The sequence below is a fragment of the Daldinia loculata genome (assembly GCF_022478755.1).
Source record: "Daldinia loculata strain CBS 113971 unplaced genomic scaffold F4817scaffold_16, whole genome shotgun sequence".
NCBI lineage: Eukaryota > Fungi > Ascomycota > Sordariomycetes > Xylariales > Hypoxylaceae > Daldinia > Daldinia loculata.
The window spans coordinates 1-137,318 of NW_026054870.1; the positions used below are offsets into that span (position 1 = coordinate 1).

A 137,318-nucleotide genomic window follows, 5' to 3' on the forward strand; every position below is an offset into this window, starting at 1 on the left:
TTAATATTATAAATAAATTAATAGTTTATTTTTATATATATTATATTTAATATTTAATATAATATATAATATAATATATAATATTATATATAAACATGTTAAAATATTATTAATAAATAATATTTAATTAACTATTTAACTGTAAAATTACTTTATAACAATTTATCAATTTATAAATAAAATTACAAGGTTTATTAACTTTAATTAATTACTTATACTTTTACAAAACAATTAGTTATATAAATATAATTTTTATTAAAACAATAATATAATAAATAATATAATACTTTTTAAAAATATCTTTATTTTTAAATATTATTTTTTATATATAAACCTTATTTTTTTAACATTAATTAATAATTAATTAAATAATTATAAATAGTAAGAAATTTTAATAAAAAATAAATACGTTTATTTCAAAATATTTAAAATAAAAAAGATTAAAATATATTTATTTCGAAATAAACCAAATTATTTTAAAATTATTTAATAATAATAAATAATAAATAACTTTTAAATTTAATATACGTTAAATATTATAAAATAATAATTTGCGTTTATTATATATAAAAAAACTTTTTTTTTAACAGTTTTATTACCGTTTTTTTACATTTTTTAATTCCTTATTTTTACATATTTTATACCATTTATATAATTATTTAAAATAATTAAAACTTTTTCCAAATATGTTAAGGTTAAATATAAAAGCTATTACGTAAATTTTTTAATATTTTTAATAAATATTTTAAATATTAAAAATATTTTTTTATTTATATTTACTAAAATTTTTTAATATTACGAAAATATTTTATATAATAAACGTTTATAAAAAACTTATAAAAATAACTTTTAAAGTTAAATATTTAACTATTTTAAACCTATTAATTATTATTTATTAATAAAAAATTATAAATTTTTTAAAATTTATAACGTTATTATTTCCTGCAGATTTAATATATATATTATTATTATATATAAAATCTTTATAATATTAATTTAACTTTAACTTTTTAATAAAAATATTTAAGATTTAATAAAAATATTAATAACTTTTTATAATATAAATAATCTGACGTTTATTAAGAAATTTAAATAATAATAAACTTTTTTATTACCAAAATTAATAATAATTTATTAACATTATAAATTATTATTATTATAGGTTTTATTTTTTACTTTTTTATAATAGTTATAAAATAAAATAAAAAAAGTAAATTTAAAAATTAATATTAAATTTAAAATATTTTTATAAATAATTAAATTTATTTAAATATTTATATTTATAAAATTATAAGCTTATTTTAAATAATTATAATATATAATTTTTAAAAAATTTCTTATAAATTATACCGTTATTTTATATTATTTAATAATTTTATCCAATAATATATAAAATAAAACCAAATATTAATAAAATAATAATTTTAATTATATTTTACTTTATTAACATTTTTTAATAAATTTATTAACGTTTAAAATTTTAATTATATTTTTAAAATTATATCATAATAATAAATAAAAATATAACGGTAAAAAGTACAATAATTTTAATAAAAAATTATAAATATTTAATAATTTATATAACGTTATTAAGCTATTTTTTAAAAATTAAAATGCTATTTATTTTACTATATTAAAAAAAAAACGTTAAAATATTATTATATAAAATTAATTATAAACAATTAATAATAATATTTATTTAATAAAATAATTTATTATATAAAAACATTTTTTTAAATTGCCAAAAAAAAAAAAATATATATATTAAAATAATTTAATATAAATATTTTTATTATATAAATTATAAACCTTAATAAATTTTTATTAAAATATTTAAAAATATTTATTTTAAAACGTTAAAATGTTTATAATAGTTTATTTTATAATTATTATAATAAAATATACCTAACATATAATTTATTAACTATTATATAAAATTATTTTATTTTTAAAATAATTATTGTTAAATTTAATTATATTTTTAACATTTTATATTTAAACTTATAAAATATAATAAACGTTTATATATACCGCCAATTATTTAATAATATACTTTTATTATAAAATAATAATAGTTAATATTTAATAAATAAAAAATATAAAAATAATAAATCTTTATATTAATTACACCAATTTATATAATAAAATATTATAATAAAAAAGTATTTTATATGTAATAAATAAAAATATTAATTTATTCGTTACTTTTAAAAAAAACGTTAAAAAAAATGCAATAAATAATTACATTATTTAACCAATAATTAAACCAATAATATTAATAAAAACTATAGTTAATTTTTGGTTAATTATAAAAAAATTAATTTTAAAAACTTTAATATTAAAAATAATATTAATTAATTTAATAATAACGTTAAAAATATAAATAAAAAATATATATTATAATTTATAATTTTATATAATATTATAAACAGTAAAAAAATAATTAATATTTTAATTAATTAAATTACTTTTTATATTATAATAAAATTTAATATTTTTAATAAATTAATTATAAATAATATAATAGTTATAACATTAATAAAAAATACTATATTTTTATTAAAAAATTAATATACTTTTATTTTTTAAAATATAATATTTAATATAAACGTTATAAGTATTTTTTCCAGAAAAAAACTATAGTTAAAAATGCTATAAATAATATATTTATACGTTAAATTAAATATTATAATAATAAATTAATATATTATATTTTTTAATAATAATCTTTAATTATTTAATTTGGAAATAATGTATATATTAACTTTTTTTAATATTATAAAGTTTTATATAATATTTTTAAATATACTTTTTTTAATATATATCAAAAATATAAACTATTTTAACGTTTATTTAAATAATATTAATAATGTTTTAATATATTAAAACAAATAATACCTTATAATATATAAATGGAGATATTTTTAATTTTTATTTAACAATTATAATATAATAATAACTTATAATTATTTAATAAAAAGTAAATTATATTAAATATATAAATAATTTAACTATTTAATAATAATATAGTTATATAATATTTTTAAATGTGTTAAATATAATAATTTTAATAAAAATTTAATTAAAAAAATAATAAAATATTATTATTAATATTAATTATATAATAAAATATTTAATAAATTTAAATTTATTGTTAAAAATAATATCAATTTTAATTATTTAATAATAATTAATATAATATATATAAACGTTAAATTTATATTATATATAATTAATAAAACTATTTTTTTTTAAATAGTAAAATTTTTAAAAAATATAATTACTAAAAATATTTAGTATATATTAAAAAAAATATAAATAAATATTTATTTAAAATTTTTTAATAAACTGGTTTATAACGCTAGTAAAAATTTTACGTTTAATAAATTTAAAATAAATTTAACGTTATTAAATATTATTTTAAAAAAAGTCTTTATAAAAATTTATAATTTAATTAATAAATTAAAATAATATTATATATTATTATAATAAACTTATAAAATTATAATAATAAATTATCTTAATATTAAATTTAAATACACTTTATAAATAACTATAAAAGTTATTAATAATATAATAAGCTTTAATAATTTAATACTTACTTTATTAATATTTAACATTTATTTATAAATAACGGATAATTTTTTAAATATATTTTTATTAAAAATGCATAAAGTAATTATTATAAAAATAATAATAAAAATACATAAACTAAAAATTATATAATAAATTAATAATGTTTTAACTATATACAATAGTTTAAATATATTACCAACGTTTAAATTACCATTTTAATTAAAAATTAAAATATAACAAAAAAAAAATAGTTAAAATAAATCTTATAAGTTACTTATTTAAAATAACAATATATATATTATTAAAATTAATAATAAATTTATAAACTTTTAAATTATAACCATATAATTTTATTATTATAATAAAATAATAATTATATTAAATAAAAAATCTATTATATAATTAAATTTTAATAATAATAATAAAATAAATAATAAAATTTACAAACTTTTATAATTAATAATATTCGTTAAAAAACGCAGCAATTTTCTAATAATAAAAATAAGCTTAAAATTATTAATTTTGGTATTATCCACATAACGCCACGTAAAAAAAAACATAAAATATTTATTATTAAATTGCATTAAAAAAGTAAAATTATTATGTTAAAATAACTATTTAAAACTTTTAATAAAATTAAAATAAAAGTTTTAATAAATAAAAAAGTTTTTTTATTTAAAAAATATAATATGGTTAAATATAATAGTTATTATATTTATAATTTACATATTATATAAAAAATTAAAAAATTAATTATAAATAATTTTTATAAAAAATTACGCTTAATTATTTAAAACTATAATAATTTAAAAAAAAAATACATATTAACCTAATTACCAATAATTTAACATATTAACTAATAAATTTTTATTATTATAACGTTTATATTATTAAAAAATAAAATAATTATATAAATACAAAATATTTTATAAACTTATACGTAATTTAAAATAAAATTAACATATATAATATTAATAAAATTATCTTAAATAATAATATATTAATATTTTATAAATATAATAATAATAATAATTAAACTTTTTTACAAAATATTAAAAATTAAAACTTATTAATAAACTATTTATATACATTATTATATAAATAAACTAAAAATAATAATATTTATATATAATTTATATTTATTAATAATAGCAAATAAAAACTAATTTAATTTTATAACAATATAAATAAATAATATATTAAACTTATTTAATAAAACTTTTAATAATTTTAAAAAAGTTAAACTAATAAAAATTAACTTTATTATTAAATTAAAAAATTATTTAATTACAAATAATCCATTAATTTTTAACAATTATACCTTAATATTAAATAATAATAATAGCTTTTATTTACATCGTAAAAACAAAACTAAAAAAATTACATTAATTAATTGCAATTACGCAAATATAACGTAATAATATATAAAATAACGCGTTAAAAACACTTATATAACCATTATTTACCAATTTAAAATAACTTTTAACTTATTAAAAATAATTTAATACTAAAAACTTAACAACAAATAAATTAATAAACTAAATTATTACTTTTAATAATAGCTAAATAACGCGGAACAAAACTTACAATATTTATTTTTAAACTTAAAAACTATTAAATTATACGTTTTTATTAACACATCGTTTACAAATAATTAAAACTTTATATTATAATTAAAATATATAATTATTTTAATAAATAAAATTTTTAATAATAAATTTTTTATAATTATAAATAATATAATTTATTAAAATTTAATAAAATATAAACGCATTATATATAATATATTAACAAATAAAATATATATTATAATTAATAAAATAAATATAACTATTATTATAAATACTACATTTATAACTATTTTTAAAAAACTAAACCTATTTAAAATTTTTATTATAATTTATATAAATTTATTTTTACTATATAAATATTTTATTAAATTAAATATAATAAAAAAAAAACGTTTAATAATAAATATTATAATATTATAACAATCGTATAAACGTTAAAAAATTTACAAAATTTATTAAATATACGGCAAAAATAACCCCGTTAACGTAATAACAAAAGTTTTTCTAAATAAAAGCTTATAAACCTTTATTAATATAAATATCTTAACAATACAATTATAAAAATAAATTAAAAAATAAAAAAAGAAAATATATATATAAATATAAAATATAATTAAATTAAAAAAATTAACAATAATTTTACTTACTAAAAAAAAAATTTACCAATATTAAAATATTATTAATAAATAATATTTAATTAACTATTTAACCGCAAAACTATTTTATAACAACCTACCAATTTATAAATAAAATTACAAGGTTTATTAATCCTAATTAACCACCTACACTTTTACAAAATAATCAACCACATAAACATAATTCTTATTAAAACAATAATATAATAAACAATATAATACCTTTTAAAAATACCCTCATTTTTAAATACCGTTCTTTACATACAAACCTTATCTTTCCAAAAAAACGTAATTAATACCAATTATTATTATATATATTTATATATATATATAATTATATTTTTTTTTATAATATTTTTAATTTTTTTTGTTTTAATTACGTTAATTAAATCCTTTTAAACTTTATTATAACTTTTATTAACGTTATAAACAAAATTATTATTTTAAATTACAATAAATAATTTATAAAGTTTAAGTTTATTATTTTATTATTTAAAGTTAAAATGAACATATTTAACGATTTTTTTAATTAAATTAAATTAAAAACATTTTTTCGTAACTTAAAGTTAATAATTATAATTTATGTATTTGATTAAAATTTATATTAAACGGTTAAAAAAGTTGTATTTATATTTAATAACTTAAACGTATGGTATATTTATATAATAAATAATAAAGATTTTAATTTTATATTAATATAAAAAATTATTATAATAAGTTTTATTAATATAATAAAATAATAAATAACGTTAATTTATTATTTTTATAAATAAATATTAATAATTTTTAATTTTTTAATAATTTATTTAAATTTTATTTAAATAAAAGTTATATTATATAATTTTATTAAATAAATATATAATGTTTTAAAAACTCCGAAATTAACTTTTTAAAATATTAAACCGTTATTTAAATATAAGGTTTTTATAAAAGTATAATTTTATTTCCGGCAAAAAAAAATAATACATATAAATCTTTTATATAAAAATATTTATTTTTTTTATATATTTTTATTTTTTAATAAATTTATAAAATAAAGATATTTATAAACAATAAATGGCATAAAAATAAATTTTATAATTAATTAAATAATTTATTACGTAAGTTTAATTATAAATTAATTTAAAAAAGAATTTATATTTAAAATAAGTTATAAATTATAAACTTTTATTAAATATTTACTTATTTTGTTTATTTTTTTAATAAGGTTTTTATAATTAATTAATTAAATTACTTTTATAATAGTTTTAAATATTATTATTATAACGTTTTTTTTAAACTAAACGTATTAATTAAAATTAAAACGTTTTAAAATTAAAAAATAAAGTATATAAAGTTAATTAAAAAGCGGTTTTAATAAAATAATTATATTAAACTTTTAAAAATGGTATAATTTAATTGTTTATAATAAGTTAAATATTAATAATAATGTAATTACTTTTTAAATTTTTATTAATAATAAAAATTTAATATTATATTTTAATTAAAGCAAGTTTTTTGCAATAAATTTAATAAATTTAATTGTTAATAAAAATAAAATAATTATTAATTTTATAAAATTTATAATTAATAATTTAGTTTTTGTATTTTTAATTAATTTTAACAATAACGGTTTTAACAATAAAGCGTTTAAAAAGTGTAAAGTTATTAAATAATATTTTTTAAAATAAAATTTAAAGTGTATAAAGTTTATTTAATAAATCTGAAAAATTAATTATATAAAAAGTGGCATTATAATAAATTTGTTATTTATTAAAGTTATGGTAAAAAGAATTTTAATTATTAATAAAAAAGGTTTTAACTTAAAAATTATTAATAAATAAAATTAAAATGTTATTTTTATAAAGTTATAAAATTTATTAATAATTAAAGTAATATTTAATGTTTATTTTTTAAAAAATATATTTATGTATATATAATAATTTATAAAGGTATTTAAATTTATTGGTTTAATAAATTAAAAGTTTTTATTAATTAAATGTATATAATTTAACTTATGAAATAAGTATAATTTTATTATAAAAATATATTTTAAAATAAATATTTGGTGTTAATTTAGTTAATTTGGTTTATTTAATTCTGGTTAATTTTATTTATTTAATTTAAAATTTATAAATGTTAAATTTTAATTTTTAATATTAAAAAAATAACGTTAAATTTATGTTAAAAAAAAAATAATTATTACCTTTATTATTATAATAATAGTTAATATATACGCTTTTAAAATTATATTTTATATTTATTAATATAATTATATAATTATTTTAAAACTTTTTTCTTTTAATATAATTATTATATTTATTATTATAAGGTTTATATATTTTATATATTTATAATATAATAATGTTAATGTTAAATAATTATTAAATATTAAATTGTTTTTGTAATTTGGTAAATATAAAATAATATTATAAATAATTATGTATTGGTTTATTAAAAAAAATTTAAATTATATAATTTTTTAATATAAATATAAATTTTAATAAAAGTAAAAAAATAATATCTTTATATTTTACTTTAATTATTTTAAAAATTAAAAATATATTTTTCCGAAAATTTTTATTTAATTGGTATTTAGGTAATAAATATAATAACAACAAATTAAATAATAATAAAAAAATAAAAAGTTTAATAATTATTAATAAAAAAAATATATTAAAATTTATATTAAAAAATAAAAAATAAATAATAATGTAAAAATAGTTTTTATAATAATTTTCTTATTTTAATTATTAATAAATCATAATTATTTTATTTTATATTTTATTTAATATAACTATTAATATAATATTTTTTATAAATTTTATAAATAATTTAAATATAAAAAAATTAATTATAAAAGAATTGGCTATAATAATATTTAACGTAAATTTTAAAATTATATTTAATTATAAGTAAAAAAAAGATTTATTATTTAATTAAAATTAAAGTTAAAAATAAAAAAACTATTTTTATTAAATATTTATATATTTAAAAAAGTAAAAAAAAAAAGAAAATTAAAAAGGTTTAAAATAATAAGTTATTATATATATATATATTATAAATTATTAAATAAACACATAATAAATAAATTAATTAAATATAATTTAATTTTAAAACTATAAAAATTATATTAAATATAATTAGTTTATAATTTTTTAAAAATAATAAAATAATAATATAATAAAAATATTATTATTTTATTAAATTTTAAAATATTTATTATATATAATTTAAAATTATTTTATATTTTAATAAAGAAATTATTTATATTATTTATAAAAGATAAATTATATATATATTTAAAAATTTTTAATAATTAATAAATAATTAAATAATAAAATAATTAATATTAAAAATAAATATTTAAATTAAATAATTATAATTAATATAATTTATTAATATAATAAAAATAATATAATTAAAAAGTTACGCAATTTTTTTAATATATCAAATAATAATTTATATATTTATTATATAATTTTAAACGTAATTTTATTACGTTAAAATTTTTTTAAATATATTATAATAAATTTAATAAATATAAAAATTAAAAAAATAATTATATTATATTAAATATATTAATATTATACGCCATTTATATAACATATTATAATTTAATACGTTACGTTATTAATAATATTATTATTATTTAAAAAGTTAATTTTTTTTTTGGATTTTATAATAAGTAAATTTATTATAATATTATTATTTTAACCGTTATTATTTTTTAAATTATTTTTTTTTTCAAATTTAATAATTAATAAATTTAATATAAAATTATTATTTTAATTATTATTATTAAAAGTAATAAAAGATTATAAAAAAGATAAAATAAACGCATTATTAAAACTTTTAAATTATCGACGTTTTTAATTAATACGTTTATTATTATTATTTATATTAATAACGTTAAACAATACGCTTTTATTATTATTATTAAAAAATATAAATTAATTATTTATTAAATAATACTTACAAAAATTTTTATTAATTATTTTATTTTTATTTTTTTTATTATGTTCGAAAAATATGATTTAATTGTTTATTAAATAATATTTATAAAATTTTTTATAAATTATTTTATTATTTTTATTATTTTCGTTATTTTTATTGTTTTTGTTATTTTTATTATTTTCGTTATTTTTATTGTTTTTGTTATTTTTATTATTTTTATTATTTTTATTATTTTTACTATTTTTACTGTTTTTGTTATTTTTGTTATTTTTGTTATTTTCGAGATATATTATTTAATTATTAATAAAATAATATTTAATAGAATTTTTATAAATTTAAAATAAAAACCGTTTTTTAAAAAACAAGTTTAAGTTTAATTAATTAAAATTAAAAAGCAAATATAAAAAAATCTTGCTTAAAAATATAACATTTTTTATATAAACATTAAAAATTTTTATAATATTTATAAAAAGTAAAAATTTATAACAATATTTTTTAAATATATAAAATATAATAATATTTTTATTAAAAATAAATTAAACAAAATAAATAAATAAAAATTTTCAATAAATACCATATAATTTTTAATATTTAATATTATGGTATTATTTTTTTATTTTTATATAATTATTAATATATATTTTAAATATATAATTAATTAAACAATATATATTTTTATATTATTTAAAAAATAAAATAATTTTTATTTTATTATTTTATAAATAATATACATTTTTGCAAAATATTATTAAATTTATTAAAGAATTAATATTTAAAATATTATATTTATTTATACAATTTATTTTAAATTAATTACTTTTAAAACTAAAAATTATATAAATACGTTTTAAAAAAATAAAAAAATAAATTATTTAATAAATTTTATTACGGTTTAATATCGCGTTTCAAAAATTACTATTTTATTTTATATTAAAATTTATAATAAATATAAATAATTTTTTTTTTAAAAAAAATATATCGTTATAAAAAAATATCTAATATTTAAAATTTAACATAAATAGGTAATATATTAAATAATTAATTAATATTTAAAAAAAAAATAAAAATATATTAATTTATTATTTTTTTTAATATTATAAAAAAAATAAAATAATTTAATAAAATAACTATTATTAAAACGGATAACAGCTTTTTTTTTATTAAGCTTTTTATAAGTTAATAAATAAACATAATTAAGCATTTTACCGTTTTATTAAATAATATTTTTCGGTTTATTTTTTATTTTAATAAGTTAAATATTATTAATTATAATATAATAAATATAAATAATTAAATTATAATTTATATCTTTACTATAATAAATAAATCTTAATAACAAATTATATATATAATTAAAATAGTTAATAAAAAAATAATATTTTTAATTTATATTATAATTTTAAAAAAAAGTTAAAAAGATTATTTAAAAATAAATAAATATTATAAAATTAATATATTATAAACTATTATTACATAAAATAAATAAATAATAAAAGAAAAAATATTAAAATATTAAAATAAAGTTTAAAACAAAGTAATATATTAAATTAATATATTAAAATAATAATATATTAAATTAATAATAATTAATTAAAATAATATTAATTATTTATATATAATATTATAATATTTTATTATTTTTTTATTTATTAATTTATTTATATTTACTTATATTTTATAAAAAATTAAATATTATTATTATTACTTAAAACCAGTTTAAATAATTGGAAAATATTATTTATTAACCAATTTAAATACCTAAATATTTATAATAATTTTCTTTGATTTTTTTTAAAAAATCCTTTAAAAGAAAAAACTGGTTTTAAACCACTTTTAAAAAAGTGCGATAATATAACTTTTATTTAATAAAATAAAATAATAAAATTTATTAATAATAATCTTTAAATTTATTATATATTATAATTTAAAATTAAAATAAGTAATTTTCGGTTTAAAAATAAAATTAATTAAAAGTTTATTTTTTTTTTAATTTTATTTTTTTTAATTATATTATTAATTTTATTATAATTAAATATTATAATATATTTAACATTAATATAATTTTATATAAATTTTATATTATATATTAAATTTTATATAAAAAAAAAAAAAAAAGTAAAATTATTTTATAAAATAAATTACTATTTAATATAAAAAATATTAAATATAAAAAATATTAAATATATTTTAATTTTTTATTTAAATAATTAAATACTTTAATTAATTAACGTTTATTTTATAAATTAAAATATTAATTTTTAACTATTTTTATATTGTTTATATATTTAAATTTTAATATATTTCCATTTATATTAATAAAAAAGATTTTTTAAAAAAGTTTAAAATATTATTTTAAATATTAAAAATAATATAAAAAATTTAACTATTTAAATTTTAAATAAATAATATATTATAATTTGTTTATATTTAAAAATATATAATATTATAAATAAAAAATAAAAAAACGTTTTGTTAACGTATTTTAATTAAATAATTTTTAATTATTTATTACCAAATTATATAGCATTATTTTTTTTATTATTTTATTTTTTTTTATTTTATTTATAAAAAAACAGCGCTTTTTTTATAACTTTATATATATTGTAATAATATATTTAATTAAAGTCATTTTAATTTTTAAAATTAATTTTGGCTAAAATGTTAAACCATACTTTATATATATAAATTATACACCGAATTAAATCGCTTAAAAAATGATGTACGTGTTAAATATTACCTATTAAATTATTTTCTTATTTAAGCCATGGAAAAAATTCGACATAATAACCCTTTGTAAATTCGGGCATGATGTAAACTTTTCTTGTTAATATTAAATCATATTCAGTATATTAATAATCAGGAGAATCAAAAAATAGGAGTAATAAAAACGACGGGCGTCACAAAGAAACATGAATATCCGAATGTTATCAATATTGTTATGATCGTAACTTTATAAAGATATCTTCCAACCTACGGAGATATTAAACATAGGGACTAAGCTTATGGGTAGAACAATTATCAAGAGGTGGGAAAATGGTAAAGGGCAAACAACTCCACATATCGAGCTCTACATAAGAGGAAGAATCAAAGGCAAAAAGATACTTTTGAACCCTCATTTACTCCACATTATTAACTGCTCTTCCTTTTGATTCACAGAAGAACAAATGTCGAGGATCAAAAAGCACCACTAGTCTCTTAAAGAAGTATGCAGCGTGTTTCGAAGTAAACCCCTGAGGGTATCCTATCTGATATTTGGATGTATAAGACAACTACCTAAAGTAGACTTCATGCATGATTAAAAATTAACTTAAACCATTTCCAATCTCAGTCGAAATGATAATGACTGTCTTCCTTGTAGAAATTGCGTATCATGACAATGAAAGAGTCTTGATCGTAACATCGAAAGCAATTTTTGGCCCGGCTCCTCTCAACTACTTCACCAATACCAATCCCCATCATCATCATCTTCCTGAGATTGGTTGATACAGGCGCGGTTGGCCTCGGTGGTGAGGTCATGGATTGCTCCGTCCAACTCTTCATGGAAACGGGATACCCTACGAATCAATAAGCTTCCAGGACGCGGATATCTTCAAAGTCGGAATCATACCGCTCCTCGCCGCGGGGGGTGCTGGCGTTGGTGTTGTTGTTTTGGTTTCTAGCCATCCAGCCCCGGATGTAGGATCGCTTGGCCTTAGTTGCCACAACCTTGACTCTCTTCGCGATGTACTTCGCAGGGGATCGAATGGCGCAATGCCACCAGCTCATGAACCATATTTGCACGTGTTGACAAACGCCATCTTGTTCTGCTTGCCTTGGGTCCCACGCATCTTTGTCACGAAGGAGTTTGTTCATCATCTTTGCTGAAGGGCATCCGAGCAAGGCCTCCCAAACTCCGATGGCTACGATGCCATAGACGGCAGCCTTGCCAACGAACTTGAAGACGGACTTGAAAACTGACAACATGGTTGAGACGTAGGTGGATCGAAGGGACTGGTGTGGTGATTGCTGTTGTGATCTTTAGTTTGTGAGAGTGAAGAGTTCACGCTTGTACTGTGGTAGCTGTGCGTACAGGAGAAAGAAGTGCGAGATGAAAAGTCACTACCAAGGCTGCGAGATTAACAGTTGGGGCATGTGCACTTCAATGCGCCTTCTGTCGTCTTAGCAACACTAGGAGTTGGCAAGATGGTGATCGAGTCAACCCCTGGTTGACGATGTGGGAAAAGCAAAAATCACCGGGGCGAGCTGGTTTGACCTCTCGTCAGTACGCAAAAAGTGACGACATGCTATGTGTATGCTTCTATCGTCTTACCTGCCAATGTGTAGTAAATTATGGTATTCAAATTTTCAGATTGGGAGTAAGGAATAATTCTTCGCTGCCTTACCTTGTCATGTAATCTTGTAACTAATATCTGCGTTCACCCCTTTCTTATACGGCAACCATAAAAATTAATAGTATTTATTAGTTACCTTACCTTTGTGGAAATCACTGCATATCTCTAAGATTTATCGGTTTTATCTACTTTAGCACACGGTATTGTGTCTGTATTAATAACTATCAGTCCAGTAGGGTACAGCACGATAATAGGTAAATATGTCTATAAAACAATGCTAAACCAAGAACACTGAGCCACACATACCATTTACTTATCATAAAATTAATCCATCTCTCTTCTCAAATATGATATATGATCTAGTGCTCACTATGGGGATTTCGTACCACATCTTTTCCTAAAACTTGAAATATCTCCTTTTCGTAGGATTTCGTATCGAAGCATTTAGGTCTGTTCTCTTTTCTGATCTAACTAGTGTCCGATATTTTTAGAAATTAATCACTTCTAAAACCTCGAATCAGGTATTTCTCATTTACCTCCTCAGTGCTAAAGTCTTGAGACTAATAATAGGTGTCTACAAAATGCCTAAAGAAAAGGTTGGTCATATTAAGTTTTGAATATTCGAAGTTCTTTTCAGGGATTCTTGTCATTTATTAAGCATTTTTCGATTTTAACAACTCTCCTTTAGATTAATTATGATCGTGCCCAGCTGTATATAGCAACTTGGAATTCACCCAAGATTCACATACCAAGAAATATGTTATTTGCATTTATCCGATATGCATCATACAAAACGGCCAAGCAGCCAAGAAGATCCGCGCATTACGTAACTAGCGCCCCTCAATTGTGGCTCGAGCTTTACAGGCCTGCAGGCGTCTTTTGGACCTAACATAATCGACGTCAAGTTTCGACATTAGCTTCGACAAGCTCTCCAAGTAACGACGAAAAACTCTCCACTCCAACGCATTTAATGCAGCGTTGAAGAACAGCTTTACCACAAAACCCGTTGAAATGTTGACTCCCGCGACAACAGCAACGCGCCTTGGTGTTCTAGGCACTCGTGCCCTCAAGCTGCAGGTCGCATTCACGAGAGGGGCAACCTGCCAATACTCCTCGCTAGCATCTCGACAATGCACCATCCGTAGTACCAAGTCGATTCCTTCCATCGCAACTCGAACAGCCACCAAAAAGCCTGCGCGCAGCATACAGTGCCAAGCTGTTGCCCGCCGTCATGCTTCCACTACGGCCTCTGGGGCAGAAGCCGCCTCGGAATCTTCTACTCCAACTCTCGATTGGAATACCTTTTTCGTCCTGCGCAAAACGCGGCGTCGCTTCCAGCTCGCCAGCGGTATCTTAACGATGGCAATAGGTGGCACGGCAGGTGCTATCCTGTGTGTAAATATGGACATGGACTGGCTGTTGACCAAGGTCCCAATGGACCCGTTTTTTGCGCTGGGTATAGTGACTCTGAGCTTCGCGGGGCTAGGGTGGTTGGCTGGACCGAGCGTGGGCTCTGCGCTGTTCTACACGTTCAAGAAGGGCGTCAAGAAGCCGATGGAAATTAAAGAGTCCGAGTTCTTTGCGCGCATCAAGAAGAACCGAGTAGATCCTAGCAACAGCTCGTTGAGTGGTAACGCCGGTAAGTTCATCTTGGAGGTCTAAGTTGGGATGGAGGAGAAGTTAGGTTCGCTGACATTATTTTGTTGTTTCTAGTCCCTGATTTCTACGGCGAGAAGATCTCGAGCGTGGCAGGTTACAGACAATGGTTAAAAGACCAAAGGGCATTCAACAAGAAGCGAACAAGCTTCGTCTGAGAGGAAAGGTGGTCTCCGGGGATCGGCCCCATGCAAGGGAGAAGATGCATAGTACACATACCCTGATAGGATTCCGAGTTTCTTATCACATTGGTGAGGGAATATATCTCAACGTTCAGGTAAAAAGCAAAAGCTTCAAAAATCAACGGATTGGCGTTCGGTGGCTCTCCCTCCCATGTATCAACAGAAGGAATCGGTATGATTTTGAAATGGAACCCCCCATTCCTATATTGGCGTCGTTAAACTATATGCGTCGTCGAGATTGAGCGGTTACGTGAAAGGCATTGTTTGGTCGACGTGATGTTTCCAGGCCCTCATGCCTCCTTCGATATCCCCTACGAAGCGTGCTCCATTCGCATCTAAGCCCATCTCTTTCAGCCTTCGTGTTACTAACTGGGAATCGTTACCCACTCGGCAGATGACATATATTGGTGCATTGGGCGATAGTGATTCTGGGATATACTCTGGCCCCGAACTCTCGTCGTCGGTAGATTTTTTATTACGAGTCTGTAAGGTTGAGAAGGGCACATTAACCGCCCCTGGTATACTGGCAATGTCAAAATGCTCCTTTTCGCGGACATCTAGTAGTAAGTGATTCTTATCGGGCTGTTTCGTCAAAATATCACTGTACTCTGTAGCGGAGACTCTTTCTTCGGGCTTCAACACGGCGACTGGCGTAGTCACCCCACAGAACTGAACGTAATCCAACGAACCAGCTCTTAGCTCGCCTAGAGTAAGTGTTGACGCGGAGGAGCAAGCAAAGCAGTTAGGCCTTCGACTCCTCATCCTGATTGACCGGAATGGTGTAGTCGAGGTAGCAGAAAATAAAAGCAAACTCGGCGCGATAGGGTCTTTTAGTGCTGAGCTCAAGTCTTTTCCAACTCCGGCGACGACCAGTTTAATAGCCTCGAGTGCTTGTAGTACGCCCATAATACCCACAACCGGCCCCAGAATTCCTCCTTCGCCGCAACTGACTACGCTGTCGGCGGGGGGTGGCTTGGGGAAGATGCAGCGGTAGCATGGACCACCTTCCACAGTACCTTGAGCTGCTGGTGGATTGTTTAGGACAATTAACTGCCCATCTGTCCGTAAGGCAGATGCGGAGACGAGTGGTTTCTGTAATAATACGGAGATATCAGAAATTAAGTACCGAGATGTCGGGTGATCTGTACAGTCGAGAACAAGATCGTACTTGGAAGCGATATTCTCGGCATTCTGGGGCGTCAGATGTTCTCTATGGGCTACATATGACACGTCCGGATTAAGTGCTCGACAGTATTCGATCAAGCTGTCTACTTTCATCATACCAACCCTTAAAGTGTTGTGTGCGATCTGACGATGCAGATTTGATATTTCCACGGTATCACCGTCAACGACTCCAAGGGTACCAACTCCTGCACCAGCTAGATACGCAGCGGCCGGACAGCCTAAACCCCCGGCACCAACTATCAGTACTGCGGCAGACTTCAGGCGTATTTGGCCTTTGATGCCGACAGTAGGCAGTATAAGTTGACGGCCATAACGAGAATATTCTTCTTCGCTCAAGGGCCACTTCCACTCTGGCGGATTCGTATTTAGACTCTGAGAGGTTGGCTCGAGTTCTTCTAGTTGTCTTCGCAAGTCTTGAAGCTCTTTCTCCGTCTGAGATATTTTGCGGCGGAGCTGCTCTGCTTTATCCGTTATGGAATCCATGGTGCCTATAGCATCACTACTCGTTAACCGGAATTTAAGATGTCGCAGCCTATGTCTCACTAGCGAGGTTGAGGCTGAGGAAATACGCCGAATATAAGGTTCCGTATATATAAAGGTGCTGTGTGCAGGTACCCAGGTCCTACCTAAAAATGGCATGCGGCTACCCGAGCACTTGCAGCGCAAAGAATGTGACCTGTAGAACAGCTAATGCGATTAGAGGGTATCAAATCCCCATTCGGACCAATCCCATAGGTTTAAGCCTAACCGGAAATCTACCTACCTAGTAGATGCATAAGGTATCAGACATGTCGTGCATTTAAAGGGAAGCCCTAAAAATAGATGCGATCAAATTGAAAACTTTTCGTCGCTCGATTATAAACTTGCTAACTCTCGACTTGTGATAGGCCCAGTTTCAATCGACTTGCTAAATAGGAATCTCGGCCAGCATGTCATGTGAACGATTCAAATCCCAGGGCTCTGGGTCTCCGGCTTACGGGTCATCAGCGGGTGGTTCTCTTGGCCTAGGTATCATGAACTAACCGTCTCTTTTGCTTTCCACCTTATCTACGATGTTATTCAAATAACTTGCATATCAATCAACGCTGGAGCTTCTATACACGTAATGGGTAGCATCAACCTTGCTTCGAATACTTGCGAGATAGGACAAGCTCTGATCTGATCTATTCAAGCAATCCGGTCAAGGATTTACATATTAACCAACACTAAACCATCCATTAAATCTCCCGCTCTGCGAACTACTACCTCTCGGCGTCCTACCCATTCTGGATGGTCAACCGCCCACTGAACCCCACCTCAAAATGAGATGGGTGTACTACAGAATTTTACGAGCCTCTTTTCTACGTAAGACATCATCAGCTGAAGTCCACCGGATGAGATAATGCATAGAGGCAAAGTTCAAGTGACTCTACATACGAGAAAATTCACCCTTCACCCGCTACCACCCAACATGAAAGATCTACTTGGCATTTCATCCAAATAAATATCCGCTACAGACCATGGGACTACAGGGCTACAGGGTCTTTTTAACCCCCCGATGTTCCAACTCCACGGAGTAGGATGGGACCAACTGGGAAAAATCGTTTCTTTTACGTACGTCCTTAGGGATTTCTAGCCGAGCGACCGAGTAGTGGAGTTGAGGATTCGGACTGAAATTTTACAAAATTTCACCTCTTCGAACACTAAGCTATTATAGTCCGAATTTCAATCAGGACCGACCCAGAAGCTAGATACCTAACCGAGTCAAGCCGATCTTGTCAAAACTTATAAAAGACGTTGACATGATGATGGTAGCCCATTGCTCAACCAACTGGACTCTTAGCGGATGGTGACACAACCCTTGCATATATATAGCTCGTGATATCTTACATATCGTGAAATATGACGAAGGTAAATGAAATAGATTGAAGGCAGGCGACATCTTGAATTGCTTGCATGCTTCCAAAAAAGATGTGTAGCCTTCGTGTCTCAGAAGATATATGCATTTACTCCATCCCTTTACGAATTGGGTCTGTATTACCGTTCATCAAGCCTTTACATAGGTACGTAGGTAGTACAGAAGGGAGAGGGGATAAGTTCTGGACCCTACAGTGGCCCTAGACCGGATGTCGCGTTAGCTGCATGTGTAACCCCGGCCTGGCGCTGAGATCGTCACCTGCTCGCGGCGCAAGTTCATCTTGGTTTTTCCTATATGCACTAACCGTTTTAATGGTTTTAATGCGTAAACTCCCTCTGGAACCCTGTCATTGTCGCCGACCAATAAACTTACCCGAATCCATCCCCCACCATCTCCTCGTCTACTTAGTCCTCGCTTTTTCCTGGAGTTCACCGTCGGGAGTCAAAAGTCATCTGGTGTCGAATCCGAGCTGATTCCTGTTCGCCAGACATGTCGGGTTAAATGAAGCTCCATACAAATCATCCCGCAACTTTCCTCCCACGTTTGGTCGTTAGCTTCAGTCTAATATTGCTTGCGACTACATAGCCTGCTTGCGAGGCCTTCTAGTGGGCCGTTGACGGAATTCATCGAATCTTCTGCGCGGGTTTTGTTCTTCTCAAAAATGTGTTGACCCACGTCCTCGAAACGCTTCACGCTGCGCGATCGCAGTATCAACGAAAACTGTCGCAACGACGCAAGATTATATGAGAATAGGTTTGGCTAGCATCATTTTTGGGACGTTGTAGCCTCGTAACGAAATACGGTGAACTTGCGAACCTGATCGCGGCGGCGACTATATATATCCTTCGACGGTTTGACGGCCGCCCTTGCTAGGTATGGCCATGATGGACCCAAGCGCTTGGAATGGACAAGACCATCCCATGTCCTCGGCCGGCGAAGATGACTTTCAACAATTTCTTGAGATGGGAGGCATGTCTAATTTGGAAGACGGTTTGCAATTTGATTTCCACGACTTCAGCGGTGTCAATGGCGCCTCGATGATGCATCAGCCTCATGGCGATTCCATTGATACTCCGATGAGTAACTCGAACGTACCAACGATTATTGCGAGAAATGATATGGGGCCGCAGAGCCAGATGTCTCCCATGACATCTGCTCCGAGTCACCCAGGGATTTCAACCCAGATGATGCCTCCGCACCACACATCCTCTGATGCTATCTCCGAGATAGATGCGCAGATACAGTTCCTGCAGCAGCAGAGGCTACAACAACAAAGAAGACAGCTAGAGGAGCAGCAGAGACAGTTTCGGGAACAGCAAGCTGCTTTCTATGCCCAACAGCAGAGAAACATGGTACCGCCGACCCCGCAAAGCCTCGAGATACAGGCGGCAACCCAATTTTTTGCCTCGCAAGACCAAGCGCACTCTTCGGGCATGTTCGATGGATACCATCAACATCTAAAGGAGCCACAAGATGCATGTCACTTCCCCCCAGCCTTGAATATCGTTGGCTGACCGTTCAGCAGATGGCCTTCACCCCGCTAGTATCTCCTGCGGTAACGCCCCTTGAGCCTCACTTTCCGGTCGACCCCGGATTTTCTCAGTCGGGGCCCTACTTCAGCCCCTTGACCTCTCCTGCGCTACATGCGCAGAATGATTCTGCGTCGACATTTGACCATAGGCACTCGGGTCACACCACGAATTCCCCCATCGAAATGGACATCGAGCCACCTCTAGCGCAAAGCAGCACGGCAAATTTATCGAAGAAGGTACGCAAAAGCAATGCCACCAAGGCGAGAAAGTCGAACGTCCGACAGTCTCCGATCGCGAAACCTCAAAGACGGAAAACGGCTTCGACTCCCATAATCAATGGTCAGGTTCTTAGTGAATTAGCCGAATCTGCAGCCGAGAGCTCAGAACACCCCCCACAACCCAAGTCAGTCTCGGCAGTGTCGACGGAGGAATCGGAGAATGCCTCAGTATCCCCGGAAGCTCTTGAGATGCCCCCTCCGCCGCTTCCTCTACCACGTTCCGCCAGGCAATCTCCGTATATTCAGCCGCAGACTAACGGGAGCACGGCGCCCTTGGTGTTACCTACCTCCTTGGGCGGAAAGCCGTCGCCCGCAACTCCGGCTTCACTTTTTAGAATATCACCGAAGAGCAAGTCGGCTGACCCGAATAATCCCGAGCACGGCGGTTCCGAACATATAGAAAGCTTCGAACTTCCCGAATCGGTTAACTTCTCCAAGCCCGTCTTACCTTTGATCGACACTCAACGACCGGTAGAACTATCTACCGAAGTAGAGACGGCAAAGACGTCTACGTTTCAGTCTCTTCCGTCCCCGGTTCTCCCCAAGCCAACGCGCTCGGCAACGGCATCAGCGACGCAGAGTCCTCAGCTCACTCCTAAATCCACCACCCCTAACCCTAGAAAGACTCCGTTGATAGCTCCGAGAGGTCCTAAGAAGAGGCCTAGTATTAGTTCTGTTTCGCCAGCTCTCCGGCCGAAAATATCCCCGAGTATCAAGCCGCTGCTCCCGGGGACACCTGGCCTAGCCGCAGAAGATTCCGCATCGAGGCTACTAGCATCCAAATCGAATTACCAGAACATATTGGAAGGGAATACCGTCCCGGGAGTTTCGTATCCAAGCGAACTATCCACAAACCTAACTTCGAAACGGACTTCGCACAAAATTGCAGAACAAGGGCGTCGAAACCGTATCAACTCCGCACTCCAAGAGATTGCAACTTTACTACCAACAAATGTTGCTAGAGAGTTAAGTGAAGGCGATGGCGAGGCTGGGAGTGGGGAGAAGAAGGACGGCAAGCAATCCAGCGCGCCGAATAGTAAGGCTAGCACGGTGGAGTTGGCAATCGTATACATCAAACAATTACAACAAGAAATAGCCGAAGCGAATAGGAGAGCAGAGGAAGCCGAGAAGAAACTTGAGGAGAAAGCGGCAGCGAGTTGACAATGGCCGAATGGCGAGGACCGGGAGGTAGAGCCTCTATTTACTAAAAGCTAGCATCTGTCGGTTTACTTATACCGTTGGCGCACCGGATTGCTATACTAATTAGGAGGCACGTTGCTAGCCGACATATTCTACGGGAACAATATAATATGAATGTCCCTAGCTAGCTATCACTTAATGAAGCTAAAATGTACTGTCATATATACTTTGAGGGAGAGTAGCATTTTATAATATGAGAGGAAGTGGTTACTGCTGTAGTAGAGCGTTACGACGATCATGGTGGGAAACATTAACGAGGGAGTTAGAAGTTTTGTATCTATATTACGAATGCCATATACCTATGTTACGACAGTAAACCTGTTATAGACCTGTGTATGATATATGTACTTATTATAGAATGACCTCCTATAAAATTATTTAAATTTTAATACAGATGGATATACTCAGTCGGTGATGTTTTGTTTACCTATTTACCTTCTGTATTTGGTTTGTTTAAACCAGCCTGTCAACACTACCTCATATGAAGAGAGCATCGCTCCGCCAATCAATTTCTTCCTGTTATACCATATCATATCACCTAATAAGGCTTGGGTGAAAAGGTGATGCAGCCTAGAAATTATGATGTATGATTGGACGAGGAAGAAGTACCTAGCCCTAGGTGGTACCTGCCTACCTGCCTCAGGCAAATTATGGGGCTCGAATGTAACACAATGTTGAATGACCTGCTTAGTACTTCGTACAGATTACAGATTACGATCTAGGTAGCTAATGTTTCTGTTGCCACTGCAACGGAATTTCCACTTCTTCAACTCTTTTTTTTTTATCAACACGATCAATCCCCCGCTATATTTTTCACCACCGTGCGTGTTCCCAATTTCGTCTACCATCGCTAGACCTGCTGGTGGCAGTTTAGTAGCTTTGGTGACGTTCCGAGTTAGATTTTCAACGGTACCTAACCGAAAACCGCGTCCTTGGGTATATTCCGCTTCTACGTCACCAAGTCAGAAATATCTTGGTGCGCCTAGCGGGTATCGCTCAATTATCAGGTTTAGGTGTTAAAGCTGTGCGGAATCACAAAGTCGCAAAGGGCCCTTCTTATTCCGTATACCGTTCAAGCTTGTAATATTTAATATAAGATAGTCGGTGACTATCTATAAGCTATCCGCAATGTCCGACTCAGAGAGCCTCGACTATCTCCAGCCGGGCTTCGATGCGAAGACCCTTACGGTCCCCCGGCTACGATCGATTCTAGTTGCCCACAATGTTCCATATACGTCGAGCGCAAAAAAGGCACAATTGATCGAAATTTTTAATGATCAAATTGTGCCCCAGTCAAAGAAAATCCTAGCTGCACGTGCACGTGCAAAGCGCTCAAGCAAAGGCATTGTCGATGCAGAGTCACAAAGCAGCAGCAATCCCTTTGAGGAGCAGGAAGAACTTGCACCACCTCCACGTACCACTCGTCGATCAAGGTCGCCTAGGAAAGCACCTACCAGAATCAAGACGGAAGAACCGGAAGATCAACCAATGCCGCCGCCGACCCCAAGTCCTACTAAACGAAAGCCTCGGGCTACAAGCCGCCCGGTTCAGGCTTCGGATACGGATACCGGTCCAGAGCCTGACAATGGCAGAACGCTCAGCAGAGTCGGACGACCTGTTCTTGCGCCTCGAATTAAGACTGAGGAATCCAACGAAGGCTTTTTCCGACGTACTTCGGATGTTTTCACCAATGACAACCCGTTCCAAAGTGGTAGTTCCCCACCAGCAGTGGATAACACCCCGAGCGTACGTCGAAGAACAGCCGGACCTGATAAACCGCGAAGCCTTAGTAGGGGCGCGCGAAGGCGAACAGAGGGCCACGCTCTTCCTAAAGAAGAGTCACCTGGCGTGCCTATGAGTTTCAATCCTCCGTTACCTCAGAAAACATATCCAAAGACCCCGGAGACGCCTGTAGTCGAGGCCGGGGAAGAGTTTACCCCAGAAGAGCAACTCGATCTTATCTCAGACGAAGCCGTAAATGGGCGCGACGCTGTTGCTACTCGGCAATCCCGACGCCGGCCAAATAAGACTGGGGGTGGCACAATCTTTTCTATATTCGTCGTCACGCTCCTAAGCGTCTACGCTGGGTGGTATCGACAGGAAAAGATCGCAGTAGGTTACTGCGGCGTTGGTCAAGTTGGAAGCTCGATTCCTAATGAGATCGAAACACCTGAATGGGCGCAGTCGGTACTACCAGCTCAAATTACGGTCCCGCAGTCTGTCATAGACGCCCTAGAGCCCGAGTGCGAACCGTGTCCCCCTCATGCTTATTGCTATGCCGACTTTTCTGTACGGTGTGAGCAGGATTACCTCCTCAAGCCTCACCCTCTATCACTAGGCGGCGTGATCCCTCTTCCTCCAACCTGTGAGCCTGACGGTGTCAAGGTCCGACGGGTACAGGCAGTGGCAGATAAGGCGATCGAAGAGCTTCGCGAACGAACTGCCAAGTACGAATGCGGCGAACCTGTCGACGAAGAAGGTACAAAGCTTGAGACGCCGGCGATTGAGGAGCAGGAGCTGAAGGAGATTATCAATAGGAAGAGAAGCAAGAAAATGAACAATCAAGAATTTGAGGATCTCTGGGGATCTGCGCTTGGCGAGATTAAAGCTAGAGAGGAAGTGGAGGTTGAAGTCAAGGAGTAAGTAAAATATCTTTGAGTAATTACTTTTCCTACTTTATTCGCATATCTCGTGGAAGATGTCTGTATCACAAGTTACGAAGTCTGACCATTTGACTAACCAGAGTCCCTCCGGCCACCTTAGAATATCCGATTCCGGAAGCGTTCCAAACACCTACTACACGTCCACCTCTCTCGCTCGAATTTCAATCACCTGCGCCATCCGCAGATCAATCCGACTCGGGCTGGCAAGATATCGATTCCATATTAGCGTCGTGATCGCCCTGATCGTGACAGCGATTTATGCGCAGTCTCGATTCAAGGCTAACCGCGAGGCGGCTGCTCAGGTACCGGCCTTAGTTGACCTAGTGCTTGAGAGGTTAGCCAACCAGAAGCAACTGGGAAATGAGGACATCGATGATCCGTGGCTCTTCCTCCCGAACCTCCGTGACGACGTCCTGAGATCGGTCCATTCGCTCTCGCGACGCGAGAAGATCTGGCGGAGAGTCAAGGCAGTCGTCGAGCAGAACAGCAATGTTCGGACTGGCCAGCGGGAAGGACGCAGCGGCGAGGTCGGCAGGGCCTGGGAGTGGATTGGCCCGATGACTGGAGACCATAGCGCCAGGCGACGGAAGGGCGGACGCACATCATTCGGACCGGATGCGGGTGTGGATTCACCGAGTAACGGAGCGGGAGATAATGCGACCCACGCACGACACCAGAAGTGGGAGGAACCAAGACCTATCTACTAATGGAAGGGGTTTCAGATGGAGACTATGTGGGATAGACGGACGAACAGTTATTTAGTTGGCTGGCGCTTTAGGCTTTGCTCATTGGTACTTTGTGACTTGACGCGATAGCTACGTGCAATCAATTTATGGCATTCTCTTTTGTAAACGAGCTAGTTACTCTATTATGTCTACCTACCTAATGTAACCTGTGATACGACGACCTTCTCCCCCCACACCAATTCCCTGTCTTACGTCGTACGCTCTATGCGTAAATGGTGACGTTTCCAACCCGCAATTTATAGAGGCACAGCCGGCACTATCTCGCAGTACCTATAGATATCTACATGTGAACTTCATTGCGGCGCTGTTTCTTCCCCCCTCTCGACCTAGGAGACTAGGCTAAGCTCGTTTCGAAACATCTCACGCTCCGTGCCGCGTAGCACGCATAGCAGAAATAACTCGGCCAAGATGGCCTAGTGTTTCACGGATACGACGACGCTTATTCGTCTAGGTATCTGTCGAGGGTTCTAATTATGGGATTGGGGTCTGGGATTTATTGATTTAGTTTGGGTTTATTTTTGACGATGCATGCGAGTCATGACGGGAGGAGGAGGAGGAGGAGGAGGAGGAGGAGGGTACGGCATTTGCGCCCGGGTTTGAGATAGAAATTGTTTTGGAATAGTTGGGGCTAGGATGGGAAAGTTGATTCGTGCCACTGCTGCTACGCTGGACTCTGCTATTGCTTGATGTCGGGACTGATGCCTACTAGACAGACAGGTAATGGACGAGGACGTGCCTAGACTGCATGTCGGTAGATGATGGACAGGCGTTATACAGATAGGAAGAATGAATACCAGACCTGATTAATCAGGCACCATCTATAGCTGCTTAGAGTAGGAAGCTTAACATTTTTTAAAATCTATAAGTTACAAAGTCTATTGGAATAATTTACTCAGAAGAGAAGTCTATAAGTGGTATCAGAAACAAGAATCTCAAGGTCAGAATTTGTACAATTAATTCTCCCGCTACCATCCAAGTACTATACACAGCACGGACCTCGCTCTTTTGCTTAGAAGCCCGTGGGAATAGATCGCGTTAGAGAGATTGGCTGTTAGATACACGCCTTGGACCTAGATAGATACAAGGACCTCCCCCTCATTATATCACACAACCACGACGCAACTACACCGCGTCACGTCTCTCTTCTCATCTCCTCTTACACCTTCCCGCACTCGAGTACGATCGATAAAAAACATACAAACAAAAAAAGGTAGATCAGAACACAGTGTCGGGAGCAAAGCCAGTCGCCATCGCCTCGGGGACGGAGTCTAGTGGTATCATGCAAAAGAACGGATAATGAAAAGGGGCAGCCGGAGAAAATAAGTATAAAAATGTAAATGAATATTGCTGATGGCGAGTGTCGAGAAAGTACCATGGCGCCGCCGATCCCTAGTAGGACGCACAACGTTCGAGCGATGTACAGCATGCTGTAATTATTGAAGGTCGAATATAAAATCGTATATGTTCAAGGTTGAAAATGCCGGCGGCTGCGCCTTTCAAATGCGAAGAGGGGTTTTGCAAGTATGTTGCGGCGGTAAAAGATGATATATCCATAGGTTTATGCTGGGCCGCGCCTAGGCGGCTTGTGGTAAATGACGTCTGAACGAATGTGCGCTTTTCCGATTGACCCCTTTTTTCTCTCCCTGGGCGTTGTGAAGACTCGTCTATCTCTGGCCTAGCCTCCGAGTCCGAATCCAGAACTTTTGCTCCTTAAATGAGAATGGGTATAAGCGAAGGTCATGAACGGTTTCGTAAGAGTATCATTAATGCGATGAGCAATTGAAAGGAAACACCAGTCTTGACGTATGTCGAAGCATTATTTAAACGGCTGGTTGTTGTTGTCTCCCAAGTTCAGCCAGCTCAAGTCGTTCGAATTAGATGCCGTATTTAATGGCGGCTGGTTAGAAATACCGGTTGGGGGGTTGTTCGTGCTAGGAGGCCCAGGAGTCTCAGGAACTGTCTGATAGATACTCTGGCTATAAGTACTACTTGGAGCTCGCACATCACCCCAAGCTTTTTTCGCCGTTGTCGGATCCCAGGTATCGTGGACACTGGCTGGGATGCCACTGGAATAACCCGAGGATGATGCATTGGATATAGGTCGTTCTATTTGGCCGGTCATTCCCTCTATATGAAGATTGTGCTGCGAGATCGTTGGGCTGCTCGAGTTGACTTGGTTCAGTTCTGGTCGTCTTTGCGGGACTTGCAAGGCCGGTAGAGATAAGGCTGGTACGGTGACAGAATCCTGCGTTAGGCGGTTTTTATCCGAGTAGAAAGAACTTGGTTCGGAACCATTTCCGCGCTGCGAGCTGCTATTCCCGAGGCCAAGGTCGGACAGCGCGCTGCCATCAGACCAGTATCGATTCCAGCCAGAGCTCCTTCTCATGGTATCATCTACATTATCTACTGCTGGTCGAGGTCGCGGCTTCGGCTCGTTCGCGTCAGCAGCAAAGGACACGCCCTTTTCATCCACCGAGAGAAACTCCGGCTCGGGATTCGTTTGAGGCTGTGGTCGACTAATGGTACTCTTTAATTGCTTACTGAAGATGCTGTTGATAGAACTGCGCTTCGTCTCGTCGCTCGTTTTGCGCTGTACGGCAGGCTTCGGCACCTTACCCATCAAGATGGCCATTGATGAGAATGAACCTACAGAGTCCTGTGGAACGTGCCCTCGGAAATGTCCACCCGAAGTTTTGGCAACTTCCCGTTCGAAGTCAGCCTTCTCATCCGGTATTCCACTGGCTCTTCGCGCATGTCCTGCATCAACATGGTTTTGTCGCTTCCGAAGATGCTTGATCCAGAATAGCAAGCCCAGTAAGATAATCGCGAAGCCAAAGATAGTCCCAAGCACTATACCTAGTAGAGTTGTCGCAGGAAGTCCGATATCTTCAGCTGCGGGCGTAGTAGAAACAGGAGTAGGAGCGGCGGTAGTAGGAGCTTCAGTCGAGGTAGTAGAGGGCGCAAGAGTGGACGAAGATGCCGATGACGAGGTTGATGGCGTTGACTCGATAAAAAACCCTTTTTGTTGCCCAAGTACGGCCGTTGCGTTCTCCCAAGTGTTCTGTTTCGCATTGAACATGCACAAAATTTCGTCATCGTTCCCACCTGATATCACTACTAAACCATTCGCATCGGTAGCTATGGAATAGTCATTTCGTATGCTTTGTGGCGCCAGAGTTGAGTTATATTTTGGCCAGTTATCCGCAGTAAGTGCTCGCTTCTCAACAGCAGCACCATTATCTCGCAACGCGCGGCTCGAAACGGTTGTTACGGCTGGAGCCGCGTCGGCTATAGGGAGACCATTGCCATTCAACAACATCGTCCTGTTGACCGTGTTCGGCGAGGTGCTCATATCAAACGTATAGAGATGTTTGCTACCATCATCACCGGCCATGATAGCAGCCTTCATCAACGTGGAATTCTTAGGTAACGGCTCTGCTAAGGTTATTCCTGGGTCAGTCCATGAGGCAACTGGATCAAAAAGCATCACCCGCGTATTAGTCGGGTTGCCACCGATCAAGACTGCTTGTGTTTCCGACCATGGAAGAATAATTGGCGCGATTCCCGGTGGGGAGAGGGTAGACTGAAAGGCCAGCACAGAGTATGGCTTAGACGCCCCAACTGTGAAGGTCTGGGAAGATAACCCCGGTTTTCCCTCAGTCGATCCCGAATAGACCAAAATCGAATCGCTGCCGTTGATGTACGCCGCGCTGTGGTATACCCGATTTTGCGTCACATTCACCTCCGGGGCTATAGTCTCCCATTTGTTAGTCGAGTAGGTGAACTTCTGAAGACCCGGGTAGTCGGACGATTCCGACTTTCCACCAACAACAAACAGCCCGGCCTTCGAGGAATCTTTTGGTGTCGATCCAACACACACGGCACCCTCAACCGAATGTCCACTGGCTAGTTTTTTCCATTCTGCCCCTTCCTCCAGTTTCAACGACTCGAGTCCGGCGGCCGAGTAGGAATATAAAGTATTATCGAATATGACGCTGCAGGCGCCCGTTAACGGCAACAGCGGTTCTGGAAGTGACATGGTACGATATAAAACTCCAACAAACCCAATGTGATGACTCCGAATAAATGAGCGACAATGAGACCAAATACAGTGGCCTCCAGATTACCGTCGCTTATCAAAAGGTCATGATCATCTGTTAAAAGAGTGTAAGGGGGCCTGGTAATTGTTGGGGTTGGCTGTCGATATTGTGTCTTGGTTAGGGAAGTGTAGCACGATGTCTAACATCCGTCGGGGGACAAATATGCAACGCTATTAAAACCAGATAGTGATCTCTTGATCGTATTGAAATTGGTGATGAAGAGAGACCAAACTGCTTGACTTAGGTTTGAAGAACTGCTAGAGTAATCCGATGCCGAAGGAAAGCCTGTCACTGCTGAGATACTAGTTAGGGCTTTACGATGATGTATAGCAAAGCTAACTCGATGCTAGAAGGCCGGCCCACGTAGGACAATATGATCTGCAGAACAAAGTTTGGTGGTTCCCTAAGAGAAAAAGATGTTTCCGTCCCGTAGTCAAATGGAGAAGACAGAGCTGGAGAAGGTCGATCTATCTCCTGACGGACGTGGTGTCGCAGGTTGTCAAGGTATCTAAAGCCTAGCGGATCAATATACGCCTCCGGCAGGTCTAGTTGCTTAGTTGCTTAGTTGCTTAGTTGCTTTGCCTAAAAGTGCAACCCACTTCCGTAGTAGGATGGATTATTTAGACGTGCCGCAATATCGAAATATTCATGCGCCAGCCTAGATGTAAAAGGGGAGGTTTACAGAAAGATTATGGAAGGCGACGATTAGACGGCTGGTGGATTAAAACGCTGACGAGCGAATCCTGTGGAGCGAAGGATGAAGGAAGACAAGGAGAGGATACCACAGCGATGGGATGGTCCCGAAAGAGAGGCAAGCTGTAGTAGCAAGAGAGAGCAAGGCTTCGGCGAGCTGCTCAAAAGAGAGAACGTATGAGAGGGCGAAAGAAAGTTACACTCTCTGTTTGCGGTCGAGCACTTGGATGAGAAGGACGGGAATACGACAGGGGGAGCGGACCAGGACCCCCCGGGCGATTGTGGACCTCCCATATCCTGATCGAATAGGAACATATCAATCGTCAGGGGACGAGCGATTGAATGGTAAGCTATTGAGATAGCGTCAGGTACCTCCAACGACCAAGATACGTCTAAAATACGTCTGGCAGAGGGGGAATAGGTTAGGCGCTGCAATGTACCCCAACGGGATCCAACGGGGCTGCAGTACATGCAATCACCCTGTGGCTGGGCATGTAAAGCGTGCCATACATAGTGGATTCAGTACTACATGGAGTTTAGTGGTTGCTAGCAGAAAAAGGGGTAGACTTCTCTTTTAACCCCTGCTCATACGACCACCTGGTGGAGAGACTTTCTCGTGGTTATGGGTTCGAGCGAAGGATCCAGCGAGCAATTTGGCATCGTTTCGCTCAGTCTGAGGTTGTCTGTTTCTTGTCGAGGTTATTCAGCACGTTTAGCAGTATATTTCAGTTTGTAATAGTATATAAAATCTCATAATCTAAATATAGTTGTATGTAATTGTTTTCTTTATATGTATTAGTTAAATGACACATTGTAAGATGATACATCTGTCTAGGTCGTGCGGAAAGGTTTGAATCGCCTCGTGTAAAAGGACAAAAGGTTAGGGGCAGTAAGAAGTGAGAATGTGACTGGGTAAAACGAACGATGGAATTGTCCAATGGAACCCAACTTTCATAGCATGATCTCTGGATACGTCGTTTCTTGCAAATAAGCTTTACCTATTAGAGCTCGAACACAACGGGCACTAACCTATAAAAGAAGGCGTACATATTGTGAAACTCTAACCCCACCACGTACCGAGCTCATAATGCAATGGTGTGCAGTGCCTGCTGTGCGCCAGGCACCTTGTGTGCAACACTCGATTGGCCACTGAAGAATCCGGTAGTATTTGTCGGAAATCGCATGTACCGATTAATTCAGGGCTCTTGCTTACTGCGCATTGCGCATTGCGCAATAACTGATTGAACATGCAGCTACCTACTATCGCTGAATTCTGCTGCTTTCAGCTTAGATATTCTCCATTGCAACTAAACAACGTGGATAGTATACATTTACGATGTTGGATACCTGAGAGTTGGTCAAAATTTATAGCGTCTTGAAGGACAAAGGGAGTTGTACCTGACCTATGTAGAAAACCGTTTGCTTCAGAAATATCATGTGGTTTGTCATGTTTGCCCAACGACCCTGAACATGCGACAACTGCTATTCTAGGCTAAGAAGCCGTGTCTCATCTTTAAAGCTATGCTGACTTTATGCTGGATTCTATTCATATCGTACTAGTCAAATATCGCATTTACTCTGTTACTCTACTGTGTATTCACTATCCTAATTACCAACTCTTATGATATAACAAAAGAAGTGTCCCTTTATTGATCAGACACTTTAGCGACGATGATATCTCCACAACCACATAAAACTATTCTCGCGCTTCGGGAATGACAAGTGGTCGCAGAGGGGGGCCAAATTTAAAAGAAAAGGACAGGCATGTCGTCATCCCGTAATGATTTCTTCCAAGTTCCAGCAGCATAATGGATCTCTACCGGGGAGTCGGGGACCACGCAAATCCACAGGGTCTATCGAGATGAGGCACGACTGCTGCAGGCTGCAAGCTGCAGGCCACCGTTATTCGTAAGCGCCGAGCTGCGAAACATCACTGAGAGTTTCTAGACATCGCTTCGCCTCACGAACCAATTGTCACCCTAAAATGCCTTTTTCCCATTCTAATCCCGCTTACTTCTCTCCGAGCGCCAGCCAACTTAAAAGCGCGCGGCATCAAGTCTTAATGAGCACATGGATATTGGTTGCCCTTTATCCATTGGCCCCGGCGTCTTCCCGATAGTTACATCACGGGCAACTGGGTTAGGTATTTACATTTCATTAACATCAGCGGCCATCTACGTCAACGATACTAGTCTACTTCACGAGATACATAGGGAATGTTCATAAGCGCGTTTAATATTTGCTTATTAACTGATTTATTCTTCATGCGCGAAACTTCGCCAAGAAGTAGTTGAACCTGGCGGTTTCTGACCTGTAGTCAATGAGAGCTCGACACCCACGTGTGTCCGTATGGGGAGTCTCAGTCTGACCGAGGGAGTCGTCTCTAGACTCGAGAATTCCGCTTCGACCTCGCTTTTTTGAGGCCATGACCTGACTCCTTTCCTGTATATACATAGCTACGCGCAGACGTAACCTGCCTAGCAAGATCCCATAATCATTGTACAACGTAAAGACTCATAAACCATGAACTCCTAAGCCTATGCAGCATTTCTGCGAGTGAAAATTCCGAGCTAACCTAATCTAAACCCCGTCATCAGTTCTATTGAGACGTCGTAACGAAGGCGTTGGCTGGTAATTGCGCCTATTGCATCGTTGGTTAGCTCAAATTTCATCAATGCTATACGGGACGTGCTTACTCTTTTTTCGTTGAACATAAGGAGGGCTTGATCAAAGTTCCAGTTGGCCCCGTCCAAACAGAACTTCGAGTATTCCGGAGTCATACCCGTTCTTTTGCAAAGCTCAATTACCATTTGTTGCTGCAAGTCTGCGTTCGGCTGTGCTGTCGGCTGCGCTACCGGTTGGACTACCGGTTGGGCCGTCAGTTCCGGCGTTGAACCTGGCGGCGGATTGAAGGCTCGGACGGAAAGCATGTCGCTGATGACGCGGATAGGATTTCTACCCGGAGCACCAGGGCCTAGAACGAAATTGCGAGAGAAGCTTCGCTTGGCCGTCTTCATAGTACCAGGCTCTTGATCCTCGAATTCTCCATGTATGGTGATGATCATTCCATCTACACCAACCGGGCTTTGACCAGCTGGATCGGGGAGACCGTGGACAGGATGGCAATCGACAATGTACTTGTTAAATTCAGCCAGTAGATCAGGGTGCCGCGTAGGAGGTAGCTGCTGCCATGCGCTTTGGATAAGATGTGTTCCGACGAATAAACGCTGTATTCTAGTAGAGGTATGGGTGATCTTGTTGTGATTACGGGAGAATTTGATATATCCGCCCCAACCGGGTGTCTGAATGTTCTGTGGGTGTGGAGAACTGTTGATAACAGCGATAGAAAAGGTACTCTCGCTGTCGTAGTACTTAGCCGCCAGATTATGTCGATCAACATCGTACATTGACATGAACTCCCTAATGAAAGCTTCGCCAATGCCATTGATATCCCGAAAGTCGGCACCGTGCTGCGGGATGGGGGTAGGCCGAGATGCGGCTTCCATCGCGGCGACTTGTTCCGGGGTCCTAACTTGGATGCCGCTGAGGTTTTGCAGTCGAGGAAACCAGTTCGTTAGCTCTGCTGCGTAGTTGGGATTTGCCGCCTCGATGGTGTTGTCATTCAGGAGGAGAGTTTCGAGCTTCCTAAGGCGGTATCGCCACTTTTGAAGACCCTTTAAATCCTTGAAGTGGTTTCGGCTCAAGTCCAAGTTGACTAAGTCAGGGAAGGTTTCAGTCAACGACATGATCTGAAAGACATCATCGATGTTGTTGCCTGCGAGGCTGACGCTAACGACAGCGTCTCGTTTATCCTGGGCCGTCTTAAATAACCCATCACAAACAGCCATTAGTGCGCGAAACAGCTTCTCGGGTTTGCTCCCGCCACTGAAGAAACCCATCTGGTTGAGCCCGGCATCTTCGCCGAGGGCAGATAGATTTAGCAGCTTCGCGCTACCGTCGTATCGGAGGCTAAGGACGTTAAGAAGCGCATCTTTCACCTCAAGAGCGGTCGAGGACATGTTATTCTGGCTAGCCGGGGGCAATTCGCCCGGCGCTTCTGTGATGGTAAGAGTTGTACCGGCAAATGCGAATCCATTCAGCTTAAGAATTTCTTCCCCGTCTTCTTTGCTTGTGATGATATATACAAAGTCACCATTGATGTGTGACTGCTAGACGTTAGCAAGGTAATGAAACCTTGATAATGCTCTAGGAATCCGGGATAGGTATGCGGCTCGGTTTAAGATTGTCTCTCCTCGTTTTTGCGAGCTATACGGCATGATAACGAATGCGGAGAATTTGTGTCGCTGCGTAACCCCCCAGATTCTCGGACGGAATGCTATCACATACCTTCTTGATCCTTATGTTTCGTGTAGTCTTCGAGACGGCCTGGGCTTTTCGTTCCAAGAAGGTCAGCAACTCTTTGAGGCCGCCTCCTTCGTTACCGGCCGCCTTGCTGGATTTGAGACCCTGAACTTGGAGTGTCATCGTATTCGGCGCGTTGACTTGGCGGGTGCCTTTAAAGGCTTTAGCCCCCGCAGACATTCCGGTAGCGATGCGGGAAGAGAGGCTACCACCAGTTCCGTTGAAGACTCGTTGTATTATTTGCTGCGTCTTCACGTTTGGTCTCGGTGCGCGGGATCCGTTCGGTGCCGATCGTGTAGATCGAGGCGTCGTGGTAGGATCGTGCGCTTCGGTGCGCTTCGCCTTCCGAGGGTTACGGTTGGCTGCACCGGGAGCATCCATATCGAGGTCGCCATCTTTGTCCACTCTACCTAAAGTATTACCACGACGCTTAGATATTCCACCTCTGGAAGCCGCATTCGCACCACTTGCCCCGCCTCGGGTGTTGCGTGGGCCAGTAGGGGCAGATCCCTTTCGGGGACCAGAGGGCGCCATTGTTCGTCGTATGAGAAGCGAGCGAAACCCGCGAAAACTCTGCGTAGGGAAATAGATTCAGAAGCGATAAGAGGCGTGGAGGTTGCTACTCTAACAGAGGAGAAAAGAAGTGGCTGTAAATGATCTAGAGATGATGCTTTATGAATGGTTGTGGAAAAGTCGTCAATAATTGACGATCTTCAGGCAAGGCTGGCAAACCATGAATTGCAGATGGACGGATGGCGTTGCCTAGAAAAGGTTGTTGTAGTTGCGAAAGTTGTGAACCCACGCGAAGCAAGTCAACAGATTGAAGTAAAGGCAAAAATAGTTTCCCTCGCGGTATTTTTACGAGAGAAATGGTAGAGCAAGCCTTTAGTTTCGTTGCATCCTTTGGGGGGATAAAGAAGGGAAAGATGAAAGATGTATAGGCTGTGACGTCGAAACAAAGGCTGACGAGAAATCAAGACACCAGAGGTTGATACCTAGCGCGCACAGACCACTGAGGATGACTGATATGTATGTTGAGATTGACTCCATAGCTGCCTAGGCTTCAGCCACGAACCCAATTTTCTAGAAGTAGGGGCAGCTTGCACCAATAGGGGATAGGTACATAATTTATTAGGTAATATATGTATTAAATGTACATAACTTGGATAATCGAAATAAAGCCACTATAATTACATTGTAACAGCCACAATATTCACATGACTTCGCGACATTTCAACGCCAACTATTTTATAGTCGCACCTATTACACCCGCATTAACGCGTTTAACGCACATTAGCCCCCAACGCATGTTGAGTGACTCTCAGACAAAGAACCTATAAGAATGAGCCTATCACAAAGGGCCTATTAAACATTAAATGGTCACCTCTAGTCTGCCTACCTAGGTAATTATGTGATAGTTACCTAAAAAGGAATTAAAAAAAAACGATGGATTCGGATGAATTCGACGACGATATTGCCGACGAAGATCTTATCATCGCCGCCAGTCAGCTGCCAGTTCCAGGTCGTAGTCAACCTGCCAAGATCAACCAAGGCCGATTTCAACCCCACGTCCAACGGCCACCAGTTCAGGGGAACAAAACCAATCCGATCCACACAAGCTCACTGGTATGGATATCTTTATTTCTATTTTCTTGGGCGTGACTATGAATAACCTCGAGTTATGATATTATGACTATCATGGTTGTTGGTGCTACTTAACAGTATCTTGGTTTAGTATTTCGAAGGACCGCACTAATACACATTTCAGCAGCGATCAAATGCTAATGGGCAATCTTTTATTGACCTTGACGACCTACCTTCAGATGCATTCTCAAGTCCACTAGCAAATCCTCAGGCTTTGTCTCAGAAGGGACCAGCAGGCTTTCTACAGCCACAACGAATTGGTGACCCAGTCCCTACCTATCGACAGACCACCTTATTTGGTCAAACAATTCAACGGGATCCTGGCCCCGGATCTTCTCAGTCCAATAGAAACCGAGCGTTCCGTGTAGATTTACCACCTGAGCCGCCAACTCATCATGAACTAGACTTGGAAGCCATGAAAACCTGGGTTTATCCTACAAACCTAGGGCCCACTCGAGACTATCAGTTCAGTATTGTTAAGAATGGCCTGTTCAACAACACTCTCGTCGCCCTCCCTACAGGATTGGGCAAAACGTTTATTGCAGCTACTATCATGTTAAACTACTTTCGCTGGATGAAATCAGCCAAGATCGTGTTTGTGGCCCCTACCAAGCCGCTTGTATCGCAGCAGGTCGACGCTTGTTTCCATATTGCCGGTATTCCAAGATCGCAGACAACCTTGCTTACAGGAGAGATACCGCCAGCTCTTCGAGCAGAAGAGTGGGGGTCTAGAAGGGTCTTCTTTATGACTCCGCAAACGTTGGAGAATGATTTATCTTCAGGGTATGCAGATCCCAAGTCGATCGGCTTACTAGTAGTAGACGAAGCCCACAGGGCTACGGGAAATTATTCCTACGTAAAAGTCGTCAGCTTTTTAAGACGATTCACTAGTAGCTTTCGCATACTTGCCCTGACAGCAACCCCTGGATCCAAGGTTGAGTCGGTACAGGAGGTTATCGACAACCTCGCTATTTCACATGTGGAGATCCGCACCGAGGAGTCCATGGATATCCGCCAATATGTTCACCAGAGAGATGAAGACATTGTTCTGCTAGATCCGTCAGATGAGATGAATTTCGTCAGAGACCTATTTTCGCAAGCCTTAAAGCCGCTCGTGGACAGGCTAAGTCAACAGAATATTTACTATGGTCGCGACCCAATGAGTCTCACGGTGTACGGCCTCCTTCAAGCCAGGAAAGATTGGATGGCTCGTGCTGGACAGCATGTCAACCAAGGGGTAAAATTCATGACCATGGCGATCTTCGCTGTTTTAACAAGTCTAGCCCATGGCATCAAACTACTGAATTTCCACGGCATCAAGCCGTTTTATGACAGCTTAGTCCAATTCCGGGATGAAACCGAAGGGAAGGGCGAGAAAGGTTCCAAATATAAGAAGCAGATTATCGAATCTCCCAGTTTCCAGGAAATGATGGATAAAATCGCCAGCTGGTCGAAGAAGGATGGTTTCGTCAGCCACCCAAAACTCACATATCTGTCCGATACAGTCTTGAACCATTTTATGGATGCAGGTGAGGGTCGAGAAGGCGGTTCTACGAATACCAGAATCATAGTCTTCAGTGAATATCGCGACAGCGCCGAAGAAATCGTACGGGTCCTTAATATTCACAAGCCACTTATCCGCGCTGCAGTATTCGTTGGACAAGCAGACTCGAAAAGATCGGGGGGCATGAAACAGGCCGAACAGATCGAACGAATACAGAAATTCAAGAAAGGTGAATTCAATGTCCTTGTCGCCACTTCAATCGGCGAGGAAGGACTAGATATTGGTCAAGTAGATCTAATCGTATGCTACGATGCGTCCGCATCACCGATTCGAATGCTTCAGAGAATGGGGCGAACCGGAAGAAAGCGCGCGGGGCGTGTTGTTTTACTCCTGATGCGAGGGAAAGAGGAGGATAACTACGCAAAGTCCAAGGACGGTTACGAGAAGATGCAGCTCATGATATGCGATGGAAGCCGCTTCAACTTCCGTCATGACCTCTCAACAAGAATAGTCCCAAGAGATATCCGGCCCGAAGTTGATATGAGAGCTGTAGAGATTCCCGTGGAAAACACCCAGGCTGAAGGTCTCCCCGAGCCCAAGAAAGGAAAGCCACGAAAAAAGAAGCCACCCAAGAAGTTTCATATGCCTGATGGAGTCGAAACTGGCTTCACGAGTGTTGCTTCGCTATTAGGGAAGAAGTCAGAGCCCAAAAAGGCAAAGGAAGTACCCGTAACCGTACCAGTTGAAGAGGATGAGATTGTCGATATACCGGCTCTTGACCGAATTTTGCTCGACAAGAACCAAATCGAGGAGTTACATAAGAAATACAAGAGTCTCTCATACCACCGAGACTCGATGGAAGACATTGAGCAAGTAGATTTAGCCGCAAATCCTACCGCGCAAAGGACATTACGGAAGACCGTGCATGTGAAGCATGGCGCGTACACGAAGCGTTGCGTGAAGTTGTTCAAGACATTTGCGAGATCACAGTCTCCTTCAGACCGCTTCAATAAACAGTACGACGAAGCAGATGCGCGTCGTTACCGTCGACTACCACTTCCAAACTATGGACCTGATTCAGATGGCGACGCCGCAGATGAGCCAGCGCGTAAGAAGAGAAAGATGACATCTCCTATTTCAGAGGAAGATGTCGAAGTTGAGGAGTTGCCAGCCGCCCCGTCTCGTCCACCGCGGCCGAAGAAAACCTCTCTGCCCGCGAAACGGAAGCCCCGCGCTCGAGCACACTCCCCAGAAGAAGCTGACGACGGCGAAGACGTGGAAGAACTTCCAATGCCCCCCAAGAAACGCACTGCTAAGTCAAAATCAAAAACTTCGGCTCCGCGACAATCACGCGGGCGGCCGAAAAAGAATACGCGGGCCCCAGCAGTCTACGACGAGAGTGCCGACGAAGGCGATGATTGCCGCCGCACCAGCGACCTGGATCTGACAGACGATTCCGACGACGGTGCCGACCTAGTAGGTTTCGTCGTCGCAGACGAGATGGCGACGTCGAGCAACCCAGCCCCAACCTCCTCTCTGCCGCGGAGAAACCGGCGCTCAACATCGCCCACATCACCATCTACTCCGTCTACCATCGGCAACCGTCCCGCAAAGCAGCAGAAGAAGTCGTTATACTACGAGCCTACGCGCTTCGATGCCACGCAGGACAGCGCCGACGACAGCATCCCGTCTGTGAGCCAACTCGCTAAGCAGAAACGAACTTCGGAAAAGCCTACTGGGAGCAAGGATTCAGATGATGATGACGAGGAAAGCGAGGACGATGTCCCCGTTCGGAAACGCGCGCGTGCTGCGAGAAAGGGGGAAAATAGGAGGGCTGGGCCGTTTATACTCGATGATGATGACGATGATGATGATGATGAAATAGTCGAGGAAAGCGATGGGTATTAACGAATGGATAAATAGGTCTCTCTGCGTGTTCACATTCTTCCTGTCCTCTTGTCTTACTCCATCCTATGTAGGAAAGACATGACTCTATAAATCACCTTCCTTACCTTGCCTTGCCTATCTATCGATACTTAGATACCTACATGCTACCTCTCTAACTACCTATTACCATCCTTCTTAATCAAAAAGTGACAACTTCTACCGCCTACTTACTCTACGTCGTGCATACCTAACCAATAATATAATATATACATAGGTAGGTAATTATATGTACATACCTATCGTTCGTCGCATTATATTGCAACCTGATGCCAGACCAAATATATATTTGCTACTTAGCTCCCACGTACGACGTGGTAACTGAGCACAACACTACGAAAATTAAACCAAGCCAAGCCGTAACATTGTAAGTATGGGTGGTGCATCGGCGGCACTCTCCTCGTGCAGCGCGATTATTCAGGGCCCCTGTGACTACTATACTACCTATTTACTACCTATATCCTCAGACTGCTGATTGTGTTTTGACTTATACCCAACTCCCACCTCCTTTATACACACCTATATATCCATTATAGCTACCCAATGTTGGCATTTCATGCCCCTTTTCTTCTAGAACAGGCAGATTCAACAAGTAGTCGCAGCTCCAATTCAAGTCACTTCTCTGCTCTCTTCCTTTTCTTCTCACCAGTAATTCAGAATCTATGTTAAATATGTTTCCATTTCAATTAAAGATACCCTAATCATAAACCCGTCAATCCCAGCCACATCTGCAAGATCCCAAACATGAACGAAACAAACGTATGTCAACTCGTCCTAGTCTAACTGCTACACCATCGTTTCCATGATTATGTCAACGATATACTCACGTCCGCTCGACTAGTTAGCCGTCATATCGCTCAAATATATCAACCCCAACTCCAACCAGGTATAAGAACAATGCTCATGGATGACTTCGGTATATCTCCATCTCCCCAAGCATCAGAAACAACCAGCTTTAACAACACCTATAATATAGACCAGCGTCCTACTCTACTCCGGCAGGTGTCAAACTGATGAGGTTGCCGACCGCAAAAATGCACACGGTGTCGTGAACCGCGGGTCATCGATTCGTAACACGTCAATACGCCAATCCATCCGCTTCTCGAATCTCAATGCAAAAGCGATAATATCAAGTCCAGTTTCGTGTTCCGACTATGCTTTGCATCTCAAGCAGCCACGCTTCTGCCCATTGCAGTGCCCCAGCGGAATCTTCTCAGAGTTCCACTGCCGCTTCTAATCACATCTCTTCCGCAATTACTTCCGTCGGCCACAGCGCTGGCATTGGTGCCCAGACTGCCGAGGGTTTCCTGGCGACCGACTTCTCTTCCGATAACGTAGCCTGCCCCGAAGCCTACGACGGAGACAAGAACGACAACGCCGGCACTTACAACCCACGTCAGAAGGGTTGGGCTAATGAGAGCATCCTCGCCCGAAGCCACATTGGTCCTCTTCTTCTTGGTTGCCCGCGGCGATTTTGTAGCGGGTGTGGGTGTGGCCGCTCGCTTAACCTTCTCGCCTGCCGATTCGCGAGCTGTAGTCGCTGGTGGGTTTGTTCTAGACGACTGGCCGGCTTGTGTCTGGGCCGGCGGCGGTGGGGCCATTAGTTCGCTCTCGGGAACGAAACGCAGCTCCACAGGTTGGTTCCCAGCGGCTGCAGGAGAACGCTCATCCATTTGCTTTTCGCCATCCTTGGTTCGCTTACCTGCTGCTGCTGCACAGCTAAGCAGGGTCGTCAAACTGGCACGCAGTGCCGCATCGTTATCAGCCTGGTAGTGCGGCGACATAAAATTAGGGGCGCGGCGGTCGATGCGAGTCTGGGATCGCTGGCCGAAGGACGGCCGGTGATGCTGAGGCATGGTCGAGCTCGCCGAGTGTCGGTGGGTCAGATGCGAAGGCGGGTGCGAGAATGCATTTGGCTGAGGTTGAAACGGCTCCGAAGGGCGTTGAGCCAGCGCCGTCGCACGATCGTCGTCGTCGTCACTCGATTCATCCTCAACGGGCTGAGCCGAGTGTCGCAGAGGAGTGGTCCCAGTAGGTCGAGGGGAAGTAATATTCTCGGCGGAGCTGGTTAAAACTCGGTCGTCCTCGCTCTCGCTCTCTTCGTACTCCTCTTGACTGCTGCTTGCACCAGCCTGACCAGCCTGACCAGCCTGGGCGGCAACAAAAGTGGGTTGTCGAGCGTTGGGTCGGGCATAAGACTGCGGATGTAAACGTCGTCGCCTTCGAGCGTTGTGAGAGGAGCCCACTTGTAGCCCCGTAGTGACGATCTCGTCTCCGATAGACGAGACGGAGGACGAGGAAGGGTGCGAGGCCACCTCAACCCATGATTCTGATATGGTTAGGTTTGGCTCACGGCAGTGTAATAGGTTAGACTCACCATCGTTTCGTTGGCTTCGTTGGCGCTGTTGGTCGGATGCAGGCCGCATTGCAGCAGAATTAGCGACCCGCCGAGAGTCGTTGCTACGTTGCCAGTTATGGCCCGACATCTTGTTTAGAAAATAAATGAAAATAAAACACGACGGCTTAGGAAAGATGATAACAAAAAGGTAAAAGACGCCCTGGATAGATGACGGGCAACGACGGTTAGGCAGTTGAATCCGAGAGTAGTAGTCTATTGACAAGTACTAATGATAGGTACTAACGATGAGCGCTGTTCACCGACCGTCGGCGATTAAGCTTAGGAGGCTTGAGAGGCTTGAGAGACTTGGGAGGTTTGGGGGATTTGGGGGCACCAAGTTGCCGTCTCCAACAAGAAGCCAGCAAAGGAAATGCCCCGCGCTCACTAAAGCAGGGATCCGCTGATATGCGTTAGTTCATTCGTGCCAGGTATGTAGGTATGTATTATATTGTACAATACATGCATAGAAAGGGTAGAAGGGTTTATGTATTGTACTGTATTGTATTGCACACGTACGCTTCCAAGTCTGAAGATAGGCTCGGGGTGTTGAACAATAAAAACCAGGAGGTCGAATCAACGTGACGATTCAATTTGAAAAGAGCCAAGGGATGAGGAATCTGGGTTCATAATAGGATGGTCGACGCGTGGGATGTTCCTAAAACGAATGATACTGGCTAGGTACTAATGGTCGAGGTCACACGCAAAAGGGTATGAGTCGAAACAAGTGACAGAATGGTGGAATGATAAGAAGGGAAGTGAGTTTCCCTAACGAGCCCGTCTTTGTTTCCAAAATGTTCCAATTCTCCTTATTGCCTTATTGTCTTATTGCCTTGTTGCCTTGGATAGAACAGAGGTCCACTGGATGGGTATGTCTTAAGTCCGCTATCGCAATCGGCCAGTTTGTGGAAAATGAAATGAGATTTTGGCGGGGTGCTAATAATACCTCTTGAATGGTAAGAAAGGGACGTTTATCGTTGCTGATGACGATATCCTAACCAGCCGTTAGAAGGAAAGTACCTAAGAAGGAAAGTAGATACTTCTTACACGTTTGGAATAGCGTCTTGGCAGATCTTGCCGATAACGTGCGCGTACAAAGATGGGTCCACTAATTTATTTAAGCTGCTACAGCCTACATCATATCACTTGCACTTGCCCAAACTCTTCCAAGTCTATGTAGATACCTCTTGTGCAACAGAGATCATTCGATATAAACATCTGACTGCTCATATATCTTCCATCATATATCTGCCTATTCATATACGCATCAGGTTATAGGTACTTAGGTAAGTACAAACGTGCTAAACATTCCCGAGACATAGAGTCAACACTAGGTTTGATACCAAACTCTATATAGCAGATTATACCATCGGATCACGGGTCGGGCAGTGCAGATGTCACCAGCCCCCCCTGGAGGAACTGCAGGTGGTCATAGATGTGTCAGGCACATCCACACTACGCCTTATTTGGCACGCTAGCCCTGTCTTGCCTATCACCTATCTTGCTTAGCAATATCCAACATTGAAGGCACTCAAGTTATCTTCATATAACTAAGTTACCTAAGGTTAACAAGAAGCAGTCAAAACTCACAACATATGCCTAATGTCGAGACATATAATACAAGATAAATGACCAGGGCAACGTATTTCCAGTAAGATTATAACCATATGACATATATGCGAAAAGACAATATATTAGGTAGGTTACTCACATCACGAAAATTAAATGTTAATCATTCCCATTAATGTCAGCTTTGATCTCACCTCTCGCATATATAGCTTATTTTCTAATAAGCTGACGAGGCTAATAACCACAGCCTAGAAGTAATAATACTATAAATCCCTATTATCCTACGTAAATACTTAATAGGCTGATTTTCATGCCACACTAACCTTCATCACGGGCAAACACTCCTAGCAATAGCAGGGTGAATCTCTAATGTCCAGCCCTTAATTAAGCCTACCAGTTACAAATACTTGCCTATTATAATACGAATAACTAGGTGTAAACACTATGTTGTTGTATGAATTATGTGTTAAGTAAGAGTTGAAGCAAGAAGCATGGAAATAACTTCATTACTTTGTAGGGAACTATAAACTAGGTAACTATAGAAGCTTGAGCTATACATACATAGTATCCTTTGTTCCAGATGTCTCATCTAGAATCCTAACACTATGACCCTAGCTGACCAACGTAGTTACTGATGGGGAAGATGTCTTGGACAACACTTTGAGTGAAGCAGGTTAGAGCATTGCTTATAGAGGCATACGCATAAACCTTCTTCAAATGTTTCTCTGCGCAGAAGTTGGCGATAGTCTAGACGTATCGCTTCATATCCCAATGGAACCTACCTCGGTACGCGTGTAGTCGATGATCACGAGGTCTGCTCCTTCGCCGTGGAAGCTGTCTACTGTGCCAACGCGGACTCTAGATTAAGACAGCGACTGACAATATCTCGGTCATCGATACCCATTATCAAAGCAGCCAGGCTTCGTCTCGGCAATCGGACGAGGTCAGAGTCTTGCATGTTCAGCGATGAGTTCCGCCATAGTGATAGTTGGCCCAAGCCGCACATACCACGAGGCTGCTCTACAGGTGTACGTGCAGATTGGGACTTTAAGCGCCTTGATAACATCCTCGCTCGTAGCGGCGTCGCGTAAGATCTTCTTTCCTTGTTTGAGGCGAGGTAGTTTGCAACGTGCTTTGTTGCGGCGTCGTAGAGCTCCTTAGATCCTATAAAAGCTTTAAACGAAGCTATTATCGTAGCCTGGACTTCCTCCTCAGTTGGGCCAGAACCGCTAACATCTCCGGGTCTCTGCATGACTCGAAATTGTTCACCCTAGTCGGTATATATGAACAGTAAGGTTATCATCACCTCTTATGTCTTCGGTATATCTATCCAGCTGGTAGGGGTTTTCCTCGTTGTCCTAGTAGCCTCAGTTATTATCTATGTCAGTATAGTTAAGGGTTCATACGTACGTCTAGTGGTTTCTATTGGTAATAATTTTTTTCTTATGTTTAAGCCGTTAATGCCACTTTTAGAATCTGCTGTGTACAGGGAAACTTTCTGTTTAAGGTTGAGGTTGTAATCGTAATGACTATGGGTCCCCGAAAGAGTTTTAAATTTCAAACACTTGGCCATCCCGTTCGTATTTGTTGTCCTTGTGTCTGGATAAAGTCACCAGAATGGTTACTGTTATTCGGGAGTGAGAAGAGCTGTTATTTTCAAGGAAAGTATTTTGCGACAAGCTGGCCATCGACTAAAGGAACTAGATTGGTCGAGACAGTAGTAACGATCAAAACCAACACCAAGCAAACGATGGCGACCACGGCCACCGCACCAGTAAAGAGTGTTAAGGGGACTGCGAGGGTGACGTTGAATAGCGAATATTGGCCAAATAGCTTATCCGAACTCATATTGTGCTTGGTAGATTGTGTTCGTCGTAAAAGGCAATGGATGACGGTTTCCTTAACGCCGAATGAGTGGTAGGTCTGGACAAGGACCGTTACAGGTAGCTGGGCATGAAGAAGCGGGAATCCTGTGAAGCATCGATCCGGAACCAATGTGCAGGTGATTTGCTTCAACCGAGCCCCGGCTTCTGCGTTGAACCGTCCTAGGTCTTCCCAAAGACACTCGTCTGGGTCAAGATTAGGTAGGCATGGTAGTGAAGTTTAATGTAAGTGTTGCTTCGAGGACCGTGTTGTGAACAATAGGTAGTCCAAGGGAATTTGTATGTTGACTCCCAAGAATAAAGCTGTAGAATATCTTCGGGACCGTAACCTTTCCATCTAACGAGATATTCTAGTACGGGGTTTCCACCTGCTTTGTTTACTCGTCGTTTCGATAGAGATTCTATTTCGAAGGATATAAGATCATCGGTGTCTCCGTCCACGAATACTCGACCTGGTTTTGGTTTTGTTCTTCCAAAGGGATCTGTGCCCTTAGAGGCTGGTGTCAAGTGCGCTACTGATATCACTCGGTGGATTTTCCAGTGTCGGGGGAAGTTCAGTTCATATGCCAGATCGCCGACTTTCTTTATGATTTATTAAGTAGAGTATTAAGTGTTGAAGAAAGTAAACCTCGCGATAGGTAAAGTTAGGATTGAAATATGTTTGTAGGATGAAGAGTTGAAAGTTAGGAAGGCAGATGCCAAACTGTCGAAGATTAAAAAGATTGAAATAGATCGGGACTTGGAAGGAACAAAGGGTAGCAACAGTCGGATAATCAATTTGAACACTTGCACACAAGCCTGAGATACCTATCACCTTAGGGCAGGAACCTAAGGAAAGAGCTACAAGTGTGCCCGGATACGAAGGTGCGAGCTTAGAAATGTGCGTAGGCAACTACGTCCTACCTTAGGTACGTACCTGTCTACTAACAGGTGGTAATGCATTTGAAAAGCCCGAGTGCCTACATACATGAAGTTAATAATGATACCAACTTGACTTCTGGTGGGTGTCTATCGGCATACCCTTTCTATAGACTATAACGAACCCTCATAGTTCACTACCTCCGCCCAACCATTAATTGCAATATGGTATATACCTACATAGCCGCGTAATATTAGCCTTGTAAGAAAGTCTCTTGATAGCTCTAACATCTGAAGTATTAACAACAATCTGTTTCATAAAAAAATAAAGTACAGCGCGAAGGGTATATATGAGCGTACGTATAGGTTCGTGAACACTCCTACCTTATTAATCCTCTTCGCTCTTACTAATATTTCGTATAGGAAACTGGCTGTAACCTTTAAGAGCCGAGTCTCTTTAAACCTCATGAATAATAAATAGGGCCATGGCACCCAATGGCGTTACTGGTGTGGATAGGGGATTACGAATAGTCAAAGGGTTATGCCTTAGAGCAATAGGTTGAGGTTACAAAGCTTTACGTCCTAAGGCCTTATGGAACAGGCACTAGCGTAGCTGGTTAGTGACTACGGTCTTCGATAGACTCCTATGATTATTCAAACAACTTGGCGTCGACATATTGGATTAGTCTTAATTGAACTAGCTGTTACGAGGTATTGGGCACATTTCACATTTACCGAGTTAGACACTACGCTTTTCATGAACTGGTGTAATTATCTCACTTCTAACCTAAGGAAGCTGTAGGGTAGTGACTATTAAGCTTGTGGGGTGTACAAGGCAGAGTATACTCACCGAGATCTGACTGACCAGAATGTCAGTTTAATCGTAAAGAAACCGTAAGTCATTCGCATTTGCAAGAGAAGAGCTTTTTTGATGCCCTCGAACGCCGTCATAAAGCCCTCGTAGTCTAGAAGCTTGATCCGCCTCCAGATGCTGGGAACGTGCCCCGAGCATAAGGAGGTTCATACCAACTTCGTTGACTGAAAAGCCCTCAGAGCCCACAGAAGGAAAAGCCGACTTAATAAAAAACCGATATACGTAGATGCATATAGCACCAGCACAGACGACTGTGCTATCAGTTTGAAGCCCTCGAACCCTCAAGCCCTCAGAATCCACATGGAGGTTACCCTCCGATCATGCCCACAGGTCAAATCACAGCTTCTTATAGAAGCCTAGCCCTCAAAGCCCACAACTCCAGAGGAGTTTATAGTTTCGGAGAAGCCGACGAACCCACAAAGCCAACCGTCATGTGTGTCAAAGAACCCTCAGAATAGAGCCTAGTGCGGCTATGCCACTTTAAAAAGTGGTCTTCTTGCCTTGGAACGACGCGCCACCTCGAGAACCAAAGCCACCTCGTCCACCACCGCCACGACCCCCGAAGCCACCACCACCACCGCGGCCGCCGAAACCACCGCGTCCACGGCCACCTCCGCGGCCACCTCCGCCACGACCTCCAAAGCCACCGCCACCACGGCCGCCCGAGTTACCGTCACGGGGCGGTCGCTGGCTGGCGAAGTCAAGACGGACAGCGCGAGAATTTCGGCCCTCACCGATGTAAGCGCCATTCTTGGCGTCATATACGGTCTTGGCATCTTCAACTGACTGGAAGGATACGTAACCGAAACCCTTGCGGTTGCCGGAGTCACTACTCTAATATTAGTATCAAGGCACGGAGATGAAAAATCGATAGGGATACGTACGGGTCGGTGGGAAGTCGAACACTCTTGACTTCGCTGACCTCGCCGAAGAATGCAGTAACCATCTCCTCATCAACATCCCACGGGAGGTTGCCAACAAATAAGGTATCGCTCTCCGGGCTCGCGACATCGCCGTGTTGGCGGGCACGGTCGGCGGCACGAGCGTTGGGGGTAGCATCCTCAGCGGGACGGGGCTTAGAAGGGTCCAGTCTCATGGGACGGTTGTCAAGTTCAACGCCGTTCATCTTGTCGAAAGCAGCCTGAGCAGCCTCAGGGTTTGCAAAGTCGACGTATCCGAAACCACGAGAGCGTTGCATGGCTTTGTCAGTGACGACACGAGCGTTTGTAATGTCGGCGCAATCCTTGAATGCGTCGTACAGCTTCTCGTCATCCACAGCCCAACCGAGGTTTCCGACGAAGAGAGTAGAGCTCTTCTCCTCAGACTCCTCATCTGTCTTGGTCTTCTTGAAGGGTGTAGAGGCCTCATCTTCGGCCTTACGCTTCTTCGGCTGCTCAGGCTTCTTTTCAGCCTCGGACTCAGCATCGCTAGAGTCATCAGAACCTTCCTCTGCATCAGAAGAGTCGGAAGAATCAGAGTCGTCGGAGTCTTTAGCCGATGACTTGAATACACGTTAGCTAGGCACAATGTAATATGTTTTGAGAATTGGCATACCTCTTTCTTAGCCTTAGCCTTGTCTGCAGTAGGCTTAGCGTCAGCAGCATCGTCGCTGTCGTCGCTGTCCTCGTCGGAATCGGATGAGTCTTCTGACTCGGACTTGGCGGCCTTAGCTTTGGCCTTGCCGTTGGTCTTGCCATTGGCAACGGGCTTAGCAGCCTTGCCGCTAGCCTTAGCCTTTGCAGCAGGCTTCTCCTCAGACTCGGAAGTAGAGTCGTCAGAGTCTTCATCCGAAGAGCCGGAAGCATCATCAGATTCAGAATCGTTGGAGTCAGAGTCAGACTCGGAGTCCTCGGACTCGGACTCGACCTTCTTCTTCTTCTTAAGATCCTTGCCCTTCACGGCCTTTGAGGCGACATCCTTAGCAATCTGCTTGGACTTAGCCTTTGGGCTGTCGGTGGCCTTGGTAACGCCGGCATTCTTGACAGCACTGAGGGGCTTGGAAGCCTTCGCGGCTTTGCCGTTTGCTTGCTTGACCTTGCCCATTGTCGAATATAAGTGAAGAGATTGGGGTATTGTTTAAGATAATCGTCTTCGACGTGAAATGTTGGAGTTGGGAAGAAAGGATTGTTGGAAGAAATGGATTGGGAGCTGTATTATATCCTGTAGGAGAAGGCGTGGTTGGTAGCTCTCTAAAAAAAATTCGAGGGACCAGAGGAAAATTTCATTCTGCCGGTGGGGCATATGCAGGCGGTAAGCCCTAGCTTGCGTGATAGCTTGATTCAAGTTTTGTGATAGCACGGCCCAACAAACCACATTAGGTCGTTCACGCTAGTTCACGGAAGTAGCGCTGTACCTCTGTACCTATGTAGATACTTAAGTACGTAGGTACCTACGAAGTACAACTTTTATCAATAAGTCACGTGGTTATATTATGTAGCATGTTGGAATTGCTTGATTGCTGACTGGATGGAAGCTCCATTACGAAATAACGGAGATTGGAGATTCAACCGCATGCGACAGTGTTGAACCACCGCAACTTAGAGCTCTCTTCCTAACCACTAATTAATCGCGGATTGAATCCTTCGTAACCAAAATGCCGACCCCCGAATCCGAAGCTTTCCTGGCGAAGAAGCCGACCGTCCCTCCCACCTTCGACGGTGTTGACTACGACGACAACAAGCGATTGAAGCAGGCGCAAGATGCCATCATCCGAGAGCAGTGGGTGCAGGTCATGATGGGACGATTGATCCGAGAGGAGCTGGGCAAATGCTATTACCGAGAGGGTGTTAACCACCTGGAGAAGTGCGGTGCTCTACGAGGTTAGTTAGATTCGTCGCCTTTCTTAGAGGCTCTATAGGCTTTGGATGAGCATTCCGATATATCATCACGGGATACTAGGGATATTTATTTTGAAAGGAGAGCACCGGGTTTGCTTGTAGCTATGAGACTAACAAGACAATAGAGAAATACCTCCAGATGCTCAAGGACCACCGGGTACGGGGTTACCTATTCGAACAACAGAACTACATCTCGAAGACTTCGTAGACGGAGAAAAAGAAAGGCAAGATGAGTTCTACGGTTATCAATGGCATAAATTACATTGTGATGAGAATGCATGGGGTACGAGGACTGCTTTGAACAGAGCTCTTTACATGAAGGTGTATCCGGTGCGATGCGGTCACTTGTCCGTCCGCGGTAACCCGTGTATTGTACATACCTATTCAGCAGCAATCTCAATGTGAAAACGACATAAATCCCGCCCAATGATGTAAAAAGCAAGGAACTCAGTTACTTGCACTTAAGATATCTACCTACCTAATTAGCTCATACCTGTAAAGCGGCAGAGCGGTTGTTAATTGAGGTTCTTATCCCTATCATAACCGGGTCCGTAGCCACCTGCTCCAATTGCCAATTGCCAATTGCCATCGGCGAAAACTAACCTAAAGCTCCGACCCTTACAAAATTTCTGGAGCTTCGATAATTCGTACTCTAAAATCCATACCCTTATCCCACCAGCGCCTGCGCAATCCCACGCAAGTTAGCAGCCAGCAGCATTCGCCATGATCTGCCAACGGTGTCTCCAGCGAGCCTCGGCGCTCAGCTCGCGCGTACCTATTAGAACCCCGGCCCCGTTCCTACGGCCGTTCTCCAGCACGATAGCGCGCCGGACGTCTTCTCCCGCTCCCGAACCACCCTCCCCGTCTACGAGCGGATCGCCCGTGTTCAGCACGCCGCTAGCCGACGTCGCCACCGAGGAAAAGCCTGCGCTGTCAGCTTGTCCGGAGGGAACCGTAATGACGGGCCTTAATTACTTCAAAAACCGGACAGATCCTGTTGCGCTGGCCGACGATGCGTATCCGGCGTGGCTGTGGAAGTGTCTAGAGGTGCAAAAGAAGGCGGACGAGGAGGCTGACGACGATGCCGGTGATGAATTCTGTAAGCATCCCCCTTCCTTTTTTCCACGTTGCTCTTGCTTCCCCTTACCCTACCTTAACCTATACACATCCTATATATATATCCAAGCACCTAAAATCCCAGACACCCCACTAACCCCCTTCCAGCAAAATCCAAGAAACAGCGACGTCTAGCCGCCAAGCGACAACGAACCATAGAAGCCCGTCTCCTAGCCGAGGGCAACCTCGAAGCCCTGGCGCCCAAGATCCCACTACAGCACCAGAGTATCAACTTGCCCGCCAACGAAGAGGGCACGACAGTGGGCGCCGTCGCGGCGCAGCAAGCGAGAGAGGATCTGCGCAAGGCTATGCGCAAGGAGCGGAGGGCCAAGATCAAGGAGAGCAATTACCTCAAGAGCATGTAATCTATGGCTTACGGTGTGGTCTGGATTGTAACCTACGAACTCTACTTCGGAGTGCCCCTTATGATAAAAAATGGGCGAGGAAGGGGGAAACGACAGACGAGCGAGTTCACGCGGATAGCGGAGCTGAACGCTGCGTCGCTTTTCTGCCCGAGATGTATGTACTATACGCCACTAGACCTGTATACAAATAAAATATACCAAAGGACAGACACTATTTACTGTAACAGACAGTTCAACGCCATGTATATCGAATCTTCGCCGTCACAAACCATAGGGCAATAAGCAAAGAGTAATTAACTGATTAATTGAGTATTCAAGCTACCTTGCCTATGTAGCACTAAGGGGTATCGTTCCGAGCCGTATTCTAGTCTTACAATGCCATTTTCCTTTTCGTCAAGTAGACGTCAACGCCTGAGAAAGGACCAAGCGAAATTGGGATCCCATCTTCCCCTATTTTCCAGCACACGCATTCTATATTATGCGTTATTATGCGTTCTAGCCTTTAATCTTCGTCCGTTAAGCCCAGCGCAGCTTTCTTGACGGCAATCTCCTTTTCGAGGTTGGCCTTTGTGAGAAGGACACGCTTCTTCAAGATTGGTGCGGTGACTTCAGAAAGTTGGCGTAGGGTCTCGTCGAGTGACTTCTTTAGATGCTCGATCTCGTCGAGCTTTTCCTTGCGTTCTCGCTCCGCCACCAACTGCTCCTCGTCGACATCGTCGTCTTCACCATCCTCCATATCTTCATCGTCGTCGTCGTCATCTTCATCTTCTTCTGATATGATCTCCTGCATGGCCGCGGGAGTATTCCCTTCGATTGTCATAGGAGTTTGTGCCTCTGGCTGCATGGCTGGCGTGGTCGCTGCAGGCTCTTCATGATGCATTCCGCTCTCTGCGAGCTCAGCTTCCATGGCTGCCAACATCTCATCGTCTTCAGCATCCTCTTCCATATCGTCCTGCACACCAGCATGGTCTCCAAAATAGTCCTGCTCAGTTTCACCTTCAGCATCTTCTCCGGAGTCGTCGGAATCTCCGGAGTCGTCGTCCTCATTGTAGATGAGTTCGGTGTAGGATTCTAAGGCGTTTGCGTCATCCTCGAGCAGTTTGGCTACTTGAGTAGCAGTACTCTGCCACTGCTTCTCTGATACAGTCTTTCTAAATCGTCGATGGACAGCATCGTGCATGGGAGGAGTAAGACCGTGAGGCCACTTATAGTCGTTCTTAGCAGCCATAGGTGGAAGCGGGATCGTCTTGGCTTCAGTCTCGCTCTTAACGGTTGCAAAACATAGAAGCATCTCGACAATATCAGAGTTCTTCATCATGTTTTTGCGATCCCAAGACTTCATCGCCTCCGTAATGGTTGGTAGCTGGACAAGAACTGCCGCATAGTGGGTTCCGTCGATGGTGACCATAGCTCGTCGCTGCTTAGCATCGAGAAATTGAACACCAAAATCCGCGCCTCCGTTATGCTTGGGCAAACCGATAGTGCCTTCAGCCAACGCCTTTTTCAAGTACTCTGTCGCGGCTCCTGGCATGACGCGAAGAATAAATGTAGTTTCCCGGACAGGATCAACCTCGCGGTCGCTTGCTTCGGAGTCGTAAGCATCTCCAGGATGATGTTGAACAGGTTCGCCTCTAGGCTTGAACTTGATGGTGCTAATAGGCGTTGACACCACATTTGATGCGCGGTCTGGCTTCGATATGGTCGGTCTAATCTTAATTGTTTTGCTAGGCCGGTTCGATTCATGTCGAGTGACAGACAATGGCCGATCTTCATCGCTATCATACGGGCGCTTCTTCGACTCAACAAGCTTCTGAGTTGGCTTGGACGTTCTACCGGCTTTGGACTTGGTTAAGGTCGGTGTCTGGGCGATGGGTGTAGCGGCTGGTGTGGTCGGTTGACTACTGATCTTGATCTTTATTTTCCGACTCTCTCCAGATGGCGTAGGGGTGCCAACATCGCCGCTGAATGAAGGTTGTCGCGATGCTGTATTGAGCTTTAGGATAGGTCTTGGGTTTTCAGGGTTCGACGGAGGCGGCATCTGCTGCGACGTGTCGAGCTTGAGGGTCGGCTTTACGTTGATAGACGACATGATGAAAAGTGTACTTGGATAGGCGAAAGGAATAACTATGTCGTTAGACTCTCGGATGATAAGATTTAACCCTCTATGCTATGGACCAAACCAGCATCTAGAAGGTAGCCGGTAGATGCTTTTGTTACATAAGGTATATGTAATGAAGAGGTGACATTGAATCGGGACTTGCGCCGCGCACATACAGATGGTGGGGCCGTGAGTTGGAAGTACGACCTGAAAAGATAGGTACCGCGTACCTACCTTATACGTACTTCGTACACGGTACTGGAAACAAACGAAGGTAAAGTTAGCGCCCGCCTCAGGTGCCTGGCTTTTGGTACGTGTGGGTCAAAGTGGAACCTCTTTAGCTTTGCTCTTGCAGGGCGGGCAGGCTGGCAGGTTGCTCTCCCTCAAACCTTTAAGTAATAAGCAATTCTCTCCTAGCTTCTAGCTTCAATTCTAAAGAATGTGCAACTTTTAGATAGGTAGTACGGATGTTGGCTGATATGGCGCAACGGGTCGGCAACTACTGCTAGGACTTGCTGATCAGATGGAGAATCAGTCAGGATCGTTTGAATACGGCTAGTAAAAAAGTTACTCGATATATTCTCTCGGTTTCCCTCGAATTGGCATCTATTCAAGTTCCAAGCTCCAAGCTCGACTGTACACTACCTTTTCTCGAGAACAACCACTCAAACGCCATCTTCGGTCCTCCCAAATCAAAGTACCTCTTAGACTCCTAGCTCACGCATATCTTTTCGCGGCTGGTTCTTATTCCCGTTGTGTACCCTCTACAATACGTCTAGTTCGACGGGCGTTTCTATAATTCGACATTACTAGACGAATCGGCGAAAACCTCAATCCCAATCTGGTCACACTGTTGCTACTTTGAGATCAAGTACTAGTACTACATTATTGGCCAGTCATACTGAGCCAGGCCTCCCTACGATTGACAAATCAATCCAAGTTAATGTACGAAGTCCACCATTGTCGATTTGAAAGAAAGCTTACACCCTGTAAAGATCTTCGATACGACCTCCTCGGTCAATCCTTACCCTAGTGTTCCCAACGCGCGCTTCCAAACGTCCGGCTTCCTACGACCAGATAATCCTGGACGGGGCGACGAAACTCGCCCCATCCAACACTCTTGACGGCCGTGCCTCACGATATCAGATAAAAGGAGATATTCGCAATGTCGTCATACGCTCAGCAAGTCCACCGCGCGCCCACCGCCTCCGAGATCCACCACGCTCTGCTACGTCCAGCTATCCTACAGATCCTCCGCGCACAGGGCTACTACTCATCGACTCCCAGCACAGTTGACGCGCTGACCGAGCTCGCTGCGAACTACCTTACTGCAATCTCGCGAAGCACCGCGCAGCATGCGGCACTTAACAACGAGGTGGGCGTGCCAGGCCTTCCCGACATAGTCGATGTGCGCCTCGCTCTCGAAGACTGCGGCGCTCTGTGGCCAGAACGCGACTTCACGGCCCAAGAAGTGAGCGGAGAGGAGGATATGAGAGGGATTGATGAATTCATACGTTGGGCTAAGGGGAGCAAGAACCGGAGGATTCGCATGGTCGCGGCTCTGGATAAACCAGCTGCCGGCGATGTTGGTGAAGAAGGAGTAGAGGAACAGCGCGAGACAGACTACTTGAGTGGTATGTTCTACACAGACCTCGTATATATCGTGCTTTATGCTAACAAATACGAATCGCAGCGCTGAAGAGGAAGCACAATAAGACGGACCAAGACTCTAAGTACGCGGGTACAATCTTAGGCCGAGGCATCGTCGAAGGCGAGGTCGTCCCAGAAGGCGGGAGTGAGAGCAGCATACACGCCTGGGCGCGTAAGATGCACGAGACGTCGCAGCGCCCCCCCGAACCCGAAACTATCGACATCGAGTCAAGGCCGCCTAGCTCGGGCCTGAGCTCACTTGCCGACGAGGACGTGGCTATGATAGATATGGAATTCTGAGCTACTCGGATTGCCACCGATTCAGATGAAATTCCAAACCCGAGAGATACTGAGGGATATCGGCTCTAGCCTGAATATCATCCTCGTCTTATTGTTTCTATAACACACACCAAGCTATATTTTAGCCCTAAGACACGATTACGAGGGTCCATCTATACATGGGTCCCTTACGCACGTGTTCTGCATGGCCTACGGCGTTGGTATCAACGGTTTTGAGGGAGTACAGTTTGGCGTTACTATTGGTATATGAAGCATACTCTGCTTGGTGTGCGTTTTGCACAGTGGAATACCCCCTAATCCAATCTTACTCTAAAACTACCTACTACCCTGTCTATTGTGACTACCCTAACGATGGAGGTAACATACATACCTAGGCAGTGATGTAGTTTCTATATCACCCTTGCCCTTGACCTATAAGATGGCCGAAGGAGGGATGGCGCCCTCGTGCTTAGAGCGTAAGCTTATCGGGATGGACTGGGCTGCTCGGCGGTCGAGGGATGCGATGGTATCTAGGTACCTATAATACCTAGGTTAGGTACATATAGCTATCAAGTCATGTGTCTTGTAATACACCTCGCTTCAAGGCCATTATCAAGGGTTTATTCAAACCGAACGCCTCATAATAGAAGGAGCTGCGAAAGGCTAACTAGCTAGTTCAAGGGAAAGGCAGAAATTTGAAAGAGCTTAACATGCATAGATAGATCATTGGAACCATGCGTTTTAAAAGTACCTACGCATCTAATACAGCACAAATAATATCGTTATGAATCACCGGTATGTATGACGAATGCTCTCGTAAACACGGCCCTAGATATATTTCCGTCGGAACACGCGTAGCTCCAGATAGTAAGGGTTATTTACCTATATAGGTAGGTACCTATACGTATCCAGAATACACTAGAATGAAAATAAAAACCTACCATAGGCAGGTCTACATATATAGGTAGGTACCTAGGAAGGTATGTTTGATGGATTTTTGGTATCATACACACGTATCGCTCTTTATATCCCCAACGTTCAACCCAAGTTCGAGCGAGTGAAATCCATACGCCAGCCACTTGTCCTAAAGACGAACCGATATATTCGTCCGAAACGAAATAGTCCCCTTCTCCTTTTTAGCCCGCATGGGCATGGGAGTGGTAGTAAGATTTTTAGTTATCCGAAAAACTAAGAGCCAATCGAGTGGGCTCTGGCGCTAAATCCAATCCAATGTCTGGTATGTTGTGATACTCGTACGCCAACATCTTGTTGCATATCCAATTCCCTTTTTCTTCTACATCACGATACATTTTTTATCTTTACCCTGGCCTCTCGGGATGGCAGTTGCCCAAGTCACATCCATCCAACCATCAGTATCGTCCTTTTTCTTATTCTTCTTTCGTCCCGTCCATCCTCGGAGCTTAGCATCCTGTATATTCTTTAATGCTCCCCTCCTAGCCCGACTTTGTCGGCGATTTAAACTAGTATGATGGCGCAGTGATGTTGAGGTAAGCTGTGAAGAAGGAGGTGGCGGTGGAAGTAGGTGCGGTTCTCCATTGGCAACGCTAGAGATTGTTTCTAGGCGCTCGACAGTGGGACGCAGTAAATGTGCTCCTGATATTGGTCGGGGATGGCGAGGAACTGGCGCATGCAAGACTGGTCCCGCCTGTTGTCTACCTACATCTAGCCGGCCGGGAGCATCAAATGCACCAGTTACACCCGTGGGCGTGCTAATTATAAGTGGCTGGGCCGGCTCTGATGCTGGCTGTATAGTAGGTACGCTACCTCGTCGAAGTTCCCGGAATTGGCCACCTCGGCTACCTACAGGTACGCGCGGTAGGTGGAAACCGCTCGACATAGGACGTGACACATCAGAACTATTCTGCCTACTATGCAAACGTGTCGTTCGTTCCGAGTATGGCGTTGGAGGTAGAGCTGCAGCTATAATATCCTCGTTGGTCCGATCCGTTGCCGGAGCAGAGCGGGGATATCCGGTAAAAGAAGCCGAAGAAGCTGTATCGGGTCGTGGCGGGGCCCTTGGCCAAGTATGAGCACTTGGAAGCGTGCCCACAACTGGGCTGTTGCTAGCCTGCTCGTTATTCCATCCCGGGACGTTCGTCATAGATGACGGGGTGGTGGGATCGAGAGGATGAGGAATTGCCGACCCTGGACGGGAGCCTCCTACGACTTGATGCGATCCAGACGAGGCAGGTGTGTATTCAGTAGCTGAGGACTGCGCTGCCGCTGACATTTGGTATGGACTACGCCGCTCCGGCGTTACATTTACCGTAGCTGGGCCCTCAGATACGTGGGAGCTTGTAGCCCTGGAAGGAGATCCAACGGGAGATACATCGTAAATATCGTCATATTCATCATCCACGTGGGGCCGGCGTTCTTGCGTGAAAGAATGAGCTGACACAGGTCTGTAAGAATGCACCCCAGCAGGCCCAGCAGATCGACTGGCATTTATAGAGGTATCTGCGACCCTTTGCTGCGAAGCGTGAGGGTGCCAAGACATGTGGGACGACCTGTCCCGTAGAGGAGTTGTCTGTAGACGAGGTAACTCTGGACGGCTAAAATTAGGCGTCATGGACATTCGCGGAGGTAGGTTAGATGGAGCGGACGGGATCGGCGGAATTGGTGGGATAGAAGATGGAAGAGGAGGAACAGGGGGAATAGAGTCTCTCCTGCTACCCGGTAGGATTCCAACACCGGGAATAACGGAGTGGTGTACAGAGTGACGCATGAAATCGGGTAAATCACCAGGGTCCTCCTTAGTATATGGTGGTGGAGGAGGTACCCAGTTATCAGCATCACTTTCGTGAGGATGCTCAGCCCTTCCATCAGCGCGTCGATACTCAACTCGACCAGCCACAGGCTGCGGGTTCCGTCGGCGATTCACTGCTGCCGCAGTTGCAGCGCGGCGTAGCGTTGTTCCAGATCGTGGATTGGCATGAGCATATGGAGCATCGAGTGCTTCTTGGGCCTCCTCGAGAGAGACATCTTCTGTTTCTTCAATCGCCGCTGCGTGAGAATTAGTACGTGCCGTGGCCATAGGTCGTGGTACTAGCGGATCCTCCGAATCATCATTATGAGCCGTCGACGGACGTAATAATACATCAACTTGACGAGACGTAGTCGTTGCCATAGTCATCACACTGGCCCGGTTCCCTCTCCGCTGCGCCACCGTTCTCCGCCTAACGATAGCTACTTCTGTATCGATGTCGCGATGCTCTTCTTCTAGTGCTTCCGGTTCGTTTGCGCCAACCTCAATGGTGATTTCCTTTTCTTCGCCATCTACCAAACTGTAGTCGAAATCAAGGATTGTGATTCTCCCTCCATCCACGAAGTCGATGCCATCTTCCTCAGTTACAAGTTTAGGGGGCATCACACCTCGAGCAGCAATAATCAATCGTTCTTGCGAAGACATATCGCCAAAGCCGGATACCCATTTCAAATGGCTCACACCACATAATTGTGTAATTTTGCGCCCGCACACGAACGTGTTGCGATACTTGTCGCATAAAATCTGCCACTGCGGAACCCGACTACCATTCGCCTCCTGTACTCGAGTGGACGAGCGTGCCGAGACTCCGCTATTCATACGGTTTAATGATGGCGGTCCATTTAGATCGGATGCCGCATGGTTGCCTTCCGGAACTGCTTCTAGGTCTTCGGGCACACCGTACAACCAGACATCTTTCCCTTCAAATCCAGCCGAGACGAGGTCTCCTTGATAATTGGCAGCAGGTAGGGTACATGGTAACAAGGGTCCAGGCGAAGGAGTATTTGGGACCGGCCCTGTGAAATAAGTTGTGCCATTGCGAAGGTCATCAATCCGCACGGCGCGAAAAGTCTCAAAACTTCTGTCATAAGCAAACGCCCAAGTTGCCTCCATAGAACCTGACTCTTGCAGTAGGGCAGCATGACTACAGTCCCGGCTCGTATTAGGAAATAGAATAGAAGTAGTCCACAGTGCACTAATGTTATTTTCTTCAGACATTTGATTTCCGGGATCATAATACGGAGCTGTCAAGATAACCGTATTAGGTGTGTAGGAAGTTGTCGTTGTGCCTAAAAGCTGTGTTCCATCGAACGAAAAGGCGAGGGAATCGACACCATCACATTTCACTGCCCTTCGATCAGTTGGAAGAGCCCCAGGGCTTATAGAAGACACTTCAATGCCGCCTTCGTATGCGGCTGCTAGCACACTCCCACATGGAGACAGGGCAATGGCACGGGGAGAATGGTCCAAGATCAGCGACTGGGTTCGGCGAGGTGGAACTTTTCCCAGGTCATATAAATCAACCTGCATATCAGTCGATAATACTGCTAAGAGACTACCATCATCCAAAATGCATGCGGCTGCCGGGCGGCGTAATATTTTAAACTCCCGCTTAACAGCCAGTTCGAGTTCTCTAACATCTAGAACAAATATTCGGGACGAATTATACGCGAGTAGATGATGACCCCTAGGAGACGAACTGAATTGCATTCCTTCGCCACCAGGGGCAGAGGACGATCCGATACAGTTTGAGATCAGCCTTATCGTAGTTGTCTTAGGGCGCAGGTAAGCCTCAAAAAGGTTTCTCTTGACTTCTCGGGCGAATAGGCGGCGCAGATTAGGTAAGTTATCATCATCCGACTTTGCGACAGGTACGACGGTGTGACTGGCGCCATAGGATTCGCATCGTAGGAGATGATGTGCGTAGAGATGGGCTTGCTGGGAAACACGCCTCCATTTTGAATTAAGGAGGACGAGAGACGCGAAAGAGTCAGGGTCGGTCAATTGAAGTATTCTGAGTTAAGCAACATGTCAGCTGTCAATAATCGATGTAGCTAATAGTAGCATCAACCTACTGTTCTATAATCTCATCGGGAAGCTTATCAAAGGCTGAAGGCGAGAGCTTGCCGCTGGCAACACTTGGCTTCTCGTCCATACCGGACGTTTGGGTTTCAGCAGACATGACAGAGTGCTACGAATGACGCCAAGGTCAAGAAGTTATAAGTGAGAACGTCGCGATATTTTAGGATGGTAGTGCTACGCCATGGTTCAGCAGAAGTTTATTTTTTTATTTGGTATGGTCGCATCCGAACAGAAAGGGGAACAGGATTATCGTTTCTCATGAACGACTTGTCTCGGCCTGTAGTATTGCACAAAAGTTGAAGCAGATCGAGCGGGGAACCAATAAGAATAGAAATGAAGACGTGTGACAAAGAAAATGGGAGGTGACGCGGCAGATTAACGCTGGGGTAAGATAGAATATTGTAATTGTAGACCTTGTCGCCTTTGCGCGCGCGCCTCCTTGTGATCCTTGTGATAGGAGATGATGGGGGACGATTGGGGACGATTGGGGGAGGCGGAGTAACAATTGGTAGCAATAGTTTAGCAATGCGGGCAGGCAAGTAATAAGGTGTGTAATGTACCCCCATGTCCCTTGTACGTTCCCATGTACGCCGTAATACGCTGTAGGTAAGTGGTACCGGCATATATTATGGGCATATATTATGGGCATATTAGGTACCTACCTACTAACCAAGGCTTGCGCAGCAGTCAGCTCTCCTCTGAACATGTTACCAAGCCTAGCCTTGTTTCGCAACTACCTAATTTAGGCGATGCAATGGATATTGGGTGCTGTATCCCGTTATTAAGCCTAAACCCAGCTGAAACCATAATGGCCTTATAAAAGATAGGTCTCATGTACACTTCTGGTTGCACCTAACTAATCCGAACAGATATATCGACCAAAATGGTAAGAGAGTTATTGGGAGTGCATCGTATACAAGTCTAAGCTTTGTTTGTATTATTACAAAAGGAGAATATATATTACATTCGGGAAAGTGCTTCGATAGTGCTTAATATTGACCAGCCACATGCTTTGTACCAAATCACCTCGGGTACTTGCGTCTTCACATATCACATCTTGGTAGGTCTTGAGATAGTGTACCCTAATGTACCTATCTCATGTACATACCTATGTCATATGTGGGCTTTCTCCGCAAGCACGTCCACTCATGTACAATCCAAGGCATGGGTGCAGTAACCCCGGTTAGAGGAAAGGCTCGATCGAAACAACTTTATTATCACCTAGAACTGTAGATCAAACAGATCGAATTCTAGTGCAAAGCCTTAAAAATTCATCATAATTGACAGAATTAACATTTCCGTATTACATGACTATCCAAGTAATAGCTAGCTTAATTAATACAACATTAAAGGTGTTACAAAATACTAGTACTAACTAGGCGCTAATCCTGCGGGTACCTAAGATATACGATCTAGCCAACCGTCTCCATATAAGGTTAGATAAGTCTATTTTTGGATCTAAAATTCCTCATACATCAGAACCTTAAACCCAACTATACCCGTTTATCTACTCGTAGCCCGTCGAATTATACGACTTGAAGAAATTTGTTCCTCTTGAACATACTTTCGGTCGCATTTCTCCCATATTTGTATTAGCAGGCTACCATTAGTATTACTAAGATGTTGCCTTATTCTGCACCTAGGAATAGATAGTCCCCGGTTAGCCTACACGATTTACAGTCTAGGTACCTAATATATAACAAATTCTCGAAAAAGGATGTGACCCTTTAACAGAGCTGCCGTGCAATACGCCGAGATTGCTCCTCTGAAACTGCTATAATCAACTTGATGACGTATGTAAACAACATAGCTAAAACTTATCCATTATCAAGTATCAACTTATGTAAGCTAGGTAGCTACCAAGATACCAATCTCGAAATGTCTTAACTGAACCATGGGAATAAGGCACACGCGCATAAGCTGCCTTCATGCAGTGGCCTTACTAAGACACATACGTAGATGTTAGTCCTAGTGTCTGATTATCTAATACAAAAGGCACTAACAGTAACAACTAGCCGCCCCGGGGAATCGTGGGGAGCTTACACTGGAGCTCTCCCAATCCACTTCATGACTTTAGTATGATGTCAGGATTATAGCCAGCAATTCAGCTTTATTGTTCAAGACATTGACGTATATCACTTTGAGACTTATTACTAAATTACGGATTAGGAAAACTAGTCAAGTATTATCATAATAATAAGATTATACACACTCAAATTGTCGATAGATATCGTAAGAAGAAATTAGCCATTTCAAGACTCCGAAGCTCCCGTCCTCATACCTTAACTCCGGCAGACCTCATTCTCGCTCGCCATGGCTACCGCTAAGTGTAATACCCTAAACGTCTCTACAAGAGACGTTGCTGGGTATCTTCCGATTGAGAATTATGGCATGATTGGGAATATGAGAACTTGCTCGTTGGTAAGCATGGATGGGAGTATAGGTGAGTGAAACCGTCTTTACCTACCTAGGTACTCAAGTTTAAGTTTTTTATCAAGTATCAAGAAAGCTAACAAGAGAACGCTTTGCCTAATCAGATTTCATGTGCTGGTGAGTTTTTCTTACTATGGTATCGTCCTAGGTTTCTACCCGAAAATAAAGCAAAGTGACCTATTATTAACTGTCTCTTGCTATATCAACAATTTTAAATTTATTCAAGACAAGAAGTAGTTTTGAAGTAGAATTTAAGCTAACTCCAGTCATAGGCCAGACTTCGACTCTCCATCCGTGTTTGGCCGTCTCCTGGACAAGCACAAGGGGGGCTACTTTAGTATAGCCCCCCCTGAGCCCGCATCATGCACAACCAAGCAGCAATACCTCCCATCGGCCGCCATCTTACAAACTCGCTATATTAACGAAGATGGCGTCGTCGACGTTGTGGACTTTTTCCCCCGTCCCAAGGAGTCTACCGTTCCGTCTACGAAATACAAGCACAGTGCCTATCGCGAGGCCAGGAGCGTATACGAAGAGCTGAAGAAATGGCTAGTTCGGCGAGTCGAGTGCATCCGCGGTCAGATGTCATTAGGTATGTTATCCATCGTCCTTATCGCTAAGGTCGAGCTGCTAATATACGTCAAGACGTGGACGTCTTCCCAGCGTTCGACTATGCAAGGGAGTCTCACACGACTACCATACTACAAAAAGTGTGTGGAGTTGATAGTCCCCAGAGCAAGACTGTCACTTTCCACAGCAAGGACCTAAATCTTCAACTCGATGTGACTATCGACTGCGGCGGCGGAGAGTTAGATACTTGCCCAACCCTTCTTTTCAAAAAGGTGCAGAGAGATGGTATGAAAGGCGAGGGGGTTGTCGCCAATTTTACGCTGCAAGAGGGCCAGGCGATTTCATTCGTTATTCGAGAAGATAAACCAAACCACGTTACGGAGAACATCACAACTACGATCCTCGATGCTCAACAACATAACACGCAGGCGTACTGGTTTAAATGGCTCTCTAAAAGCAGTTATAAGGGCGCCTGGCGCGAGGTAGTCATGCGAAGTTTCATGATATTAAAATTATTAACGTACGAGCCCACAGGAGCCATAGTCGCGGCCCCTACATTCTCAATACCCGAAGCGATCGGTGGAGTTCGGTAGGTCCTATTTCTGTCATGTAAGCTGCGAGGAAATGATAGTAACTAACTAGGCGTAGAAACTGGGATTACCGTTTCTCCTGGGTCCGAGATTCCAGCTTCACAATCTACATCTTGCTACGGATGGGGTTTACGCAAGAAGCGGACGCTTATATGGAGTTCATCAGCGGAATACTGCAGAAGACTACGGCGAAGGGCAGCGATCTACCGATCATGTTTACCATTAGGGGCGAGACCGACATACCGGAGCAAGAGCTTGACCATCTCGACGGCTACAAAGGTAGTAGACCGGTCCGAATCGGCAATGGAGCTGCATTCCATAAGCAATTCGACACATATGGCGAACTGATGGACGCCATATATCTTTACAACAAGTATGGAAAGCCTATATCATGGGACACTTGGGTTTCGGTTCGCAAAATGCTTGGTAGGTCGTATTGTCAAACAACCCCGGATGGAAAAAACAATGGCTGACTTTAGACAGACCACGTTCTAACAATACTTCACGGTATGTAAAACACCATAATCTAGAGGAAACTAAGCACTAACAAGATGGCCTCCAAGAACCGGATATGTCGATATGGGAAGTCCGCAACCACAAGCAACACTTCGTCTACTCGAAAATAATGCTCTGGGTCGCCCTCGACCGAGGTGTCCGCCTCGCCGAGAAGCGCTGTCTCCCATGTCCCAACCGCGGAAAGTGGCTCGCGGCTCGAGACGCTATTTACGAAGAAGTCATGGAGAAAGGTAACCTAACAACCCTTCTTTTCACACTCCCACTCTCACTAGCATACCTAGGTACCCAGACTAATACAAGAGATCAGGCTACAACACAGAAATGGAAAGCTTCATCCAAAGCTACGAAAACAACACCATCCTCGACTCCTCGATCCTAATCGCGCCCCTAGTCTTCTTCATCACCCCCAACGACCCGCGCTTCCTCAACACCGTCGACCGCATCCTTCTCGCGCCAGAGAAAGGCGGGCTAACGAGCGCAGGCCTGGTCTACCGGTATAACACGGAGCTCGCCAACGACGGTAAGTCCCCTCTCCCTCCCCGCGACATAACCTACCCACCCACCCCCTATACGTATTTACTACCTATTTTACTAACACAACCCACCCCCCCCAGGCGTCGGCGGCCACGAAGGCGCATTCAGCATGTGCACCTTCTGGCTCGTCGAAGCGCTAACCCGCGCATCGGTCTACGAGCCGCGGTACCTCGAGCGCGCCGTCAACCTCTTCGAGAACATGCTCAGCTTCTCGAACCACCTGTCCATGTTCTCCGAGGAGATCGCGCGCAGCGGCGAGCAGCTAGGCAACACGCCCCAAGCCTTTAGCCATCTGGCCCTCATTAGCGCCGCCTTTAACCTCGACCGCGCTCGAGACTACGCGAGGAGGTGAGGATCGAAGAATTGCGGGTGACGCTAGATTGGTGCTTCTGTGGTAATGTCGCACTGGGTGGCGGCGGAGAATGGGGGGGGGGGGGGGGGGCTATAGCGAAGCGGATGACGATGGGAGGGGATATAAGCTAAGATGCTTTGATACATACCTATACCTAAGGTACCTAAGGTATTAGAAATAGCACGATATTTCTAGAAAGGACAAAGTCGAGCTATTCTAAAGAAGAACCCTCGTGGCTGTGAGATTCACTAGTGATTAAGCCAGCCGATCTAACCGTACAGTAAGTAGACCGCCTGTGCCATTTCCAAACGCACGTAACTCGGGTAGCAAGAGGTACAGACGCACTCGCTCGCCACCCTCTTGCAACCATACATACTCCCTAATGACATCACAGTATATTCCCTAGCATCAAAGACTCTACCATTAGGATTCTAGAACGAACAATATCATGTGGTTTCGGAGACCCAAACTGTCGGGCCAACGCCTAGATTCATCCTAAGAGCAAGAATTATAGGCTTAGAATGCAATCACATGTCGAAGAAGCACGAAAATATGAGGGACAACGTTACCTACGTACACGTATAGGAGGTACCTAGACTAAATATTAATTTTATTTGCTCCAGCTACAACAGTTCCAAACACGGAGATGTAGGTACATTTAACGGTTTTTCGCTCACTTATTGGAAATGCTTAGAGTGATAATATAATCAAAGTTAGCATGGAATCTGCGACAAGAGCGAGAGAATACCAAATGAATATCAGCTAAACGAAAGACTTGCATCCGGGTATCTTCCACCAACATTAGGCCTTGGTAAGAGTGAATATGACCCGCTGCGTTACATAGCGCGACAGCTTTTCAGACAACTTACTATAAAGGCGCCTTGCTGTCCTTAGCAGCATATAAGGCGCAGTATTGTCGAATAATTCTTCTCAAACGACCATACGATGAGGTAGCTCGAGTAGTTGCTTACCATTTTGATAACTCAATTCCCGAAAGAATGACTCTGCATGCAACCTCCAACCCTTCCCCTGCTCATAATTTTCGTAATCAGTAGGAGTTGGGCTAAGATGACTGCCTATTGTTCTTGACTGCCACGATGTGGGAGTACTGCCAGTAAGTCCCCCTTTCGATACATTCCTGGACTATGTCTTCCTCCTCCCACCACCATCGGTCGGCGTGGACGAATTTTCCCCATATCTCTTGCCACAACATTCTTGAGATGAGACATCGGAGCTCACTTTCTACTGATGATTGGTCCTTCATATCTTCTGTCGTAGTAGCGCACTCGTGTACGGCACGTACGGAGATAGTTGTGATGGTACTTCCGAATCCACGAAGTTTCGCAACAGCTAACCAGGCGGGAAATGTGTCACTTGGTAACGTAGTACGACACTTCTTCTCGAGTTGTATCAAGAGGTTCTCGAACAACCATTGTCGCAATTTTGGACCCATTGAAGATGAGACTGGTTGAGGGTCTATAAGGGTCAAGTGTAGAGCACCGCCGGGGGCGAGGCAGCGGTAGATGTGACGGAGAAGTGGAGGGATCTCGCTCGAAGGAAACAATGCAGGCATAGGTAAACATGTTACAGTTGAGTACAGCTGTGGAGCAAGCGGCCGAGAACCTGCCGATGCAGATATTGCCGGCACAAGTAATGGCTGGACGTTTGGAAATAAATTTGGAGATATCGGCTTTGGCGATAGGTGTGATATCGAGGCTTGCGGATGTAGAGCAGCGAGAAACGAAGCAGATGCTAGTTAGATATGTATTATTAGGAAGACTTCAAGGAAACTGCCTCCTCACTGGGGTACACACCTTGAGATTCGTAGAGTGCAAGGATCCTGGCAGATCCAGGGGGCTTCGACGAATCCGGACTCCCGGGACAGCTACCTGCGCGCTCCACGAGCGGAACATATCCCTCGTGTTGTAGGGCAGAAAACATCCAACGCTTCTTAGTCATCTCAAGTTCTTTGTAAACCGTTGCGTCCGAAGAATGGCCCATGCTAGATTTGATATTGGCAAGCATAAGCTCCGGACTTGCCGCTGCCATCATTCGAACCTCACGTTGTAGCGCCGCAAGGCTCGGAGACATGCATCTGTCGGAATCGTCACTGATCAATGAATTGTGCAATCCTTCCTCGTCGGATTGGGTGATCGTTTCTCTATTCGGAGTGCAATCCCACTCGTGGGGAGGCTTCCAGGCGTCCGCATTTCCTAGTCTATCGATACCATTCCATCCTGGAGTATATATGCCGGTATTATGATGGAATTCGATAGGAGGTGGCGTATGCAGCGACCTAGAAGAGGGTCTAGTAGAGCCAGGATCATCAAATGCTAAGAAGTTCCTGGAAGAAAATTAGGATAATCTCGGCCACCACGTTATAAGCTTTGTAGACTTACGTTCTCTCTGGGAAATCCGGTATTGGTGGTGTTGGGGCCTTTGTTCGGCCAGCCGAGATATGGACTTCGGAAATCAACTGGTTAACGTCCGTGTCTGGATCATGGGGCGAGTACACTACTTCGGTAGTTCTTGTGATGAATGAAGATGGCCCTAGGGTCTGAATCAAATACTCCGATTTCGTACTGGTAGTAGCGTCGCTCACGGAGGCCCCGACGCCAGTGCTATTGGTAACAGCAGATGGATCTGTCCATTTCGACAACGTGGAATCTACCGTAGCCGAGAATTAGTGATTATATATATCATCTCAGAGGATTCAGGCTTCCCACCTGGCGACGACAGACTAGAGACATCGGCTGCTTCCGAAACTTGGGTAGGGAGGTAGCCTCTCTCGGCAGGTTTTACGGTAATCTCCGATTCATCCTGATGGTGAAGCAGAGTCTTGACACCGTAAGATGATGTTCGGTTGACCTTGCCAACATTACGAGCTGGAGGAGCGGGCGATGTGGTCGGGTCCTTTGGCTTAGGTGACGTTGGGGTCTTCCTTCGGCTTCTAGCCGAAAATATTCCAAACCCCCGGTCACTAGAAGTCGAGCTCTCAGTCGAGATAGATTGACGGCCATTCTCAGGCTTTTGCTTTTTCTCCTTTTCTTTCATCTTAGCTTCTTGCTCTTTTCTTACTATCCGCTCGCCCACCAACTCCCGGTTGGGATCAGTCCAGAGAACGTCGAACATGATGGCTGTTTATGGTTGACTTGCCATCTAAGGCCTTCCTGTGAAGAATTGGTATCCGTCGCGGTATAATCTGTATAATGATGGTAGGTTTGGTGGATGGGGACTTTCAAGGACTCGGTGCAATTGTGACACAAAGGTAGTGTAATGACGGGCCAAATTTTCATCGGCAGTCAAGTTAACTTCCAAGAAGGATTGAACGAGCCATGTTATTATTATCTAGGATTAGAAGAGTCCTCTCATAAATTCCTCTCGTGCTGGTTTTAATCAGGTATCGGATAGATCGGAATGTTAAAGGGCTGGCTGGTTAGGGGGTTAGGGGGTTAGAAGAAAAGAGGTTCACCAAGATGGCTGAGTTTCGTGTACGGTGGTATTGGTAAAAGATTCAAAAGTCCCGCCACTCACTGTTGACGAATTGACTACCTCAATTGCTAGAGTGACACGGAATTAGTGATGGGACTTGAGGTGAAGTAAGGATGCAGAAGGCGGTAGGTAGGTTTGTAAACCAAGACATATAAAGTGAGATAGAGGAGAAGCGATGAGACTGGATAACTACCACCTGAGAAACACCTGAGAAACACCTGAAAATCCGAGGAAGGTTGGAAACTTAGATTGAAAGGTGAGACAAATTTGAAGCTGGATCAAATTCTAAGCCGGTTTTGCATCTCGAAATCATGGCAAGTACATCACCTTCGTACCTGCTCGACCCGAGAGATAGACCGCGGGAGCCTGCACTAATAAGATCGAGAGACGCACCTTCCCGCCCATTTCCTCTCTAGGTACTCTTTGACACTTCCAAATCCGCTTCGAGTTATCCCCGACCTTTCCGGAATGCCATATCTTCCAAACGATAAGCATCTCCACTCCACTTTGGTGTTTGTTTGTGTTTTTTGTGTGCGTGTATTTTTTCCCCATCAGTGGATCCACGTTCCGTTTTACACCTCGGTCTCCTATGCCGCGGCGAAGATCGTGATCCTTAGGAGGTAAACATGAGAGTACGTTATAATTACGTGGAACAGAGAAACCAAATCACTGCCTCCAAGACCGAGAGCTCTTCATCAGGATAGCATCATACCTAGAGCAAGTTTAAGGTCATTAAGCTCTTTTTTTTCTCCTTGCCCTCTTTTCGTCTTCTCCTTAGTTATAGTTTACATCTGCCTGTTACTATCTATTAGAAAGAGCATCTTCTACCTAATAGACGGTATGGAGTGTGTATATTTGCAACCAACATATTGCCTGGGCAACTTATACGGCTTACGATTAAACCTCTAAGTAAATACTCTTCCTCCCATTGGATCTACTAAGTAGCTTATAAATACTTACCTACGCAGTTTGTTAAATCTATACCTCTTTAACTCAAACCGCACTTAGTCGTGTGCCAATCATACTAGCCGTCACCTACGTCGTAATACTCAAATAGTGTCGCTTATTGAAGACTTAACTACCTAAACTTAATATACATATGATCGTAGATAGTTAATAGGGATACTAAGGGCTGCGGCGAATTAAAAGGTTGATTCTGTAAAGAGTGAGATATAAGAAGAGCCTCATCTCCTATCTGAGTAATCTAATTACTATCTTATTCAACCCTCATAGCACTATGCTACAATTCTATCATCTTGGCTAAAGACTCGAAGTTAAAATATCTATCTCTGTTAGAGTCCTTACTATAACTAGGTCAAGAGGATTAAATACTTTCAAGACAGGCCGAAAAGTCGAGTTAAAGCGTTACGCCACGAGGTCAAGGTAACATATCCTCTATTATATATGCTCCGGAGAGATAAAGTATTCCAAAAAGCATCAGGTCCTTTTATTAATTGCAATTTTCAACCCATTCAGAACACCACCAGAAGCGAAGAGTCCTAACGTAAGGGTCTAATCTCCCACGAACACGGGAGTCCCAAACCACCCCACCAAGCACCCAACTCCTTGGTTTCCAAAAACAACGTCCTCGAGATCCACGGACCGTAGCAGGATCGCAGCAAACATTAGAATGTATACCAGGATACCCGAACCACGCACGTTTGGAGAAGCTGCAGCCACCCACGCATCGAACCCATGGATCGGGTATTTGTGGCTGGAGACATGGCGCCGAGTCGTCACTCCGCAGCAGATCTTGAGATCTAAGAGTCGGGGCCGTATGACGGCTTCAAGGCAAGCGACTTGGGGCTCAGGTGTTCCTGCGGGTACTTGCTGAGGTAGATAAGCGATGTGTTATTCTATCCTGTAGATGGTCGTCTACGGGATGAGTTGGGAGGCGTTGCATTAGGTGCATATGTAGGGGCCATCCCATGCGCTTGCTTGCTTTTGTACCTGCATATTCATACGCAGGAACAAAATCATGTATCTGCAATGGGTGTTTGCGATTGCGCTTCGGTTTGTCTGTTCCTGTATACTCCTCCTTATCACGTGAAGAGGCTTATGGCTAAATTTGATATTGTCAATACCTACCTAGCATCTCGTATAGTACTTAATAGAGTAGAGCTTGGGCTAAGCATGTGTTTTGACGTTCTCCAGCACGCAGGCAACTCGGACCTTCATCGTACAACCTATGGAAGCGAATCGGCAGATCTCTTCCAATTCCATGGCTCCCCACCGGAGCGTGTTTGCTAGATTTACATGCTGGCGTATAGTACGTGCATGCTGTGGATACATTCGGCCTACCGTTCATCTGATAAGCGCATAGAGAGATCTTTCAGGTATGTGGTAGATACACTTAGGTGCCTGGGTGCCCAACCGTCGAACTCGAGGTTCGTGCCAAAAGAGCGCCTCGACCGCACGGACGACGCCACTGAGAATAGCCGAAAGTGATAGCCTTACGGAGATTGATGATCATAGTCAAGGGGTATGCTTGCGGCTTTGTAATTATCTCGAAAAAATGACCTCATACATGAGTTCGGCCGTTGAGCATGTGAATTCATAGTTGACATACGAGGCTGCTGGAGGAGACGAGTAAAGGGAATATCGAAGCCGTCACAGAATATTGTTTGTTTTGCTTGGCTCGCTTAATCATATAAAGCAAGGCCAGTTAACTCAATGCCGACTATTAAACATGTAAGCACGCTGGCACGATACACGGAATAAAAGTGATAGTTTCTGCCATCCAAAGTCCTAGATATAGTGGAGTGTCTTGAATTTTGCACGTCCCTTGTCACCCCCTAGCAGTCCATAATCAATTGCCAGCGGAACCGAGCACTCTTGGCACGTCATGACAGGTCCAATGTTAGGTCCAATTCGCTAGACCCGAAGCCATGGGCCATAGCTGCATGGAATACGGATCACGACGGTGAGATTTCTGCGTTACCGAGAATTTTTCTCCTTGCGTTCGCCCCGTCGCTTTGTAATCCCACTACTCCTTTTTGACATTTCTCTAGCAAGTTGAACAAGCTGAACTAATAAATATCCAGGGAATAACGGCATTATCATTCCGTTAGATATATCAGATCTGGAAGAGGGAAAGTCTTGTCTTCCTCATTTGGGGATATCACCGCAGAGAACTCGTGTGTTTATGCAGGTACATGGTTCCTGGGGCAAGTAGCTTTACCTTTTCGAGCCTGAGAGCTCAAATTCGTGACACCCGATTGGCCAATAGATCCCCGGGGTGTTTCATGAAATACATCGTATGTACCTACGAGAGAAGTCGAACCTAACTCCCGTATTTTTGAAACTTCTTAGGGAACTTTCCTCCTCGATTTTTACCCCGCAGGTTTTATAGAAAACAGGTTTGTTTTAATGTTAAAACTAATATTGGGAAGGGTTTAATGTGATTAGCGGAAAGACGGTAGTTATTATTTGTTGATTAACTAAGTGAGTAAGTATCTTAAGGATGTATGATGACAATATAGGGTTGTTGATATAGCCAAGTAAACAATAATTCTAGAAACTCTTCAATCTTGCTACGCCTCTCACCTGCGCGAGCATCTAAATCTCGCGTAGTATTTCTTAAGTTTGTGAAGCTATGGTACCACAGTAGCAGATCAGCCTTACGGACGCTATATTCTTACTGGTCCACCTCATATTACTTATACTACACTATAAGACCCTTGTATCTACCATCAGGAACGCAATGCCTTGATGTATGTACGCCAAGGGGGCCCCTATGCCTTAGGTAGAAAACTATCAATCCTAGTGCTATCTAGGCAGCTGTGTTTTTCAAGCAGTGTTGATGGGCCAATGTATTGAACAGTGCGCCAGACAGAACTAGGATAGGCCAGAAGAATACTCTCCGAATCACGCACGATGTTACGTCTCTAAGATGTTACGTCTCTAACTAGATATTCTTCTCCCGGCGAAGATCTTGCCTTTCACAGCCACCTCCTCTCCTTCTCGCTTTAAGCCGGCAATATCGGAAATAAAGAACGCACATGCAAAGAGGAACAAGATACCAATGAGCATGAGACGCTCAAGTCGAATCGCTGGGCTAGATCTATCATTATATTAGGTACCTGCATATGCGGCCGCTCAACTATCGTTGGACCCGATAATTCATACACTTGTAGTATCCGCGTATGTAACTCGGTGCTCGAGTAGGAAGGTTAAAAAGAAGCGTTCGGCCGCACTCGACCCAAGAAAGCTTGAACTTCTCCATATTTTGGCTACTTTAGCGTTGAGGGGAAAGGGCCGACCAACGGATCTTACTCCTCTCGTCCCGCTATGTCAAGGGGCGATACCACCTCATAGCGGAATCACGATTCACACCTATCTTCCAAACCAAGTTTCTATCCTGATTTGTCCCGAGCTATCCAACTGACCTTGGCAAAAGGCGAAACTCAGGGACGCTACAGCGTCTTGGATTCTAGAATACCACATTGGCTGAATCGCGTATCGTTCGGTTAATAATTCATCGATGGCAGAATTTATATGATTACAAGGTTTTGGGACACGCGAAAAGCATCGCTTACCAAGATACATATGTGCACTTCAGAAGCGGGATAAATAATAAAAATATAAATCAAAATCTAATATTTGACACCGTTATATTGCTTACCTTTTAGCATCCTGGCGAGACTGCGACGTCCTGCCGCTATTAGCTAACTCCGTCATTGATTCGCTCTCTATGTCCTTATGTGAGCTTCGGCTTGGAAGCCTGAATGCGAAATTTCGTTTGTCCTGGTGTCCGTTGCCGTACTGGCTCAACTCGCGGTGTCGACCGGTGATATGGATCCGGAGATCCGAGAACGACACCTTCACTGCCTCCCAACTTGTCGCGACGTATATCAGGCAGTTCCAGAACCCCTGAAGTGGTAAAACGATCGCGCTCATAATCTCGAGGGATGCTAGCGCGCTGTTCGTATTGACGATACTGTACACGCGATTCGCTGTCGAGGGAAGCCAAGTGACAAGGAGCGCCGTAAAGAAGAGGATGGCGCACTTGCTATATGACCACGCAGCATTGTTGGCCTCAAAGTTTGCCCTTCTTTTTTGGGACTTTGCTCGTGACTGAACTGCGGATGGTGTCTGCGGCACGTTGCTCTGGATAGGAAGCACGATATCCTCCTCTTGCGCTTTGCTGTTACCTTTTGTATTATTCGACGATATTGTTACCGAGTACGACGGGTTGCTCTTATTCATGCCGAATCGTCCAAGGGGTGCAAGGTCGATTCCACTTCCGCCCTCTTCAGCAGCTTCGGACGTGACTGTTACTTCGGTTGTCTTCACCGAATAGGGGTCGTTCATATTCAATGCATCGGGATCATGAGCGCTGCTGCTGGCGCCAAAATTCCGTAGTTGCTTGCGCTTCTGATATATGTCTTTTCCTGCCCGAATATAAATAGCCATTGTAAGTAAGATGACGACCCTAAGTAGTGTCAGTAATGCCGATCTTAGAAGCATCAATTTTTCCCGAGCCCTTACCAGACAGGACCGTAGAAAGTAATGATCCGAAATATGTCCCATCCTGAGCTAACCCAACACCATAAAGTGGCATTGCCATACATCCTGCCAGCCGACTCTGTTTTCACGAAAACGTAGGTGAGCGCGGGAATGAATGGGATGCCGTAACATATTAAGAGGTACCTGAAGTTGGTATTGCATGAGTTTCCATGTTTAGGTAGCTTTTAAGGGATAGGGGTTGGGTTTGAACTAACCATTTTTCCATCATACGGAGCCTAGCGGCGTCGAACTTGTAGTAAAAAGTTAAGTAGACATTAAATGCCATAGCCAATGTCCAAAAAGCATCAGCGGGCAGGAACCTTGGATAGTTTAGTAAGTCGAGCGAATATGTATTGGCAAATGACATACATTTGTATAAGAAATCCTTGAAATTGGCATCCAAATGTATCAATCTCCGTCACATATCTCCTCGACATCAATGTTCCCACGTTGGTCATCATATTACCGAAGGAGGCATAGAAGACTAGGCGGTTAATAGGCTTATGGAAAGCTTTCGAGAAAGAGAAGGTAATGATAACGAAAAGACATCCCAACAGCGAGAATATGGAGCCAACTCGTTCAATGACGCTGATCGCCTCGAGCTCTCCTGCTGTTAAGTCACGCCCCATTTTCGTATAGTAGTTAATATTAGATTCAAGGGAATTGAGGTGTAGTTGGTTCGATGGTTGGGCTCCGAGCTGATATATCGTACGAACAGGAACGGCCCGCTACCGAGTCGGTAGTCAAATAGAGATGCCGGATCTATGTTTGCTTCACTCGATATAAATATGAAAGCTGCATAACTGGCCGAAGGAACGCCTGAGTCATTAATCAACGTTTGGCTTTCCAGCAGTATGGACTAGTTGACATCATCCATGTGAATGAGATACGCAAACCAATGTGAGTCGTCAAATATCGATAGGGTTGAGTTAGTTAGATGTGTTTGTGATTCATGAATCGTAACGAAGTTTCGAGGTCCACTTGTCCATCCACAGTATCAACAGTCGGGTCTCAAGAGAATCTTATACTCTAGCGTCCACTCACACCGGACTCGTAAACTTATTTGAGGTTGCATGGGTCTAAGCCTTTCCTATCGATGTGGATATTCTTGAGAACATCTTTGGAGGGACAGAATACTAGATATGTATCTCCTGGATTCTGACTGGGATGCCACGCGACTAATAAAGAAAGCCCCGTGTGTATTTTATGCCAGGGCCCAGGTGCTTGACCAAAGCGAACTAGAAGAAGGGCTTCGGCTCCTGAGAGGGTTCCTCAGGTACCAGGACCAATCAAATAAGAAATTGAACAGTAAAGAGAATTTGCGGCAAGTATGTATTGAGAAAGACACAGGCAGAGTAAGCAAGGATAACAGGCCGATTATTCTGGGATTTGACCAGCAATATCAGTCAGAGAAATAGTTACAAGCTGTAGGAACCAGGATGTTTTCGTCCCGGCCTGTAGGGTGTTGACGCTGACGTGCGTCTGTACCCATTCCGTTGACGGACAGAAGTTGTACTACACAGTATGCAAGTGTGGGCTTTTCTGCAACTCATCTCGAGCAGCTATGTAAGGCAACCCCAGGATATGTGGATAATAGTCGAAACATATCCAGGCGAACCCGGCTCCATAATCCCTTAGTAACCTATTACCCCAACTTGGCAGACGATGGTGTTCTCGCCAAGCAGACGGTTGGCACGTCAAAGCGACAGGAGCTAGGAACAGTATGGTTAAGAGGAGCGATTGAAAGTAAAAGGGATGAGACTGCTGATGATACTATGTAGACTATTGGAAAGTGCGCAGAAATGCGCCTTTGTAGTCATCTGTGGATTACATGTGGCTCACCGGAGTAGGGGGAATACTACTGTGATAGGCAATAATGATGGCCATCAAGAAAGCCATCATATTACCGGAGAATCCGACCGTGGATAGGCTGGCTGAAGTAGGGATTACTGATACTACATAGTATAGATAGCGGTTTGCTATTGGAAGAGGGTCTTTCCAATGAGAACAGGCGAATTGGTGTTTGTTTAGGCTGCGTATCGCGTATCTTCTTTAGTTGTTAAGTATGCATCACTTTTCTGCAACGATATGGGTGTGTACATGTTTCAGACGTGAGCACGCTATCCGAATCCTCGTTCAGTTGTCTATGTTTGCGATCGTTATGCTGATGTAATTATACTTAATGCTCACGGTTGGAGATGATGAGATAGTGTGGTAAGATGGAATAAGTGCTGACGCCAACCGTGGTAAGAAAAACCGGCTTGTAGGATATGTAGTTAGCAAGATAGGGAATAATCTGTTTATTACCTAATATGTATGGAATACCAAGCTATTAGAGTAGATTCGTCTATTAAGTAATATGGCACGTGCACGTTTTATTATGCGGCCTACTTCCCAAAACCTACAGGATTTTGATCGAGGTCAACCACGATTTCGCAATCTCCACGTGGTGATCTACTATAAAATGTTGCGGCACAGCCAGCTATAACAGGCTACTTCTAATATGTCTTATACTGTAATAGCAACACGAATTACCAATTCCTCGCTAAGGAGCTGTCTAGGCTCAGTTCAAGATATTCAACGATCAAGATGCTCTACTGGCGCCATTCCCTCGAACGAATACCGTAGCTTAATGAAAGCATAAAAAACGTAGGCTACCTACGTTTAAGGGTTTTTCCTTCTCAAAAGCAGATATACCTAGCTAGTGGATGATAACGACCATAGCTATTCCATGCCAGAACCAAGAGCTATGATAGGCTTCTTAGACAACGGAGTGTACCCAAGGCCTCGATCAACGAGTTCGCACTACGTTCTACGTCGGGGGCCTCGTTGTGGTTTGAGCATTTACCCGGTTCATGCTGCTTCATCGTCCGGAGATCTCCTAACGTCTTGAAAGAAAAGCTACGGTTGGGTACAGGGACGAGATCAAATCCATGACCAAGACTTATACAATTTACAACCATGTACACAGTGCCCATTTTGAGTCGCTCAGCCAAGAACCCGACGACTAACATTATAATAAGTTGACATCTTTCTGTCTTTACCCACTAGAAAAGACTCCCAAGTCAACCTCAGGTATTTTCTTTAGCCGTCCTCCTTGTCAGACTTTGGAATCACCTAGCGTCCGTAGGCCAACATAGGTGCTTGCAAGTCATTTTCGTCCCGGTGCTGGTCCGAAGTCTCTATTGAAACTAGCGTTCCTCATACAAACCAGACAACTATATTTTATTTACTTAATCCCTCGTCTAGCGTCAAGATCCCTTGTCACGTTAGTATTGAAATAACTCCCGGCGTCGGTGACTTCTTTTCGATAGCTTGGGGACCTGGGGGAAGCACTCAAACTGTCTCATGGCCTAGCCGCCAAGCAGTTAGGCATCTTTTTGAATGTCAAAGCGTATGCGAGAACACGCAGGGCCGCACAGAGCACCGCATAATCCGATGTCATCGTCTTTATAAAATCTCCGTGACTAGTAAACCCGCCTGAGGAATCCGAGAATTGCCGCGGGTACTATCTCGGACCCCCGATGCAGGGGCGATCACATCTTCAAGGTTGTGCAGAGCTTCGTATCCTATCGAGATTCGGATATAGCACAATGCAGGTATGTTAGTTGGAACGTCCGCGCGATGTGACTGTGTTGACAATAGGTTCTTCAACACCGTCAAGCATTGTTTCATTAACAGGTATCTATCATTTTCGTGACGGCAAGAGGTAAACCGAGCGCGGTCGGGGTTTTCTCAAGAGGACCTGATGGAACTTCGGGATACTGTCCTCTACGATGACGACGTCGAGGTTTGCTAAAGATTACTTAGATTGATTAAGAAGTTGTCTCTTACATCCTTGGATGAAAGACAAGAACAGTAGAAGCGATAGGCCAACAATAAAAACGAACTTATATGCAAAGTGGCATTACGAGCCTTCCCCAGAATCTCAACCAAGCAAGCATATTACACCCTCACCCAATGCTTCGTCAGACCCAGAGCCGAACAATGGACCTTTATTTTTACCCAGCCAACTTTGTTGGCGTTGAAACTATGTCTCATAATAGAAATTCGCCTAGACTTATAAAGGTCCACGGCTTTCAGCAACCGACACGGATGTCAGACGCTATTCGTTCGTTCAGTTATGACTCTCCCGGCCTTCACATTCGCCATTGTCTACTAAGTGAATCTTGAGAACCGTTGCATGGCTACTGACGAGCTCTTCCGTACTGTCTGAGGCGCTCTTTGTGTACTAAGTTAAATAAGACGACTCAAATACCCTTGCTGTGGAAAACTTCTAGATCTCGCGGTCCCTACGGCATCAAATTTCAGCGTAGTCTCCGTAACCTATGGGGAACATCGTCACTTTATTTAGGGAGACCCTTTCCTTTATTTTCTAGAACCTGCCTACTAACTTTATAACATCTATGTAGTTGGCTTGCACCCTTTCAGGAGATAGAAATCAGAGAACTTCTAAGATGGAGGAAGCTCCCTTTAAGAGTTACCAGGCTCCCCTCGGTCGTCCTAGGAACTGCGGCGTCAATATGTCTGCTAGAATCTCCCCAGCGACCTCAGGTACCGGCAGAACTTATACACGTTTAGCCTAGAAGAACTAGTCATACCAAGAACAAGTTCATCAAATAACTCAGAGAAGCATCCTGGGGTGTGAGTAGTGTAGAAGTCATGGCAAGGAAAAGAAATGACAATAAGTTCCGGAGCCCAGCGACTCGCGCTAACAATAGGCGAGGCCCGCGAAGCGTAAACTTCGACGATGATTACCCCATGGGTGGCCTTGACCCTCCGACCACGAAGGGTCGCCATTCGTCGAAGAGAAGAAGTCAGAACAACTATAATCCGCCGCGTGGCCGTAGTCAGTCGCCATACCGCGGCAGCAACAGGAAAAACAACCGTGCCCCATCCTTCTCGCAAGACCAGCACTCACGAAACAACCACAATCCTCATCACGGCGCCCAAGGGTACAGAACCAACTCCCATAACAACTCCAACCCCAACACGAAACATAACCGCCGCAGACACCCCAGGGCCGCAAGCACAGACAACGCCGACGCCGAATTCGACGAGAACACCAGCATTGACGACCCGTTCAACTCTTCATTCTTCTCCCCGCGGCACATCCACAACGGCGTCTACAAAAGCAAGAACAGCAACAACAACAACATCCGGTCCTGCACAGAATGCAGTTCCGTCCGCCGCGCAAACCTGCGCTTCCGGAACTGGGCCGTGCGCGCCTTGAGCCGATGCAACGAGCGCTTCGCCGCGTGGGCCAACGAGGTGGGAGTCGGGTTTGGGACGGGAGATGAGATGGACTGGCAGCCGGAGCCTGTGGTGCGGGTGTTGCTAGTCGGTGGGGATATGTCGCCTACTTCTACTGCTTCTACTACTTCTCTGCCTCCTATTAGCCTGTCTACGGGCACAGGGGGTCAGCAGCGGCAGCAGCAGCAGCAAGAAGAGCAGATAGGTCCGGTACCAAAGCCTGGGCCGTGGGTTTGGCCCCCTTGGTCTGCGTCAGCAGGATGTCACCCGCCCGAGGCCCTTCCGGCGCAACCACAAGACGGCGGGCTTGCGACGTCCCAGGAAAATATGCCGTGCGGTGGGATATATGGGGGCGACGGTAATGGAACTTTGCCGATCTCGGGCTTTGGATTGCTAGGTGTTAGCTGCGGCGAAGTGTCGGGGCCTCTATCGAATCTCAACCCCAACGTGGGCCTCAACCAGTGGAGCATAAGGGATCAGGGTAGAGCTGGGGAAGTCGAAGACGACTGAAAGATGACTGAATATGTGCAAAGCTATCTAGACAACTCTCTAGATAGTCAAGGATCTATCAAAATAGATAGTAGTAGAGCTAGAGGTATGAATGTTTATGTTAGTTATTTAAGCAAATATTATTCACTAGTACCCAGCTCTACTAGATGTTGAACATCGTAGAACTAAGCTCACTCGATTAGATAGGGGGCGCTGTGGCATGTAGGGGGAACACACGGGGAGTAAATAAAGGTGTTTTTGTCTCGTATACTATGCTGACGGTTGATAAGAGAGTAGAGCTACTGGTCTCGATATGATAGCCAGAATCAGAGTAATCTGGGTTGAGATACTAGATCTTGATAATACGGCGATGTAATCAACATGCCATAGTAACAATGATATACCTTATAACAAGAGATTGAATAGACAAATGTGTGGATCGAACTGCTTGCGTGGTATTGTCCAGATAGACTTTTCCCTATGGAAACTGATGCACAGATGAAATATCAATAAACCGACCCTCCGAACGCCTAGTCGCCGTTGCCTGATGGGAATAACTCCATCCCACGAACCACGTGGATTATGATCGTTACATCAAGACCGTAATATAACACAAAATAGGTTGCTTTCCTCTTAGCCTATAAGGTGCCTAATTCGCCTCTTGGTATTGTCCAATCACGATACAATGATCTCGCTCATAGGGTTCTAGTTACGATAGTTAGTGGTAAGCAACTTTGATAAGAGGAAAAGAACTCATACCTAGTGTCAGTTGTTCCTGGGGCTTGATACGCTCTGCTCTCAGCTTCTGCACTTCCTGCGCGAAGACTGCTTCGGGGGCAGCTGTGCTGTCAATGCAGTTCGCCTTGATAGAGATAACTACACCACCGCCAACTTTCAGGAACATGTGTGCGTTCAGCGCAACAATACGGGCCTGGTCGGGTTGGGCAACATCGGCAAAGATGCAGTCAACCATAGGTACAAGCATGCGATACTTCATGGGGTGTCGGGCATCCTCGACAATAGGGATGACGTTAGTTCGGTTTTGGGCCATGTTGACCAGGTCTCGGCCAGATCGGTGGGAGAATTCAACGGCGTAGACATTTCCAGTAGGGCCAACAATATCGGAAACGTGAGAAACCGAAGTACCAGAGGCAGCACCCAGGTACAAAACCTTGGAGCCGGGCTTCATGTAGATGTTGTCGATACCACCGATAATACCGGCTGCCAACTTACTTCGGAAAGGATTCCAGATTCTGTACTCGACCTTGGTGGTAATAGGCGTACCATCCTCGGCCTTAGTAGTATTATCAATGGTAATCCTCTTCTCGCCGTAGACTTCGATGCCAGGGGCAACGCTTCGGGTGAGCAAGTGGTCCTCCTTGCCCCGCGAGACGAAAACGCCTTCGTGACGGTGGGGCTCCTAAAATATGGTTAGTATGATCATGTTCACGAGCCAGCTCATAACGAGGCCTGTAACTTACAACAACGACCTTGGCACCACCTCTTGCGCCGCCTCTCGCGCCACCGCGTCCAGCACCGCGAGGAGCACCTCGTCCTCCTCTTGGGGGACCGCCGCGACCACCACCACCACGTCCACCTCGGTCACCGAAGCCGCCTCGGCCACCACCTGTAGAATAGATGGTTAATAACTAATATCCTGAAATATATAAAGCTCGCATATTTAAACTTACCTCGTCCACCACCTCCACGGCCGCCAAAGCCACCTCCACCTCGTCCACCTCTGTCGCCAAAACCACCTCGGCCGCCTCTATCGCCAAAACCACCGCGGCCACCGCCTCTACCTCCTCGTGGAGTAAAGCCCATGTTTTAAAAATAAGAAGATTAGTTAAGTATGATTCTTGAGATGTTTGCGATAAGTATTATCGCGTCGTTTGTCGCGTTAGGGGTTTCGCGGAGACAATTGGAGAAAAAGTTATGTTAACTTTAAGCTCCCATAAAATTTCCTTCGAGCTTCAGAAGAAAAAAAAAAAGTTTTTGGAGCTAAAGGTACGAAGTACCGCTGATAGAGTTCAATTGAGAGTTTACATGGCCCGAGCTCCTATCATATTAAAGCCGAATATTTACCGTAAATATTCATGATAAAACTTTGTTATCGATAAAGGAAGAGACGCTTTGACCAAGTGGGGGCTCTTTATCATCCAAAAAAAAGAAAAGGTACGTACCATTCAGGGCAGTAAGCGAGGGCACAATTCAATTTCCACAATTTGAACTTCCCCGAACTTTGACCCTCGCGAAAATCTTCAATCCAACAAACGACATCGAGTCCATCTCCCACCTCAACACCACACAGCAGCCAAGATGGTACGTTTAGAATCCCGCTCGAGTGAATTCGTCGAATGCACATTCGTTCTGCGACGACCGCAATTTCAAATTCGGTGTACGACTTGAGTGCGCACCGTCGACGACTTCTCGCGATGCAAAAAAAGCCCACGAGCACGGGGAATTGGGTAGCTAATAGTGATCTACTCGCATAGGTTCGATACGCTGCCACCGAGATTGACTCCGCGAAGTCGGCCCGCGCCCGCGGCGCCTACCTCCGTGTTTCCTTCAAGAACACCCGAGAGACCGCCCAGGCCATCAACGGCTGGAAGTTGACCCGCGCCGTCAAGTTCCTCGAGAATGTTAAGGAGAAGACTGAGGCCGTCCCCATGCGACGATATGCCGGCAGCACTGGCCGAACAGCCCAAGGTACGAATATCTTATCTTTACGGATTTACCTCTACAAAACTTCAGGGTATTGGTGGGGCGGATAAAAAAGAATTCGATGATATTTGCTATGCGGTTATAGCTATTACATCAAACAAGCAAGCTAACATGGTCGATCCAAACAGGCAAGCAGTTCGGTGTCTCCAAGGCTCGATGGCCCGCTAAGTCTGCCGAGTTCCTGCTCGGCCTTCTAAGGAACGCTGAGTCCAACGCCGATGCTAAGGGCCTCGACACTAGCAACTTGATCGTCAAGCACATCCAAGTCAACCAGGCCCCCAAGCAGCGAAGACGAACTTACCGAGCTCACGGTCGTGTACGTATTCCACACTTGTTTCTTCTGGCCATCAGGTTTCCCAGGGCTAGAAGAAATTTTGCACATAAGCGGTTTTGCTAATGAGCCGTAACAGATCAACCCTTACATGTCGAACCCGTGCCACATTGAGCTCATCCTGACCGAAGGCGAGGAAGTTGTGCAAAAGTCCGAGTCAGTCGTCGGCCGCGAGCCGGCTCACCTGAGCTCGAGACAACGCGGTGCCCGTATCCGCAAGGCCATCACTGCCGCATAGATTCCCAAAATAAGATGACGGGGACGAGGCGGTGAAGGTAGGGGGTGTGACGATTAATGGAGATTAAAGGTTCGGGGTTAAAGTTGCTTTCAAACTCCAGGTGTCAAGGCGGTTATCGTAAAGCATGGGTCTAGGTATTCTCTGGCATGCAACTCCGCGAAATCAAAAATCTTCGTGGATTTTCCCCCAAATAACGCGCAAAAAAGTTTCTGAACGATCATCTCTTGCGTCTTCCGTTTTGATTGTGACGAATTGCTGGCCCTCTACGTGCTTCTATGCTCTTTACCGTAGTCTATTCCCTCCATATGTGCTCTTTGGTCCGACAATATTGCCAACTACTAGCCTGAAAAGCAAGGCAGAATAAGATACAAAATATGGTCTAATTCAAGACGTTTACGCTTCTATTCCTTATATGCCTCTCTTCTTAAACTACTTGTAGGAAAAGACAGACGTCCTCGTCTACTAGAAAGCAGCAAAGCTTACGGATGACTTCCTCATTATATCAGATGAAGAACTATAGTGTAGATCTACTGAGGCATTCCAACTACCATCGCCTCGCTACACCTAAGATCCCACATTTACTTGAACTACGAATTAGTACGTTGTCACATTTCAGAGGAAGCAGTTCAGATAGGGGTATAATCAGTCATTATTACTGAATGTATCTCATCGGGGGTCTACATAGTATGTAGTACCCAGAGACAAGCAAAACTAGCAACGCATCTCAAATCCGTACCGTATCTCTCATATCTCTCAAGCGAGATGAGCCATGAGCATCGTGTCAGGCCAGAAGTATAATACAAGCAGTCCGTCCCCCCTTATGCAAAGTGAAGTCCTCTGTTCTCCCGTCTCCAGAACATGGATAAACGTAACCAATCGCCCGTCCCGTATGGTTCCCAAGGATCCATGACTCGAAAATTAGTTCGTAGAACGGAAAGGGGATATGTAAAAGTAACGAGCTCAACGCAAGTGCGCTGCTGCTGCTGCTACTCGACGAAGTGAATACACACGTATTAGTACGGCTCTTGGTCTCCAAGTGCCTTTCTGAACTTCCGATATGTTTCTTGTCCGTATGCTGTTTTGCCCGTATGCTGTTTTGCAGCCGGGTGATGTGATGCAGAAATCAAATTTCTTCGACGCCGCCGCCGTTGATGCGCGAAGATGGAAACTAACGCCTGATCTGGTAGGTTTTGGAGTATTAATCGTCGATGTCGATGTCGATGTCGACTTCTTGTGGTGTGCAGAGAATTCCTAGGAAAAAAACTAAAGGAAATAGTGGCGGACTAGTAGTCGTCACGGAAAAGAACCCCCTGAACACCGTGTGCTGTGTGCTGTGTGCTGTGTGCTGTGTGCTGTGTGCTGTGTGCTGTGTGTCGCCTAATGCGCAAATAGGTGAAGGTGGTCATGCTGAAACATAAGAAACCGAACTGAAAAACGCAAAGACTGATAGTGAAAAGCCTGCTGAGGTCGATGTGCGTATAGTATAGTACGCAGGCCCTTGCGAGGCGGAATGTAATACATATAGGTGTGTCGTAAGCAGTTCCGAACAACCAGTTTAGTTGTCATTGCTAATTGTTATTATTACCAGCTCAAGGGAGTTTGTACTCCATCTCCAACTCGAATTGCCTCATCATACCCTCGAGGTCTTTTTCATCATCGTCCTGGTAGTCAAGATTGTACGCCGACATGCTGAATTTGTAAGCTTGGGGTTCGCCGTCAGGAACGATGTCCATGAAAGAATCAGCGTCGATGGTGCCGCTGAAGCGGCCGTGGCCAGGGCATGGGATGCCGTCTCGCACGGAAGCTCGGAAATGAGTGATTCCGTATGCATCGGGCCAGCCCGTGCGAAGTCCAAAGACAATTCGCATGGAATGCTCCTCGCGAGGATCAATTAGGTCGTTTATTCGGCCTAGATGTCTGTCCGTGTTGACCTGCATGAAACGGACCAACTTTTGCCGGTTGGCGTTATGTTCCTTGGTTATCATCCGGACACCTTTTCTGAGCTCAACCGGGTAGGCTAGTTTAGAGAAGCGCCTGTTAGAAACGAAACGGGAATCCGGCAGCACTACATAGCCGCAGGACTTGAATACGAGCTTTCGGAGCTTCAGTCGCTTTTCAATGTGCAACTGCGGCTCGGTGGGGAATTTCTCCGAGAAGACGCGCTGTTTGATTGTTGGACCCGGTGTCAGCATGTCGATGACATGAGACCAGGAGAGGGTGAGAGGATCTTTAATCAGGCCCGGGAGATCTATGCCTTGTGGGGCACTGAGTGACCTAGTCCATGGCACATAATCCACATCACGATCTTTCGCACCTTTTGGGAGGGGAGGGCCGGTCAGAGAGACGGTTTCCAACTCAAGAGACTCGAGAGCGTGTTTCTTAGCCATAGTGCGGATGATGCGATAGAATACGTTCGGAGCGAACCAGCAGTTCTTGAGAGACAAGTGTGTAACGTAAGGGAGGATAAGAAGATTCTCCTTTCCTGAAAAGATCACCAGTCGGTGCTTCTTTAAGAATGGCGCTGGTAAGACGTAATTGTTTCTTTGGAGACAGCCAGGAGCCAGCTCGCCACCACAGAGCCACTCAAAATGGAGTCGCTGGATTCGTTCTTGTCGACCGATATGATCGTTGAGTAACTTGAAGACTTTAGGCAGCGCGTCGGTAGGATAAACCTGTCTCGTCTCTATGGTGTAAGAGTCTTTCATGGTCACTGATCTCCAGTCAGGCACAATACCCAGAGACACCTCCCGGAGTTTAGGTAGGTTCTCCTTAGACCAGAAGTCATCGCGGCACAGTAAATGCACATGGAAGCTTGAAAGACGCGCGATATTGAGCTTAGTCAAGGATTTGTAAGATTTGCCGTGGTCGATCACAGTAAATATAAAGCACTGCACGAGGGCTTGCTGTGCTGTAACATGTTGGAATATGAATCTCGCCTGGGTTTCCGTGAGCTGATCCGGTAGCAAACGGTAATCACTGGGCGAAGAGGGAGATCGGGTGACCTTTTCCTCGCCATAACGGCTCACGGGAAGGGGAGCTCGGGTTCGGTCCTCATGGGTAAATTCTTTCATGCTGATTCCTTCAGTCTCTAAGAGTCTCTTCATCGTATCCGATATGACGTTATCGGGAAGTCCCTTGGCAGCTAGTCGCTTTTCTATCGTTTCTAGCTTATAAGGCCTCTTGAAGCTGACCTGAAGAGAGGGCAGTGAGTTGTCTGCGACCGCTCGAATCTGGTTGGGTTCGCCGAAAATTGGTTGCGGACCCGGTGGCTGAAAGAGACTGAGATCCGGGCCTTGGAGATAGCCCAAACCGCCATCGCATGATAAGGCGAATTCATGGATCTGCTTGACCATGCTCAAGACATGGTAGATTCCTTTCGAGCGTTCCAACGAGTTGGTGATCTTTTCCAGGCGTGATTCAGAACGACGACTGCCGGGAACAACGGGCCATCTGTACACACCCCACTCGCGGATCTCGATTTCATCTTCCTCGTCAATTTCGGGAGATGCTATTTCTTGCTCCGTCATTTCCAGCGCCAATCCGATGCGACAGACGAATGGGGCCGCGTGGTTAAGCAGATTGGACTTCATAATGTACTCGGTAATGTCATCAGCGGTCGGACCATCCGGTGAAGTGTCGAACATTAAGCCCACATTGATTACCAAGTGCTGGAAGAATTGATATTGCAACTTTGTGTAGAATTCCCGGTTGACGAGGCGTAGTGTCTCAAGAGTGGCGCGCTTGGGTAAGTACTCTACGATCAAGCAGAATACCTCGACGGGCACGCGGCCCGAAGGCCAGCCAGGCTTGCCTTCTCGAGCAAGTTAGCAACAGTGCTAGTTTATACATGTCAAGGCTTTAAAGGGTAGCGAGGTATATAGGGACACGTGATATAGAAGTAGGGGAGGGGGGGAAAAGGGCAGCATAGTTGCGGGAAGAGGCAGTGTAGGCCTGATATGCAACATGTTTGAAGAAAAAAGTAATTACAAAGAGGATAATAAAAGAGGATGATAGGGATAGGTGTAGTAGTGTTGAGGGGAGTGTAGGTATAGGATGGTGACAAAAAGAAATGTTACTTACGGAGAAGCGGATCCATGATAGACTCTAGTCGTAAGCCAGCACGAGTAGTCTTTCTGTTGATGTTTCAGGAAAAGAGAAGAAGAAAAACAAATGTGTGTGAGGCCAGTAGTTTGTAGTGACAGGATCCGTAATTTTGATGCCTTTGACCCGTAATACCCGTAATACGGAGCGTATCAGGTGTAGCTTGGGAAACTTGGACAAGGCAGAAAAGAATGAGAACAGGGCTAGAAACGATTTGCTGATGCGTGTTTATGAACCCTTGAGAGAAAGAAGACTTTGTTAAGGAAAGGCTAGAAGGGTGTCAACAACACGTGTGGTATGTGGTGTATGCTGGCTGTATGGTTCTGTAGTAGACCCTTATGTTGCCAAAAGGTATGTGCAGTGGAAGTGCGAGTGAGAGGGGAAGAAAGTCCAAGAATGAACTGCAAAGAGTCCAGTACTTGGAATTAGATGGTGAGACAGGTTGGCCTATGAGGCAGAAAAATGTGCTAATGTTGAGGGTGGTGTGGTAAAAAAAGGCAGGCAGAGAAAATAAAACAGTCAGGAACAACAGAAATAAAAATTTTCAAGACGGAGGGGTCGTCGTCGTCGAGAGGCTTTCGTGTTTCTCACGTTGCTTGACTGTGGTTGACGTGAGGGGACTGACGAGGCGAGAGCATGTGGATAGGAACCTGAGAGATGTTCCTTACCCGTGTTAGGTGCTAGGTCCAATAGGTCAAGTGCCTAGCAAATAAATGAGGTTTGTCCTTGACCACTATGGTAGAAAAAAACTTATGGGTAAAACGACGAGCTTGTTTAAGGAATGGAATACGAAATCAGGCAGTGATGGGAAACAAGTACATCAATCTTCTAGTAACATCGCCGATAGACCAGACTTACCAGGAAGTGGAATAACCACCTAAATAGATGGCAACTCGGTAATTATTCGATTCACTATTTCATACCAATATGCTCAAAGCGACGACTATATCTCGATGCCTACCTTTAAATAAGGTACTAAGAGGTTAAGCTGAGGCTTTGAGCCTCAAGCTTGGCTTATGTTAGTTAGAGTTATAGGAACGTATGTGCGTATTGGCACAGACTTAAGAGCTATTAGCTATGTACCTAAGGAAATAAGCTGAAATGTTGTTCATTCTGTTTCACAAGTACGTCAGCTCCCCTCATCAATGCTTGCGATCTTGGACTCTAATCACTTAGGTAAATAAGGTACATAACATAAACATACCTCTCGCACGATCTTCTAAGTCTGCTTAGGTTAGCAGAAAGCTATCGGGAATATATGTAGGTAGGTAAACAAGCTTTAAGGCTGACTGCTTTGAGGGGGGGCCGCTATGTCGTTCACGGTATGTGAAATAGAGGCATGTACTGTGTCTAGGCAATGTACGACTTTAAAACTGGTTATGCGTAATTAAAACTATCACTATTAAAAGACAATAACGTCTGCTAGAGAATCGAAAGATTTAGACAATATTAAGACTTATATAATATTGTCGATTAGTTGCGCTGCGAAAGTTTAGAAGGCTCTTCCTTATAAATGTCTATAAGGTCGATTGTAAGGCATGAGATATTGCCTTATGTTACCTAAGCTTGTGAGTTTGGTCACAGGAACTAACAGACGTACTTTTATGTTTTAAGCTGAAAGGTTATGAAAAGCTTGATTGAGAAGAAAATAATTTTATTATAACTACCTTACCTACCTAGCTTTTATTACAAAGAATAATATATTGAATGCCCATCAGAATCGATCGAATGTTGTAGGAATAGGCGCGTTGCCGCTGTCGGCATTGTTGTTGTCACATTTAAGATGCCGGTGCCGAGAAGGCCGGAGATTTGGGCCGGGGCAGTCACGGAGGGTTGCTACCGCATGTCCCTTGGAACTGCGGAACTGTGGAGTCAAACCCGGCAGCGCATAAGGCGGAGTTAAGGGAAGACTTTGCTAGGGCAGATAGCTTACCAACTTTAATACTACTACGCTACCTACCTAGATACCTAATACTATATACTCTAGGCATCACCGCTATCCAACAAGCCAGCCAACACAACAAATATCAAGGTGAGAGATAGCAAAACTCGGTTATATCGATTCGGAGATTCCCTAGATAGAAAAGAGTACAAGACATGTCTTCTCGAGGAAGCTCTCGATGCCTAGCCGGGCAAAGCCAGGCGCAGGCGCAGTCGCAATCGCAATTTCCAGATCTGCGCCTCGCTCCCGGTCGGGCGTAACAATTTCGTCTGCGGGTGACTGACTGACTGACTGACTGACTTGGGTCTGTCCGTGGGCCGCCGATAGTTCGCTTCCCCCCAGCGGTCCACGACGTCTGCTGCAGCACTGCAGGTCGGCACAGGCAGCAGAGCGTTTCCCGACGCGCGTGTACCTTGCAGGAACTGCTGTTGATAATGAAACCTCATCTAGGTTCCATCTCTGGTCCGAGTCTACGTCCGGTTAGTGTAGAGCCTTGGACAGTCGTCGTGGAATTCTGGGAATTGGCCACATCATAAAATTTTTTCTTCTTCCTATCCCCACATTGCGAGGGCAAAAAAAAAAAAAAAAAGAGCCCAACACACCTGAGTTATGGATCCTTCTCTCTGATGTTTGCTGGTTGTTGAGTTAGTTAGTTGGTCCCTTTTTCTTCTGGGATTCCCAATCACAAACTTCCTAAAATGCCGAATTTTCCGATTCGACCAAACCCCACTGCCCACTGCCCACTGGGCTCAATTTGTTGTTGCGCACAACTTCTACTTCTGTCGTGCTGATTTAGAAGAGGGGCGTGGAGCTAACATATACCTTAGCTATAATTGCCCTTCTTTTTTCAACACATACATACACGTGTAGGCCGCCGACAAGGCAGAGAGGCCAACTTATTATTATATGTAGTTACATGTTTTTTAGGGAAGTTTGGCCCCCTTGTGGTATCCCTCCACTAGGGGATGCAGGCTCCGGATTCCGTAAGGCGAAATGGGCGTATTGCATTTTGCCGCGACCCCCCTCGAGAGGAGTCGCTCCGCTCTGAGAAACATATGACCCGTGTCTAGCAATCAGCACGAGCGGGATTGGAGGATTATATGGGCTGCCGAATCCTACGGCGCTTGGCGTCGCCGTTCGGGAGTTATGGCTGGATACGGAATAATTACGTAGGCCGTTAGGCCGTGGTGTTTTGCTCGAAGGAATGGCGGCCGAAAAGACGTGCTGTTTCTTACGGCAGGCCGGGTTGATCAGGTTTGGTAAGTTAGTAGGATGAAGTAAGAACTAGCAACTTCAAAGTGCAGCATTTTGACGACTCTTGGCCTGTTTAGTTATGGTGTGTCTTGGGCTCAGGACCCTTGATTTGCTAGATTTATAGGATCCTAATGGTCGTGCATCTTGCTTGCAGCAATGAAGATCCCATGCTATTAGTCGTGTAACGTGAGCACTAAATAACCCATCTAGAAGTACTCCTTTGAAAAGATACAACATGTATAATATAATGAGGGATGGGGGTGCAGTTGTCCCCTTGTACATAATAATAACACCGTTCCCCGCATCTAGGTAAATACCATGGCAGATGGCAAACAGGATTGGTGGAACTTAGAAGCAGTCAACTCCATGGACTGGCCGAATAGATCACCAAAAAACTACCAACTAGGTTAGACTGCCCACTTCGCTTTGACCGGGTGGGACGGCCCGCCGAGCTAGTCTAGCGATGTAGATGTGTATGTAGATGGACAAGGCACTTGTGATACGTGACATGACATACATTCATACGTACATTCAAGACCATAGAATCGATACATTAGGTACTCAACTCATTCTTATGGACGACAACGCTTGCGAAAACCTCACTCGGAGTTATAACATTCTGGAATTAGAGCTTGGGGGGTATGAGTATGACCGAACGCCTACAAAGTAGCACAGACAGCCTCCACCTGTAAGTTAACATAGGATCCGTACACGAAAGAGCTATCCAATATTAGCCCTTCCTAGCCAATGGCTAAAACTCCATCGTGATGTAAAATCGCATAAGGGGTATATAAAGTGCGTGAATTAATCAATCTTTCCCAACGCGGTTTGCAAGTCCCGTTGCCCTCCGCAAAACCAAAACTTGACGACATAAGCCACCAGTGAAGTAACAAAGTAAATGAAGCCGTGAGCATAATGGCTATATATATACTGAAGAGGGTATTGCGCTATTAAAAAAAAATCCATGTATTTCAGCCCCACGCATCTTCGATCTCCCAAAGCCTAAGATGATCAAGCTGGCCAGAGTCGGAATATCGCCTGGCAGGAAGATCTGTCCTTGGATTAATGGATGCCGAGCTACGATCTTCGTACACGCCCTCGAACTGAGCCGGTGGTAGATTGGCAGCTTGATCTTTCCACCACAGGTGGAGAACATCCTGTTGCCATCTATTGGTATCGCGAACTCTGAGGCGAGAATGGAAAGTAGACCACAAAAGCTCGGCTTCCATGGGTGATAAATGAAGCTTATGAAGCAACCAACGATTAATATAGCCCCTTTTGTCAACATCTCCAGCCTCTTCAAGTAAGGAATGGATGTTGACCTCGCGGGCCGCATCATTAACATGCTTTTGACGGGATGGCATTCCCGGGGGAAGTGACAGGGCGAGCCGGAGCGATTGTTGGGCTGTCATGGGGAATGCCTCTAGCAAGTGCGTAGGATTCGACAGCAGTTTGGGGAACACCGAATGTGCCAGAGTCTTAGGTTGCCCTTTCGCGTGCGTGTTGAACGGCACATCATCCAGCTGGATATCGTCCTTAAGGACGGGATTGACTCCAAACCCCTCCTCCCGGAAAGGTGTGTTCTTGGGCATTACTCCCTTTTCGCGGCATTCGTTCTCTAATCTTATGACATCTTTCGTGAAACGATCGATATCAAACCGAGCCTTCCGCTCTAGCTTGTCGTAATCCATTAGCATTTCAATGTCGTCTTCCGACATTACTCCCGATCGCTTGAGTTCGAGAGCTCGGTTCTTCCCCGCATCCCCGTACTTCTCCAGCAGCTCGATACTATCAGGAGATAACAAATGAGACTTTCCTGCACTCAGGGCTTTCCTTTTCATCTGGGTATTTACTAGAAGCTCCTTGGCTAACTGTATATTCCGGGAAGCCTCTCGAAGCTCTTCAAATAGAGGATGTATGTCTTCTGGGCGATCACCAGTGATTCCTCGCAGTGCTGAGACCTCCGAGGTCACCGAACAGCTTTCGTCATCAGATTCGTCATCAGATTCATCTACGCCCGCCGCGACGGTATAGAACCTTTGCTCTTCTAGTTCCAACTCTACTTCGCCATGCTGGAGCTCATCTAACATGTCGTCGAAGCGTTGTTCTGCTTCCTGACACCTGAGCTGGGCATCTTGCATATCCTTGAAGAGCTGATCTAGCCCTGGATTATTAGGAAGTATAGCCTGCACGGCAGTCATAAAAGCGAGACTGGTTTCATCCTTCATGTGACGTAGATCTTGAACCTGGGTTCGTTTGAGATGGATGCTGTCGAACATTTCCCATAGGTTAGTCCTCCGATCTCTGAGCCTCGAGTAGTGTTCCGTTAGGCGCCGGAGACCGCGAGAAGCGCGGCCGGACACGTTGTCCTGATCATCGTCCTCATCCTCGGAAGAATCGGTCAGTCTGGTCTCATCTTCCTCGTAGTCGCTCTCCTCACTCTCTGCTCCAAACCCCTTCCAACTGTACGGCTTAGGCTTAGGGCCCCTGACGTCAGGGAGATCTATCCGTCCCGATACATTGTCGTGGATTCCATGTGGAAGCGGTCGTAGTTGCCGGCTCGATGGCACACGGAGGAGGTTCGGCCGATTTTGCGAGTCTAGCGGATAGTTGGCACGGAGAGCATCGGAGATGAGAGACCTTCTGTGGGTTTGGGAAGGTATAGACGGTGACTTCACACGTCGAAAACGAGCAGAAGGTGAGTGAGATTTGCTTAGGTTATGTTGCCGGCGGGTTAAGCCGGTCCCCTCCGCAGCGGCAATGGTTGCTGCTAGCTTCTGTGGCAAACTCTTGGAGATACTAGAGGATGAATTTACGGAGGGTAGGACAGGGGGGAAATGTGGTCGGCGGGCGATGCGGGCATGCGAAGTGTCAGACGTGACGGACGAATCGTCGTTGTCGTCTTCGGAATCAGTCCAACCTTCGGACCCGGTTGTTAGGGTACGGGATAAATCTAAGGGTATGTCCTCGGCCGACATGATAGATAATTGACTACTAGATTCAGTGGAGGGGTCGTATAATACGTCATGATGGCGGTCATATTCGAGGGGACGAGGTTCGAAGCTTTCGAGAAGAGCCAAAGGATCATCAGCCAAATTTACATGACGATGGGCGACGCTGGTAGCCATTCAGGACGTTTCAACTGTGAATTCCGTAGCAGCATCGTAAGGGAAAGAAATGGGTACGTTGGTTATTCTTTTTTCTTTCTTTTTCTTTTCTGGAGACAAGGCTGTTGTTATTTCCTATGGACCAAAAAATCGATAGGTGAGCAGGTGACGCGGAAGTGATGCGAGAGGGTGTTTTGATGCAGATTGACGATTGACGATAGGTAAGGCAAAAAATAGAAAAGAAAACACGAAGGCTAGATTCGAGGCCAGTTACACAAAGCCCACCCCCTAGCACGGCGGCGTAAGTAACTTGACAGCTTGAGTATCAGCTATTCGTAGCTGTTGCAGCTAGGTATTGGGCTTTATTTAGGGAAGATTTAGCACGTGGCGCTAAGGTTTGTCGGAACTTATTCACTTGTATCCCACCTTGGGGGCCTATTCCAGCATCCTACCTGTCTAAAAAGTTACCTAACTAGACTGGTAGTATCTCCCGACTCCGACTCCCCCGGGCGGGACCCTCAGAATCTTAGCGTAGACCCACTCACCATAGCGATGAAAATACCCTTACCCTCTCTGTCCCCCTCCCCCTCCCCCTCCCCCTAGCTTGCCCTACGATCAAATGTCTTAATTAATATCTTAATGTAGTTTCCTTATCTGCATGTGGGTAGGTGCACTGGAGTTAATCAGGGTAGGTAATTGACAATTACTAACTACATAATATAAAGTTATAGTACGGAATAGTAGCTATACCTTTTATAGATTAATAAGTTGATAAAAGTGGTAAAAAAAGACTGGAGCTATCAAACTTCTACTTTACACGTGCATGTTTTTCTCCAACCGTCCAACCGTCCAAGCATCTAAGCGCCTAAGCATCGTGGACAAGCAAAAGAGTTGGGAAAACACTATGAAGCAACCCCCGCCTCATTACACGACGAGGCTCTCAACGTCCACGACCGATTGTCAACGCCTGGTGACATATTATAGATTGTACACAAGATGAGCAGTACTTTAAACAGAGCCTCATCTTGTCATCCTAGATGCATCTGCCCGAATTCTCCTCACGCACCCCTCCGGTCCTCGCACACACCCCAACTCCTCTAACCGTTAACTCGTCCGTCAGTGGTCACTGGTTAGTGGGGGGTGTCGTTTAGAATATGGAGACTTCTGCATTGCTACAGTACATGGCCTGGCCTAGCTGTTTGGCTAGGCCATTTGCGGCTGCTACAACGTATTCGACAACGTACCCTTTACAACGTACTCTTGCAGTAGTGTTATAAGTTAGTGGACATCCCAAGTGGCATTCCAAGTTACGCCAAGTGGCTGCCGCTTGATGGTCCACGATTCCTCTATTTGCTCCCTTTTGTCGGGCTGCAGAGGTTTAGAGCTCCCCTCCCCTTGTCGAAAAGTAAAACGGACCCTAGGGCCTAGGATACCTTAAGGTACCCTGGGAAGACCCAGACTCCCGCTCGCACTCCCGCTCTACTTGCTCCTCTTTTGCTCCTCTTTGCTCCTCTTTGCTCCTCTTTGCTCCTCTTACTTTCTCACTTTCTCGACAATAGAAAGTAACAAGAACTCCCAGACCGGAGAAGAATAGGCAAATATAGGTGGGCCGGCCCGCCAAGGGAGTGAGAATTGGAAATTCCCAAAAAGTTGATAAGAACGCACCACACCCCCTCTCCATTTTCCACCATGCCTTACTAGTCCTTTTTTTATGAATACTGTTGTTTATGTCGCTTTCCGTCGCGACAGTATGTCTCGGGTTTCTTTTGTGTCCCCGTTCTGATAATTAACCGCTTAATTCGGCCGTCCGCTTCTGTTACCTTTCTCTATCCTCGTCCCGCGTCCCCGTCCTATCCTCGATGCGGGCACACTCTCACTTACATCTGAATGTCCCTCTCCTCTCCGGAGAGCCCTGAGGGAAACTCCTCCGTCCGTTATACAAACGCCGAGGTTGCAGCCATTACCATCCCCTCTGATGATTGGCTGCCCACTCTCATGCCTACATGATAGTCTTTGCCTACCTAGGCCTTACAAGCTTCCAATTCTAGTTCACCTACGATCCCTGGCCAGTTCGTCTTCTCATTCCCACATTGTCGACGCTATTTGATTCCTACGAGAGCACTGCATCTTTTTCTTTTGCCGCAAAGCTGTCACGGCCAATGACCTTTAACCGACTATATCACGAGACATAGAGTGTGACTTCGAGCCGTCAAATCAGATAGATTTCTTCTGTCCCTAGAGACATTTGACGTGCTGGCGTAGTGTTCACCAAAACTGTCCCACACTCTTGGCTGTCTTCTCGACCGGAGCCATCCTTATAACGGTCTAGGGTTATTCTTTTAAGACGAGAGAACGTATCAGTGACAGAGCCGCATAGCTGATTTAAGGCTCAGTTTGCGTCGGCTTCGTCTCCTCTTCCCCGATTTGCTCGTGATTGCTTCCTCTGCCCACGACTTAGACATTGCGCATATTTCTTTGCCTGTTGACATTCCCCATGAGAAGTAAAAATACAAAATGTCACAATGCAAAAGCAGAAACATAAGCAAAAGTCGTCGCGCCCTTGGAGCGAACCCAAGTGGCACGACCAATATCAGCAATGGTATTCGGAACGAGTAGGCCGGCATGGTACGTTTATGGTATCCTGCGAATTCCCGGCCTGGTTTGTGCTAACGAACCATTCATCAGGCACTATAGAGTATAATTGGATTGGGCCAACCCTCCCTAACGCCCCTGACCAAAGTATCCCACGGTCTGACGCTATTAACAACCTGGTTGACAACCTGGCTGTAGAAGTCGGTCATCTTAGTGTCGACCAAGGTATATACGACCAAGGCCAGTATCCTGATTATGGGGGCCACCATGCTACCACCATCGATCACGCTAGCTATACACACGACGCACGCCAGCCCCAAGATTCCAATTACCTTGATCATGTGCAGACGCAACAGCAAAGTAGCAAAGGAAAGGGAAAATCTCTTGAAGTTGATCAGATTGCGGATTATGGCAGTTCCTCGGTGGATGGCAACCAACCACAAGTTGCCCGTGGGGTGCAACTGGCAATGGGCGACTATAGCCAAGGAACGCGGCCCCCATGTAAGACGCAATCATTACGAGCCGACCACGAGACGCTAATGATTTTAGATACCGGTTCAGATTACTTAAGTGCTGAAACTGTTGTAGCTGGTACAGCTGGGAACGTTTCAGAGCCACAAGTGAATCGCTACGACGAATCCGAGGAAAACCAGGTTTTCAACGACGACGAATATCAGGAAGCTATCCGCAGGAGCCGCAGCGAATACTACGGAACCCAAAAAACAGGCGAGCCATCTTACTCGACGCCAGTGGCAGAAGCAGCCACATCCTCATCCTGGCCTACTACCGTTGACCCTAATGCATACGAATTAAGTCCGTACCACGTCAAACTCTAGCTGACACAGTGGCTGATACTTCTAAGCAGATCCATCCCTAGTAAACGGAGACGACCTACCAACGCCCCGTGGTGGTTCGCCAGTTTCGGGTCCTATGATCCCGTCAACTCTATCTTACGCCAACTATATTCAGGGAACACCAGGAATGGAAGAAATCCTAGATAGCCGTAAGCCCACCTTCGGACTTTCATTTTTTTCATATTTGACTAAGTAGGCAACAGGATACAGAGTAGAACATTCAGCACGGTTTCAACCAGGCGAGGTAAGTAGTGCCCTTTTTTTACATGCTTACTGAAGATGGGACGATAACTAAATGTGTCGTACAGGTGTTCAAGATTCTTTGGTCGGAACCTCTCGGCCAAATTGGCGGCGACGACCCGATTTCTGATGTAACGAAAAGGAGGACCGCGGCTGGTAGTAAATTCTATGTTGGTTTCCGCAGGTTCATCATCGTTACAACGGACGAGAGCCATCATAGCACTTGCGTGTAAGCTATTCCATCCCTTTTTATGTTTCAACCTACTCACAGGAATAGGCCAATCCTAACGTACGACCGAAGAGGATGTCTAAAGAAAGGCGTTAGACCTAGCAAACATGGGATCATATACATGGCAGGGAGTAAGCCTAGACTTCTAAAGAATGAACCCGAACTTGGCTTCACCCCCGTAGCACTTCAGGTCTACGCAGAAGGCGAGAAACTTGCCAAGGAATCTCGGGTCAACTACTCCAAGTTAGTCACTATCGAGCACAACGTCAAGGTCTTTTTCATCGGCTCGATTACCGGAGAAGATTTCGAAAACGTCAGCTATGCTGTTGACGTGTGCTGGGACAAGAAGATGCGTCTATCGAAGAAGTCGAGGAGGTAAATCCACCTCGCCCCTAACAAACAAACTATACGTTCATACACGGCCATAGGCCACCCATGGTATTGAACGGCCTTACCCTATATATACGTTTTACACAATCTGCCCTATGGCTTTACTGCCTATCACTAGCGTTCACCGACTTGGAGATCGGTAATATTACAACAAATTACGTTTCACTTCCAACGGCGACCCGTTGCCACCACATTTTTAGCGACCTTTCCACGATATAGATATTGGAAAAACAGCACACTGGTACGCAAGGACCAACAACTATTAATAGTTAGCATCCTGCTTCCGTTTCTATTATGCAGCACCGTCCACTAAGACAGCATACAACATGGCATACCGGGGTTTTCAAAAACTGGGGACAGAATGACGCATGAATCTAAGGAACTATCATGACATTACGACTACATGTCTTACGAATAACCAAAAGACAGAAGGGGGCAGGATACTAACTTGCGAACCCGATATCTTCTCCTTTTTCTTTACTTCTTAGCTTTCTGCATCTATCGTTGACTCATTTTTGGCTTGCTTGGATTAGGGGTTATGGTTATCCATCCTACTCTACCACTAATAATCCATCATCTACTCGATAAAAATATAGTTTCCGGCTTTCGTTTTACCATGTTACTTTCATACCGTACTTATCTACCTATCTACTCTAGGTATCCATCTGTGCAGGTTTTCTGTCGTATATATGAATATAGACCTAAAATCTGGCTAGAATATCCGTCGTCTATATTTCATTCCGTCATTACAAACCATGTATATGAGGAAGTAAGGAATAAGGTTCGTACTTTGACGTAGTCTATCTTGGCCTATGCTCTGTATAAGGCATGGCTAGGTATGTCAAGCGAGTAAAAACCAAAGCACATGCGAATCCATTCGGTCATCGTCTTCATTCACGTTCTGTATATTTAACGGTCGTGCTTGACCTTATGCTATCTAATTACATGGATGCCGCCGAAACAGCCTAAACCTCCAAGCACACACCCTCAAAGCAAGAAACGCCATTAGTGCCATTTACTTGAAAGTCACAAGGGAGTGGATTGCTCTGGCATACTTCGTCGGTATCGTACCATATAGTTCGTATTTCATCCATCCGGCCACCCCTTCCACTCCATTCGCGACTTATACTCTTGAAAGTGGAAGTAACAACAACAACTATTCGTAACCGTAAACCCGTGATCGCCAAAGTAAAGAGGAAAGAAAACAAACCAGTGTAGTCGATATGGATCTATCCCCCCGGCCTGGTTCTTTACATGACGAAGAACCAGAAGCATGTTAGACGGCAACGATATCCTTCCATTACCACCAGCCTTCATACTTGCACCACCAGTTGCAAACCAGATGAAATTAACAATCATGTACCTTAACTCATCCCCCATTCCTCATTTCCCTATCCCTATCCCTATCATTACCCCTATCAACCATCCCCCCCTCCTCACCCACATACCCATTCACCCCCTACTCTCTCCGCTGCCCCCTCGATCCACGCTTCTTCTTCCTATCTTTATCCTTATCCTCCGCATAATCCCTGACATCCGTGCCGCTTACCGTGCTAGGCGACAAGCCGGGGATAATATGATGGTACGACTTAGTTCCCGTGTCGGCGCTCTCGGCGCTAACCTCGCTGGGAACCCATCCGCTCGGCGGCGGCAGGAACCTACCGCCTACACTGCTCTCGGCCATTTCCCTCGGCTCCTCCTCGATCGTGCTCGCCCGCACCCCCGACGAAACCGCGCTCTGCGGGCCCGCTCGAGCGCGCTGGAAACTATAATCGCGCTTCACGCCGCTGCCGCTAGCGCCACCACTACCGCTAGCACGGCTCTCCTCGCGCAAGCGTCGGGCCTCAGCGCGTTTCTCCCGATCTGCATTACGGTCCGCCGTGCTGTAGACTTTACGAATACCGCCGCCGCTCTTATGCCGTCCGCCTTCGGCTGTGGTCTCGCTGGCGCCGCTGTGCTTGCTATGCCTGCTATGCCGATTGCTGTGGAGGTCACTACCCGCCGTCGAGCTCTCGGGGTTTGTCGAGCCATCCCAGGTGCTGCCCTCGCTTTCCTTGTTGATGCCGCCAACGCGGGCGGCCTTCTCGTTGCGGTACGCGCGTAGTTGGTCCTTTGCATCGGCCTCGGCTTGTTCGTCGACTAGGACGCCATCTTCGCCGACGCGACGGCCGGCTTTTTCGCGGTTGCGGCGGTCCTTTTTCTTCTCGCGCTCGCGGTCTTTGCGTTCGCGTTTCTGGCGGCGGCGTTCGCGTGCGGAGAGATCGGAGGCGCCTGCTGTGATTCCGGTGAGTGTGCTTCCTGTGTCGCCTGTGATCTGCGTTAGACCGCCTGTGTACTCGGTGCGGCCATCGTCGACGTCTTTGTAGACGGAACCGCCGCCGAGTTGGGTGGTGGCGGTAGCGTTAGATAAGATAGTGCCGTTAGGGCCCTTGCGGCGGAGAACAGTGGACTTGTAGTCATCCCAGTCATCTTCCTTGAAGTAGAAGCCGCCGTTCTTAGCCCAGAAGAAAAACCAAATACCGGTGCACACGAAGGCAGCGCCGATGAGACCGAATAACACGAACACGAACGTATTATTAATGTCCTGCGGCCGCACGGCACCCTTGTGCGGGTCGACCTTCTGTTCGCCGTTGTCATCGTCTCGTGCTAGTAGAATTGATCGGGCGGCTAGGGGCCCGAGTTGTTGGAGAGCGTCGGCCGGGGAGCTAGGGATGTTGGTCGTCGAGCGGGCGGCGAGGTCGTTCGCTGTGTCCCGAGCTGCGGATAGCAAGCTACGGGCGTGTGCCGCTAGACTTGGTAGAGGTGCCATCTTCGTGGCGTGTCAAGTGCCGAATAAACGACGTTATTATTTCTGGTTGGAATGAGGAGTAGAGTTTGGTGAAACTAATGACTCGGCTGGTATTCTACTGGAAGAACCAGCCAAGCTGATGTTGGAAAGGTGTCTTGATCGAACCCACCCTCGTTGCAATCTGGAATGCACGAGGTGAGAATTGCTGGAAGTATTGTTGACAGGTGCTCGCTCATGCACCTTGTTGACGTTACGTTGTGAGCGGTTGATTTGGGTGAGTAAGGAAAGAAAGAAAAGGTAAGCGTTGCACCGTTACGACGAGGCGGTTGTCCGGTGGTTTCTATGGCTGACAAGGTGGTTTCGGAAATGTGTGGCTGGGAGAGGTTGGGTAGAATGATGTCAAAAGTCAACAACTTGGAATTGGCCTAGCAACAAGTGGGTCTATTGCCAGCACACTTATCGGTTACTATCGATAAGACGGGAGCATTAGATTAAGGAAGTATCCATGTACCTATAATTTATCCTGAAGAGGATAGTGGGGTTAAGCTTCCGAAGCCGATCGTAACGGAGCTGAAGTTCGCTTAATGCTTATTCGTGCGTGCCTTTCTGTTGGGTACCGGTATTATTAGGTATCCTATCCCCATTGCAACTACATTACAAGAACTATGTACACGGAACAATTCCACACGTCGATTGGTGAAGCTTCTGCCGACTGCTTCGTCAAAAGGTACACCTGTTAGCGCCCGAGTCAGCTACCAACCGTACGGCTAGAATAGATTAAAGGGTCTAGTTCATGCGAATATTAGAACCCCGAATCTCTCCGTACGCTCTTGCCAAAACCCAATCGGTATCGCTAGCCGCTCGAAGGCATCAGCGAACAGCGAATAGCGAATAAGCTTATTGCGGCCCGCCGTCCCTCTCGCTACATATTAGGCAGTATGCTCATGTTGTAGGTAGTACATGTAGAATGTAGAATGTAGAATGTAGAATAAGCTCCGTACGGTGATGGAAAAGGGAGAGACGTCACGTTTCAGATTCGCCTGAGTCTATCGACTTGGTGAACATCATAGCATCATCGTCGTGATACCACTAGCCTGGACATTGTCCCAGGAGCTCGGAACCGGCGGCCAGCTAGGTCTGGTTCTTGCTATAATTATCAATCGCCCTTAGGTGTGTTTCCTTTTTCGGTCGCTATTTCAGGTCTTTGTAGATCATACGGAGTTCTATTACGGTGCTATCGAGAATTCCGTTTAGAGTAAGGGGTAGATACCTTAATATCCTAATACTATACCCAACTCCCCATCTCGAGCTTGAATCCTGTAAGACTCCCCCATAAACGCCAAATTACCCCAGTCATCCTCATAGGTCCTTCGGTAAGAATGCATATAACCCAAAGACTCTATTATACTCTATTATACTTAAGGACTTCATGCATAGTATTATCGTGAACAACACACAAACCCGAGCTCGAGATCGACATAGCTAAGTTAGCATCTCCAACCCGAGAAAAGGATATGAAACAAGCCAACCCCGATCCCACAATCCCTCTGGACCGATAGCCAGTCGTCATTCAGCTACCATCATAATAATACCTACTCGCGCGCGCGACTAGCTGCCGCATTTGATATGGCGTCATTTTATGTATCATTGTCGGACAACAATAATACCTCAAGTTAATATCGCCCGGACTGGCTGACTGGCTGACTGGCTAGGTACCTGTTAGATTCTGCACTAGAGTACATATATATACATACATTATACATACATTACATATGTAGATGCAAAAAGACGTGGCACAATCTGCGTGGGGAAACGGGGAAACCCTGCCAACCTGCGTTCCGCGGCACCTTCGAGACGATGGGCTTACGGAGTACGGACGACTCCCTTGTGCGACAATGGTGTCGTCAGTCCCTTACGCACGGCGGGATGGGGCATATCTGCACTCGAGTACATGGATTACATGGATTACACTGTAGACCAAGGTGCACAAGTGACGAAATCTTCAAGACATAATTCCTTCATTAAGCAAAAAGAAAAGGGAATATCCAACATGACCCGCGTAAGCTACCTCGAAATCATCCACGTACATACGTATCTATACATAGATCAATAATTAACGGACATTCCGACCAAGTCCCAAAGGCCATCCCAGGTCGTGCGATCGTGACGAATCCCTCCGCGTGTCGGCCGTCCACCAGTCACACCCCGAACCATGCGAGCTACCACGAGGGCCCAGGCGGATCGACCGTCCTTGTGCTCCTCGCACCAAATCCCAGTGATAGCAGGCCAGGCCACACAGGGTACAAACTAACTCCTGGCCCTCTCGAGTCGACCCGTCCATCCAATTGAAAACAACTCCGTACCGAAGGAAGACAACAACAAAATTCCTCCCTCGGCGCGCTAAAATCATAAACGTCCCGCTGACAGCAGAAGTGCGAACTTCATTTTGCCCAACGGATTAAATCTATCAGTCCAACTCTTACTCCATGTGAATGCGAATGGCTTGGCTTCGAAAGCGCAAAAGGTATCGCACAACAGCATGGCACGGCCAGTTCCTGCGAAGAAAATAAAAAGACAAAAATAGAACATCGTCCCCCTATTCCCCGATTGGCTTGAAAGGATCAAGGTGGATGTGAGGTTAGGACGCAAGTCAAAGCTCGCTCGATGTACCTCGCAGCCACCTACACATCCTCCCACTATCCAAATAAATCCCTAGTCCATGGCCCGACTATCATTCCACCTCATCCACTCGTAGATTCGTGTACACTGTTAAAAATCCACCGACCACTGGGAATCTGGCAAGGGAACATATGCTTGTGCTTCCATTCCGCGGGCCTTTTATGATCCATTTTCGGGTATCCATAGTTTTCTGAACCCCTTTTAAGGTAACAAGTATTCAGACCAAAGGTATATGATAGGATATAACAGAATAAAAAGTCGAAAGGTTGCATAATGTATTCAAATGACCAAATGTAAATGGCAAAAAAAAAAGGTAAACCGCTGCCCAGTAAATCAAAAACAAAGCGTAAAAATTCATAGATTCCTTCAATTTAGCGACTTGGCATTAAGAAGAATACTCGCTATCATCATCATCATCGTGGTAAGCCAGGTAGGGAGCTGGGTACTGAGAATTGTAGTAGTCGTCGTAGTAGGAAGACGGTGGAGCATAAGAAGACGGGGGGGCATAGACAGGCGGCGGAGCGTGGCGTGTACGGGAGTATGATCCGGCTTGCGAACTGGCCCGAGTTCGCGCCACTGATCGATCCGCCCGACTCTTCCGGTCATCGCCGTAAGTAGAAGCTGGGGGGTCGCTACCTCCCGCGCGGGAGGTTCCATTACCACGGCCAATATTGATATCACCACCGTCCTTGCAATGGATCTTAGTATTTCCGACTTCAATAACGGCACCCATAGGGAGTTTGATCGTGATGTCATCATCTGCACTGCTCGATCTCGTCGTTCGTGTTGTCGCAGATTGCTTATAGTCGCTCTCGTCACGGCTTGCACTGCTTCGAGTTGAGCGGCTGCTCCCATCGTTCTTCACACGACGCAAGGCCTCGGCTGTCAATGGCGGTCCACCTCCTCCGCTGACGTCTTCTTGATATCGAGAAGCGTCACGTACCTTGTCCTCAAAGTTGTAGAATGAGTTTCGTCGGCCACGCGGTGCTTGCTCCATGTCGTAGGAGGGATCAACGTCAAAGACCGACTCTGCATCGAAGCTCTGGTGTCTCTGTCGAGAAAAGGAAGGGAGAGCACCGGAACCGTATTCTACTTCACGCCGTGCCACGGCTTTATACATAGAAGGATCGGCGTCGACGAGTTCGTCATCTTCAAACCCGACAGACTTCCTCCTTGAAGCTGTGTGGGAGGGTGGTGGCGGGCGGAATACCAATCGTTCTCGGGGCGGTTGTGTAGAAGCCGGACGTGGAGGTGGTGGCATCCGGTCTCTCTCGTCGTGGTTCTTGCTAACCTTCCTTGATACAGATGTCCTTCTTGTGAGGGCCTTCTCTTTCGATGGCTCGTACTCGGGTGGTGGAGGCGGGGGTTGAAATCCCATAGCTGATTGAGGACGACGAAATCGTGATGCCAAATCTCTATTGGGAAGGTTTAATTCCGAGTATGTGGGAGAAGGGATGGGTTGATGGACTAGTGCATGCCCCATTGGAGGCGGCGGTCCAGCCATCCATGGAGGAGGCGGGAATGGTGGTGGAGGCCCCATATGCGCAGAAAGCGGCGGCGGCGGTTGATGAGCGTATGCTGATGTTGACAGGGGTGGGCGTTGGCCGTAGTAAGACTCAGGTCTGGTACGAGCCCGTGGTCTGGAGGCGGCAACGGTCTGCTGAGGATGAATTCCGTAATAAGACGACTCATCAGAAATTCGTGATGGGGCCGACGGAGCGGTCTTGTGCGAGCGGGGAGCAGGACGCTGCTGCTTGACAAGGGGATCTCGTTTCTTATCTCCCTTCATCTTGCTGGATCTGGAGTCTCTCTTGGAGACGAGAGGAGGTTCGGTAGTGTCAGAATCTGAGAATGAAGGGGGAGGTGATCTTTCTCTCCTCGTCGAATCTTTGCGTGATCTACCGGTGTTAGGTTTTTCTTTAGAAGGACTGCTCGGAGTGGAGCGGGCGTATTTAGGTTCAGCGCCGGGTATGAGATGTCCGTCGTCGTCCGCCTCTTCAAAGTATGCAACAGAAGGAGTTGACTTCTTCGCCATGCCGAGGGCTTGCGTGCCTGATAAGTGAATCCAGTCACTGAATCAGGAATGGCGGAGCTGTCCTGCTACCCAACGAAGTGGGTTTCCGAATGCGTGGCAGTTGTCCTATGCACTAGCCGTACAGTGCTGATAATGGTGGACGAGTGACTTGGAAGAATTGGAAGGGAAAAGTGGTATGTAGGTATGTATGTAAGATATGGGAGGCAGGCTAGATGAATGGGGTCAGGATCAAGTGGGGACCTGCGAACAGACGTTGCGGGCGAGACTTGTAGCGTCAGAAAGTCGGGATGGAGTCGATCATGTAATGTGATTGAAGGAGATAAAAATTGATCGGTTTGGGAAAAAGAAATGTGGTCTTCGACTGAGTGATGCAGGGTTAAGAACCACAATATCCCGCAGGAGGTAAGGAGACGTGTTGACTGTTTCTTGTTTTTCTCTTCTTCTATTTATTCCTTTTTGGTTTTCCCTTCCTTATTTTTTCTCTTCCCTTATTATTTTTATTGGGAGATGAAGAAGAATCGGGGATGCTGCATGAGGAAAACGGAAAACGGAAAAGTGGAAGGGTGTTGCCGGGTTGATGAGGAGAAACTCGCAGGTACTTAAGGGGTGCCTTCTTTTTGAGCAAAGTACCTCGTTATGCAAGTAGGTACACATGCAACCAGCGACTGCCCTGTCTCTCTTTTTGCACTCACTCAAGCTATTGGCTGTGAGTTTGAGTTGTGTGGTTAGGTACTGTCTTATACATACAATACAACACGTACACGTATTATACTGTCGTACAGCTATGTACGCTGGAGGTCGGCAGGTGGATATCTGCAGATATATATGTATGTATGTAATGTAATGTAATGTGGAGAGACACGGAGTAAGAGAGAGAGCAAAGCCACACCACTTATGCCGACAAATGACAAATGTACAAATAGTTTTTTTTTCCTTCCCTACTTGTACTTGCTTGTCGTAAAAGTAGTTGTGGTAGCTATAGTAACAGCTAATGAGAAAAAGACGGATGACGACGACGGAGGAACGGGAGATGAGGAAAGAAAAGTATTGGAGTACCGGTATATGTCGTATGTCAACCTGTATGTCCAATATGTAAGTTGTGGTAACTCTCTTTGGTCAGGCTTGTGGTTTTTAAGGTGGCACCGAACACCGTAGGATCGAACAGGGAAGACCGATGTCCCCTCGAGCAACGAGGGGTCCTGGGGTCTTGGCAGCGACGTTTTTATCGATACGGTAATATCGATAGCCAAAAACTGGGGAATACCTTTTTTTGTATTCCTCTTTTTTTTTTTTCCTTTTCCCTTTCCCACACACTCTTATTTTTCTTCTCGTTGAGTGCTTATAGAAAAATAGAAGGGTAAAATTAGCCTTGGCGGCTTATTACGCGAAGCCACACCCCTAGGGCTTTTCGTCAGAAGGAAGACTTCCAGCCGGGTACGGAGTTTAAAATCCTTGAAGTTTTTCAACGTTCCCAGCAAAAAAAAATAACGGCAGCGGTACCCAACGGTGGGTCAAAAGTCCCGCAAGGCGGCAGAGATGCCCACAAAAATGGGATCTCTTGATCAGGATGTTCGATGTTCCTGAACGATAGTGGCCTATTGCCGTGCCGCCTCGTCGAACCAATGGCCACCGTTCGTTCTCTCTTATAATAAAGACTTTATGGTAAAGTCTTGTGGAGGCAAGGCCGCCCCTGTCTGCTAGTCCAGGTCTTTGGGATTTCTCCAGTCGTTTCGCTTTCTTGCAAACGCTTACAGTCTGTACCGAATGTAGTTGCCGGCCTATAATTTTCCCTTATAGGGAGACTTGTAGGATCGATTGGTGCTAGTAGTCAATGTCGCCAATCTGCCCAATGGATCCTAGGAGCGTAGATCATATTATCACGCAATGGCTTTTCCGTTGGTTGTGGCTGTCTCCAGATCGACGTCGCAACTGGACCAGTGGCGACGTTAGGGATGGAAGTGGAGGGTAATTGGAATGGAAAGCCCGTGGAAAGGAATTAGAATAAAGATAACGTCCGTCTTAGGGCGTCTTGGAGGCTAAAGGGACAACTAGAACAGGCAGTTCTACTGGTAGAGGTAAGATGCGGTGCTGTTAATCCGTCTAATCGGGTGTCGAGTTTAATGCCCGATTGTATATCTCGCGCTTTTGGGTACCAATAGGGCCGCCGAAAAGTTTGAAGAAAAAAATTGTAGACGGGTTAGAGGGTCGGCTTTTTTTCTTCCTTTTCTCAACTAGCGAATTGTCTCCTTGCTGAACTATCCCCAGTTCTCTTTACTCTTACATACTACCTAACTTATTTGTTCGTACATCGCTTCAACGCTAGCTTGGAAATAAGCAATGGACAGAAATGGCCGGACATTTCTGAGACAGCGAGTAGTGTGAATATGATGATGACGACGGGCGCCCATTTTGTGCGTCTTCGCGAAATGCTATTTGCTAGCAGGCAGACGGCAAAGAAGCAGAGAGGTAGAGAGGTGCAGGCAGAAACGGGGATGCCAACGCGCCAACGCACCATGGCTGCTATTCCGAAATCTGAAGGACCGAAAAAATAACATGTCATTGGACTGATCCCATCACCATATGCAGGACGCAGGGTGCATTGCATAAGTTTAAGAAGCCAGCATCGGCTTCCCATAGGACTAATCTACCTGTGTAGTTCGAACTATTACATTGTTTTCGCCAGCCAGCCGGCCACGGTGGGAGGAATCATCGTGTACCTTGTTATTCTCTCCATCTCTTCCTACCGTTTAATACATACATATGTAGGTAAGGTAAGTATGTAGTCTCTCGACTCCGGACGTATACTCTCGATGCGACATTTCCAAATCAAGATAACATTACGCCATCGAGCATAAATTTTAAAACCGCTGGGCTCTTGAGGCTGGATAGATCCCAACCTAATGTCTTCAGCGTCAGTGGCCCTTACCCAGGAACTGAGATCTTATCGCCGAGTTACCACTTGGTTTGCGGCGCACCACGTTTTTTATACTAATACCCAGTAGCCTAGATAGCCTTTTGAGCCGACGTATATGAGTAGTGATTGGTGCATCTAAAAGGATGGGAGTACTCAGATGGTCCTAGTGTATGTGGCGAGAAGTTTGTAATTTGAGGCACTACTTGATGTTTCATTGATACCTATATCATACTCCTATAAGAAACCATCTCAAGTACTTAGATATATGAGCGATAAGCTTACCATTATCAACTGCCATTCCCAGGTGTCGCGAAAACGGGCAGTCTCGGAGCTATACGATGCCTCGGGTAGAGGAAATATTTTAGTGAGAACGTCGATCCTTTCGAATCAAGGCGAAGAAGGGGGCAAAAAATCTCATGTTGATCCGGTACATGCAAGTTGATTGGTTCCAGATAGATTCTAGTCCCTGTGTATTCTAGACCTCCCGCATCGTGAACATCTCCAGTCTAAGACGGTGCCAACGACACACATCATCCAACTACATAGACCAAGCTCTATCGGCGCACACATATATCTGACTAGTCGCTTAGAATTCCTATACTGTAATCATTCACGGTGGTACGTTTCAATCGAAGGCTTTACGCCGTAGAAGGACTTGGTCATGACCTTGTGAGCTTTTTCTTTTTTTTCCCTACACATGCGAGACCCCTCACTTTTTCCCCAGAGCAGATAACGACTATCAGAAAGAATGGAACCTCCACTATATCTGACAGACGTAGATCGTGCTATCACGATATCACGAAGTCATCACGTAGCATACATGCTATGAGTCACTTCCTCTACACACTTCATGTATGCATGTACTGTAATAGCTATGGCTCGCTCGGCTCGATACAAGATGCTACGCCGCCAAGCCATAAAGTTACTTGTAGGAACATGACCAATACAACAAAGCATTGACGCAAGTGCAAGGTTCCAGATGCAGCATGATAACCTCTACCGTCGATGTATACGGGTAGGTGCATGATCCTCCCATAGACTAGAGTTGTCTAAAAGCTAACAAAAGCTAGATCGTCAAATGTTCTCGACTGCCTAGCATAGCTTAGCAAATGAGAAACGGGAAGTGGGAAATGTAGTATATTACTAGCATGAGGATACTCAATAGTACAGTGTATACGTTATGGATAGGAACGTGTCTGCTGGGTTGATAACTGTATAAACCAACCAGCGATACGACATTGGTTTTCGGTGAGAATCTGGACTTGTATTCGTCGACTCTGTCGAACATGATTGGTGCTGTGTACCGGCAAAATATACACGACAGTTATCCAACTTGCCTGCCCAGCTGCCCAGTAGGGGTCCTTGGCAATTGAACAGATATGATTGGATTAATACAACCTCATCTCAATCGGGAAATCACCAGGTTTCTCACCGCTCTTTTTATAGGAAAGGCTTCTCGCGTCACGGCTTAAGAATATCAGGGCGAGCAACGCCACAGGAATACACATTTTGGACTAATCTTAAATATTCCGATACGCCGCAAGTGTACTGCTCGTTTTGAGTGATGAGAGCCATCGTATTTCATTCTCAAGACCCGAGTAAAGCCGCAAGAGAGCGAACACATGTCAACTGATGTTGTACAACTCTCTGCCACGCCTCAGCACTAAAACAACCAGCTTCAACCCTGCCGTCGGTGAGACCGCATTCAACATAGCGTCCCCAAGCTATTATTATTGAGAGAATTTAACTGAGACTTCGAATATGACTTGTAAGTTTGCTGCCACTATCTTTGGGTCAGCTTATCAGCGTTCTTCGGATAAAATGCGTTGGACAGCTTTGATGCCATTTGAACTGTTGGCTTCGTATATATTAGATCGGGGATTTCGAAGACAATCGTGCCCGACTTTCGAAATAGCAATATAGTTGGTAACCACAGGTCGCCAGCAAAGGATAGTTAAATGCGGCGGCATAAATAAGGGTCCGTCCGAATCCTTAATGAGACGATTCGCAAGCGCCAAATTCTCACGCTTCAGTGTGTGAATGATTCGGCGTCTGGTCGCCAACCCCGAGATCCCGATGCTGACAGTTGGGATGAGGCAGCTCATAAATGCCAATAGCCTCAGGGAATTCGGATAGGATTGGCGAAGGAGACTATTAAATCGGAACGATTGGCTCTAAGCGACAGTGTCCAAGGCTTCTGCGCCAGAAATAGCGACGACAACTCATCAGTACATCATCGTACTTCCCGGTTTATTTTATATGAATCGGGCGCGAAGCAAGCGGCAGCCATATCTCTGAAATCGAATGGTCGATTTATGTTATTAGTAGCCCCGGAATAATGAGATCTCCTAGATCTGCCGCGCCAACTCCTATGGAACAGATTCGGGACTTTGGCCGCAAGCCTTACGGTTTTCCCCTATGTTGTGGCCTCTCAAGGAAATTACCCGGCCGAAACCACAAACCAGGGGAAGACGAGAACGTCATAACCAGCAAACTCTGACTGGTAATCAGCTGATGGCCTATAGCTACAATTTTGGCACTTTTCTATGTCCTCTAAACCTTCGTCCCTAAGGGTCCTTAGGGGTGCTATGATAAGCAAGGCTCACCCCTTCCTTGGCGAGGAATGGATTCAGGACACATATGCTATCTCTCAGAGGTGTAGCAGGATCATTCTAGACAACACCCGAACAACTCGCTGCATAGCTTTGGTTGACGGTCAATGAAACTGAGAGAGTCATCAAGACTCAGGGCATAATCCAACCCCCCAAATAGCAATAAGGCGGCAATCCACAGATGGGCATCTCCACATAACCTGATTAGCCATACATAGGATGTCCGATAACGGCCGTTGGCTTTGTTGAAGTGTTCATTACTACAGGTTACCATGGGAGTCTTATTGTAACGTCGACAGCAAGACGGAGGTTTTTGGAGTCATACCTACCAAGAAACTTCTCGGGCTGCTAGCTTATATTGGCCAAAGTAAAAGACGCTTGGCGACATCTGGGTTCCTACCCATTCGGGATTTGGACACGTCTCAGTTGGTTGAATTTCTGATTAGGCAGGAAATGTTGGACCGTAGCCCTATCAATGAAACCTTGATATTCCCCGGTTACCCGCCCTTGTATAGGGTGAGATCTAAGAAGGGATGTCAGCATCAAGGAAGAATGGTGAGTCCATAGAATGATGACCATAGTCATCGTATCTGTAGTAGTGTTAGAGATAACCCTTAGTATATCACCCCATAGAGTGACAGATGGCTGGCTGATAGAGAGCCAAAGTATACAATATATTGAAGAAGTCTGTTAACGCCATATACTATCCAGTAGCTAACCGGTGATAAGCTTCCGTCTAGAACTCCAACTGCGTCACCTAACTTGGTTAACGAGTGCTGGCTTCGTTATCTTACCATGGACATTTTATTGGACGCCTAGTCTACCGCATTAGAATGTAGTTTAGTAAACCGCTATATCGGGAGGACTTAAACGGTCTTCATGAGAACCTACCTAAGGTTAGGTACTTAGATTATTTAGAATTTAAGTAATAGCTACTTCGTAGGTTAATCATTAATAGCCGTGATGATAAGAATAAGAATTTGAGATCCCGATATCAAAATAGAAGACTAACAAGGCTTATAAACCAATGTACTGGAAGCTGAACAATAACCATCTAAATATAAACGTGAGCCTCAAAGCGGAAGTCATTGATCATAATAACCGGTGATAACAACGGCTAGGGAACACACGTGATCATTGACTTACCTATGTGCCTCTGTACCTAGGGTAGGGACCTATATAAGTTCAAGCCACAGTGCACAGATCACAACCCTCACAAGCCACAACAAGACCACGAGCCCCATTTTCTAGTGACCCGCCTGTCAGCTCAATTTCGCAATTCCAACTTTCAGCCCTACCAACAATCGAGATCTAGAGAACTTATTCGCTAGTCATGCCGAAGCTTTACGGTAATTCGAATTTGCATCCCTCCCTGATGTGCCACCGACCATGTACGATATGCATGTCAAGAGATGATCTGCAGGGACTTGCAGCTAACAATTCTAAACTCATCGTTTCACATTCTCGCCTCAAGTAACCATTCGCTCAAGATCAACCCAAACTTCTTCAGCTTCTCTCTCTCCTTTTTTTCTCTTTACTTTTCTACTTCACATATCGATAGGATCTTCGGTGACGTCATTGATTCACAGTGGAGACAGTTTCTCTATACATATATACATGGCCCATACTTAAGACCACATGGACGGGTGTTAAAGATACCCAAGGTCATAAAACCCGAGTTCTCGTGGAACTTTCAGGGCAATACTGCACTAGCAAAGACAAGTTCTAACCACACCAAAGCTAATTTAGTCGTGCTAGCTTCCGAAAACTAAGTCTCTAACTAGTTGAAGCTGTCAAAAAAGTTGGGTTCCCTTAAGACTAATGCCAACTATCCTTATCGTCAACATCAATTACCTTCAAAACAAGCGAAGGAAGGCTATTCCCAAGGATCCTCATCGAGGTTCGAAGGGTAGGAGATGACCGCCGGTCGCTTATCCGGAATCGCCCGGGTTGTATGCAAATACCATCATGGTTGTGTATTTACGACTATGCTACTACCATAGTCGAGACAATTTCCCCTCTTCCGGTTGATAAATCTCGTCATCTGATACAGTTCCTAGAGTAGGAATACCGGCGCCACTTTCGTGTTGGGGTGTTAGCGCTACTCCAAACCAAGAAATAGTCACCCCTCCTACGAGCATCCCTTGGAGTCCAAAGGTGGTGGTGTACGCACTTGAGTCGCCGGGCGTCGGGCGAATAGCGTATCGCAGCCTCTTCAACAATCAATAATGAGATCCATCATATTTCGCACATTTCCAGCGGTGAAGTGCATAAACGGTGAGTTCTCCCTTGTAAGCGCTATCTTCGGCTTCATCGCTTTAGAGTGTTTGTGTAAGTGAGAACGGTTACAATGGTCATTCCGCAAATGTCTGGCAGTCTAGCACGACATCGCGTAACCCAACTTCTGTATGAAATCACAACTCCAGTAACAACTCGAGTCAACAATCGTCAAGGTAGCATTTTCGACATTAAACGAACTCGTGTTCTTCAGGAGCTTGTGCCGCACTCGAGCTTCATGCAAGGTACGATGACGATGCATACGTATTCGCCGATCCGGACGCAAGTCAATTCGATCAAGTTCCGGTATTATCAAATCACAAGGGCAAAAGCCTCAAGACGTCGCAATCATAGCATACGGACGCAATTGAATTGCGGTTGTTTCGGCTGATTTTCTGTATACAACATTGTCAGATGCCTATCTGGCCGAACTTGAGTTGGTGGCCTCGATGTCTTAGAAAGCCGGCTTATGCTCTATCAATGTTGGTGACCCCCACCCACCAGCCCAGTCTTCAAATCAAATCCACACACCATCTCAGACGCGTGATGCTCTTTGTGGAAATCAGCTTGAAGTTCGCTCTTGTCTGAGCCTCCCACGGCTAAGCACTTAGTCTAAGTGATTCATTGCGAGATAACGCGTCCGTCCACGAGCTCTGCCAGGTTCTCAAAGAGTTGCCTTTCCCCAGTCGGGAACCTCAGGCATGACCACCATCTTCTCCAGCCCGCCCACTCACAAGGCAACCTCTTAAGCTAACCGGTGACTAACACATTCCTTGACACCTTCTGCCTAGTGGTAGTATATATTACGCGGCTTTCCCGCGCTTTCTACACTTCGCTTTCGTTCTACTTATATTTCACGACTCGCCAATTTTATCTCTCGAGGTGGTTGGCTGGTTTCAATTCTCACCTCCCGGATAATTTTACCTGAGCCGGCTTGAGCCCGGCGACCTTCGTTAAGGTTACAATAAGGCTCTTTATTCCATTTCATTCAAATTACCAATCCAAATTTTTAGTAATGGTCACGCTGCGGAATCCGGTCTCTTGCTCCTAAACCCCCTTTCCGGGTCCCGTCACCAACAAATTAACTACAATGCCTTTTTTACCTACTAGCACATCTATGCGTGACCAGTCGGAGCCGTCTTGGCCGCCGAGTCCCAGCCGTCTTCCCCCGTCGTTAGAAGACGATACCAACTCAACAGACGATGATGAGCCTGACGCTCAGTGGTCTAATGTGAATCCCATGATGTATTTCCTTACACCACCAACACCAAAGGAAGAAGACCTCGAATTTGATTTCGAGTTTGACGCCGGGATTGAGGACTCAACTAAGCCTCGGGAGATCATCCGTACCGTCTCTCCTTCTACTCTCGATGGGCTAAGGAAGTACAAGCCTAGAGACAAGATGGCAGATTGCGCAGTCTTGGATGACAACGAAGATGACGATGATGATGACGAGGATTATATCCGCTTCCATCCTCATGGTCATACATCTCTACCATTTGGGTTCGAAAAATTCTTCGATCAGACAAGGCCGTCTTCCACCGTAACATCTCAGACCACAGAGTCTTTATTATCACCCGCCGCATTTCACGTCGGTTCGCCCAAACGTACCGTAAAACGCTTCGCACCCCCACGGCGTCCTCTGAGAGGAAGGTCGCCCCGCCAATCGCTTCAACGACGACATTCATGGCGTGAGCCAAGTCCTGATGTTTATTCTATAGAAGAGGAACCAGAGAAGGAAACGATGAGCGAGATGGGCTTGAGCGTCGAAGACTTGACTGACGATCAGGAGAAGACGCGGCCAATAGATATACCGGCTGCAAAGCCACGGAAGAAGGTTCGGTTCGTGTTACCGGTTAAGGATTAATTGCATATAGTGTTTACACTTGGATATAGCATACTTTGCATAGGGCGGCGTTTGGTGGATTTTCCCCTTCGCATTTCTTGGGTTTTCTTACTCTTGTCACATTCAATCTGCATACGGAACGGATTGAGCATCTTTAGCATAGGCATGTCGGGTTTCTTTCCTAGTCTTGGAGGATACTTGAGGCAACAAAATCCTGAGGGTGTTCGGCCAGATACCAAATCTAATCTTACTTCATATTCATTAACTACCTACCTAACTCATCTTTTGCTTCTGTGAGAAGTGCCGTGATATCCGTAACAAGACTATGCTCCTAGACACCTGATAGACATCTGGGGTAGTCGAAACCAGGGTACACCCCACGAAATACGGAGTCATATCCGTATATGCATAGGTATGAGGTGAAATCAGGAACCTGCTCCATCTTGCTTACGCACGCTGCAACGTAAATCAACGCTGATCCTGTAGATGGTCGGGCCACACCTACCACGGGGATATAGTGGTCCTGTCACTATCTCGTCACTGGCACACCTTGTTTCCATATGACGAGATGGAGAACCAAATGGGGGGATGCTGAGGCGTGCTTAGTAGCTTCATAGTTACTTGGCTGTAAAGGATATTATCCCACACGCCGTCCAAACCGGCCTAGCATAGATGTGCTCGTACTACTTAGCTAATCTGGATGACTGAGTGACTGTCCGGCCCGACTCGGATTACACAAAACGCGGCGCGGCGCGGTATTGCCTTCTGTTCGGATCGACTCGCTTCCGGCAATGGGTATGGGTACTACCCAGGGAGGTGGGAAGGGCAGAAGATGTATTAAGAAAGGCAGAGGCTAGCGTCAACTGCTTGCTTTGTGGCTATGCTCATGCAGCCCTACGAGCTTACATATTTCCCGACGCGCACATATATGCTGATCTTGGCGTCACACGACGGTGTTTTTGCGTAATGGGCATCTGCGTGTAGGTATGTGGTGTAGGTGTAGGTGTGGGCAATACATACATACATACTTACAGAGAAAGAGGTTCGCGTAGGGTAGTCTTGGCGTCAGCATAGATGCTATGCGGAGTACACTACATACCTACATACCTACATACATACATAGTAAGGAATTTAGGTTCCCAAAACGGACAGCCGAACAGCCGAACAGCCAACCAGTGCCGCTAGATGCGCCCCCAAGGCACGGGTTTAGACGAGAGTCTCCGGGCTAGGCCCACGGCCGTTGACCGCTCATCCTACATACGTGCTTGGAAGTTGGGGGAGGCGCCAGGCGCACGTGGGTTGGGTGAGCTTTCTCGGGCGTACCGGGCTGCTGGGTCGATGGCTGGGCTGGAGGTTACGTGAGCAAGAGTGAGTGAGTGAGTGAGTGAGTGGGTGAGTGGGTGAGTGAGCACTAGTAGAGCCCTTTCGTCCGCAACTTACCTTATATAAGATGTAACTACGTGGGATGTCTATGGAATGATTTGAGAAACTGGGTTTTAGTTAATATAGGTAGCTACAGCTTAGTCTGGTAGTCTAGCACGTTCTTTGATGGAAAAGCTAAGAGGTATGTAGTGGGTTGGGTAAGGTAAGATGGCTAATAATATCTGGCGTGGACTCGGTTCTGATATTAGGCCGTCTGAGTTCATGCTTTGATTTGCGAGTTTTCGCCGCACGATTCCGAGGCTGTGACTGTTTTCAATTCCTACTTACTCAGCTAGGAGGCGAATAGGTAGATTCCATATCAGATACACAGGGTGGTTGTTGTTAGTTCGTAAGCTGTGCCTCCAAGAATTTCCATGTAAACTTGGTATTGAGATAGGATAGGGTAGCGATGGTTTATTAGACTTTCTAATACCTTTCACATGTCACCGCACTTCTAGATTGCTACGAAGCTGATAGGTAGTCCTAGCAGCTCAATATTATGCCTATTCCATGAATTAAGCGGTGGTATATATGTTTGCGCCTCAGCCTATTGCTTGTTACTTATACGACCACGCCGCCCCTATCAACACATCCTCCACGCTAACCCCCCCTTTTCTTTAACACATATTGAGAAAGATTCGCCTGTGACCAGTTTAGTAGCCTTGTAATCAAGTATTTCTGATGTAAGGTAAGGCTAGAAAAGCTACGCCACGCCCCTTGCCTCTTATAGGATGGAATATCATATTTTCAATCCCGTAACTTGGCCACATGTACCTAGAAGATATGATATATTGATAATATCGTTCAATGAGTGCAAAACTCATCTCTATAATATGAGGGGTGCTATGACTTGTAGTGATCGGCACAACTGTGAACGAATTGCATATTGTACCGCCAAGTAAACTGTCTTATGGACGAAGTACTCAAAAGAAAAGGCACGAGACCATTCCGATAAATCTTGAAGCCTTTAACTTTTACACTTGGCACGAGCTGCGTCTAGAATATCAAAACATCAATTATTCTAGTTCAGCCAAGATAAACGAAGGAATGCGCATTAGCAAACTTCGAGGAGGAGCAGACGGATAGCCACAAGGAGACAATTTATCTGCCACTTACCATCCGAAAGCAACGTACTAAGGAAGCCGCCGGCACCCTACTAAGACATTGATACCGTCATATCAAGTCCCACCTTAGGGGTCTTCTAACTATACGAGATCGCCTTATTCTCACATTCTCAAATCCCAATGGACAGTATCTGGACGTGTCAAAGAGGACATGTAACCGGACCCGACTTCCTTCTTTCTCCCCTATTGATAATCTTTTACCAAGAATAGAGCATATCGTAAAATTCGACTGAGGAAATGGAGATATGAGATATGAGATATGATCGAATGATGGCCTATTACACTATCCCTATCGTAATGGGCTAATAAGTACTAAGGAGATTATATTCTGAAGTAAGGGGTAAGCGACCGTATAGGAAAACTATTGCGTCCACATGCACGTGTTTGTACGATAGGACTCGCCTCTGAAGAGTAATCCTATTGAATACAACAAATTACCAGTCACTAGGAAGGGACTTTGTATACGAAACACAAGCATCTCATTAGGTTATGAAGCTCAGTAGCCCTTGCTACAATATTCCTAGTCGGTATAGACAACTACAACGACTCGTCCTCTTCAGGGATATATACCCCTCGGTTACTGGTATAGAATATACCACGATGAAGTATTCATAAGCTTAAACATTTGTATTTCCTTCAAGACAACGGGTCCTTCGTTTTCCTATCATCCTAAGTACACCGGAGTCTATGTATTCCTCAGCCCCTAAAGTGGAGACCGAAACATTCAAATATTCTAGCGTGGAAGAATACCGCCCCAATAACTCATGGTATAAGTCCTATCGTGCCGGATCCTCAATCGATCCGGTGTGTTGAATAGGGACGCGAAACTCCAACGCCGCCAACGCCTTGCCCTGATGCAGTTTTCGTGTGAATACAAAGTCAAGAATGCAGCTTGAAAAGTGAGCACTTTGCTTTACTCATCTTCTGCATCCTCCGCATCGTCTGCGTCCTCAACCGTAACCGCTTTCGCCTTTCCTTTCGTTTCACTCCTCGTTGATGTTTCTTGCTCGTCGCTTGAATTGCGACGCGGACCTTCTGATGTTGAAGCTTCCTCTGCTCTCGTTCCAAGCTCGTTTGTAGAGGCTGAACCACCAGCTCCGCCGTTAGCATACAGCTGCGACGCACCGCCCCAGTTAGGCACTACCGGGGTAGGCGCAGCCACTACGGGGGGTTCTCTCTGCGGCTGTGAAGTAGTCCCGGAAGTTTGCTCTGTCGTATACCTGTTGGATGCCTCGACAATCCGAGCAAGGGAGTCGCCAATTCTATGGTTTGATGACTGGGAACCGCTGGCGACGCTAGTAGTTGTAGTATTCATATTCGCTGTATCGGTTGTTTGTAACTGCTGACCGCTAGCGTCAACTTGTTGACTGGGTAGCTGAGCCCCTAGGGGGGCTTGTGGTGGCTGGCCATCAAGGCGCTGAAGAGGCAATAATGACCAACCAGGGGGTATGGTAACACCTTCAGGTAGTTCTGAGCTACCGGCAGGGATAGCAGTCGAATAAGATACGCCTCCATGTCTGGTCATTGTCGGGGTTGCCACACGAGGCGGGAAACCGGAAAGCGAGGGAAACTGTGACATGGGTTGAAAAGGAGCAAAAGGGGGTTGTGGTGCAGTTGCATGATCAGAAGCAAATTGGACGCTAATGCCCGGGTGTCCGGGTTGAGGATCCTGTTGCACCTGACGAAGGCGATTCAACTCTGTTGTTAGAGCATATAGGGTATGCAATTCGGTTTGGCTCGCCTGTAGAGCTTGCATTTCCATTTGGATTCGGTTCGAGATGTCATGAAGTTGTGCCTGTATTTCCGTAATACTATTAGGATTGTTTGGACGGGTAGCGCCAGGGGGGGCTTGAGCGGTCGGCGTTGGTGCTGCAGGAATGTTGGCGCCATCAAGAGGGACACGAAGGCGTTGAGCCATCTCGTGGATATTCTGGGCGTTGCCCTGAGCAAAGCCTAACCGAATAGGACCAAACTGGAACACCCTCATATTACCTCCTGGACGAGCTTGCGCCGGCTGACCAGCATTCGCACCCCTATTACCTGGTGCTGGTTGACCTGGAACATTAGGCTGGCCACCAGGAGCTGCGCCGTCATTAGGTGCGGCATCCTCGATAGTAACTGGGCGTCGACATGTTGGGCATACTTGCTGTCTCTCCATCCAGCTCTTAAGACATCCAAAGTGCAAGATGTGACCGCATGGAAGCCTTTTTGGGCGGAACCGCTCTACTGCGCCTGCGGCAGATGGGTCCCACGGTCTCATGTCTTCTCTGCAGATGATGCAAGTATTCTCGCGCGCTAACTCTTCTTCGGTAGCGTCAGGGTACTTGGTCATATATTTAACAGCTTTCCGGTATTTAATCAGGAGTCTGAGCTGCCCCACAAATGAGCGAGCTGTCATGAATAGGTCACGCATAATATGAATAGGTAGACCGTAAAACATCATCAGGATAGCAAAGAAAGCGGAATAGATGCCGAGCTTGACGAAGTCTATATGCGTGTTAATTAAGAATGACACGATCGAGAAATAGATACTTACCAGTTAACAAATCAAGGCTTAGAACCCATTGCCCCTTGGACTCCCATCCCGGTACATCGATATCCGTCTCATCAATATCGTCTTCGCTAGGTAACTCTTCCTGCTCTGCGGCCTCCGCCTCCGCGGGATCACCAGACTCGCGACGTCTCATGATATCGGCACGCTGCTCTCGGATTTGTCTACGTCGTTCTTCCAACCTCTGCTTGGTCTGCTTCCTCACTATATCGGCCTCAACCAGTGACAGGACATATCGGAAGCCAGTGCGGAACGAGCAGGCGGTTAATATGGCGAACTCGAATAAGAACATGACCATCATGTTGGGTCGGGCTTGTTGAATGACGGCATTTATAGTGTACGTAAATAGCCAGGTATCATATATGACGCTGAGCAAGAGGGATATGCTGAGTCTCGTATGGAAAAGGCGCGGGTTCACCGGAGGTTGCTGTTCCAAAACTTCGACACGGCCTTCGCCTATCCATTCCCAAACTTTGCCGGTGACCAGAGCAGTAAACATAACGAGGAACCAAGCACCGACTTCTTCCCGAAATATGGTCATAGCAAGGCAGGTTTCGGTAACGGCGAACCAGGCTTTCTCGTAGAGCTGCTCGATCTCGACCGGCCGGAGGGGGCCGTAGCATAGTCGCTGAAGACCCCAGACGAAGGAACCATATACCAGTAGGACAAGATTTATGAGTATCTATGATCGAACGACAAAGGTTAGTAATTCAGCACGGTGGCAAAGAATATCAATGATGGTGAGGTGTACCATAAAACATACCATAAGACTCAAATTATTCTGCGACAGGTAGACCATGGCGGAGTAGAAGTTAGCCCGTTGGTTAAATGCATAGGCAACGACGCCGGCCGCCAGGGCCGTCGAGGTCTGCGCAAAGAATTGGATTAGCTTGGAGCTCCCCAGCAGCACGAGACGATATACGGATTAGAGAAGTATAGATTAAGCTTACCCCTGCGTACCAAAGAACGCGCATAGTGACAATTGTTAGCAGCGATAATTAAGGAAACGTAGAGTATTATAGAGATGGTTGGTAATTGGATTAGGTGCCCATCATTTCAATGTGGGTGTTTTAAGGATAGTTTGTTCGTAGGTGAAATGGGAGGTTTGTTACAAATGTAGGTACAGGTAGGTACTCAACAAAAGGTTAATGCCACCTATTGAAGTTGCAACTTGCAACTGCCTATACCTCATGGAAGTAACTAGAGATGACGCGACTGGGGTCGCTTTTCTAATTCTGATTGGCTACACGGATCATTCGGTCCCCGAGCTACATAGTACTTAGGAACAGTTATATGAACGAGATGTCCCGCTCGGTCCGACGGCGTAACTCACATTACCAGAAGTTACTGCCCGTGTCTAAAATAATTAGCTGCTGCTGCTCCTGACAAAGTCTCCGAGGTACAATTGCCTTTAATCAATTCTTGAGGCATCTACACATTGAGAATACCTTACCATATGTACCTGATGCAGACGCACGTGCCAAGATGGCAGGCTTAGTACCTAGGTACCTAACCACCACCGCAAAAGCAGACGACCATCATACGGTGGCTAGGATTTTTTATACAAAACCCCGGTCGTAAGAAAGTACGTATTCGATATCTTAGACAATATATTTCTAGATTTACATATGCGATTAGTCTTTCCGAATGTATTAGATATAAGCCTAAGCCCCTGATTATTGTGTTAACTAATATGAGATGAGCACGGTATCGAAGTCGTTCTTCCATCACTTGTCTATGCAACCCGCTTTTATAAGGGCGAGAAAATATTATTTAAATCAGAATACATACCTGTTTACTAGGATGGATGGGAAAGATTCTCGTCTCCCCTTACTATCAGACGACACCTTTTGTTAGCTGTTTGAGTTGTCTGGGTTAGGGTTAGGGTTGGTCTCATCATCCTCGAACAGTTGGGTTCGACAGAAATTTCTACTACTATGACGGGCACTGCCGTTTACATCCCAGAAAACATCAGCTATTTTACTCATCACAACAGCCTAGATTTTCTATAATTTACAAATAATGTAGGCAATATACGGACTCACGGAATGATGCTTCATCAGGATATATCATGATGGTCCGCCTCATGATAAACAGATATATAACAGTACCATAACGCGAACTAGCGATTAATAAGCTTCTATAAACAACCAAAACGAGGCCCGGGCTCCAATCCCACTACCAGGAAGGGACCATATGACTATAAAAGATATTGGCAATCATATCCAAATGTCAACTAAGTGGTAATATTTCAGCTAGGAACGATCTTCGAGCTATACAAGAATTTCTTATAAACCTTTAGGTTAGACAAGCGTCAAAACACATCGACATAGCAAGGGCCTGGTAGATTTAGATATGTAGTAGAAAAATGCCACACGACGATCCTTAACCAAAATTTCAAACGCTAAGAGAAATAACAAGAGTAGAAAAAGGGAATTGATAGTTATAACCTTATTTAGATAAGGATAGTCTAGGCATAGGTCTGAATACGAGCAATGTAATGATATAAGGTGTGGAAAAGGTTACATGTAGCAGCTAACTCTTAGAAGTCTAGCATTAAGCGACGTCCCGACTTCGAAATATCTATTTTAATAATATATCAATATATATCTGATATATCGACGATATTTACCTGCTTAACTGAACTAATTGAAGACAAGAACTAAACTATATATACTAAATGACACGCCAATCATCTTCTTCTCACATTGCGAATAGAGGTTATATTTTCGTAAGAGTTTTACCAGCCTTATTACTGCGTAGTCCCCCCTTTAAGGCTCCTATGAAACTATCCCCACTCGCAGTGGCCGTAGCCACAAGAGGAGGCTAGGTGGCAGTAAGGGTGGTCCAAATAGCATACGCATGATAAGCCATTTTTGATCATTAATCTATCTTCCTTTAGCTAAATAGGTAGGTAAACATAAGAGATAGGAAAAATAATATCTTCGAGAGACAAAGCCCTCTTCGATGCCCCTAAGCCTGTGCAAGTAGTGCATATGGGATTCATATACTTCCAAGATAATAACCGTACTATCCTTCTGGACAACAACATCGTCACCAACATCAATAAGGGTTATTCCCGATGGCCGTTGGGGGAATGAGCTCCCTACTAGTCTCTGCTTTGACACTAATGCCGCCGTGGCCCTCAAGATTAGCATAGCTAGTGACGATTGTCGACTATCTGTGGGCTAAACACAACGGGGGATCCAGCTAAGGGTTCGAAGCCTGAAGTTAATTGCCTGAGCTCTCTTAGAAATGACGCCTAAAGAAGCATTGTTGCTGACGATGGTAACAATTTGGTCTGATGTTTCCCATCCCAATCCTTGTTGACGGCTAACGGGAGTTTCTTAGACAATAGGTATTCGGCATTGTTACTCCTTTTGTACTGGAAAAGTAACAATCGCTTCATTAATAAAATCGACCATGGCCGGTAGACTACTTACCTGGGGGTATCTTTAGCGAACTGCTCTTCGGATAAACAGCTTTCCTCGAGGCTATTGTATATTCCAGAGCCATAGCAAGTCTACCTGCCTATGTAGGTAGGTAGGTAGGTAGCATCTACTATTTGCGATCCGTACATTCGGCTTCGAATTATTCAGCCACTCTTCATCTCCTCAAGTCGATATAGATATCCTAATTCTTGCTCGCTCACGGGAGTAGTTACATTGGGGTCTTTTCGAGGGACTTTCAACTCCTCTGGGTGACACTGCCCCTAAAATTGTGAATCCTATCCGCCATCTGACTTCCCAAGTACACATTTTTTTAGTAGTCTTCGTCGCTAGGCACACACTTCGGCGGGATCAGCATCGCTGGCGATTCGATTTCGCGTAGCTAGCCCCGGAGGGCAGGAGGAGAGTATCCATAGTCGATAAAACTATCCAGAGCTTTGATAGATAGGTACCTATATTTTCTATCTTTCAGGCGGTTAGTCTAACATTAATCATGTCTAGTCATGTGGCAATAAATACTCTACTGCCATGTTTGTACATGCCTCGGGATGTATTGACCAACTTGATGGACAGCATCTGCCTATTTAGTAGGTTGATTCGACGTAGGTAATAATATCGATAGATATAGATGAATTTCTCTCAGGTTGTATACCTATCTAACTAGGTAATTTTCACTACCTACGTGTCATACTTGACGCCATTATCCATTACAGAGTCTCCCGGGTCGGCGAGAACGTACGAAGCTATATTCAATAGACTGATGCTGTATTGTTGCGTCTACCGCAAACTCCTAGGCAGGTGGCATATACGGGAGTATTTAATAGAGGCCATATATTGACTCCAGAACCGATGGCTCTTAGGATTGCTATTCGTACAAGTCTCGGCCTGTATCCCATGTGCATAGCTAAAGCCGAGAAGTCTTTAGGGGATCAGGGGTGTATCTTCTAGAACATAGATGTCTCGCGGGGCCAGAAGGTAGATATATTGCGAATCGAAACGGAAGTAGACGATGTCCCATTTAGGAGAACCTGAACTTAACTTGACGAGGAATCACGAGGATAGCGAGACGGTTTATTCGAGACGGACACGCTAGGGGACCAAGTAAGCGAATTTACTACAAACGATAATGAGTCATGGGTAGTCCATCTCTATAACTATTAACTTTGTTCTCGGAAGAAAACTAGTAGAAAATACTGGCTTAACTAGTTAGTAGAAGGGGCTTGCGTATACGACAACTGGCGATTCCACAAGAGCGATCACGGTAATTCAAGACCACACCCAAAAACTCGAGTGTAGGCATGGTATTGCCAATTTGTAGATCGATGCAGCATACGAGACTTAACTAGCTTGCGTTTACTTAACCCGTCGCAAGGTAGTGGCCGAATTAAGAATCATTCTACAACACTGCACGACGGGCCCCCTATCCAGCAACGCCATCAACGGCCCTATGCACAGAAAGGGGCTTGCAGACATCTACAGATGCAACTAGTTAGTCCCGAAGGGACAGCCGAAAGACCATTGCGATACTATCGTTCTATCTACATGGCCATTCTCGAACTGATGTAGTACATGTGGCTTCGAACGAGCCATTGAACGATCAAATCTACGGAATCTCGCTATACGAACAATCGATTTCTGAGCAACACAGTCTCGCACGAACCACGCCTCGGAATTAAACATGGTATCTCCACGCGACTCGATACGAGCTTCTCCTCCTTCGTCATCGGGACACGGCACACTGCCACCGCGAGTGTGTGCTGCGCATAGCTACGTTGACAGGAGGCTCCGCGTGGGAACACCGAGGACCAAGACGGTATAGTAAGTCGTCGCATTAAACAATATCTTTAGGGGGAGTGTGGAGGGGAGGGGAGGGGTAGGTAGGTAGTCGTTGCGGACCTGCGTCTACGTGGACTTGCATTAAGGCCAGGAAAGCCCAGCATACCGCTACCAGACGCGTTACACATGTGCGTCGCCGTCGCCCGATGGCTTAGGAGATTACGGTACGTTACTTACTGTGTCATGACATGCTGGAGGCTTGACGCTAACGGCGTTGAAGAAAATAATAATAATACATAGGTAATAATACCAATAAAAAGAGCGAGTTTAATCTCCGACGGAGACGGGCACTCCCCCCTTCTCCCCTCGACGGGAGAGGGGAAAAAGGAAACTTGTCTAAGATGCATGGCGTACAGTTCATGTAAGGCGCTGCTACTGCTGTAACGTTGACCACCCCCCCTCGTGCGCAGCGGTCTAGGTTACGGCATTGCATCACCTTCGCAACCGTTCGCCGAGCCCGACCGAGCGAGACAGAAGTAGTAAGTAAGAAGGTCGGTCTGCGGTAATTTACCCAAGCAATCGTTATCATTCGCAAGATTTCCACTCGTCGGACCCATCCGTCGCTCGCCTAGACGAGGGGAAAAACTTTGGACGGACACTCTCGGGCGAAGCAGCAGTCAGAGTGTGATGTCGCTGGAGCAAGATGCTACGCTGTGCTGCTTGGAGCCCGACGTGTCGTGGTAAGCTAAGCAAGCAAGAAATCCATCATCCATGATACCTTGCGGCTCTAAGCGCAATATCGTGGTGGTAGTAGTAGTAGTAGTAGGTACTGTGTAGTATGTAGACAGGTAGACAGGTAGACAGGACAGGAGGCCTGGGCCAAACTTTTGCCCCAGCCCCCTAGAGCCACCAATCATCTCGGCGATGCCTGCGATTGCAGGAGGAGCCGCGCGCATGGCAACCCCGACACTGGCGCTGCAAGACATCGAGCATGCCGCGGTTGGCTGGGAGCGCACCGCTCCCGGATGGAACCGTAAGCCTGTAGTATACATACATACATACCTGTCAAAGGTACGAAACTGAGGTCGGCGACATGTATGTATGTATGTACGTGGCCCAAAACGGGGGTCAGCCGGCCGAGAAATGTGGCTCTACGAATAGGGTGTCGTCGTCGTCGTCGACGGCCTCGGTTCGGATCTTAGCGCAGGCGGGGGGAGGAAGGGGGGGGCAACGGTGACTTGCTTTTTGACTGACGCTCTGTGTGCTGCTGAACCGGCAATCAAAAATTCTTGGAGTGAGATGAGGCCTCTATACTATGTACTATGAAGAAATATGCACGCATGCTACGGGAAGCCGTATGTAAGTCTATGTAATAGAATGCACTATGGCGACTCAAAGCGGTGTAGTGTTGAGCAATCCAGAAAAGATCTTCAGGCAATGCTACGCCAGAGGCTGCTGAAATGCTGCCAAGCGATGATCTCGCTTCTGCACGTACGTAGCATCCAACGCACGACTGGGGATCGGATTGGGGGGGAGAAGAGGGGGAGAGAAAGGATACTGGTTTTCGGACCGTGGGAGACTGTCCTGGGTCCCTGCTGACTGAGGAAATTGAGGCTCAAAAAACACGTGTTGCGGGAACAGCCTAGTCGACTCGATAGTCTAGTGTATATTTTGCTTATAGGTTGGTGATGGGTCTATGATGGTGGTTGGAGGATATACGGGTTGTCAGTAAGACGGGCTTCCCCCTGAAACGGGCCTTGGCTACATCGTTACCATAATAGGGACACGACATTTATCGTACCGTACTGTGCGATGCCCAAGATACCATTGCCACCTACGTTAATCGAGGTGGAGGTGGGGGTTTATTAACCCTCAGCGCTGCTTTTCATCAAGTTACCCCGGTCTCGAGACCAGATACAGAGGGGGATAGAGGGATTACCGAGCTCCACGTCAGCCACGCGCATGATCCTCAAGTGCCTAGACGCGGAGTAGATCTTGCGTCGGCGATCGATGGCTGGCTTTAAGGTTGACGGCCTGCTGCACCCGCGAGTTGGGGACATACATAGGTACACTACACTAGGTACGGCTGGAATAGTACGGATTACACAGTGGAGGTCTTACATTGAAGCTTGGCGTTACAATAGGTATTCTATATATTATAATATTAGGTATACCTAATAGCAGCTCTGTTATAGGGGATCTCAGCAGGGTCAAAAGTTCCTCGACAGCGAACCCAGCTGGCATATGCGCGTCAGAACAGGCAATGTTCTTTTGTCAGTAAGAGCCAGGACAGTGTGGCGTAGAAGCGAAGGGCAGGGGGTTTCAATCTTGGTATTATCTCAAAGTAGGTACAAGGTATCGAAAGGCATGTATGTACATATTGTACAGGCTCGCACTAGACCCTCACGGAGCGAGGGGCCGTGGTCTGAAGCTTATAAGTCAGTCACCTGGTAATAATAAAATCATACTCTACTTAGATACGGTAGATTGGGGAGGGGGGATAACCCTGGGACAACCCTCCCCACAAACGTTGAGGCTTGGGGCTAAGACAAGACGGGAATTGTTAAGCGCACATAGTCGTATCCGGCGGCAGCTAACACGGGGCGGCGCGCGGAAACCAATTCGTCGGGTCTCCGCTAGGAGCTTAATAGTGCGGAATTATGGCCATCAGTGAATCCTTCTACTAGGTCCTTTGATCTAATACTTCACATCATACATGGCGCTATAGTCCATAGCCTCGGTAGGTCCACACGACATATCGTAGTAAGCCGCAAGACTCAGTCTTACATAGTTCCACACGATATCGAACCATGGTCGTCGACGATGGAATTTACTTGAGGTTGTAATAGACGTTTAGGGGCTTGTTAGAGGTCTAGAATTGCCGTATCTAGACGTTCCCGTGGGTTTAACGCTGTGGCTGCGATGATCGAACCGGCTAGCTGGGACGGTTCCATGGGTCCCTTGAACGCATGCGAATCTTGGAATCCTGTCATCTACAGTACATAACTCCTCCGCCGGCTTCTTTATTCACAATCGCAACCGTCCTGACGATGCATTATAAGCTGTAATCCTGGATCTTTCTTAATTCGGGTCGTTATGGTGAGGTAATTTCCATCAGCTGGAGTCTACCGGCCGAGAAATCTAGGATAAGCCGAGATTTGATGACCATTCCCTTTATTTACCATAATATGTTCATACCTTAGGTAGGTAGTGCTTTGATATTGATATGTTAGGTACTCATGGGTATGGGAATCACCATCACAGGCGGTAGACTTATTGTCTCATTTGAACTTCCAGGGGTTTGGCTAAGCAACACACGGGCTTCTGGGCATTAGCGCATGATCTTAGAGTTCCTCACCCATGTCCGCGACACGCATAGACCTCCTGATGATTTATTACATAGATCCAGACCGGTTGTTAAGATGATCAAAGAGGCTCTTTCACGGAACCTGCCGCCGTAGTCAAAGAACTGTATCACAGTTAATTTGTCCTTGCTGGCAGGGAACTTGCCAGAGGTGTAATCTTGACTGGTGCAGTGCGACAAGAATTACATAGTACATATGGATTACTCCCTCGTTGTGATATGTCGTATTGATGGCTGTAGGGTCAGGAGGGTATGCCAGACCTAATCCTGGCCAGAACTACTCAAGGTAGTTAACTTGAGCAGCGTCAAACTAAGACTTGTCCCGGCTCTACGCGCCTATACGAGATCCTAGGATGGAGTTTTCATTACTAGATGTGAAGCAATAAGTCTGTTAATAACGACCAACGGGACGTATATCTACTAGGTCTAAGACATGCTGCTGCATCCGAAGGATTTTGTGTGTAGTATGCGTAATACTTTAGCGCTCTTCCGGCGCGGCAACGGGTTTTACCACGTTGTGCTCCGTGCTGATCTCATCCGCTGACTGGCACATCTCTAGACTTGGCATAAACTAAAGTTCATATGACATTAGAAAGGCTTAATGTTTTATGCCACGGGACTGCGGGAGCAGTAGTGAGACGGTCTAGACCTACGGCAATCATTTCTCCCAAGCCTGTGGCACCCAACCTCTGCATAGCTATTATTCATGTTTAAGGTTCTGAGAGAGACATGCATACCCCTGACTCTATGATATATATATAGAGAGAGTTAGGTAATACGTATATTGTCTATATGTTCCAGTGGTATATGTTGTTACAAAGAAGGATTAGAGACGGAGGTTTCTAGTAAATTTCGGTCCCGAAGCGATGGAGCTAGGCCCGTGGGAAACGCGGGCACGTGGAGTCTTGGGTTCCTTATGGGCACAATAGTGTTAGAGCATGTGAGTTTTGTTTTACTATACGTAGCATACATAGTGGAAGAGTATGTATAATCATTGGGCGTTCTAATTGCGGGGGATCCAAGATGTTTCTTAGGGGTATGTCTCTCGTTCGATGTGTGAAATCGATACTGTGCTTTATTTTAAAATGCACCAGTTCGTAGAATGCAAGCCAACATGTTAGACATGCAGCTTGGCGGGCGGTTGCTTGGCTCGTAAGTCACCAGTCACCATTCAAAATCTGGTACGGAATACACTCGCGTAGCTATACGTATGTGCGGTTATATCTATAATAACTTGGATATGTCATTATCTTATACGTGCTGCAGGTATAATACCAAATCTCGACACCGCTTAATAAATGATCGATTGCTAAGTTCGGTGAGATCGGGTAGGGCTAGTTGTTACCGAACACTCGGAAATATGGCGTTCCGGTAAAACCCTTGGGGATCAACTAGAAGCGAATTTTACCCATGACGATATTGGAAAAGTACCTAAGTTGATTACTGAACTCTGGTATCTCCAGGGGCTTGAAGGTGGCTTGCGAAGATCCTCATGTTAGTCCACAATGGCTCTCTTGCATGGATAACGGCTGGCGGCATTGGGAAGCACAGAATGCAGAGAAAGGGATTGGAGCTTCCATGCGTCCTTCTAGATCTACCGAACGCTATTTTCTCGTCTTCAGGGCTTGTCTTCAGGCTTGTTGATTCGGTTAAGTCGCCATGAAATATGGTTGGCTGCCTCGTCGGGCACCTGCAACTCCAGGTCGCCGATGTGGCGGAAGTAGGAAATGATTGGCGTTCTAATATAAAGCACACGGACTCCCATGCAAATTTACCCAATAATTTATTGTCGGATCCTTGCATAAATATTCCACAGGTGGTTAGACCATTAATACCCCGTAAATACGTAAAATACGAACGTCAGATCGCAGGTACCTAATCTACCTACACATATAGTGTATGTCAATATCTTGTTGATCTACATATCCATCTGTGTTAGAACCTGGTAACGAGCCTGAGGGATAAGATGCTAGTTCATCTCACGACCTTGGACCAGCAGGCATTAGATGGTGGATCTCGTTCCGCGGTTACATTTCTGTGACATGGCGTTACGATAGCGTCACAATCCAACTTGATCGCCCTGTTTTATCTAAACGGCGGATGAGATCATCACGATTCCTGTCCGTGAAGTTAGATTATCACGTCGGATGCAGAATTATGGACCTTTGATCTATTGACTACCTACCCAGCCACGACGGCAGACCCCTTTTCATGCGTTGAAGGGGCGTAGGAGGGAATAGCACGTTGAGGGTCAAGACAACGACGGCCATTCTGCAAGGTACGCGCGCTTAAGTCACTAACTTAGGTAGTTCGAAAGCTTGTGCATCCTTTCTTTGACGTATCATCGTCTTCGATTAAGCCAAGCCTTCGTCTGCGGGAAGAACTAGGCGGGATTGTAAGTCCTATAGGATATTAGATCCAGGTTTTATGTTACACATGGCGCGCTGTCAACGCGTTCCTTGGTGCGTTACTAGGATTGCTTATTATATTCGTCTAGCACGTATGCGTTCATCCTCACCTTAGACAATAGAAAGAAATGGGGAGGTAGTTTGATAGTAGGGAGATAGGGGGTTCACCGAGATCAAAGACGTCTCTTCTGGACACCGGACCCATCCTGTCTCGCCCAACTACATAGTATGTATGAGTATCGATATGCAGAGTCCCCAACCGGGCTTGTCTACGTCGATATGCGGAATCTTTCCGAGAGGCATATAGACAGTAGAAATGTCTCGTTCAGGTGACCAGTTGATAGGACAGGGTTAGTGGTAATACAGTAATAGCCTGGTATATGTGTGTGTATTGCGAATTCGCCTGCTTAGTTACACAGTTGCCTTTAGAATCCTTCAACTCATCTCCGTTCATCCGTTCTATGCTCCTCTGATGTCCGCCGTGATATCTCTAGCGGTAGTAGAGAATACTGATTATGCGGGCAAATGAGGATTCTGTACGGCATATACTCAACTCCATACATCGTCTGCGCGTGAAGTTCATACAAGGTTGACTGTTACGACCCGTCAGTCTGCCTTGGCTCTTGGCTCTTGGCTCAGGGGTCTTATTAGGCACAACAACCGGGGAGAGGGATTCCGAAGTGCTGTACTGTACCTTGTACCAAATACATGCCGTAGGGGTTCGGAGCAGGGACCTCAAATAGGGCATAGCGTATACATGCCGTGATGTAGATATGGGTCTCTGGGGAAGAACTTGTAACAGGGTTCCTAGTCTTGGACGTATCTTAGACGCCAAACCTTTCTTGTAAAAATTCGCTAAAATTATCCGTTTTGGATCAAGCTTGGGCTCACTAGTCGTTCACTGTGTATGCACAGATATATTATAAGTACGTTATGGATACCACACTGGGATATGTGAATGACGGGCGGAGCGGGGCGGAACTGTTGAATGCGAGACTTGTGTAGGGGTATGTATGATGAGATACATGTACGTATGGACGGTATTGTACAACTTATGCACTCGTATGATGCGAGAAAATCAACATTATGAATATCTCGGAGTATCATAGCGCTGTTACGAATTTCCTTTATTTGGAAAATTTATTTGCTACAACTAAGTTTAACTAATGCTGTCTAATGCTATCTAATGCTATTTATTTATTTTAAGAATATCTTCAGAATGTCATTTAACCGGACTTGAAATATCATCTATCGAAAATTATGGCTTCGGGTATGCCGTCTTGGCTACTTTATTCTACCGTCGGTACAAATAATATTAACACTTATCATATGAGAACTAGGTTGTAAATAAACGTAGGGCTGAGGCTCTTAACATATGCCCTAGTTTGATATCTATATGCTCAACTGAATTCTTGCTTGCGAATAGGCGTCTTTCTCATATGTTGGGTAAAAAGTGCCTATAAGCTACAAAGCGCGGGAAATTCTTAAGATTTCTTAGTCAGAGTCTCAACGACAACACATCTCACATGGATACCTATATTCGATTATCTTATCTTTACTATCATCCGTCCGATATTGGAAAGGCTATTGTAAATAGGTGAGGTGTTTGTTTGTACCGTGCTCATTTTAGGTTTCGTGGTTCGACCCGAGTCAAAGGAAAAGCTTGCGATTGGACAAACAGAGCATAATAAGCCAGATAATTACATGGATACGGCGGGGATCACGAATGGCATTAGGACCGGCACCTTGTTACGACAGCTCAGCCCTATGCCCCAGAACTGCGGTAGAGTTTTCTAACTATTCTGTTAGTATTCCTCAGCTTTTCAAAAAGTTAATGAAGCAACTATATCAAAAAAATAAACGGTAATAGCACACTTGCCGAAAAGCTATATGCGCCACTAGTCGCTCATATTTTCACGTGTTTTCGCTGTAACACTAGAGACAGAGAAAAGAAGACCTATTTTTAGGAACGTAGGTTGCACACTTAATAGTTATTGTAACAATTATGCATGGAATTTAGTTGCAGATTTTCCAATCAGAAATTGCTGACATCCGTGTTGCGCGGTATTGTGTCAGACAACTACGTACTATGGTAACACCCACAAGTCCTGCAGTCCTTCGAAGGATTTGGTCTTCGACAGGGGTATCTTAAAAACGAGACACGAGTTCTGCTCAGTTGTGTAGGATTGCAGGAACGGATCGATTCCTTCTGATCTATTATGTAGTTAGGGCTTACATTTCTACCCCTGAACCGGAGGGATTAATATGCCGCCGTGTAACATATTCCATGTGGGCGCCAGGGATAACTGGGACATCAGGACATGTAGGCGTTGGCCCCCATCTTCTCCAACTTCTAATGGCCGCGTCGAAACAGGCTCTCCTTTCTTTCGCAGGACAGTCTTGAACGGTAGAACCAATCAACCTGCTTGAACATCTGCTGTTTTGAATGAAAGGGCTGTTAGACCTGGTCAGTGATGAGTTGGCGCATCAAATACGTGCTTACATCTGGTACTTGTGGTGTAGAGGCGCCGGGTTTTGCATGGCAATGGATGGCACACGGAAGACGATGCTGCCTAAATTGGAATATTCGTCGAACATTCGATTATCGTTCCTTTGGTATGGAGGTCTGGCCAAGAAACGTAGATCAATCTTCTATTTTATGGAGGTGGCTGTGAATTTGCTTACATTTGAGAGGCGTTGAACTGTCGTTAATCGAGGTTTTTCTCATTGACCCTCTTATAGGGCTGAGTGCCTTATGCTAATCGCATCATCGTCACGATCATCTCATCCTCCGCCATTAATCGGGGTCATGATTAGATGAGAACTTTAACTAAATCCAGTTAGGATAATTATCGTGAAAGGTACCTAATGCATGACTGGTAGGCGCTCTTGTTAAACAATTATACGTTTCTGGGCTGGGTTTCGCCAATGATGCTCAACCCTTTATGATAGGGGTAGGTATCGTTTTATTATTAGATGATTTCCGACTTTATGAAGAATGCTTCATTATCTGGCTCGGTAAAGGCTATGAAGCCTCGCGCCGGTACTCCGACCTTGGTGTTCTAGATAGATATTGAGTCAATTGTTTGCGAACAATCCCTGGTGACATCCTAGCCCTTGGCGCTGTTAGACTCTTATTACTGTTATGTTACCGTAGGACGGCAGAACGGCAGGACGGCAGGACGGCAGGAGGGTATGAGAATTGACAGCCCAACCGCACGTCGGGAAGATCATATCGTTCATGGCTTGAGGAGGTGGAGTAAGCAGAATTCATGCAATGCGCATCCGTCACGAGGCGATCCTTCGGATTTTCACGTGGCATTATATCGCGTGTATCACACATGGAGGAGGCAAATGCATATTGCAACACGACATGACGTTTTTAAAAGCGCCGTCTTAAAGTCGGACGGTGTAGATGACCTGAAGACTATTGTGTAAATGCGAACGGCGCGCTTTACCCTGTTGAGTACCTAATGTACATAGATCTAGTATGGTGTATTAGGTACCTATGTATGTAACGCGCCTCTGTCGTAGTAGCACATATGCTCTATCACAACAGCCTATTGGCATATTGGCATATGGGCGTACTGTTGTAGTGTGTTTGCTTGGGAAGGATTTCTCTACTCGACCATTTTAGTCAAGGAGCAGACGGATAGATTTACCTGAGACGGACTATGATATCAATGTTTTCGCCTATTAATTCGGCCTATACCATGGCTGTCTATAGGTCTATATGTATGTATGATATATATCATATTGTCATATGTTTCTTTTTCTTATTTCCCCTCTACATACCCTAAGGTAGCACCGTTCTACTTGCCACACTTATGTACCTCTATTCCGAAGTGGAACTTTTGTACTCCCTTCGAGCTTCTTTTTTTAGATCGCGACAAAAGTAGGTTAGGTCACATAGCTTGTACTGTGCGCGACGTATTCTGACCAATCATTGCTTATTGTTCGAGTTGCCATCGTTCAAATCCCATCTCAGACACACATGTACCTAATTTGCCAAAAGGCCAATGAATGATCTTTGTTCGGACTCATAAATGGGGTTGTCTTTCTAAACGCTCTAGAAACTTTCCTAACTAAGGCGTAAATGCTACCTACAAATCTTGTTATGGGCAGCAATCTTCACGGAAAGCCGCTGTGAAATTGTTGAATCTGAGACAAGAAGCATAAAGTATAGTTCAGTATAATCCCAGGTGATATAAGTTTTAAAGGCCGTTTTAAGCTACGATGTTACGTCTTTTCTTTTTCTTACGCTCGGAAGCTTAGAAACTTGGAAACTTGGAAACTTGGGACTCTAGGAACTTAGGAGCTTTATGAGGTTTGCGGCTCACGGTGCTCTATGCAAGTCTTACATCCCCTTGCATTGCAACTCTTCGTCCGAAATACTACCAAATGCTACCAGCTGCTTACAAAGATATTGACCGCTTCACTCGTCCGGACATGTGCGAAGTGAAACTGTCACCAAGGTAGCTGGCCGGCTCGTTTTGGACATACCGCCGCTTCAAAACGGAAGATGCATATATTAATGGTGTTGCTGTGTGCAGAGTGAGAAAAGCAGTGGAAATGACAAAATCGCCAATCAGATTTTATAATGGCATTATTACCTGCCTGACTTCACAACACTATGGGCTGGTCGCAGTATGACACGTGCATCCTGCCGCAGAGGCCAGGAAAAGGGGGGGCAGTGCTTACATTACCGCACCGGAGATATACATATATGTACCTATGCATGGCTGTGTAAATTGTGCAAAGCCCGAAAGATGACGTTCCATATACGATGTACGGTACTACTCTTCACGTACTATCTACAATATAGACTGATATGCAGACTGATGTAGGTACAATTACATAGATACGATCGATCATCGGACGTTTGAAACCTCCACACTACCTAATGTAAATAATAATAAGTTGACGATGATATAAGCAATATGATTGACTCTCTTACGTCGGCGGGGACATAACGGCGCGAAGCCTCTTTAACTCTTTGCTATCTAGCGCCCCCTGTCCTCCGCCTTAGCCATCGTTCGGTCTGCCGTTCTGCACCAACGCTACCGTTTTCTGGACCCGCTATTAGGCGTTCTTGAGACATATTTCTCGTCTCCTATTACTAGATTCAGAATACCCCGACAAGATACTCTAACCTGGAGCATAGCCTAGGGAGCTAAGGAAGATAGTGGTGCGCGTGGTAAGCATACCTACATAGTGTAGCATACATTTACTGAAGTAGATATGAGACATTACTATCGATAGGTTAATTCTAGATGTCCCGTTTCCATTGCTTGATCTAGTTCTCGTTTTTCGGGTTCTGGTTCTGGCTCTGTTCCTCCTAGGAGCCCTAGAGCGTTCCCGGGGTTCTATTCGTCAAATTAAAAAGAAAAGGGAAATGAGAAAAAGGAAAAATAACATTTCAGGATCCTAGAACCTTATACTGGCAACAAACCCTGTTTCTTAACTAGGTACTGCACTTACACCATCGAGACTACGGGGAATATCCATACTAAGCAAGGACAGTTCTTCTCGGCTCTAACTGTAATTAATTGTCCTCGCTGCTTATATCCCATGGGTATCCGTCGTTTCCGTAGAAATAATGTAAACAAACGACTATGCTTGTCGTGAAGATGAGTTCCAGTGATCTAACGATGCCAATTAGAGATGACCGGCAGGGCTCCCAGACATGCATCTCCTGGGACTTAGCACGGTAGCAGGGGGAGATGAGTACATATGTAACGGGGACTGCTCTCTTGTACCGTATACAACATATACTATATCACGCCTATGCTAAGATAAAAGGACATGACACTAGTACAAATCAGGTGTCTGCTCGATTGACGGGACCTTTGGCGACTGAAAACAACGATTGACAACAGATGGGAAGACAGATTATGCCGTGTACTTT

The 137,318-nt window shown here is 44.0% G+C and overlaps 28 protein-coding genes across 28 annotated transcripts; 12 read left to right on the top strand and 16 right to left on the bottom strand.

Moving 5' to 3' along the window:
* Positions 1-13,154: 13,154 nt before the first annotated feature.
* F4817DRAFT_364231 (uncharacterized protein) lies at positions 13,155-13,712 on the bottom strand (the record flags this gene model as incomplete). The annotated part of the gene is made up of 2 exons (XM_049306726.1): positions 13,326-13,712; positions 13,155-13,272 (listed from the first exon to the last, which is right to left on the bottom strand). The coding sequence occupies exons 1-2, from the start codon at positions 13,679-13,681 to the stop codon at positions 13,155-13,157; spliced, it is 474 nt and encodes a 157-aa protein (XP_049160304.1). The 5' UTR covers positions 13,682-13,712.
* An 807-nt stretch (positions 13,713-14,519) lies between these two features.
* F4817DRAFT_58691 (Pam17-domain-containing protein) lies at positions 14,520-15,998 on the top strand. The gene is made up of 2 exons (XM_049307664.1): positions 14,520-15,688; positions 15,763-15,998. Exons 1-2 carry the CDS (start codon positions 15,061-15,063, stop codon positions 15,861-15,863), a joined length of 729 nt encoding a protein of 242 aa, XP_049160305.1. The 5' UTR covers positions 14,520-15,060; the 3' UTR covers positions 15,864-15,998.
* Positions 15,923-17,862, bottom strand: F4817DRAFT_58677 (adenylyltransferase). Its single transcript, XM_049307663.1, has 2 exons — positions 17,836-17,862; positions 15,923-17,759 (listed from the first exon to the last, which is right to left on the bottom strand). The coding sequence occupies exon 2, from the start codon at positions 17,709-17,711 to the stop codon at positions 16,134-16,136; it is 1,578 nt and encodes a 525-aa protein (XP_049160306.1). The 5' UTR covers positions 17,712-17,759; positions 17,836-17,862; the 3' UTR covers positions 15,923-16,133.
* A 1,409-nt stretch (positions 17,863-19,271) lies between these two features.
* On the top strand, positions 19,272-22,343 carry F4817DRAFT_333332 (helix-loop-helix DNA-binding domain-containing protein). Its single transcript, XM_049302750.1, has 2 exons — positions 19,272-20,444; positions 20,495-22,343. The coding sequence occupies exons 1-2, from the start codon at positions 19,845-19,847 to the stop codon at positions 21,938-21,940; spliced, it is 2,046 nt and encodes a 681-aa protein (XP_049160307.1). The 5' UTR covers positions 19,272-19,844; the 3' UTR covers positions 21,941-22,343.
* Positions 22,344-22,709: 366 nt separating this feature from the next.
* Positions 22,710-25,573, top strand: F4817DRAFT_333334 (Man1-Src1p-C-terminal domain-containing protein). Its single transcript, XM_049302751.1, has 2 exons — positions 22,710-24,618; positions 24,743-25,573. The coding sequence occupies exons 1-2, from the start codon at positions 23,108-23,110 to the stop codon at positions 25,347-25,349; spliced, it is 2,118 nt and encodes a 705-aa protein (XP_049160308.1). The 5' UTR covers positions 22,710-23,107; the 3' UTR covers positions 25,350-25,573.
* A 1,631-nt stretch (positions 25,574-27,204) lies between these two features.
* Positions 27,205-29,427, bottom strand: F4817DRAFT_314537 (uncharacterized protein; the record flags this gene model as incomplete). The annotated part of the gene is made up of 1 exon (XM_049300415.1): positions 27,205-29,427. The coding sequence occupies one exon, from the start codon at positions 29,425-29,427 to the stop codon at positions 27,205-27,207; it is 2,223 nt and encodes a 740-aa protein (XP_049160309.1).
* Positions 29,428-32,780: 3,353 nt separating this feature from the next.
* F4817DRAFT_357838 (NTF2-like protein) lies at positions 32,781-34,924 on the bottom strand (the record flags this gene model as incomplete). The annotated part of the gene is made up of 4 exons (XM_049305960.1): positions 32,781-32,822; positions 32,878-33,015; positions 33,049-34,347; positions 34,529-34,924. 4 exons carry the CDS (start codon positions 34,922-34,924, stop codon positions 32,781-32,783), a joined length of 1,875 nt encoding a protein of 624 aa, XP_049160310.1.
* Positions 34,925-35,796: 872 nt separating this feature from the next.
* F4817DRAFT_58780 (P-loop containing nucleoside triphosphate hydrolase protein) lies at positions 35,797-39,789 on the top strand. Its single transcript, XM_049307665.1, has 2 exons — positions 35,797-36,169; positions 36,312-39,789. Exons 1-2 carry the CDS (start codon positions 35,990-35,992, stop codon positions 39,597-39,599), a joined length of 3,468 nt encoding a protein of 1,155 aa, XP_049160311.1. The 5' UTR covers positions 35,797-35,989; the 3' UTR covers positions 39,600-39,789.
* A 481-nt stretch (positions 39,790-40,270) lies between these two features.
* F4817DRAFT_58802 (uncharacterized protein) lies at positions 40,271-42,447 on the bottom strand. The gene is made up of 2 exons (XM_049307666.1): positions 42,013-42,447; positions 40,271-41,964 (listed from the first exon to the last, which is right to left on the bottom strand). Exons 1-2 carry the CDS (start codon positions 42,119-42,121, stop codon positions 40,802-40,804), a joined length of 1,272 nt encoding a protein of 423 aa, XP_049160312.1. The 5' UTR covers positions 42,122-42,447; the 3' UTR covers positions 40,271-40,801.
* Positions 42,448-47,092: 4,645 nt separating this feature from the next.
* On the bottom strand, positions 47,093-49,436 carry F4817DRAFT_333344 (uncharacterized protein). The gene is made up of 3 exons (XM_049302752.1): positions 48,769-49,436; positions 48,099-48,715; positions 47,093-48,043 (listed from the first exon to the last, which is right to left on the bottom strand). Exons 1-3 carry the CDS (start codon positions 49,255-49,257, stop codon positions 47,695-47,697), a joined length of 1,455 nt encoding a protein of 484 aa, XP_049160313.1. The 5' UTR covers positions 49,258-49,436; the 3' UTR covers positions 47,093-47,694.
* Positions 49,437-49,566: 130 nt separating this feature from the next.
* On the top strand, positions 49,567-50,707 carry F4817DRAFT_333345 (mitochondrial NADH-ubiquinone oxidoreductase 12 kDa subunit precursor). Its single transcript, XM_049302753.1, has 2 exons — positions 49,567-50,033; positions 50,177-50,707. The coding sequence occupies exons 1-2, from the start codon at positions 49,808-49,810 to the stop codon at positions 50,257-50,259; spliced, it is 309 nt and encodes a 102-aa protein (XP_049160314.1). The 5' UTR covers positions 49,567-49,807; the 3' UTR covers positions 50,260-50,707.
* F4817DRAFT_58907 (mitochondrial ribosomal protein L37-domain-containing protein) lies at positions 50,672-51,803 on the top strand. Its single transcript, XM_049307668.1, has 2 exons — positions 50,672-51,150; positions 51,276-51,803. The coding sequence occupies exons 1-2, from the start codon at positions 50,775-50,777 to the stop codon at positions 51,530-51,532; spliced, it is 633 nt and encodes a 210-aa protein (XP_049160315.1). The 5' UTR covers positions 50,672-50,774; the 3' UTR covers positions 51,533-51,803.
* A 121-nt stretch (positions 51,804-51,924) lies between these two features.
* F4817DRAFT_58899 (TAFII55 protein conserved region-domain-containing protein) lies at positions 51,925-54,208 on the bottom strand. Its single transcript, XM_049307667.1, has one exon. The coding sequence runs from the start codon at positions 53,619-53,621 to the stop codon at positions 52,035-52,037; it is 1,587 nt and encodes a 528-aa protein (XP_049160316.1). The 5' UTR covers positions 53,622-54,208; the 3' UTR covers positions 51,925-52,034.
* A 587-nt stretch (positions 54,209-54,795) lies between these two features.
* On the top strand, positions 54,796-55,580 carry F4817DRAFT_314546 (uncharacterized protein; the record flags this gene model as incomplete). Its single annotated transcript, XM_049300416.1, has 2 exons — positions 54,796-55,264; positions 55,324-55,580. The coding sequence occupies 2 exons, from the start codon at positions 54,796-54,798 to the stop codon at positions 55,578-55,580; spliced, it is 726 nt and encodes a 241-aa protein (XP_049160317.1).
* Positions 55,581-56,802: 1,222 nt separating this feature from the next.
* On the bottom strand, positions 56,803-60,663 carry F4817DRAFT_58937 (uncharacterized protein). The gene is made up of 2 exons (XM_049307669.1): positions 60,420-60,663; positions 56,803-60,358 (listed from the first exon to the last, which is right to left on the bottom strand). The coding sequence occupies exons 1-2, from the start codon at positions 60,524-60,526 to the stop codon at positions 56,854-56,856; spliced, it is 3,612 nt and encodes a 1,203-aa protein (XP_049160318.1). The 5' UTR covers positions 60,527-60,663; the 3' UTR covers positions 56,803-56,853.
* A 1,442-nt stretch (positions 60,664-62,105) lies between these two features.
* Positions 62,106-65,490, top strand: F4817DRAFT_333350 (glycoside hydrolase family 15 protein). Its single transcript, XM_049302754.1, has 11 exons — positions 62,106-62,219; positions 62,279-62,387; positions 62,442-62,869; positions 62,964-62,976; positions 63,132-63,451; positions 63,505-64,018; positions 64,078-64,445; positions 64,503-64,526; positions 64,583-64,765; positions 64,843-65,055; positions 65,150-65,490. The coding sequence occupies exons 3-11, from the start codon at positions 62,740-62,742 to the stop codon at positions 65,419-65,421; spliced, it is 2,037 nt and encodes a 678-aa protein (XP_049160319.1). The 5' UTR covers positions 62,106-62,219; positions 62,279-62,387; positions 62,442-62,739; the 3' UTR covers positions 65,422-65,490.
* A 994-nt stretch (positions 65,491-66,484) lies between these two features.
* On the bottom strand, positions 66,485-68,553 carry F4817DRAFT_364245 (uncharacterized protein; the record flags this gene model as incomplete). The annotated part of the gene is made up of 4 exons (XM_049306727.1): positions 66,485-67,173; positions 67,236-67,765; positions 67,821-68,088; positions 68,148-68,553. The coding sequence occupies 4 exons, from the start codon at positions 68,551-68,553 to the stop codon at positions 66,485-66,487; spliced, it is 1,893 nt and encodes a 630-aa protein (XP_049160320.1).
* Positions 68,554-73,122: 4,569 nt separating this feature from the next.
* Positions 73,123-75,306, bottom strand: F4817DRAFT_59012 (family A G protein-coupled receptor-like protein). Its single transcript, XM_049307670.1, has 4 exons — positions 74,791-75,306; positions 74,637-74,741; positions 74,404-74,565; positions 73,123-74,347 (listed from the first exon to the last, which is right to left on the bottom strand). The coding sequence occupies exons 1-4, from the start codon at positions 75,048-75,050 to the stop codon at positions 73,534-73,536; spliced, it is 1,341 nt and encodes a 446-aa protein (XP_049160321.1). The 5' UTR covers positions 75,051-75,306; the 3' UTR covers positions 73,123-73,533.
* Positions 75,307-78,839: 3,533 nt separating this feature from the next.
* On the top strand, positions 78,840-80,873 carry F4817DRAFT_59037 (uncharacterized protein). The gene is made up of 2 exons (XM_049307671.1): positions 78,840-80,269; positions 80,367-80,873. The coding sequence occupies exon 1, from the start codon at positions 79,084-79,086 to the stop codon at positions 80,182-80,184; it is 1,101 nt and encodes a 366-aa protein (XP_049160322.1). The 5' UTR covers positions 78,840-79,083; the 3' UTR covers positions 80,185-80,269; positions 80,367-80,873.
* F4817DRAFT_333360 (Fibrillarin-domain-containing protein) lies at positions 80,374-82,154 on the bottom strand. Its single transcript, XM_049302755.1, has 4 exons — positions 81,855-82,154; positions 81,645-81,790; positions 80,923-81,583; positions 80,374-80,868 (listed from the first exon to the last, which is right to left on the bottom strand). Exons 1-4 carry the CDS (start codon positions 81,985-81,987, stop codon positions 80,813-80,815), a joined length of 996 nt encoding a protein of 331 aa, XP_049160323.1. The 5' UTR covers positions 81,988-82,154; the 3' UTR covers positions 80,374-80,812.
* Positions 82,155-82,317: 163 nt separating this feature from the next.
* On the top strand, positions 82,318-83,677 carry F4817DRAFT_333361 (60S ribosomal protein L17). The gene is made up of 4 exons (XM_049302756.1): positions 82,318-82,485; positions 82,659-82,872; positions 83,016-83,203; positions 83,298-83,677. The coding sequence occupies exons 1-4, from the start codon at positions 82,483-82,485 to the stop codon at positions 83,454-83,456; spliced, it is 564 nt and encodes a 187-aa protein (XP_049160324.1). The 5' UTR covers positions 82,318-82,482; the 3' UTR covers positions 83,457-83,677.
* Positions 83,678-85,045: 1,368 nt separating this feature from the next.
* On the bottom strand, positions 85,046-87,552 carry F4817DRAFT_314554 (uncharacterized protein; the record flags this gene model as incomplete). The annotated part of the gene is made up of 2 exons (XM_049300417.1): positions 85,046-87,267; positions 87,537-87,552. The coding sequence occupies 2 exons, from the start codon at positions 87,550-87,552 to the stop codon at positions 85,046-85,048; spliced, it is 2,238 nt and encodes a 745-aa protein (XP_049160325.1).
* A 3,701-nt stretch (positions 87,553-91,253) lies between these two features.
* F4817DRAFT_333371 (uncharacterized protein) lies at positions 91,254-94,355 on the bottom strand. Its single transcript, XM_049302757.1, has one exon. It carries the CDS (start codon positions 93,879-93,881, stop codon positions 91,725-91,727), a length of 2,157 nt encoding a protein of 718 aa, XP_049160326.1. The 5' UTR covers positions 93,882-94,355; the 3' UTR covers positions 91,254-91,724.
* A 2,027-nt stretch (positions 94,356-96,382) lies between these two features.
* Positions 96,383-98,429, top strand: F4817DRAFT_364248 (uncharacterized protein; the record flags this gene model as incomplete). The annotated part of the gene is made up of 7 exons (XM_049306728.1): positions 96,383-96,485; positions 96,546-96,953; positions 97,002-97,265; positions 97,318-97,455; positions 97,510-97,550; positions 97,615-97,775; positions 97,824-98,429. The coding sequence occupies 7 exons, from the start codon at positions 96,383-96,385 to the stop codon at positions 98,152-98,154; spliced, it is 1,446 nt and encodes a 481-aa protein (XP_049160327.1). The 3' UTR covers positions 98,155-98,429.
* Positions 98,430-99,612: 1,183 nt separating this feature from the next.
* Positions 99,613-101,485, bottom strand: F4817DRAFT_333376 (uncharacterized protein). Its single transcript, XM_049302758.1, has one exon. It carries the CDS (start codon positions 100,972-100,974, stop codon positions 99,625-99,627), a length of 1,350 nt encoding a protein of 449 aa, XP_049160328.1. The 5' UTR covers positions 100,975-101,485; the 3' UTR covers positions 99,613-99,624.
* A 2,422-nt stretch (positions 101,486-103,907) lies between these two features.
* Positions 103,908-106,114, bottom strand: F4817DRAFT_59293 (uncharacterized protein). The gene has a single exon (XM_049307673.1). It carries the CDS (start codon positions 105,665-105,667, stop codon positions 104,018-104,020), a length of 1,650 nt encoding a protein of 549 aa, XP_049160329.1. The 5' UTR covers positions 105,668-106,114; the 3' UTR covers positions 103,908-104,017.
* Positions 106,115-114,210: 8,096 nt separating this feature from the next.
* Positions 114,211-115,492, top strand: F4817DRAFT_59261 (uncharacterized protein). Its single transcript, XM_049307672.1, has one exon. The coding sequence runs from the start codon at positions 114,561-114,563 to the stop codon at positions 115,335-115,337; it is 777 nt and encodes a 258-aa protein (XP_049160330.1). The 5' UTR covers positions 114,211-114,560; the 3' UTR covers positions 115,338-115,492.
* Positions 115,493-118,775: 3,283 nt separating this feature from the next.
* F4817DRAFT_314560 (uncharacterized protein) lies at positions 118,776-121,387 on the bottom strand (the record flags this gene model as incomplete). The annotated part of the gene is made up of 4 exons (XM_049300418.1): positions 118,776-120,349; positions 120,399-121,095; positions 121,177-121,281; positions 121,364-121,387. The coding sequence occupies 4 exons, from the start codon at positions 121,385-121,387 to the stop codon at positions 118,776-118,778; spliced, it is 2,400 nt and encodes a 799-aa protein (XP_049160331.1).
* Between the last annotated feature and the right edge of the window lie 15,931 nt (positions 121,388-137,318).

Excerpts from the sequence above, each read along its gene's own strand:
- F4817DRAFT_58691 (XM_049307664.1), top strand. The coding sequence starts at position 15,061 with ATGTTGACTCCCGCGACAACAGCAACGCGCCTTGGTGTTCTAGGCACT. Across the intron at positions 15,689-15,762 it reads CTCGTTGAGTGGTAACGCCG|TCCCTGATTTCTACGGCGAG; the intron begins GTAAGTTCATCT and ends TGTTGTTTCTAG.
- F4817DRAFT_58677 (XM_049307663.1), bottom strand. The coding sequence starts at position 17,711 with ATGCCATTTTTAGGTAGGACCTGGGTACCTGCACACAGCACCTTTATA.
- F4817DRAFT_333332 (XM_049302750.1), top strand. The coding sequence starts at position 19,845 with ATGGCCATGATGGACCCAAGCGCTTGGAATGGACAAGACCATCCCATG. Across the intron at positions 20,445-20,494 it reads ATCTAAAGGAGCCACAAGAT|ATGGCCTTCACCCCGCTAGT; the intron begins GCATGTCACTTC and ends ACCGTTCAGCAG.
- F4817DRAFT_333334 (XM_049302751.1), top strand. The coding sequence starts at position 23,108 with ATGTCCGACTCAGAGAGCCTCGACTATCTCCAGCCGGGCTTCGATGCG. Across the intron at positions 24,619-24,742 it reads GTGGAGGTTGAAGTCAAGGA|AATATCCGATTCCGGAAGCG; the intron begins GTAAGTAAAATA and ends CGGCCACCTTAG.
- F4817DRAFT_58780 (XM_049307665.1), top strand. The coding sequence starts at position 35,990 with ATGGATTCGGATGAATTCGACGACGATATTGCCGACGAAGATCTTATC. Across the intron at positions 36,170-36,311 it reads CGATCCACACAAGCTCACTG|CAGCGATCAAATGCTAATGG; the intron begins GTATGGATATCT and ends TACACATTTCAG.
- F4817DRAFT_58802 (XM_049307666.1), bottom strand. The coding sequence starts at position 42,121 with ATGTCGGGCCATAACTGGCAACGTAGCAACGACTCTCGGCGGGTCGCT. Across the intron at positions 41,965-42,012 it reads ACGAAGCCAACGAAACGATG|AATCATGGGTTGAGGTGGCC; the intron begins GTGAGTCTAACC and ends TAACCATATCAG.
- F4817DRAFT_333344 (XM_049302752.1), bottom strand. The coding sequence starts at position 49,257 with ATGGGCAAGGTCAAGCAAGCAAACGGCAAAGCCGCGAAGGCTTCCAAG. Across the intron at positions 48,716-48,768 it reads AGGCTAAGGCTAAGAAAGAG|TCATCGGCTAAAGACTCCGA; the intron begins GTATGCCAATTC and ends CGTGTATTCAAG. Across the intron at positions 48,044-48,098 it reads GTTCGACTTCCCACCGACCC|TGACTCCGGCAACCGCAAGG; the intron begins GTACGTATCCCT and ends ATATTAGAGTAG.
- F4817DRAFT_333345 (XM_049302753.1), top strand. The coding sequence starts at position 49,808 with ATGCCGACCCCCGAATCCGAAGCTTTCCTGGCGAAGAAGCCGACCGTC. Across the intron at positions 50,034-50,176 it reads GAAGTGCGGTGCTCTACGAG|AGAAATACCTCCAGATGCTC; the intron begins GTTAGTTAGATT and ends ACAAGACAATAG.
- F4817DRAFT_58907 (XM_049307668.1), top strand. The coding sequence starts at position 50,775 with ATGATCTGCCAACGGTGTCTCCAGCGAGCCTCGGCGCTCAGCTCGCGC. Across the intron at positions 51,151-51,275 it reads CGATGCCGGTGATGAATTCT|CAAAATCCAAGAAACAGCGA; the intron begins GTAAGCATCCCC and ends ACCCCCTTCCAG.
- F4817DRAFT_58899 (XM_049307667.1), bottom strand. The coding sequence starts at position 53,621 with ATGTCGTCTATCAACGTAAAGCCGACCCTCAAGCTCGACACGTCGCAG.
- F4817DRAFT_58937 (XM_049307669.1), bottom strand. The coding sequence starts at position 60,526 with ATGTCTGCTGAAACCCAAACGTCCGGTATGGACGAGAAGCCAAGTGTT. Across the intron at positions 60,359-60,419 it reads CCCGATGAGATTATAGAACA|AATACTTCAATTGACCGACC; the intron begins GTAGGTTGATGC and ends TGCTTAACTCAG.
- F4817DRAFT_333350 (XM_049302754.1), top strand. The coding sequence starts at position 62,740 with ATGGCTACCGCTAAGTGTAATACCCTAAACGTCTCTACAAGAGACGTT. Across the intron at positions 64,019-64,077 it reads GAAGCGATCGGTGGAGTTCG|AAACTGGGATTACCGTTTCT; the intron begins GTAGGTCCTATT and ends AACTAGGCGTAG. Across the intron at positions 65,056-65,149 it reads CACGGAGCTCGCCAACGACG|GCGTCGGCGGCCACGAAGGC; the intron begins GTAAGTCCCCTC and ends CACCCCCCCCAG.
- F4817DRAFT_59012 (XM_049307670.1), bottom strand. The coding sequence starts at position 75,050 with ATGGGGCGTGACTTAACAGCAGGAGAGCTCGAGGCGATCAGCGTCATT. Across the intron at positions 74,742-74,790 it reads CAAGGATTTCTTATACAAAT|GTTCCTGCCCGCTGATGCTT; the intron begins GTATGTCATTTG and ends AAACTATCCAAG. Across the intron at positions 74,566-74,636 it reads CTCCGTATGATGGAAAAATG|GTACCTCTTAATATGTTACG; the intron begins GTTAGTTCAAAC and ends TACCAACTTCAG.
- F4817DRAFT_59037 (XM_049307671.1), top strand. The coding sequence starts at position 79,084 with ATGGCAAGGAAAAGAAATGACAATAAGTTCCGGAGCCCAGCGACTCGC.
- F4817DRAFT_333360 (XM_049302755.1), bottom strand. The coding sequence starts at position 81,987 with ATGGGCTTTACTCCACGAGGAGGTAGAGGCGGTGGCCGCGGTGGTTTT. Across the intron at positions 81,791-81,854 it reads CCGTGGAGGTGGTGGACGAG|GTGGTGGCCGAGGCGGCTTC; the intron begins GTAAGTTTAAAT and ends TCTATTCTACAG. Across the intron at positions 81,584-81,644 it reads GTGGTGCCAAGGTCGTTGTT|GAGCCCCACCGTCACGAAGG; the intron begins GTAAGTTACAGG and ends ACCATATTTTAG.
- F4817DRAFT_333361 (XM_049302756.1), top strand. Across the intron at positions 82,873-83,015 it reads CACTGGCCGAACAGCCCAAG|GCAAGCAGTTCGGTGTCTCC; the intron begins GTACGAATATCT and ends CGATCCAAACAG. Across the intron at positions 83,204-83,297 it reads CTTACCGAGCTCACGGTCGT|ATCAACCCTTACATGTCGAA; the intron begins GTACGTATTCCA and ends GAGCCGTAACAG.
- F4817DRAFT_333371 (XM_049302757.1), bottom strand. The coding sequence starts at position 93,881 with ATGGCTACCAGCGTCGCCCATCGTCATGTAAATTTGGCTGATGATCCT.
- F4817DRAFT_333376 (XM_049302758.1), bottom strand. The coding sequence starts at position 100,974 with ATGGCACCTCTACCAAGTCTAGCGGCACACGCCCGTAGCTTGCTATCC.
- F4817DRAFT_59293 (XM_049307673.1), bottom strand. The coding sequence starts at position 105,667 with ATGGCGAAGAAGTCAACTCCTTCTGTTGCATACTTTGAAGAGGCGGAC.
- F4817DRAFT_59261 (XM_049307672.1), top strand. The coding sequence starts at position 114,561 with ATGCCTTTTTTACCTACTAGCACATCTATGCGTGACCAGTCGGAGCCG.